The 129,673-nt window shown below is 41.6% G+C and overlaps 3 protein-coding genes, 1 long non-coding RNA gene and 1 pseudogene across 14 annotated transcripts; 4 read left to right on the forward strand and 1 right to left on the reverse strand.

The window, feature by feature from the left end:
* Positions 1 to 518: 518 nt before the first annotated feature.
* On the reverse strand, positions 519 to 45,965 carry LOC138761760 (shugoshin 2-like). 10 transcript variants are annotated; one of them, XM_069934453.1, is made up of 10 exons: positions 45,865 to 45,965; positions 44,377 to 44,552; positions 35,869 to 36,036; positions 34,782 to 34,966; positions 25,470 to 25,574; positions 25,047 to 25,117; positions 21,578 to 21,816; positions 5,761 to 7,947; positions 4,455 to 4,614; positions 519 to 691 (listed from the first exon to the last, which is right to left on the reverse strand). In XM_069934453.1, the coding sequence occupies exons 2-10, from the start codon at positions 44,438 to 44,440 to the stop codon at positions 595 to 597; spliced, it is 3,276 nt and encodes a 1,091-aa protein (XP_069790554.1). In that variant the 5' UTR covers positions 44,441 to 44,552; positions 45,865 to 45,965; the 3' UTR covers positions 519 to 594. The 10 variants fall into 10 exon arrangements, 9 of the variants coding, with proteins under 9 accessions (XP_069790554.1, XP_069790556.1, XP_069790559.1 ...); XM_069934455.1 differs by lacking the exon at positions 45,865 to 45,965 and adding an exon at positions 45,811 to 45,862; XM_069934458.1 differs by lacking the exon at positions 45,865 to 45,965 and adding an exon at positions 45,286 to 45,429 and having other exon boundaries at positions 4,459 to 4,614.
* LOC138762447 (uncharacterized) lies at positions 45,832 to 97,875 on the forward strand. The gene is made up of 6 exons (XM_069936205.1): positions 45,832 to 46,239; positions 79,461 to 79,703; positions 81,030 to 81,302; positions 95,973 to 96,116; positions 96,442 to 96,684; positions 97,546 to 97,875. The coding sequence occupies exons 1-6, from the start codon at positions 45,910 to 45,912 to the stop codon at positions 97,819 to 97,821; spliced, it is 1,509 nt and encodes a 502-aa protein (XP_069792306.1). The 5' UTR covers positions 45,832 to 45,909; the 3' UTR covers positions 97,822 to 97,875.
* LOC138761762 (uncharacterized) lies at positions 65,510 to 71,980 on the forward strand. Its single transcript, XR_011356498.1, has 3 exons — positions 65,510 to 69,377; positions 69,492 to 69,669; positions 71,861 to 71,980. It is a non-coding gene; the product is annotated as an uncharacterized lncRNA (long non-coding RNA).
* Positions 97,875 to 113,499, forward strand: LOC138762448 (gamma-crystallin S-1-like; annotated as a pseudogene).
* Positions 113,500 to 119,063: 5,564 nt separating this feature from the next.
* LOC138761763 (gamma-crystallin S-1-like) lies at positions 119,064 to 120,071 on the forward strand. 2 transcript variants are annotated; one of them, XM_069934467.1, is made up of 3 exons: positions 119,064 to 119,072; positions 119,177 to 119,433; positions 119,777 to 120,071. In XM_069934467.1, the coding sequence occupies exons 1-3, from the start codon at positions 119,064 to 119,066 to the stop codon at positions 120,069 to 120,071; spliced, it is 561 nt and encodes a 186-aa protein (XP_069790568.1). The 2 variants fall into 2 exon arrangements, with proteins under 2 accessions (XP_069790568.1, XP_069790569.1); XM_069934468.1 differs by having other exon boundaries at positions 119,177 to 119,423; positions 119,803 to 120,071.
* The last annotated feature ends 9,602 nt before the right edge of the window (positions 120,072 to 129,673 follow it).

The following is a 129,673-nucleotide window of genomic DNA, read 5'->3' on the forward strand; positions in this document are numbered from 1 at the left end:
GCAGAATAAAGTTTTTATACAAGTACTAAATGTTATTTCATGTGAATTTTCCCACTTGTGGGTCATGTCAGTGTTCAAAAAGCCTGCCATTGTTGGTTGTTCAACTGTGGATGCAGATATTCTGCTGATGCTACTGTGCTGCTTAGTTCCATTGTTTCAAAAACTGAAATACCCAAAACAAAAAAAAAATGGTCCCAATGAGTTTTGGATACGGGATACAGTACCTGTACAAGAGGTTCAGATTTCCCGCATATACTTTGGTAAGCTCTAAATTAAGCCCTGTACAAAACTCGGGCAAAATTGGATAGAATAACAACTGTACAAGGAGGATGCTTGAACTTTACCGCCCCAATTATAGAATAACTGGTGGCATTGGATTTCACAGATGTATGCCAGTACACAAAAAACAGTAACTTTGTTAGTCATTTAACTAGACTATGGAACCCAAGACATAGGAACATATTTACAATGCATATAAATGTTTTGATATCTCACTACATGTATAAAAAATGCAAGCATTACTTTGTATGGCATTTTATTTGGAAATTTAATTACAAAACTATATTTTATAGAATTAAAATCAAGCTGCTTTCCCTATCTCTTCTTCCTTTTAGTGGATTGTTTCTTTTCTTTTTGCACAGGAGAATGTAGAAATTTCAAATCAGTGAAATCATCCCCTCGACGCAGTTTGCTGCAAAAGTTAAACAAATGTTTGCCACAACAAACTGAATTACTGAAAAACTAAGGAGCAAGTCAATTTCATTTGAACATTCCTACAAATTTACTAACTTTAAAGAAAAATTTCAAATGATAAATCCAAAGATCAAATATTCAACTAACAACATGATCCAAGTTCCATGCTCAACCACACAAGGATATCGGAAAGCGAGTAATGTCAGGAATTCCATCTGCAATCCTATTTAATGCAATTGTCCTATATTAAAAATATCTTTTTTGTGGGGTAGAAACAACTAAGTCAATCACCAAAGGAGGTAGAAGAATCCCTTCAATACACCTCTCACTCAAAAGATGCTGAGGGATGTTTTCAATTATGCAACATCTGACAGTATCCTTTGAATTTCCCATCCTGATCATTTTCCCTTCAACTTGCACCATCAAGTACAAGATGCATCTGAAACTCCTTTATGTAATTACTGGAATTAAATGAAAAAACTCGGAGGATTTGGCCCAGAGCCACCAGCTGTCTGAGTGCAGTTGAAATAAGAGAAACAAAAAGGAACTCTGTGGTGACCTGAAAGAAAGAGGTTATCATCTGGAAAACCCTGATGGGGCAACTTTCTTTGGCAAGACACTGATGTGGCTGATTAGAAGGAATCAATTTGTGTCCAGTGACCAACAAATCTCTCTGAAAACTGACAAGAACCTTCCTGAGTGGCAACCATTTACCTTTCAAGCACGAAAGCCTGGTGAAATTCATAAATATTAAATTCTGTGTGTAGTATAAGAATTGCCATTTATTACAATTTTTGACATTTTTACATATATTATGTACTTACTGTTAGGTTGTGTTTAACACCCCCCCAAAAAGAAACAGGATATTAATAAAATAGTGGAATTAAACCAACATGAAGGGTATTCACATAGAAGTATAGAAAAACATGAGAGGTTGAAATCACGTGAGCACAGTCTTTTACTCAGAGTGGAGGAATCAGTAACCAGAGCACATAAATTTAAGGTGACTGGAGAGAGATTTATCAGGAACCGGAGGATTAACTTTTTTTTTTAAGGCATGTGATGGGTATCTGGAATGGGCTGCTGAAGGTGGTGGAGGCAGGTATTATTGGAATGTTAAGAAATAATTGGACAGATACATGGATATGAATGTTCTAGAGCAGATATTCTTGACTTCCTTTTGGCTATGGTCCCCTTAGTACTCTGTTTGAAGTTTATGGGCCCCCTTCCCTGTGAAGCAATTAAATTTTGTTGGTTACTTCTACTGACTACATAATCAATATTAAGGAATTCAGTCTGTGGTCCCTCTTGATGTGATGTGGTCCCCTTTGAGAATAAACCATAAGGACAGTGAATGATATGCAAGGGGAAAGAGAACGAGTTCACAGGTAAAACAGCAGTAGCTCCTCCGATAACAAAAGGAGTGCAAATGGAAGTTGGGATTTATGCTAAAATATGCAATAATACAAGATGCAGTTTTCATGATAAATTTATCTGAAATTATTTTATTGCAACCAATCTGGACTACACCTCCAACCTAGTTTTTTTTGTAATCACGTATCTAAAGTACATTACTTCCAATTGTGAGTAATGTACATTCGATACATGATTATAAAAAAGTTTGGGTTGGCAAGCAGATTCTTAAAAAAAACCAGGTGGAGATTACAAAAATTCAAATGCAGTAGAGTTACAGATTGAAGCAGATAACTATCAGCTCTATCAGATGGATTAATAGCCAGAGTCAATGGATAAAGGAATACATTAAAGATAGAAAAATGTTCTCACATGGATAATTAAAAACAACCATTGATTATGCTGAGCCAATCCACTGAAATTCCTCTTCCCAACTTTGAAGACTATGTCACTTCATCAAATACTTGTGTTCTTTCATAAAGTGCATTTTGTAATCAAGAGATTGAAATTCACCATTGACAAATACATATATTCTGCCCTATACTGATCTTTCAACCCAAGAATCCATTAGGTGTGAATGTATCACCAGGAGTTAAATCAGTTAGGTGATCTGAGCCACAGATTTCCTGGTTCCTTAATGTGTTCTCAAAACTTTAATCCCCACATGCAGCAGCATTGATATCATTTGGGCAGCCTGTAGCACAGCTCAGCCTTGAACAATTGTATTTGGACTCAAAACCTTGTATTTACTATTTATAATTAACAATGAGTCAATACACAAAATTGCTGGAGAAACTAAGTAGGCCACATCACATTCTTTACAACAAAGATACGTAACCAATGTTTCAGGCCTGAGCCCTCCATCAAGGTATGAGCATAAAGAAGGCAGTTGCCTGCAATCAGTTTTAAAAAAAAATCTTTGCTGCATTAACTTTCACTGCAGCATATGCAAGCTTGGTTTCTTTTCTTAGCCACTACATTTTCAGTCAGGGTTAGAACCTTGATCGAGAGTACCAAATATTCTCTGTCTACCAATGAATCGATGAACATAGCAGGCCATTCAGCCCATCAAGCCTGCAATACCATTCAATACAATCATTGCTGATCATACAATTTTAGTATACTTTAAAACCTTTTGCAAATAGAGCCACATTCAACTCCCTTGTGAATTTATTCAATGAATTGGCCTCAACAAATTTCTGCAGTAGGGAGTTCCACATGTTCACATTCTCTGAGTGAAGAGGTTTTTCTACATTATCTGTCCTACATGGTTTACCCCTCATCCATAGACTGGGATGGACCCCTTGTTCTGGACTTTCCCAACTTTGTTCCTGCATGCAACCAATAAGAATTTTATTGGTCTCAATTAAATCCCTGCTTACTCTTCAAAAATAAAAATCAGTAAACCCTTATCTATCTAGTCTTTGTTCATATGCCAGTTGTGCTATCCCAGGAATCAGTCTGGTGCAATCGCCCAATAGCAAGAATGCCCTTCCTCAGATTAGGAGACCAAAGATGTGATCTCACCAAGGCCCAATATTCCAGTTTGTTCCTGCATTCTAACTTTCAATGACTGAATTACCATGACACTAAGCTCTCATTGCACCTCCTTTCCCTAATTTCTCACTGTTCAGATAATAATTTGTCTTCCCAATATTGCCGAAGTTTGTATATGTTGTACAATCTGTCCTCACTACATCCCAGCTTAGTGTCATCTGTAACTGAAAGCTCTCAGAGTCTTTCTTTCTCTATTCCACAGCCTCCTTTCCTCCAGCTCCTCACTCACTTCCCTCTCCATTCAGAGCGACCCTCAACCATTCCCCCATTGCATTTCAACTTTCTTATCTTCTTCCCTCCCATCTGTATCTACACTGTTACCCTGTGCTCCCCCACCTGTCCCTTCCTCCTCCCATCTCATTATTCTACTTATTTCTTATAGTTGACAAAGGGCCCCGGCCTGAAAAATTGGTCATTTTTACTTCCTATGGATGGTACATGACCTACTGAGTTTCTCCAGCATATTTATGTATTGCACTCATCCCTAGCATCTACAGACTTTTTTTTTAAAAACAGCTATTTCTCTCACTTCTTTTGTCTGGATCATTGCTAAGTCTTGTAAATAATTGTGGAACTCCACTAATAGCACCCTGCCAATCTGAAAAAGGCCCATTTATTACCACTCTCTGCTTCCTTCCTGCCAACCAGTTTTCCATCCACGTCAGTACATTACCTCCTGTACCATGTTTGGATACAGAAACACAATGCTTGACCTGATTTTAATCCAGTGTACTTTGATGGTATTTGTCTTTTTATTTGGCTAATAAAGCCAATTAATAAAATTAACATACCTACTCAAGGTTGGTTCCTTGTAGTTTACTGCTGTGGTTGTTCGGCGTTTTCCACGTAAACACACAATTTCTTGTTTTGCTTTAGAGAGTTGTGACCAACTATTATTTTTGCTAGGAGTCAAGTTAGTCAAATCTTTTAGAACTTTACATTCTTCCCTCTCTGTACAATATATTAAAAAAAAAGGAAAGGCCATTACAATAATACAGAATTGAAGTTGAGTAACTTTGCATTACCCTGCAGGAAATTGTGAGTTTAAAATAAAATTTGAAGCCCATTTTACAGACTGTGAGCTTCAATATCAACACCAGCATATATTGCTAATTCAGAGTTGTCCTTGGAAAGGTGATAATGAACCACCTTCATGAACTGTTACAGTTCTTTTGGTGAAAAAACTCCTTAGTGTTAATTGGGAGGGAGTTCAAACGTTTATATCCAGTAATAATTAAAAGGAAATTTGTTTCCAAAATTGAAGGCCAGAACCCGCAACACAGGCTAGCTTGTTACATTTTACAGAACACTCTCGTAATCAGTAGTATATTTAAACTGGTCTTGTATACTAACCTGAAAGTTCCAATGTAGTCTTCTACCATTTGGAAGAATGAATTTAAGAACTTGTGCTAACAGATGTCAAAAATGGGTACTTTTTGCTGGTTTTTGACCATTTTCAATTTTGAAAATTTCTGAACACTTCTAGTTGGTGTTCTTGGCACTGACCACCAGGAAATCAATGCTATATCCAGTGCAATTTCAAGCCAGATAACAAATGTTAACTGATCTGCCAAAGGAAGTACAGGTGTGGATGGGGAGTGAAACACCAATAAAAAAATTAGTGCTCATTTAAAAAGGTTCACAAGGGGCACCTTCCCCCACCCACCCCCCTCCCCAGAAACGGTAGATATATGGAAATTGGGAAAAATGGTAGAGGAAGATACAAATGCAATGTTTAAAATACATTTAGACAGATACATGGATAGGAAAGGTTTAGAGGGATAGGAGTCCAATGTAGGCTGGTGAGTCTAACTTAAGTCAATAACTCGGTCAACATGGACCAGTTGGGCTGTTTTTCTGCTGTAAAGCTTCATGCATTGATAAAATGGCTTCCATATCTTGTATCATAATTGATGGGATCAATTTTAACATTTAATAAGAATTTGGACAGGTACATGGATAGGATGGGTATAGAGGGCTATGGACTGGGTGCAGGTCTGTGAGACTAGGCAGAATAATAGTTCAGCACAGACCTGAAGTATTAAAGGGCCTGTTTCTGGGCTCTGATATTCTATAGTTCTTAAAGATAAAGCATACCTAATATTTTTGAAAATTCTGCTTGTGCAAGATTCACTTCAACATTGGCCTCTCCAGACAGTTCCTGGTCAAAGTCATTGGAGCTATTCATGCCAATTTTCTGCCCAAACTGCTTTCCTTTCTTTGAAATAGTCAGCTGATTGCTTCTTAAATTCACATAGGCGTTCTCACACAATCTGGGTTGATCCTTCAATTTGTAATGTTCTCCATTATTATCTGGGTCAATTGAAGTTAGGATTTCAATGCTTTTACAAAACACAGCCGTTCCAACTGATTTTTCTTTTTCCAGAGATGCATTTGGTTTCAAACTCTTTTGATTCCTCTTCACCAAACTCGGCAAACGCTTATTAATCTTCACTGTATAATGTTTTTTGCTTTGTTTCTCCACAAGTTGGTTAGATGAATTTCTAACGTGGTTCAGCATTTCATATGCTGGCAGTATTCTTTTGCCTGAGATTTCCTTCACATCATCTTGTGACATGCTGGCAGTTTTATTCCTTTCTTCTGAAGTTGGCAGATTATCAGCTACTATGTACTGTTGTCCACATTTAACTTTAATTAGTTCAGAGGAATCTTTAATACTATAACGCTGCTTATGTATTCCAAATGTTTTTTGGTTTGCTTTGCATCTTGTATTATCAATCTCTTTCTTTGAAATATCACAAGATGCGTTGTCCACTGCCACACCTTTATCATTTCCTCCATCAGGCTGCTTCCTACACTTCTTGCTGGAAGAATTGATGTTCCTTTCAAGCATTTGAGAAACGTCAAATGGAGTGCCAACCTCTCTGCTACTTTTCTGATCAGCCACGTGCAATTCATGTTGTGCAACTGAACATTCTTTAATGGCATTGCGCTGCTTACATACTGTCCCACGTCTCACCTTGTTTTTGCCAACAGCATTTTCCTTTGAAGTATTGGAGGCTCCATTTCTCACTTTTGGACTATTGGAACATTCATCCATTGCCATCCATTGTTGTTCAAGTTTCTCCTGATCAGGTGATTGAGGCAAGTTTTCATTTAAACTCTCATGCACTTTTGTAACTACATGCACCTTTTCACTTGCCTTCCTCTTGCAAACATTTCCACAGCCATTGTTCCAGAAATCTTTATCTATCACCTCAGCTTTAGATTCATAATTTTCATATGCAACCGAATTAGATTTACTCTCTTTGATGTTTTTCTGCTTCTTCATCTTCCTCATCTTATGAGGAATCTTTTTGACACTATCAAGGTTTTCTTGAAAAGCTTTTGAAACGACATTGACCAATTGTGCCTTATCTGGGTTTTCATTTTCACAATTATCTCCCCCATTCAATTGAACCATTATATTGTAGGAGCTTTTTTCAATGTTCTTCCTTTTATGAATTGCAAGAGTCCTTTCCTCAGCATTTTCCTTTCTATTACCAAGTATTTCTGGCATATCATTTATAACCTGGCTATATTTCTCATCATTATTTCTATGGATGGTCTCTTTACCAACTGACCAATCACTCAGTTCAGCATTAGACACCTCATTATTATTTGCAGGTCCTTGGTCTAAATCAGAACATTTCTGGGAATGTTTTTTTGGATTCTTTTCACACACCAGAGGAGTTTTGCAATTGTCTTTAACACTTGATCTCTTGCCTTTGAGTTGTTTTACTTTTCGAAAAGTGGCCACATTCTCAGACTGCTTTTCAATTTCCACTTGTCTTTCTGGATTTTCAAATCTGCCTTTTGTGGATTTTGTTCCAACAGAAACAATTACTGCTACATCATCAGCTGTTAGGTCCATTTCTGCCTCGGTTTTTTCGAGTTTCTGTAGTTCATCGGACTGTTTCTCACTGAATGCATGTACACCACACATTTTCATATCAGAACATTGTGAGATAGAGCATATAGGTTCAGTTATGGCTTGTGACGCAGTCAAACTGATCCTGCCAAACTCAGAGTACTCATTTAATACAGATTTTCTTGAGAAAGATTCTTTATTTGAAGTCGTGCTGTTTTTCTTAATTAATTCCATGGATGCTCTTGAACTGCGAGAATGTGAATTATTTCTTCTCAAGGTAATATTTTGATCTGCACATACTGCCCAAATCCAATCTCCTGCAGGCATTTGCTCACACTTCGGTGGAGTACAAATACTATCAGTTGCCGATGTTCTGGGATTATGAAGCAGCCCAGGATGGTTTGAAACACACTCTGAAATATAAAAATCCATTTTTGTAATGGACTACATTGAAATCACTAGCTAACATACAATCAAAAGGGCAGCACGGATGGCACAACGATATTACAGTGCCAGTGATTGGGACTGGGGTTCAAATCCTACTTCTCTGTAAGGAGTTTGTACATTCTCCCCGTGGCTGCGTGAGTTTTCCCCATGGACTTCGGTTTTCTCCCAACTTTCAAAACATACCAGGAGTGGTAGGTCAATTGGGTGTAATTGGGCAACATGAGCTCAAGGGTCAAAAGGGCCTGTTACCATGCTGTATGTCTAAATTTAAAAACTGGAACTTCAAGTACTAACACCAAACATCAAGTAATTTCTACTGTACTCATTATTCCTTAATGAAAATCTACATATTACTTTTACTAAAAGTTATGAAGTTGCAGCAATCTCATTCTCACGTCTCAAATGAAACTCTACAGGTCCAAAAACAGAACTCAAGTACAATAGGAAAGGAAAACTCATAGCATCAAAAGAATGGGTGGAGTTGGCCATGCAGTCCTTCAATTCTGCACTACCATTCAATACAATCATAGCTCACCATACAACCTCCATTCCGTATTCCTGCTTTCAGTCTATCTTCCTTGAAAATTCAAACAACAGGGCAACATCCAATTCCCTTTTGAATATATTCAACGAACCGACTTCAACAATTTTCTGAATGAAGTTTCTCCTCATCTCACTCTCACATGGCTTGCCCCTTATCCTTAGAGCATAACCCCATGTCTGGACATGCTCGACATCAGAAACATTCTTCCTGTATTTAAAATTCTGACAGGCTAGACAGGTTGAATCTCAAGTCTCAACGAGATTTGCTCCCAAAATTCTGATGACTACAAACCTAGTCCATCTTGTCTTTCTTAATACATCAGTCCTGCCATCCCAGGAATCATTCTGGTAAATCTTCACTGCCTCCTTTAATGGCCAGAATGTCTTTCCTCAGAGATCAAAACTGTATACACTCCCCAAGGCCTGATAGAACTGGAGTAGTACCTCACCGCTTCTATATTCAAAATGTCTCTCAATAAATGCCAATATGATGTTCACCATCTGCTGTATCTGCCTTCCAACTTACAGTGATGGTTACACTATGATCCCAGGTCTTGTCGCACCTTCCTTTTTCCTAATTTGTCACCATTCAGATAATCTAACTTCCTAGTATTGTCACCAAAGTGGAGAACCTCACATGTATCTACATTTCCCTCATTTGTCACAGTTGAGCCACCTTCTCCGCATTGTAAAGGTGGTGATGTGGTCTGGAGCGCTGGCCTATACTTTGCCTAAACCAGATTTAAGCTCTCAAGACACCTTCTCTTATTTACCCTTTGAACAGGACCTAACCAAGAAACATCATCAGACCACCATCTCATTCATCATCACTAACCTCATCACTTCCAGTCATCTACCTCTCTTGGCCTCTGACATTCTTTTCTAACTCTGCATCACTCAGCTTTACCTCCTACTCAAGATCCACCAACCCAAATATCCAAGTAGACCCATTGTTTCCACCCCACTGAATTGTTAACTTCTTACTTTCACTGCACTTTGCTCCCCTTGGTCCAGTTCCTCACTACCTACATCCACAATACCTTGAAAGCTCTCCATTAATTCAACAACTTACAATTTCCTGGGAACAATGCCCCAGTCTCACCATGGACATCCAATCTCTATACAACTCCATCCCCCATACTGAAGGGCTCAAAGCCCTTAGTTTCTCAACAACCGATGCAACCAGCCCCCCTCCACCACTGACCTGTTCTCATACTCAACAGCTTCTCCTTTGGCTCATTCCACTTTCTCCACGTTTCTGGGGTACCCAGCTATACATACCTTTTTGTTGGCTATGTGGAGCAATTTATGCAATAAAGCCTACACAGGCAAGGCTCCTCAACTCTTCCTCCACTACACATGCACCCATGATGAGCTCATCAACTGCTAACTTTCAGCCTGACCTCAAATTCCACTCGTTCCATCTCCAGCAACTCTCTCCCCTTTCTCAATCTCTCTCCATCTTGGGAGACAAACAAGGATAGGATTTCCCTTGTCCTCACCTACCACCCCAGAAGCCCCTGCATCCAACATATTATCCTTTGCAATTTATGTCACCTCTCCTCACATGAACTACTCCCTCCAGGACTCCCTTGTCCACTCATCCCTTTCTACTAATTCCTCTTTTGTTACCTCCCCTATGACCATGAGAAATGCCACACTCACACCCAACACCTCCTCTCACTGCCATTTAGGGCCCAAAATAGTCCTTCCCTTGTGAATCAGCAGGGGTAATTTCCTGCAACAAGTGCTCTGATTTGGCAGTTTCGCCATCGTAGAGACTGGAGGCAGACTAGGAGATTGTTTCCATTGAATACTTTCACTCTGTGCACTGCAATACCGGGATCCTCCAAGTTGATTCTTAAGATCAAATTAGAAGCACACCCTTTCATTGCTTTGTTTGTTCTTTTTCCCCCAAAGAAAAGGATATATTGACTTCAACCCAAGAGAGAATTTTAGCTCTTACTTTGTTGATAGCTAGATGAGCAATTTTAATGAAATGGTAAGATAACTCTCTACTCACTCTACTCAGTGGTTTTAAGCTTGGAAAAAATTAGATAGAACTGTAGCGGCCTGTGCCTCAGGCTGACACAGGAAATAGCCATTGAACGTGGCAACTGGCAAAGCATCTTGCAGGTTGAATTGCCCATTTCCATAGGCTGTTGGTAGAGCAGTGAAACTGGCGAATCACTGCCAGTAGATTGCGGGGGTGGGGGGGGGTGCCAATTAGAGCTAAGGCATCCAAGATAACCAATCAGCAGCCAGCCTTCCCAAGTCACGCTCTGGTGGTGATGTGGCCGAGCTAACTGTAAAATGAATAAACTCAGTGTGTGTGTGTGTCTTCTGTGGATTGGAGCGACAGCCTTCAGGCTATAATCGAGAACTATAACTACCATGTGGTCAGTACACTCGATCAGGTCACTGCAGCCCGCATCATCGACTTCCTCCAACAAACTCCAGAACAAGGAAGGTATGTGGTCATCAAAGAGCTGTTAACCAACACTTTTGGGCTAACAAAGCATAATTGGGCTGCCCAACTGTTGCATATCGATGGTTTGTGGGACAGGGCCCCTTCTGCCCTCATGAGCAACATACTCGCTCTCAACAATGGCCACACCTCCTGCCCGCTGTCTCAGCAGATCTTCCTGGAGAGGCTACCCGAGGACATCTGTCTACTCATCGCAGGCAAAGACTTCGATGACCCCAGGAAGGTGGCTGCCTAACCCTAATCCTAACCCTAACCCAAAGAGAGACACCTGCGCTCGCTCGAGCAGGTGACAGCACCTTGTCATCAGCGCCCGACCAGGAAGACCACCAACTGACCAGCTGCCACGCCCCATCGGTGAGCAGTACTGTTTCTATCACCGACAGTAGTGTTCCGTGGCCAATGGATGCCGCTCCCCCTGCACATTCCAGAGAAATGCCCAGGCTCGCTGTCGTTAATGGCTGCAACGACAGGCCAACTGCATAGCCTGCTACACAATCAAGTCTCCCTGCCGGGCCGACGTTTCTTGGTGGACAATAGGGCACAATATAGCATCATTCCCTTGACAAGCCTGGAAGCCTGCTGCGGCAAAGTGGGCCGGGAGCTCAGAGCAGTAAATGGCTCCAACTTCCGAACATTTAGCACGCTCACCGTTCCCCAATTCTTTGGGGACAGACAATTCACTTGTAAGTTTACAATGGCAGCATGCAACAACCATTACTGGGTACAGATTTCCTGCGGGCCAACTCACTCCTGGTGGATATTAAGGGGCGCCAGCTGGTGCACAGCCATACAATCCATTCACTCTCATTCAAGCGCACAAAACTCACCAGCCCCCACCTACACTTCGCCAGAACCCAAACTTGGCGTTGTGCGGTGCGCAGATAGTCCTTGGTCTCCCCTCTCCACATAGTCTCCAAGGCAGCAGGTAGTTGGAGACTGTACAGAGCTACCGCCGCCTCAATGAGGCTACCATACCAGACCATCTTGTGCCCCATTTCCAAGACTTCATCGCTAACGTGCAAGAGGCATGGATATTCTCAAAGGTGGAACTCATCAGGGGCTATCCCGGTATACCCAGAAGACATCCTAACAACCTCCATCACAACGCCCTTTGAATTTTGTCAGCATGCCTTTCGGGTTAAAAACGTGGCTCAGACTTTCCAGGGGCCAGGATCTGCATTTTGCCTTTGTCTACCTTGACGACAATTTAATCGCCAGCTACACCTGCACTGAGCACACCGCCCACTTAAAACAATAATTCTCCAGGCTGAGCGATTTTGGACTAACTATCAACCCGGCCAAGTGTCATTTTGGCAGAGACTATCGACTTCCTGGGCCTTCATATTGACCAACCTGGAGCCAGACTGTTACCCACTAAGGTAGATGTTATTCGCTCTTTCCCCATGCCATGAATGAAGGGACTACATGAGTTTGCAAATATGGTCAACTTCTATCTCCGCTTCATACCTGCAGCTGCCTGCACCATGAGACCATTCTTTCCCCTCATGGCAGGACCCAGTAAAATGATACAATGGAGGCTACTGAGGCCTTCTAGGCCACCAAAAACGCCCTAGCTAACGTCACTCTCCTCGTGCACCCGCGGACAGATGCCCCGACTGTGTCAATGACAGACACCTCCAGCACAGTGGGTCAGGGGTGCACTTGAGCAACTGGTGAATGGACAATGGAAACCGCTGGCCTTTTTCAGTAAACACCTCAGGCCACCAGAGCACAACTACAGAGCCTTTGATAGAGAACTATTAGTCTTACACCTGGCAATTCTGCACTTTCGTTACTTCCTGGAGGGCAGAGAGTTCAACATTTACACAGACCACAAACCTTCGCCTTCAGTAAGGTGTCAGATCTGTGGTCAGTCAGGCAACAGCAGCACCTGTCCTACATTTCAGAATTTACAATGGACATTGAACACAGCCGACAAAACCAACATGGTGACTGACACCCTATCCCATCTGACTATCTTGGTGGTGCACGACCCTATTCCTGACATCAACTACGTGGCTCTGGCTGATGCACAGCAAGCAGACCTTGACATTCCGGCATACAGTGACATTCAGTGCTTAATGGCTTACAACTGTTGGACATCCAGATCGCTCCCGGCAATTGCATACAGCTTTGGAACACCTTGATAGGTAAATCATGCCCTGTCATTCAGGCTGCATGGAAGAGAAGGGTTTTCAACTCTGTCCAAAATTTGGCTCACCACACCATCAGGAATACAGTCAAAATGGTGACGAACAGGTATATCTGGCTCAGCCTCTGCAAAGAAGTCACCCTGAGGGTCAGGACTTGTACTCCGTGCCAGTCATCCAAAATCCAGACTCGTATCAAAGCTCCATCACAGACATCGAGCCAGCATGTCGCCGCTTCAGCCAAATGCACATTGACATTATGAGGCCCCTATCCGTATCCAAAAGCGCACGTTATCTTCTTGCAATGATCGAATGATCGACCTGATGACCAGATGCCCAGAGGAAGTGCCACTGTCAGAGGCTTCCAAAGAAGCATGCACACAAGCACATTTTGGGGTCCCCAAAAACCTTACATTGGACAGGGGGCTCAATTCACTTCCAGTCTGGGACCGCCTTAGACCCCACTCTGGGTACCCATTTCCACCACACCACGGCGTATTACCCTCAGGTTAACGGGTAGTGAAGAGTCTTAATGACACGGCTTTAACTTTAACTCGCACGCCCATAACTGGGCTGACAAACTCCCTTGAGTCCTGTTAGGCATCTGCACTGCACCAATGGAGGATCAAGTTAGTCTACTGCGCACCCCTAGTTAAACTGGGTGAATTTGTGACAGCCCCTGAGGGCTCGAGGGAGCCCCCGGTGACCACACTGTCCCGACTACGTGAGCACCTAGGCACCCTGGCCCCCGCTAAACCTAGACTTCCACGGTCAACCCTACACTTGCATATCAAAGAACTTTACTGACTGTAACTATGTGTTTATTCTACAGTGGCCTTACGAAGGGCCATACCATGTCATTGGACACAACAACTCCAGCTGTGTTTTGGACCTTGGCAACAGAGAAGAGACTTTCACATTCGACCAGTTGAAACCAGCCTACTTGGACTTTGACCAGCCCATCACTCACCCGACCCCACAGCGCAAGGATTGGCCTCCTAAAAATGGTTCCCTGATCGCCAGTTCTTGGTTTGGGTGGGGGTATTGAGGAAGCCCGCGCCTCCGTGGTGATGCAGAAAATGGCCATCAAACGTAGCGACCGGCAAAGCATCGTGTGGGCTGAAATGCCCATTTCCATAGGCCACAAGAGAGCAGTGAAACTGACCAATTCCCATTGGTGGATCGCATGGGGCCCAATCAGAGCCCGAGCATCCAAGGTAACCAATCGGCAGCCGGCCCGCTCTAGCCACACCCTGGTGGTAACGTGGCTGAGCTGTCTATAAAAGGTAGGGCTGCCACTGAATAAACTCAGTGTTGAATGTACTCTACTGGTGTGTCTTTCTTCTCCTGCGGATTCGAGCTACAGCCTTAGGGCTATAACCTAGCTGTAGCCATAGTTACCTCACTACACATTAAAGACATTAAGTTTCAATTTGACAAGATGTGAGGCCCATTCATAGGTTATTATCAAAATTAGAAGATTTAAGTCTGGAAGCTTCGGAGTCTCTCTGTCTGGTGTCTGAAGGTTGTTATTCGATTCACATCTTTACATCCCTACAAATTAACTTTGGTTGGAAGGAGGGGTTAGATTAGTCAGAGGATTTTGTTTTTTTTTAAAAAGATTAACTAAACATGGGTTTAATACAGTTTATCATGCAACATATCATTACTTAAGATGGAATTTATCCTTTGTTTAAATAAGGGATTGTTAATTTTGTCTTATCTATTTTCTATCCAGAATTATACTGGGATATATTATGAGAAAGGGATAAACTGCTAAATTTATTTATAGACTCTGATGTTTTAAAAAAAGTCAAATAAACAATTTTGGATAGGATTTTGATTTATATTTTACATGTTTAATATGTGATATAAAAACTGCTGTTTGTTATTATTCGATGATTTTGTATGAAGGATTTATATATTAAACTCAATAAAATATTTTAATAAGGACATTTCACCATATTGTGGAGACTCTGCCTACATGAGACATTATTAAGTGAAATTGAAATAGGAATGGAAGTTGACAAGCTCATCAAGGGTGCAGGATGCAACATCAAAAAAGCCATCAATGTCATGGAGAAAAATTTGAGGAGCCTTGTCTCTGTACAGATTGTTCCACATACTATCCAAGATCCACAAATTCAATTGCCCTGGTAGAACCATGGTCTCCAATACACCTGCCCCATTGAACTGGTACCATCATACCTCCTCCATTTTGTTCCTTTTTATCCAGTCACTTTCCACCCAGATCCAGAATAACTCACATGCCTCCATCATTTCAATAACTTTGTTATGGGCCAGACCACCACATTTTTTACCATGTTCCTACACACATCCATCTCCCATAATGAAGGTCTCAAGGCTCTTTCTTACCCTCTTCTTTAATTATAACCAGTGCTCCTCCACCATCATCCTTCTCTGCCTAGCAGAACATGTACTCGCCCTCCATAACCTACTTTAGCTCAAGCCATTTTTACCAAAGATGTAGCTACAGGCACTTGCAAGGGTCCCAGCTCTGCTGCAAGCCTACACAGGCAAGGCTCCTCAACTATCAATTCTGCTGTCAACTTCCACCCTGACTTCAAGTTCACAAGTTCACATCTGTTAACTCTCTCCCCTTACTTGATCTCTTTGACTCCATTTTGGGAAACTAACTTTAGACAGACATCTTTTCAAAACCCACTAACTGCTACAGTCATCTTGACTGCACCTCTTCACACCGTCTTTTTATAGGATTCTATTCCTTTCTCTCATTTTTTCGTCCCGGTATCTGATCCCAGGATAAGGTCTTACTGCTTAAGAAAACATTGCCATCAATTCAGCATTACCTGTATCCACTCCATTACCCACACATATCCTCCCACTCCATTACCCACACATATGCCCCCCTTCCCTCCCACTCAAATGTATCAAGGATAAGATACCTCTTGTCCTACCAACCATCCTCTGCATCCAACATATTATATTCCACATTTTCTGCCACCTACAATGAGATCTACCACCAAACATTTTCCTCTCTACTCCCCCTGAAGAATTACTTCCTCCACTATTTGATCGTCCTTTCTCATCAATGATCGTCTTGGTACCTACTTCTGTGACCTCAAGAAATGCTGCACTTCCACTTACACCTCATCCCCTCACCACCATTTAGGACCCCAAACAGTCCTTGCAAGGGAAGCAACACTGGACAGACTGGGTGATGGCTTTGTTGAGCACCTTCATTCTGTCCACTGCCACTGCAAGAGCCTCCCAGTGGCCAGCCACTTTAATTCCACAGTCCAATGTCACACTGACCTATCTTTCCATAGCCACATATACTGCCAAGTTGAGGCCACCTGTAAATTGGAGGAACAACACCTATTCTGTCTCAGCACTCTCCAACGACAGGGCATTAATAATGACCTCCAATTTACGTCAAATCCATTCCTGGTCCCTCCATTTCCTTTTCTCCACCACACCACCCTCTTTCCTTTCTTCTCCTATCAGACAGTTAACCTTTTTCACTCTCAGCACTCTTCTCCATGGCTTCTCTTCTACACTCCTACCTGTACTTCTTACCTGTTAGCTAGTGTTCCCCCACTTTAAAAAAAAATTCAGGCTTCTTCCTGATGATTGACCCTCCTGATGAAAGACTCAGGCCCAAAATATTGACTGCCTTTTACTTTCTATGAATGCTGCAGGATTCGCTGAGTTTTTCCAACACATTTGTCCTCTCAAGTCAAAGCCAAAATAGCGTCAGAATTTACAGAGCAACATTCAAATATTCCAACAGCAATAGGCAAAGTTATGGTATCAAATGACGATATTACTGAGATGGACATCTCAACTTAGAATCAAAAAAATACAAAAGACAAGCCTTGTGCAATCTGCTATATCAGAGGTCAAGACCAAAAACAAAAGCTTAACTTCAATACTCAACCAAAATTGTTAAGATTCCCTCTTAACATGATGCAATAAAATCAATGACAAGTTACGCTTGTGCAATGATATAAAGTGGGCTGAGCATGGAATAAATCTTCATTCCAAACACTAATAATTACAAATAATAATAATAATCTTAACCATAACCAGATAACCATTTACGGAGCGGAAACAGGCCATGTTGGCCTTTCGAGTCCACACCGATTCACTGATTTACTGAATCCATTCCAGATTCCACTTCCACTTTTTGAGATCCACCTCCTTTAACTGCAAGCTCCTCCTCCTGGATGAATTCCAATAAGGTATGTTCCTCTTCTTCCTCAGTCATTGTAGGTCCTTTGGTTGAACGGCTGTGGGTCTGGACTCCCAACGCCGGCACCCCGACCTCTTTGGGACGCCGGCGTTCGTGCTCCCCCACAGCCCATACTTTATCTGTCTAAAATTTGTGATTTTTCATTTTCCTCCTTGTTTTGATTTTACTTCTTTAATGATCGTATATCAAGGTTTGATGTACAGAGGCATTCATTCAAAATATTTTCATACAATGTTCTTGTGCCCTGCAAGTTTCAACTGGGATTTATTAAGCAGTGTCCAGGAGCAATTAGAAGCCTATCATCCTGCTCCACAATATACTACTTCAATGTCATACTCCCAAGTCTCTCCCCAGATCTGTTGATGTATTGTGACTATTCATTCAGTATTCTGCATAACATTGATTGAAGCAAAGGTGACCAAAATAGCAAAGCCAAAACCAAACACATTCAAACCCTACAACGAATGATTACATCTTCAACTTGTGTCTGCTGTAAGGCAAACAATGTGTCACAAGAGCATTGCCCAACACCCATAAACAATAAGAGAAGCAAAAGAGAGCCCCTTCAGAAACAGTATCTGTGAATTCACCTTCAGCGCTCCTGCAGCCACACAGACCCAGTTCAAGCCATTGGCAACTGAGCTCCAAATCCAAATCTCTGATACAATCAGGAAGCCTTCAGCACCCGAGTCCCTTTGAGAGCCCTTCTTGCCCTCAGCCACCCCCTTGAATCCTGGTTCTGATACCTAGTTCTCTGAGCTAGTCTCCAGCAATCCATATCCTGTGCAAGTCCTTGGACCGCAGAGCCCCTCGTTCCGCTGCCATAATCACCTTCCCTGTAGGATTGCCTCCTATGCTTCTCCTTCTCAATGGGGAGCATTCTGCCCATTTCTGGTGGCCTACACCGGCCAGCTGTATTCCTGGAGTCTGCAGAAGAACATCGTCGGCTCCTTTAACAGGCCATTTAAAGCCTGTACAGACCCCATTGACATTAGGAACAGGCAGTAGGACCCTGCAGACCAGCACTGTGTCTCTGCTCCCCACTCTCCCAAGTCTGCACTAGCGGCAGTGTTGACAATACAGCAGCTCTGGCATCTTCATAGTTTTAAAAAATTTTTTCTTGATTTGAGTCAAGATGTCATTAGACGCCGACGTGAATTTAATCCAGTTAAAGATGTTTCATGGCGTAAAGGTTACAAATTTGCTTTTCGTTTCCCTGCTGTGTTAAAAGTGTTTAATGGAAACTATCAGTCTCAATTCTTTGAGAGTGAGCATGAAGCAATAGTTTTTGCTAATTCGCTACCAGATGTCAGAGGACAAAGAAGTCCACTATAATCTCCAAAAAGAAAATCTGACTGTCTTGGAAATGGGAAAAATGGCAGGTGAAAAGAACGGGAATGGAAAGAGTTCATCTACTCTTGAAATGAGTTCACCATCTGGACTGGAATCTGAAGGCTGATTTTTTTTTTGTAATGTTAATATTTTTGATTGGCTGGCTGGGGAGGAGGGGATTGCACTGATTTCTTTGTTAGTCATCAGCCACTAGTGGGTAATCCACATCCAGTTTTTTTTAGGGAGTTACTACCTTTTGGTAGTTTTTTTGGGGTTTTTTTGTTGTTTTTTTTTCTTATTAACGAATATTACTTTTATTTGGAGGGCCTATATATTTTAATTTGGGGGTCCTATATATAACAATTTTTTTTGTTATTAATTTTGTGATTATTTTTGGTATTTAGTAATTGTATTAGATATGTCAAATTTGAAATTTGCTACTTTTAATGTTCAGGGATTAAACAACCCGATCAAGCGCAAGAGAGTTTTGGCATATATCAAAAAGATGAAAATTAATATTGCTTTTTTGCAGGAGACACATTTGAATGAAAAAGGAAGTAATAAATTGAAGAGGAACTGGATTGGATGTTTATTTTTCTTCATTTAACTCTAAAGCTAAGGGAGTAGCAATTTTGACACATAAAAATTTACCTTTTGAATTACAATCAATGGAAATGAATGCAGGACGTATTCTTAAATTGAATTGTAAGATTTTTTATGAATTTTGGACTTTACTCAACATTTATGCACCGAATGTGGATGATGAAGCATTTATTTCGGATGCATTTTTGCTTCTGGGACAAGCTAATGAAAATGTTCTGGTTGGAGGAGATTTTAACTGTGTTTTGGAACTTTTATTAGATAAATCTCCAAAAAATGTTAAAAAATCTAAATTGGCAATTCAAATTCAAGCTTTGATGAAAGGTTTTAATTTAGTGGATATTTGGCGATGTCTCAACCCAACAAAGAAGGATTTTTCTTTTTATTCATTTAGACATGAATCTTTTTCTAGAATTGATTTTTTTTTAGTATCGGCACATTTACAGCGGAAAATACTTCAAGCAGAATATAAAAGTCGGGTAATTTCAGATCATTCTTTGTTGTATTTTACTTATGAAAGTTCTGAAAAAGTTCGTGCAGCTTCTCATTGGAGATTCAATACGATGTTATTTAAAAAAGCGGAATTTATTGAATTTTTTAAAAAACAAATCAATCTCTTCTTGGAAGAAAATGTTAATTCCGTTCAGAGTAAATTTATATTGTGGGATACCATGAAAGCTTACTTGAGAGGTCAAATAATTAGTTATACTTGTAAGGTTAAAAATAATTATTTGACCAAGAGTTTTGAATTAGAGAAACAGATTGATGAATTAGAAAAGGAATTTCAGAAGATAGAGTTGTCTAGATTGAGATTGAAATACAATACGTTGCAATCTTATCAATTTGAATGCTTGATTAATAGATCTAAACAACGGTATTATGAATGGGGTGAGAAAGCAAACAAGGTACTTGCTTGGCAGTTAAAGAAAGAACAGGTATCAAGGGTTATTAATGCAGTTAGACGAAATTCGATTGTTACTTACAAACCTCGTGAGATTAACGATGAGTTCTACTCATTTTATAAGAAATTATATACTTCAGAGGAAAAACAGGAGAGCGGATCGATTGACTCCTTTTTATCGATGTTGAAATTACCGGTATTAGAAGATATATTGGAGCTGGAGGCTCCTTTTACTGATTTAGAAATTAAATTGGCTCTGTTGGAAATGCCGAATGGAAAATCACCTGGTTATGACGGGTTTTCAGTTGAATTTTAGAAGGTATATTATGATGATTTATCTACAGTGTTTGGAGATGTGTTACGACAGATTAATGAACATTATGATTTACCTGAATCATGCTCTAGTGCCTTAATTACTGTAATACCTAAGAAGGATAGAGATCCGTTGAAGGTGTCTTCATATAGACCAATTTCTTTGTTAAATGTAGACTATAAAATAATAGGTAAAGTATTAGCAAATCGATTGGCTAAATTTTTACCTAAGTTGATCAAACAGGTTTCATAAAGAATAGATATGCTTCAGATAATATTCTTAGAGTGATTAGTTTGATTAATAAATATCGACAGTGCCCTGACCATCTGATGGTGATATCTCTCGATGCAGAAAAGGCTTTTGATAGAGTTGAGTGAAACTTTTTATTTAAAGTTTTAGAGAAATTTAAGTTTGGTCCTTCTCTTATTTGTTGGTTGGATTAAACCAATAGCCAGGGTACTGACAAATGGTCAGATCTCGGAACCTTTTAAATTAACTCGTTTAACTCGACAAGGTTGTCCTTTGTCTCCAGTTTTGTTTGCGTTAGTAATTGAACCTTTAGCACAGCTGATACGACAAAATACACAGATACAAGGTATGAGAGTTTTAGATCAGGAGTATAAAATTAATCTATTTGCTGACGATGTACTGGTGTATTTAACAAATCCAGCTGTCACTTTTACACTTGAAGGAGTGTTTAACACAATATGGATCTTTGTCTGGATATAAAGTTAATTGGGAAAAAATTTTACTGATAGGTGAAGGAGATAATTCAGTTTATATGAATATTAATTTGAAGTGGACTGATCGAATTAAATATTTGGGTATAAATGTGGATGTTGATTATCAATCTTTATATAAATTAAATTATGTACCATTAATGAAAAAGATCAAAGCTGATTTGATTAAGTGGAAGGATCTTCCTATAAATTTAATTGGAAGAATAAATACAATACAAAAAAACTAACTTGCTTTACTTACTTGCATACATTCCAGACTACGCTATTAGATTTCTTTCTTTGCTTTTCATACCTTGAACAAATTGTCCACTCATAAGCTGCTCTCCCATACTTGCGCTTTTTATGGAAAAATTCTCATGGAAATTCAGATGACAGGCTTGAGATGTAGGTGCACATATTGAAGGAGGTTTGCAATTTTCTAATGGAATTTTTACAGCTTGGTTAAAGGTGTCAATGACACTCTTAATGCCACTGGCCTGGTATGTTTCAACTCCAAAATTTTGAGAGGTTCCTGATGGTAATATAGTATTTCTGGAAGCAAATAGACAACCGTAATTACATTTTGTTTTCCATTATTTTTAAAAACATTTTCCTCATTTCTTTTCATTGTCTAATCACAAGAGTGGAAATAGGCTATTCAGCCCTTCAAGTCAACCCAACAATTCCATCATAATTGATTTACTATCCTTTTAACTGGATTCTCCTGCCTTCTCCCTATATTCCTTCCGAATGAAGAATCTTTCCAACTCCATCTTAAACGTACCTAATGACTGACTCCACAACTTCCTACAGTAATGAATTCCACAGAATCACCACCCTCTGTTCTGAAGGGATGTTTTTTGTATTCTGAAGCTGTGGCCTCTGATCCCAGACTCTCCCACCATTAGAAACATCACCTCCACATCCACTCAGTCCAGGTCTTTAAGTATTTGATAGGTTTCAATGAGATTTCACATTAACCCCCCCCACTCAGTTTTCTAAGCTCCAGCAAATCCCAGAGCCATCAAATGCTCCTATAATGATAATCCTTTGATTCCAGGGATCATTTTAGTGAACCTCCTCTGAGCTCTCTTCAATGCCAACACATCCTTCCTCAGATAAACTACTTGAAGTGCCATCTAACCAAAACCTCAACAATTTTTTTTGGAAAATTTTACGCACAATATAGATCATTCTTCCCCTTTTACAGAGCACTTTGTATCGAGTCTTTTTTCTTCCCTTCCCTACTGTAATGGAGTATCTCTCTCTCTCTATCTATTGGGAGGAATTTTGTTGGTTATATACATACTGAAGATTATTTTAGAAATCTTTTTGGGAGGGTGAAGAAGGCAAATGCAATGTTGGCATTTATTTCAAGGGATACCAATGGCATCATGAAGAAAGCCTCTACTTCCTCAGGAGTTTACGGAGGAGCTAGTGGAGTTGTTCAAGTGAACCGGTACGGACTTGAATTTTATTTGAAATACTGAAGAATTCATATTCAGGAAAATTGCAAAAAACTATGGAGAATTTTATGCACATTTCGCAAGTAGGTGCTAATTGAAATGAGTTCATGAAATGAATAGCCATTGTTTTGGAGGCGACAAACTGGCTGTTTGCAAGTATCTACAGTGTGCTCACAGAAAGGTCACTCCTGGATTTTGTTTATCTAAGACAATAGCTTGACCAAGATAAGAGAACTCCTGTGGTTTGCTGAAGAAAGTGGGTTTTTTTTGCATGGCCTTTCTGGCAATCGGGGTGGGGGGGGGGGGGGGAGAGAAAGAGAGAGAGAGAGAGAGGGGGAAGTTGAAGAAGCTTTCTCAGCTAGTGTGTGTGACACTGAAAGCAGCTGAACAGTGCAAGCCAAGAAACTTGTTGAAACAGAAAGCTCCAGAGCAGTGGATGGCTGAAACTGCTATCTGTCTGATGTTTCTCTTGGAATAAGTGGAACAGAAAGGAACTCTGTGATAGCCTGAAAGAAAGAGTTTGTCATCTGGAGAACCCTGATGGGGCAAGTTTCATCAGTGAGACATTGAGGTGACTAATGGTGGTACCTCAGTTTTGGAAATCCTGGAACAGCAAATCTCTCTCCGCAAACCCTACAAGAACCTTCCTGAGCAGTAAACATTTATTTTTCGAGCACCAAAGCCTGGTGAACTTTATACATGTTAAATTCTGTGAACAGTATAAGGATTGCCTGCATCCAGAGAACTTGGAAGAAGGAGAAGTGAGATTGAACTGTGAACCAAAGAACTTTTCTTAAATTTACACACATTACATACACGTGCACTTAGAATTAGAAAGGGGTTAATTTGGGTTAGTTAAGTATAGAGATAAGTTAAAGTTTGTTTCTATTTTCATGTTTAAAGTTGATTAAAAATAACTTTTGTTTTAAAAACTACTTGTCTTGGTGAATGTCTATTGCTGCTGGGTTTTGAGGACCTTTGGTCTCGTCACACTACTCCCCACCTGCCATCCTCCCTCCCACCCAAATTAACAAAAACAAACATACATTAATTACTGAAAATAACAATACAAATACATTAAAACAACAAAACAAAATATAGCCTCAACATTACATCCCTCTCAAATTGAATGCTAGAATTGGATTTACCTACCAACTCTACATGCAAGCTAAGCTTTTAGGGAATCTTGCACGAGGCCGCCTAAATTCCCCTACAACTCTAATTTCTAATCTGGTTGCCCATTTAGATCATCTATGCCTTTATTGCTTCCACCAAAGTGCATGATCATACACCTCTCTATACTGGATTCCATTTACCATTCCTTACTCCTAAACTCCAAGTCCTTCTGCAGACTCAGTGCTTCCTCAACACTACATGCCTTCTTCTTATCTTTGTATGGTTCACAAACTCGGCGATCCAAATCAATGACATACAACATTTTTAAAAAATCATTCGCGACACCAAGCCCTGTGGAACACCATAGTCAACAAGGAAATGTGCATTGTATCCTCATTCTCTACCTCCTGTAAGTTAGCCAATCTTCTATCCATACCAATATCTTTCTTGTAATACCATGAGCTCTTATCATGCACAACACATTGTCAAACGTCTTCTGAAAATCCAAGTAAAAAACATTCACTGACTCTTCTTTGTCTGTCCTTCTGGTTATTCCCTCAAACAATTCCAATAGATTACAAATCAGAAATGAGGAAGAATTACTTTAACTTTAAACTAGCAGTTCATTTGGACAAATTTGTTGATATGAAGATGAGATTTATTCTTTTCTCTCCCCCCCACCCACTCTAAATATTAATCACATCAACAAAGGAACAAATGAGAGATGGTTCCACGTGATTAAACTGTAAAGATTGGCATTTGGACAAATCTGCAAATAGTTTGGAATCCATTCACTGCAATGACCCAGAAGTTGTAGATCTCAGCGATCAATTTTGAGAAAATCTGGGCTGCCAACAAGAATGAGTTGATCTGAAATTTAGCAACTAGCTAAATGCTGAGCATTGGAATGGACACAAGAGCAATCTTCAAAGCATCTTGGTATGTTATTACCAAAACTAAAATTAAAAACCAATATCAAGAATCACTTTTTTTTTAAAAAAAAGGTAACATTTAAAATATTTTTTAATTTTGAAATTTCAAACAAATGGCAAAGAAATTTTGAATTACCGTATTTTAGTTGTGTTTACTAAACTCCAATCTCTCAAATTCTGTTCCAAATCTTGAAACAGTAGCTAATTCACGTAACAATCATAATGGTTATTCACAACTTTGAAGAAACTAGTGGTATTAATTACTTACAGGCTGGAGTTGCAGCCATGACTTGCAGAACTGGTTCTTTCAAACATACCATTCCACTGATGTTCTTGAAACTACATTGAGAAGAGCAAATATTTCAAATGGACTAATTACATACACCCATGATCAGACCAATATTCACAAAATATTGTGTTAAGATTTTAGAAAGTCTATATATTGTTGCGTGCAAGACAGGTCTCTAACACAACACAAAATACAACAAAAGCCAAACAGATGCCACAGGTCGCCAAACAGATGCCTCAGGTCACCGTCATAAAATATTTTCATATCAGATACACCAAATTGGAATCGAATTAACACTGAAAATAGCAACAAAAAGACAAGATGATGTTAAATTGTGCCTAGCAGGTACACAATTGGCAAATGACTCTCATTATAAACAACACCTATAGAGAAAATCCTTACATCACATTCACAGGTACTGATTGCAGTTGACAAGCAACTTGCAGCATCCGAGAAACAGCTTTTTATCTTCATCAAGAGTTCTTCCAATTTTGAAATTTTAGCATTCTATTTCACAAAAGAAATAATACCAAGGTTACAAAAGCAGTCTTGAACTACATATTACATCCAAACTGAAATTTAAAATAATTGTATTTTCATAACCACCCCTCCTTCCCCCCCCCCCCCACAATGTCAAGACTTAACCATTTGTCCAAATGTGTAAACATCAATCTTTAATAGTCCCTTACCTTCCCTGGCCTCCCTCCCACCATTTACAGTGCCTTTTCATAGCACGTGAACATATCCATTGCAAAATTAGCCTTTTAATCTCGTGTACTATGAACTTTTAAGCTTAAAATTAACATACGAGGATCCAGATAAATATGAATTATCTAAGTGGGAATAAGAATCTCAAGGTTCCCAAAATTGTTTTAAGATGGTATGTAAAAATCCAACGGACAATATCTGTAAATTCATTAACTTAATCCATGCAGTACAAGGAAATAAGATGCCAAAAGTGGTGGTTGCTTTAGATGCAGAGAAAACCTTTGACAGGGTAGAATGGAACTATTTATTCAAAGTACTACAGAGGTTCAACCTACCAGAGAAATATATTAACTGGATTAAAGCATTATATATAAGGGACCATTGGCGAAGGTGACAGTAAATGGATATATAATCGAATCAATTTAAATTAAGCAGGTCAACTAGGCAGGGATGTCCACTATCTCCCTTACTGTTCGCTTTAGCTATAGAAGAACTGATAAGAACAGAAAATAAAATCAGTCTATTTGCAGATGACATCATAGTATATTTAACAGAACCAGAATTATCAATAAAAGAATTACATAAGAAATTGAAGGAATATGGAGAAATATCGGGGTACAAGATCAACACAAATAAAAGTGAAGCGCTGCCAATAAATAATGCGGATTTCACAAAGTTTAAGAAAGAATCACCATTTAAATGACAAACACAAGCAATCCAATACCAAGGTATTAGACTAGATAATAATCTAGGCCATCTATACAAATTAAATTATCAGCCATTAATAAAGAAATTACAAGATGACAGAATATTGGAAAGATTTACCATTAATACTGATAGGAAGGGTAAATGGCATTAAAATGAATATCTTCCCAAGGATACAATACCTATTTCAATCGTTACCAATTCCCTTACCAGAGAAATTCTTCAACGAACTAAAGAAAATAATAAGGAAATTCTTATGGAAAGGGGGGAAACAGAGGATAGCGCTAGATAAATTAACAGAATGGTACAAACAAGGGGGCTTACAGCTAGCAAACTTTAAGAATTATTATAGAGCAGCACAATTAAGATATCTATTAGATTTTTATCAAACAAGGGAAAAGCCATATTGGACCAGGTTAGAGCTAGATAAAATATGGGAGAAGGTACCAGAACAGATACGTTACAAGTGGGATGAAAAACTGGTGCAATATAGAAGTTCACCAGTACTGCACCATCTGCTCAACATTTGGAAGAAGATTCACGTAGAAAGGAAAAAAAACCAAATTACCAACTACCAAAATTATTATTGACGCAAAATCAACTAATCCCTTTCACAATAGACAACCTTTCCTTTAGAGAATGGGAGAGAAAAGGGAATAAAAGAAGAGAAAATTGTTTTTTAGGAAATAATTTATTAACATTTGAACAAATGAAGTACAGATATGGAATAACTCGGTTCAATGTTTGCATACCACCAACTGAAAACCTACTTAAAGGACAAGTTGGGGATTGGGGGGCGTGGCAAGATGGCGTAAGGAACAGACGTGCCTTCCAGTCCTCTCCTAACTCTTTGTTATTGTTTTGTCTATAAATGTCTGTTAAAACTTTTTAAAAGCTTAGAAATAGTTAGAGGTGTTGAATCAGTTTTTAATGGTACAACTGCTGAGAAGAAGTAAAAAAAAACGGCAACAGATCATTAAGAAACTGCATTTCCCAAGGTTATCTGAGCCTACTTGTTTACAAGAAGCCAGGACTCAGCGTGGAATGGATCCAGGAAGAGAGATACAAGATTCGGCAATGGAGCTCTGTTCTTTATTGGCAGGGCTCTTTAAAGATGGCGCCCGGTAGCCCTTGGAACAAAGGGCTAGCCAGGCACGTGCGCGTGAATCAACGCCTGCTGAGCGGTGTCAGTGAATCTTTGACAGCTATAACAGCTGGGACGCTGCCAGCTGAAGACCCGACTCTGAAAAGACGCTTACCGATTGATGTAGCGGTGGCGCTGCAAAATGCACCACCAGTAATGAAGACTTCAACAGACATCAATGTAATGAAGGCATTTGACATAATATGGGTTAAGGATAACCCTGGCCATCAGCCTCCAGATACTGCTGAGGAGGTTGTGGCAGGGGTTTCCACACGCAGTCATACTGTAACAAAAGCAGTTAAACCAAAGGAAGGAATAGAAGACCCTTTGGCTATACAGAAACAGCAAGATTCTACTGTGCCTGAATCTATTCCAGTAGATATGCTTATTAAGAATCTTGAATCTAAGTTATCCTCTACAATAAAAGAAATAGGTAAGGCTTTAGTTCAAGTTAATACAAAGCTTAATACTTTGGTGGACATTAATACCCAACAGATGGTTGATTATGGAGCTTTTGAGCTTGAAACGAGCGAAAGACTTGATGTTTGTGACCAAGGCATAGTCGAGGTACGAGATCAAATACAAGATGTAAATGAAACAATTGAAATTTTACAAATTCAGAATAAAAATTTAGCGAAAAAGGTTGATTATTTGGAGAATCAATCTAGACATCAGATCCAAGAAAATTCTTCACTGAATGGATTCCACAAGTGTTAGGACAAGATAAGTTTCCGGAAGGCTTAATATTGGAACGTGCCCATAGAGCTTTGAGAAGAAAGCCTTTTCCAGGACAAAATCCAAGACCTGTTTTGGTTCGTTGTTTAAATTATTATGATAGAGAGACAATTTTGCGTGTGGCTATAAGAAACGCACAACAAAGAAGATCTCCCTTGATGGTTCAGAACAATCGTGTTTTTTTTTTATCCGGATTTGAGTCAAGAAGTTATGTCTCAACGACGTGAATTTAATCCTGTGAAAGAAGTGTTTGGAAAAAAGGATATAAAGCAACATTTAGATACCCTGCAGTATTGAAGATTTTTCAAGATGGCTATCAACAAAAATTTTTTGATAATCCTAAGGAAGCTATGGACTTTGCTCAATTATTGCCAATTACGCAATTTCAGGAAAGATGTAGTCCACCACGGTCTCCAAGGAGAGTGGAGATGCAAGATGGGAACCGAATTCCAAGAAGAAATGGAAACAATGGTGATCGGAATGATAAAGTTGATTAAAAAATTTTTTTTCTGAGAAGATTTCAGATAATGATGATAGTTTAATGTGAAACGGGAGTTGGGAGAGGGAGCTGGGCGGGCATCATTTTCCAGAAGTCATCAGCTACGTGTGAGTTATCTCACACCCAATACCTTGTGGGAGTTACCGCATTGAGCGGTTGAGACAGGAGGAGGTGGTTGCAACCTCCTACCTGTTTTTTTTCCAATCAATTTTTGGATTAAGGAGTGAAGTTTTTTTTAATTAGTATCTTTAATTTTTTTTTCTCTCTTTTTGTAGTTTTAGGAGGGGATAAGGGAAGGGGGTGTTTTTCTTTTTTTTCTTTTCTTTTTTTCTCCTTCTCTTTTTCTTTGTGTTATTGTAAGTAATGTCTAAACTTAAATTTGCCTCTCTTAATGTTCAGGGTTTAAATAATCCTATTAAGCATAAGAAAGTACTTGCTAACTTAAAAATTAAAAGTTGATGTGGCTTTTTTGCAGGAAACTCATTTAACAGATAAGGAACATTTGAAACTTAAATGTGAATGGGTTGGACAAGTTTTCTATTCTTCATTTAATTCAAAGGCGAAAGGAGTGGCAATTCTGGTGCACAAGAATTTACCATTTCAGTTACAGAATGAAGAGAAAAATATTGGAAGATTATTAAAACTGAATTGTACAATTCTTAATGAGGCTTGGACTCTGCTTGATGTTTATGCTCCAAATGTTGAAGATACAGCTTTTATTGTAGATGTGTCTTTATTACTTGGACAAACAAATTCTAATGTGATGATTGGGGGAGATTTAAATGTGGTATTGGAGCCTTTATTGGACAAGTATCCAAGGGTAATTAAGAAATCTAAGATGGCAGTACAAGTGACTAATATGATGAAAGATTTGAATTTAGTTGATATCTGGCGAAGACTTAATCCTACAGAGAAAGATTTTTCTTTTTATTCTTCACGTCATAATTCCTTTTCAAGAATTGATTATTTTTTAATTTCAACTCATTTGCAGGATAAGATTATATCTGTGGATTATAAGGCAAGGTTGGTCTCAGATCATTCATTATTATTATTAGAATATCAGAGTTCACAAGATGTTCAGAGAACCCCAAGATGGAGATTTAACACCACGCTGCTGAAGATCCAGCTGCGCTGGATGGGTCACGTCTCCAGAATGGAGGACCATCGCCTTCCCAAGATCGTATTATATGGCGAGCTCTCCACTGGCCACCGTGACAGAGGTGCACCAAAGAAAAGGTACAAGGACTGCCTAAAGAAATCTCTTGGTGCCTGCCACATTGACCACCGCCAGTGGGCTGATAACGCCTCAAACCGTGCATCTTGGCGCCTCACAGTTTGGCGGGCAGCAACCTCCTTTGAAGAAGACCGCAGAGCCCACCTCACTGACAAAAGGCAAAGGAGGAAAAACCCAACACCCAACCCCAACCAACCAATTTTCCCTTGCAACCGCTGCAATCGTGTCTGCCTGTCCCGCATCGGACTGGTCAGCCACAAACGAGCCTGCAGCTGACGTGGACTTTTTACCCCCTCCATAAATCTTCGTCCGCGAAGCCAAGCCAAAGAAAGAAGAGATTACAAAAACCAGAATTTATTAGTTATTTAAAAAAACAAATTGAGGATTTTATTAGTAATAATGTCAACTCTGTTTCTAGTCATTTTGTTTTATGGGACGCAATGAAAGCTTTTTTGAGATCAAATTATTAGCTATGCATCTAAAGTAAAGAAAGAGAGAATTAGAGAGATTAAAGATTTAGAGAAAAAGATAACTGTTAGTGAAAAAGAATTTCAAAAAAATGCTACTGAAATGCAAAAGAACCAGTTAACTAATTTAAAATTAAAGTATAATGAATTACAAACATATCGATTTGAAAGTTTAATGAATCGAACTAAACAAGTTTTATGAATGGGGAGAGAAAGCTCAAAGTTTTATCATGGCAGTTAAAAAAAGAGCAATTATCCAGGATTATACCAGTAATTAGAAAAAAAATCGGGCATTACTTTTAGACAAAAAGAAATTAATGAGGAATTTTGCAATGTTAATAAAAAATTATATACGTCTGAGTGTAAAGATGTAAGTGAAGATGCAATAGATTCTGTTTTGAAAAATATTAATTTGCTACAGCTGAATCAAGAAGATAGACAAGAGTTGGCTAAATCTTTTACAGAGAATGAAATTGAAATGGCTATAAGAGATATGCCAAATGGAAAGGCACCCGGTGAAGATGGGTTCTCTATAGAATTTTATAAAACTTTTTATGTTGATATATCTTCTATTTATAAGAATGTAATACAGCAAATTTATAAAACTTTTCAATTACCTGAATCTTGTTCTAATGCAATTACGGTTATACCAAAATAAGATAAAGATCCTTTACAGGTTTCTTCTTATCGACCAATATCGTTGTTAAATGTAGATTATAAAATTGTAGCTAAAGTTATGGCTAATAGATTGGCTCAATATTTACCTAAAATAATACATAAAGACCAAACAGGATTTATAAAAAAGATATGCATCTGATAATATTTTGCGACTAATTACTTTGATAAATAAATTTAAATCTCAAATGAATTATCCAATAGTGGTTTCATTAGATGCAGAAAAGGCTTTTCATAAAGTACTTGAGAAATTTTGTTTTTGTTCTTCGTTTATTGGATTGATAAAGGCTTTATATAATAGTCCGAAGGCTAGAGTTGCTACTAATGGACAGATCTCAGAATCTTTTGATTTAACAAGGTCTACTAGACAAGGATGTCCATTATCACCTGCTTTATTTGCTATAGTTATTGAACCTTTGGCATAGTTAATACGTCAAAATGAAAATGTTAAGGGCATGAGAGTTTTGAATGAGGAATATAAGATTAATTTATTTGCAGATGATGTTTTATTATACCTGGTGGACCCTGATATTTCTTTACCAGCAATTCAAGAATCTTGAGAAAATTATGGTCAATTATCTGGCTATAAGGTAAATTGGAAAAAAAGTGAAATTTTGTCAATTTGTAAAGATGATTATTCGATTTATAAAAATATTATGAAATTGAAGTGGACAAAACAAATTAAATATTTGGGAATTAATGTCAATACAGAATATCAAGATTTATATTCAATTAATTACCTTCCCTTAATAAAAAAGATTAAACTAGACTTGATTAGGTGGAAGGACTTACCTTTAGGTTTATTGGGGAGGATTAATACTATAAAAATGAATATTTTTCCTCGGATGCAATATTTATTTCAATCAATTCCTTATTTTTTTAAAAAAAGTTTTTTTAAGGATTTATACAAAGCAGTTAGAGAATTTTTATGGAAGGGAAAATTTCCGAGGGTAGAATGAAAAAATTGATGTGGGACTTTCAATTTGGAGGTTTGAGATTACCCAATTTTCAATATTATTATGAGGCAGCTCAATTTAAATTTCTTAGTGCATTAATGAATATGGAGGATCCGCCCAGTTGGGCAAAGATAGAACCGGCAGTTATTTTAGAAAAATCTCCACATGAATTTTTGTTTTGATGGAATAAAAATTTGTTACGAACTTATGATGTACCAATATTGAAACATTTATTGAAACTATGGACGAGTAAACTTGATAAAATGGGGCTTAAAAATAAATGGTCTGTGCGATTGCCATTATATAATAATCAACGTTCCTTTTACGGTCTCCAATATCACTTTGAAACAATGGGAAAGGAAAGGAATAAAAAACTTATCTGATTGTTTTTTTGAAGGACATTTTTGTTCTTTTGAGGAATTACAAAGGAAATTTGGTATTAGTGAAAATTCTGCACTTGTGTACTATCAGTTAAGATCATTTGTAAAACAGATATGTGGTCGGCAAATGACTTTATTGCCCGAAACTAGCTTTGAGAAATATGTACTTTCAATATCAGAAAAGGGGTATATATCTGATTTGTATTGTATTTTACAAGAAAATGAAAGTAAGAAAGATTGGGACAAAGATAAGTTGAAATGGGAAAAAGATTTAGGTTCTACAATAGCTGAAGAAGCTTGGATGGAAATTTGTCAAAACAGTATTCGGAAATTGATTAATGCTAGATTAGCGATGATTAATTATAATTTTATACATCAATTATATTTAACACCAGAAAAATTAAAAAAACTTGGTCTTAGTAAGTCAGATTGTTGTTTTCGTTGTGACCAGACAGCTAGTACTTTTTTACATACTGTCTGGTCCTGTGACCGATTGCAACAGTTTTGGAAAGGTATTCGATCTATATTTAATAGATTATATAATATTTGTGTTGTAGTAGATCCTGATATATTTTTATTAGGGAATATGCAATCATTAATTGATTCAGGATTAAATGATTATCAGATTTCTTTTATCTATTTAGCTTTAGCAGTGGTCAAGAAATGTATAGCGTCTACTTGGAAAGATAGAAATATACTAACTTTGGATAGGTGGTATTTAGAGATGAAGTCTTGTTTAATTATGGAAAGGATATCTTTTTCAATTCAAGATAAGATGTCTTTTTATAAGTTGAAGTGGACTCCATTTGTTAAGTATATGCAATTAAGTTTGATTTAAGTATGTTCTTAAATGTGATATTTTAGATCTGATAAATCTTTTTTTATTATTATTTTTATTTGTCATATTTTTCTTTTAATACATAATATTATTAGTTTTACTAATTCTTCACTCTTTATTTTGGGGGAGGGGAAGGGTGGTTTTTTTATATATATAGATTTTTAGTTCTTGTATATGTAGTGGGGGGCTAGGTTGAATTAAGTTAGGTTATTAATGTTGTATTGTAATTATATTATTTTATTTTATATCTTTTCTTTAAATGTAATTTTTCTTTTTATTCCTGTGATAAAACCTTTAAATAAAGTTTAAAAAAAAAGGACAAATTGGGAAGCAGGCTGAGGTTATCAGAAGGAAGCAGTTTTGAATATGTGATTACAGACACAATGATAATTAAAAGATTTATAACAAACATGTACATCAAGCTGCAAGAGAAAGAGAATGATGAAATAAGCTGTAAACCCAAACAAAAGTGGGAACAAGATCTAAACAAAGATAAAAATGAAATATGGGAAAAGCTATACTCCAGAACTATGAGAAATACAATAAACATGAGGTTACGCACAATACAATATAATTGGTTACACAGGCTATATATCACACCCCAAAAGTTAAATAAATGGGACCCAACAGTATCAGACAGATGTTTTCACTGTAAGAAGGAAACGGGAACAACAGTACATGCAATTTGGGCATGTGAGAAAGTGGAAAAGTTTTGGGAAGATCTAAATCAGGTATTAAATAAAATCACAAAAAGCAACATACCAAAAAATCCAGAGATCTTTCTTCTAAGTAATATAAGAAGTAAAGAATTACCGGATGAAGCACAAAAAAGATTTATTATGATTGCCTTAGCTGTAGCAAAAAAATGTACAATGTCAACTTGGAAATCAGAAGAGAGCCTGAGCATACAGCAATGGTACACAGAAATGAATAAATGTATTCCATTGGAAAAAATAACATAATTTATAAAATAAAGTCATATTATTTGAACATCTTTGGGAACCGTACATGGAACACAACAGAGAGGGCCTACCGCGGACCTCCACCCCCTAAAATGATAGAAGGAGAAGACAACAAAATGAACTGACAAAGTGTGTAAAAGTAGATGACAATTTTCTGGTTTATTTTTATTGTGTGATGACATTGTTTAATGGGTTTATTGTATATGTTGAACATTTAGTGGGTAGGGAGGGGGGTGGGAAGGAGGGAGGGAAGGGAGGGGGAAAAGGGGAGAAATGACACTGTGTATATTCAAGAGGGAAATGTTTGTGTATTTTGGTTAATATGGTTCATAGAGTGAAAAATTTAAAAAAATTAAAAAGATGGTATGTAAAATCCACAGGAAAGACTTGAGGGGGAAATCAAAGGTATACCTTTATTACCTGAGTAGTCAACCTTTGCTGGAGCATAACAATGTCATAATTTTGAACGCATATTTCTTTTTGAAGCATTTTTTTTTCCTGTGTGACCATGCTACATTTTTGTTTCTCTTTAGCAAGAGCTATGGCCAGGGCTTTATTGTTGTTTTTAAGTGAGACCTTCATCATGGACGAGTTATCTAAAAAAATAAATTGTTCTGGGTTTAGTTCAAGGCAGTTTGGAAAGCATGTTCTTTGCAAAAGTTGCTCAATTCAGCAACCATTACCTTCAATGTGATGAGTTCAAAAACAGTTTGATATAATGTCAAATACATTTTCAGTCTGCCCTCTTTGGATACCCACCCCCCTAATTTGTTCATCTGTCTCTATCTCTCACCCAAACCACCATCTCAAACCCTGTCAGCTCCATCTATCCATCATCTCCTAACTTATCTGGTTCTGCTCCCCTCACCATCACACCTCTTTATGCTATTGCCCATCAACACTCTCAGTCCTGATAGTGGCCCTCAACCCATAACCTCAACAATCCCTTTTCTTCCAGAGATGTTATGTGACCTAAGAGTTCTGCAAAGCAGTTCATTTTTTTGTGTCAGATTAAACCATAGTCTCCTGTGTTTCTATTTAAATATTAGTTGATTATAATTGGACACGTGTCAAACTGGTCTTCATTGATTTAGCAAGTTAGGCAATAACTCGAGCCTTACCAATTACACGCACATCTAGTTTTCAAAATATATCCCCCAAACTAAATTTATTCACTATTCAAAAATCACTTGAACGTCTGATTTAGTGATCAATATTACTGAACCTCTTCTAACACAATTGATAATTCCATAATTTAGCTCTTTTACAGTTTGATGTTCTCAGCACTTTGAGGTGAGTCAACAGAAGTACCTCATTAAGACAATCTTTAAAAAGTAATGCACATAAACTTCAATTTTAAGGAGATAGCCAAAAAACAAAACAAAATTGACATCAATTTTAAATTGGTGAGATTAATTGTAGACTAAATCAGCATTTTTAAATTTATTGCAATGCATAAAGCATTCAGGAAAATTAGCATACAGGAGTAATCACTTACTTAAGATCTTGGTTTTAATTCTAGATATCAAAGAGGCATTGTATTTTTTCTTTTTTAATATACTATTCCTTTGTTGTTTCATTTTATCAGAAAATTCAGAATTGATGGTGGATCCATTCACATGCATCTCTCCACTTGCCATGTTTAGAATACTGTCATTAGGAACACCTTAAAAGAGATGTTGGATTGTAAACAGCAAATCTTTAATTCATGCCTTTAACCAGACACAAACATCCAAAATCCTTCAAAAATACAAATAAAGGATAAATATTAAAATGCTTTTCAAATAAATCAACTTTAATTAGCTAATTGAAAAATGCGATTTTTTTTTAAGCCATCTTCCCAATGCTGCTGGTGGCCCGAAGGGACTCTGGCCAGAGCAGTGGCTTCTCACGCTGGAGCCCACTTGACCCTGATCGTCCATCTTGTGTTCAGCCTTCTACCCCGCTTTGTCACAGGCTCCGAGCAGCTAACGCTGGCTACTCAAGAGGCACTCCACTGCCTCTGAATTCCACCTGACCGACACACTGGTCGAGAGCCTCCTGTACGATGCTCATCAAACCACTGGATCCACCCCACCCCCCACCCTGGATGGAAAATAGTCTGGCACTGATGGATGACAGCAAGGGGCTAGGAGTGAGGTATTTGCTTAAAGGGACCGTCACAAGTTCACCCAGTATAACTAGAGGTGCCTTTAAGCAAATACGAGCCTAGCACAATAAATAGGAAAAGTGTAGATGAGCAACATGTTCAGGTAAGGAAGCTGAGAGTCCTTTTCTGTGCTGTCCAACTCTATATATTTTTATTCCCTTAATGTTAAAAAAAACGATCATCTTGAACACATTGTGAAATCCAGTTAATTTGGGTAAAATCCAAAAGATTCTCTTCATGTGCCAATTGACTTGACGCAAGTTTGAACTGTTATTTCCATGTCCAAGAGCAGTCATTCTCAACCTTTTTAAGTCTAAGGCTTCTGGCCTAACAAGCCATGGCCCACTAGTGGCAATGACTGAGCAATAGTTTCAAGTCAAATGCAGCTATATAAGAAACACATCTTTATCCAATTAAAAGTATTTATTTAACATTTTTAAAGACCCACATGGAAACACACTGTATAATCCAGACAAATAATTTATATGTTCAAATTATACCTCATTCCCAACTCTAAAAGGTATGGGCTCAATCTGTTTAACCTCTGAGAACAAAGCTCTCCACCCCAACAACTAAGTTGACAAACCTTTACTCCACAGCAGTCCATTACAATCATATCTTTTCCTTGGTAGGGATACCAGTCCTTTATGGAATATGTCCGGTAATGTTTCACCAGGGCCCTGATACACAAGATGCATTTATTCTTGTACTGTAGCGATGTCGCTATGGCTACAGCTAGGTTATTGCCCAAAGGCTGTTGTTCGAATCCTCAGAAGAAAGACGCACACACCAGTAGAGTGTATTCGACACAGAGTTTATTCAGTGACAGCTCTGCTTTTTATAGTCAGCTCAGCTGCATCACCATCGAGGTGTGGCTTGAGCAGGCCACCTGCCGATTAGTTACCTGGGCCCCAAATGGATCCCCTGCAATCCACTGGTGGTGATTAGCCAGTTTCACCGCTCTGCCGGCGGTCGAAAGCAACGGGCGTTTCAGCCCACACGATGCTTTGCCGGTCGCTGTGTTTGTGTCGGCTTGAGGCACAGGCCATTACACAGCGCCCCACACCCATCCCCCAACCAAGAACTGGCAATCAAGGCACTATTTTTAGGCCAGCCCCTGCGCCATGGGGTTGGGTGAGTGATGGGCTGGACAAAGTCCAAGTAGGCCAATTTCAACTGCTTGAATGTGAAAGTCTCTTCCCTGCCACAAATGTCCAAAACACATCTGGAGCCCTTGTGTCTGGTGACATGGTATGGCCCCTTGTAAGTCGGACTGTGAACCCTGTGCCGAACAAACACGTATTTACAGTCAGTAAAGTTCATTGGGATACAAGTGCAGGGTTGCCTGTGGGGTCTAGGTTTAGCGAGGGCAGGATGAATAGGCGCTCGCATAGTCGGGACATTGTGGTCATCGGGGGCTCCCCCAAGTCCTTAGGGGTTGTCACAAATTCACCCAGTATAATGTCTTGGGTGCGGTGAGAATGCAAGGGAGGACCCAAGGGAGTTTGTCGGCCCAGTAAGCTGTGGTATTAAGGCTGCCTCAAGGTGTTTGTGGAATCTCTCCACTAACCCATTAGCCTGAGGGTAATATGCCATGGTGTGGTGGAGATGGGTACCCAGAGTGGAGTCTAAGGCAGTCCCAGACTAGAAGTGAATTGGGCCCCTTGTCCAATGTAAGGTGTTTGGGGATCCCGAACGCACGACCCAAGTGTTGAGTAAAGCCTGTGTGCATGCTTCTTTGGAAGCCCCTGACAGTGGCACTGTTTCTGGGCACCCGGTCAATCATTGAGAAGATAACATGCGCCTCTGGATATGGGTAGAGGCCCCATAATGTCAATGTGCATGTGGCTGAAGCGGTGGCCTGCTGGCTCGAATGTCTGTGGTGGAGCCATTGAGCGCTGTCCGGTATGCGGAATGTCAAGGTCTGTTTTCTGTGCATCAGCCAGGGTTGCGTTGTCTATGCCAGGGGTAGATCGTGTGGTATTGGTTGACAATGTAATGAAATGAATGTGCTGTGTATAAGAGTTAAGATGTTATTATAACCATTTTATGAAAAATAGAGTAGACTTTTAAATGATTCTGTGAATTATTAAGAAATGGGTATTGAGACACTCACACAGACAGGTCAGCTGCAACTAACAACATTCCAGACAACTATCCATTATCACCTCTTCCATAAAGCCATCTCCTGGTCCCCTACGCTATTACCTGCCGTTACACATAACAAGCTGTCAGACGCAGCCCACTTGTAAATGGGTTCCTGCCCAAAAACAGCTGACGTCACGACAAGCTTGTCAAACAGAATGTGAAAACATCAAAAGCCTGCAGAACGGCCAATGGCGCTGATGGCTTTGCTTCAGTGTCTGGAATTCAACTAACCCTGTTCAAAATAATGAATATGGAGATCACTGGGGAAGCAACATTTACATGTGTCAAGAGCCAGGCTAACACGGTCTTAAAGGACCCTTTTTATCATGTGTGCCACAATTCCATATCTTTTAATTATAGAAAGCCAATTCCTGTCTTTAGAAATAAGCAAACAACTGTCTGTAATGCCTCAGCTTGAAACAATCCCCTCAAAGGAATGGTCACTTAATCATATGCGGCAAAATGCTTTAAATATTGTACTCTGTAACCTTGTACTTTGAATGAGGTTCAACAGTATTAGGGAGATGACTTTGTCTACCCAACCCTAATTACTGCTCTTTCCCACTAGCGTGACTCTTAATAAATTCTGTGTTGTATTTTGTGGTTTGATTGTACTTTTTGTACCACAACAGGACTAAACTATAACAATCGTGCACCGCCAAGATAGCCGGATGTAATAGGGCGCCGGCCACCATGTTGAATTTGCCGGCTATGTGTTCAATGTCCGTTGTAAATTCAGAAGTGTAGGACAGGTGCCACTGTTGCCTGGCTGACCACAGATCTGACACCTTTCTGAAGGCAAAGGCAAGGGGTTTGTGTAAATTGCCAGGTACAAGGCTAACAGTTCTCTATTAAAGGGTCTGCAGTTGAGCTCTGGTCGCCTGAGGTGTTTACTAAAAAAAGGCCAGTGGTTACTCCCGACTGCTGTGCTGGAGGCCTCTGTTGTGAGGGCGGTCATGTCATCTGTCCACACGTGCACGAGGAGGGTGGCATTGGTTAGGGGGTTCTTGGTGGCCTGAAAGCCCTTGGTCGCCTCCTGGGTCCATTGTACATTTTTACTGGGTCCTCCCAGAAGGGGAAAGAGTAGGCTCATGATGCAGGCAGCAGCAGGTATGAAGCGGTGATAAAAGTTGACCTTACCTGCAAACTCTTGTAGTCCCTTCACTATTGATGGCATGGGGAAAGAGTGAATAGTATCCACCTTAGTGGGTAATGGTCTGGCTCCATGTGGTCAATACGATGGCCCAGGAAGTCAATAGTCACTCGGCCAAAATTGCACTTGGTTGGGTTGATGGTTAGGCCAAAGTTGCTCAGCCTAGAAAATTATTGTTTTAAGTGGGCGGCGTGCTCTGTGCGGATGTGACTGGTGATTAAAACGTCGTCGAGGTAAAAATCACCCTCTGGAAAGTCTGAGCCCCATATTTAACCCGAAGGGCATGCGGAGAAATTCAAACAATTCAAAGGGGATTATGATGCCGGTTTTTTAATGTCTTCGGGTTGAACTGGGATCTGGCGATAGCCCCTGATGAGTTCCACCTTTGAGATTATCCATGCTCCTTGCAGGTTAGTGGTGAAGTCTTGGGGTACGAGATATCTGTTCAGTATGGTGGCATCATCGAGACAGCGGTAGTCTCCGCATGGCCTCCAACCACCTGCTGCCTTGGGGACCATGTGGAGAGGGGAGGCCCATGGACTATCGGAATGCTGCATAATGCCGAGTTCTTCCATTGTTTTGAACTCATCCCTGGCTAGACCGAGTTTCTCGGGGTGGGGGTGGGGAAGAGCCCGCTACCTGGTGTGGAAGGTGCCTCACCCCATGTTTGGGTTCTGCCGAATGGAAGTGAGGCTTAGTGATGGAGGCAATTCTGCTAGGACCTGAGCAAATTTGTTGTCAGCAGTACTCTCCGAGTGCAGGTGGCGGCTGGCGAGTTCAGTGCCCTTGAGTGAGAGTGACTGAAATGCCAGCACCCCATATCTACCAGGCATGAGATGGCCCACAGGAAATATGCACCCAGTAATGGTTGTTGCATGGCTACCACCGTACATTTCCAAGTGAATTGTCTGTCCCCGAAGTGTAGGGGAATGGTGCAGGTACCAAATGTTCAGATGTTGAAGCTGTTTCCTGCTCGGAGCTGCTGGCCCACTTTGCCATAACAGGCTGGGTCAGGGGAACAATGGTGCATTGTGTCTCAGAGTCCACCAAGAAACTTCGGCCTGACGGAATCTTGAATGTGTAGCAGGCTATGCAGTTGGCCAGTCATCGCAGCCATTAATGACGGCCAGCCACCCGGGCATTTCTCTGGAACGCCAGGGGAAGCGGCATCCACTGGCCACGGACACCACCGTCGGTGATAGAAACAGTACTGCTTACTAGTGGGGTGTGGCAGTGAGTCGGTGGGTGGTCCTCCTGGTCGGGCGCTGATGACACAGTGCTGTCACTTGATTGAGCGAAGTGCAGGCGTCACTCTTCGCCACCCATAAGTCTGCTCAGGCAGCCACCTTCCTGGGGTCATCAAAGTGTTTCTCTGCAGAGAGCAGCCAAATGTCCTCAGGCAGCCTCTCCAGGAAGATCTGCCTGAACAGCAAGCAGGAGGTGTGGCCATCATTGAGAGCAAGCATTTTGCTCATGAGGGCAGAAGGGGCCCTGATCCCCAAACCATCAATATGCAACAGTCAAGCAGCGTGCTCATGCTCTGAGAGCCCGAAAGTGTGGGTTCACAGCTCCTTGATGACCACATACCTTTCTTGTTCCGGGGACTGCTGGCTGAATCACTAAGAAATGGTAATGCTCGATGATGCGGGCTGCGGTGTCCTGATCAAGGACACTGACCAGGTAGTATTAGCACGTCATCAGCAGAGATTCGTCAAATAGCAAACTGTTCCTTGGCTTGCTGGATCCACACCCATGGCTGCGATGTCCAGAAGGCAGGCTGTTTTACTGCCATGGCGTTGATCACAGGGTGCTCAACCATCTTTGGATCTAAATCGCTGTTTGGACCAGTCAGCGTCACCACAGTAGCAAGGTGGCTACAGCTAATTAGGGCTATAATTGAGAACTATAACCTAAGGCTGTAGCTCAAATCTGCAGAAGAAAGACGTACACACCAGTAGAGTGCATTCGACAGAGTTTATTCAGTGACAGCTCTGCCTTTTATAATCAGCTCAGCCACGTCACAACCGAGGCGTAGTTTGAGCGGGACGACTGCCAATTGGTAACCTTGGTTGCCAGGGACCCGATTGGGCCCTCTGTGATCCACTGGCAGTGATTGTCCAGTTTCACCGCTCTGCTGGCAACCTATGGAAATGGGCGTTTCAGCCCGCATGATGTTTTGCAGGTTGCCATGTTCATTGGTCACTTCCTGTGTTGGCCCGAGGTGCAGGCCGCTATAGTACTCTAATTTCTCAATTAACAAAGCTCCCTCATTATTCCAACTATACTGAATCTGCCTTGTCCTTTTCGATTCATACAACATCTGACATTTCACTGTATCTTCCTCACACAATGACATCTTGCTTTATATTTAAAAAAAAACAACTATGACAGGGTGACACACTTGCTTTCATCATCAGATACTACAGAGTTGTGAACAGAGCTGAGGCCATCATTTATACTCCACTCCATCTGTTTCTCCTGCCACATTAAAAAAGTTGCCAACATTTTAAAAGGTTCATCCTACTCCGGCCATACTCTCTTCAATCCCCCTCCCATTAGAAAGAAAATTCGTAAGTACCAGATCACACACCAATGTACCATTTTTTTCCCTCACTGTTATCAATGAGCCTCAAAATAGTAAAGTAATGCTGCCTTTGCTCCATACACCTTACTTCTTTTTGTAACTCTGTACTTTTGTAATCTTGTACGATGTATGAGATGTCTACTGGTCTGCTTGCAAAACCATTTCTGTCACTGCATCTTACGACAATAAACGAACTTCTATTTTTGTAGTGCACCACAGAGTGGAAGGCCAGCAAGATAGCTTCTGTTATTGACCTGCTGTGGCAGCAGGTGAGTTGCAGTGGATCCAAGTCCTTCTTGAAGCAGGGGCTGACTTGTCCATAATCATGCTCTCAAAGTACTCTATTCTAATGAACACAGGTGCCTCAAGCTGGTAGTTCCTGATACACGAGAAATAGGAAAAGGCCATCTTCTACATTGGTTAGATTGATGTTCCTTTTGAAGCATATGGGGACATATCACATTAGCAAGAGGTTGAAATTGTTTGCAAAAAACTAGTTAGTTTTAAGGAGATGACCAGGTACACCATCTGAGCCAGATGCTTGACAAGGGTTCACCCTCTTGAAGGTTCTTATGTCATTCTCAGTGTCTGGGAGCAGAGTTACCTGGGGTTCTTGGGTCTTGTGAGGATACACCACTTTCCCCTTCAAAGCAAGCATAGAAACTCGTACAAAAGTGACTACAGAACTGCAGTCTACCCACTTTTGCTTTGATGGTAATGTTGGTACGCAAGTCCTGCCACAGCTGCCAAGCCCATCTCTGAGATTCTAGCTAAGTCTGAAATAATCTTTTCAAATTGATAGCGACTTTGCTGTAGTCATACCAGACCATCCTATATGAGCATGTATCACCCTACTTAAGCAGCAAAAACCTGATCTTCAGCAATAGCAGATTACCTGGTTCATTCACTGTTTCTGATTTGGGTACACCCCTCATCCACTCATTTCCACATCAAGTACCAACTGTGGGATATCTATTCAGGTCCACAACCAAGTTGTTGAACATGGCCCAGCCTACTGGGTCCAACAATCACAACGTCACTCTTTTTCTTCCCTCAAACCACATCTGAGCAGTCTTCTTCACTGTGCAGTGCTCTTCAGGTCCACCTGCATGAAAGCAGCAGTGGCACAACCAGGTCGTCTGACTTTCCAAAGAGCAAAGGAGGCATTCTTGCTGTGACCATGTTCAAGGCACGACCACATACTTGTTGTTCCAGTGGTCAAGTGTTCGAACAGCTGCTGGTGCAAGAGGCTTGCTGATGACAGTTTGGGAGCATCTTTTTTTTAAAGTTTATCTGAAGTCCCCAGTGATTTAGAAAGCCTTATTACTGTTATTCTTCCCTCCTTCATTAGTCTTTCAACAAATCTCAATACAGGACAATTTCAATTATCCAAAATATACAGGACTGTGCCTATTTCGATTAACTTTTTTTCAGAGAACTGGTCATTTAAAAAAACAGCAAATCACTTGTAACAGTGTTTAAACAACAACAAGCTAAGGCTTTTTAAAGCATTAAAATAATGTTTAATACTCACCAAAAAAAGATGCTGGGCACCACTGATCATTGGCACTTCTCACCAAGGCCTCACTTGTGCCAGGAGCCCAAGGCTCCCACTGCTGCCTGAAAGCTCAAGGTCCACTGCTCCGAAAAATTTTGGATAAATTAAGATTTCTGATTTGTTTTGGATCCTCACTTATTTGAATTTAAAAAAAAAGTCAGATAATTGAGGATTTTGGATAATTGGAGTACTTTTACACTCCTGAATTCATCCACCACACCATCACTGCTAAAATTGTTTAAATAGTAGAGTACAGCACAGGAAGGACAAATTAAACTAAAACTATTGCCTGTATGTGACACACAGCCCTCCATATTCACATTAATCTTTTGCCATCTACATTTAGATCCAAGACCACCACGATGTTTTACTCTTTTTAACATGCAATTATATTTCTTGATACATCATACTTACAACTGTTTGGAGGCTTATAAACAAATCCCATCAGTGTTTTGTTTTTGCCAAATTCCATCTGCATGAATAATTCCACCTAATTTTCCTTACGATCAGAACCTTACTTGAATTGGAAAATACACTAACTTTTGAAATAAAGACAAGATGCTGAAAGCACCCAGATCAGTTGATGGCACCTATGTGGAAAGAAATAGGGTTAACCTTTTTGAAAACAGCGAGCCCCTATTTACCCCTTTAAACTGTCCCTCCTTCATCCCCATTAGCCCTTTTGTTCCTCTCCTCCCTTTATCCCTTCCATATTACCCCCTCCCCTTTAGCCCTTCTCTCAATCCTCCCCATTACCACATCCCTACCTTTTCTTCTTCCTCATTACCTCCCATTTTTCATTACACCTCCCCATTATCCTTCCCTTCCCTCTCTCCTATTACCCTCTTCATTCCCCCATCACTCCCTCCCCTCTCTCAATGTACAAAATGCTGGTGAAGATCAAGACGCCATGCAAAATCCATAAGAATAAAAGGCCTCTTTGTTCAGAAACATAGCTTCCCCTCTATAGCCATTTACTCAGTTTTCACTGTATCTCCTCTATTTTCCACTTATCTGCCCTGGCTCATCACCTTGCCCCTACCCCAAAGACGTTACAAGGCCAGAGTTTCCCTGGTCTTCACCTACCACCGCACCAGCCTCTGCTTCTGACATGATTCTCCACCTACCAAGGGATCCCACCACCAGACATATCTTCTCATCCCCCTCTGCTTTCCATAGGGACTGTTCCCTTCACTCTCATCCCTACACTTCCAACTCCACCTTCTCCTTTATCACCCTGTTGTGATCATTTGGTGATCCCAATACAGCCTCCTCAACTTTGCGAAGACTGTTCATAATCTGGGGGATTGCTGTGTTGCGCACCTTCACTCTGTCCGCAGCAATGCCAAAGACTTCCGTTGCCAACAGCTTCACTACCACACCCTCCTCATCCCCAACACACTTCCCTCCCAGTCCTCCTCTATCTTCTCACTCTTCCTGACTTCCACCCTTTCCTCTTCCCTCCCCGTCTCCTCCCTGTTCCTTCCCCGTCCTCTTTCTTCCCCCATCCTCCTTCCTTTCCTCTTCCCGTCCTCCCTTTCCTCTTCCCCTTCACTCCCCACCCTCCTCCCTATCTTCCTCTTACTCCTCCCTCCCCATTAGCCCCGTGCTTCTCCCTCTCCTCCCCGCTGCCCCCGTGCTCCTCCCTCTCTCCCCCCTCCCCCGGCGCTCTTCCCTCTGCCCCCCATTATTTCCCCCCCCCCCGAGCTCCTCCTCGGTACCCTCTCCCATCCCAGCCTCCCTGCACCCGTTGACCACCCGCTCCCTCCCCAGCCACGCCCGCCCCCAACTGACCCTGCACCCGTTGACCACCCGCTCCCTCCCCAGCCACGCCCGCCCCCAACTGACCCTGCGCCCGTTGACCACCCGCTCCCTCCCCAGCCACGCCCGCCCCCAACTGACCCTGCGCCCGTTGACCCCATCTCTGCTCGCGCCAGGCCGAAAACGATGCGCAAAACGAAAATTTTAAAAAATCACATCGCCTCCGATTGGTCGGGGCCAGCGACGTTCTCATTGGTTGGACAGGCCGCACCGTCTCATTGGCTCATCGGAAGGGACGGCGGACACTTTGGATTGGACACGTTTGCGCTGCGGTCGGACGCCGGCCCTCGGCGGTCACGTGGAACCAGTTTGGTTCGGAACGGAAGAGTGTTCCGAGTGGCCGTGGTTATGTCAGCGGAACGTCTGTCGTTCGAGATTTCTGCTTGTTTTCCTTCAGTAAACAATGAAGTGCTGGATGACCTCAGCGGGATACGCAGCCTCCGTGGGCAGGAGACGGTGAGGAGACTTCCTGGACAATTTAAGTCTGATACGCACCCGTGTATCATGTACAAAAGTGGGTGGGTGTCGGACTGAAGGTGGGAGAGTGAAACACTACGCAGGGGGCTGGCCGAAACCCCTTTCTCCCCCGCCGGCCGGCAGAGCGATCAGTGTGGGGACATTCCCCAGCCGACAGCCCAAGGGACGGGAGTTGGAATGGAGCAGCTGTCCCTTCAGGTGGCCAGCGCTGCGCTTTTAGCGCTGCCACCCGAACGGCAAATCAAAGGGCCGCTTTCTCTTCTTCAGCCGCATTCTTAGCGGCGACTCCATCATATGGAAGTTGGTAATGAAGTTGATGAAACGATGGATTTGCCAAGAAAGATGTGGGTGGTGCAGAGTTGGAGAAATGATGAGGTTTGGGTGATGACATTTCCAATCATGGTCATTGAGGTCGGTCCTGCTGTAGGGGTAGATATGAGGAGGTGTTGGAAACCTGACATCTGTCCTCTACAATGTAGTAAGTATTGCCAGCAATGCCTCCCTTGTCTACAGGCTTCATAGTGAAGTTGGCGTGGGTGCAGAGTGAGTGGAGGGCCGTGCATTCTGGGGGGTCCGAGTGGGGTGGATATGACTCGATGATGGCTCCTGTGCAATTGGAGATGCAAAGGTCCAGAGCAGGAATCTTGGTGGAGAGGATGTCCAAGAGCAGGAGGAATCTGGAAAATTTCAGTCCACAGTCTCCATTTTGAAGAGCCCATGAATCTGACACAATCTGCTGCTGTAATGAAACAAGCAAGTCTGTAGATGCTGCGATTGTAGTAAATACACAAAAATGCTGGAGGAATTCAGCAGGTCACACAGCGTCCATTGGAGGTAAAGACCTATCCAACATTTCGGGCTTGAGCCCTTCTTCAAGGTATGTGCACAAAGCTGTTGCACCCTTTCCTAGACCACAAGAAGGACTGTTACAATAGATGCCCTATTTCAGCTTGTTCCTTTTCCTGCCAGTCCCATTTTTTCCAATTTTTTTTTTGCTTGTCTTTCCACATATTTCGGTATCACTCTTTCTCGTGCATTTTTTGTCTTTCATGTTGAATGTCTAGTTATCCAGCCTGCACTAGAACTGCCTGAGACTTGGTATTTCTTTCTTGAACCAAAGCCCAATTAGATTCCCCCCACCCCACCAACCATCATCCTCCACTTCGAAGAAACTTATCCTCACATGAAGCAACTTATTTTGACTTCACTTCCCTGGTGCAATGCTGCTACAGCACCAGTGACTTGTGTTCAAATTCTGTGCTAACTGTAAGGAAATTGTACATTCAACCTATGTCTACATGGTTTCCTTTGGATGCTCTGGTTTCCTCCCACCTTTCAAAACATGTTAATTGGGTGAAGTGGGCTGAAGGGCTTGTTACTGTACTGTGTTTATATTTAAAAATTGGCCCAGTTATGGCTTTCTCTTTATGAAAGACAGGATATTCTTTCTTTCATACTAATGTCATGCTTGCCCCTGTTGCTTTTTTCTATTTTCTTTGTACCTTCATCTATTCCCTGCTGTCTGTCCCCTTTTGAATCTGCGGAGGGGGTGCTGGGTAAAGAGCGATTTTTTTTTTTTGTTAGACCTTGTAAATGTTTTTCTATGATTTTATATTCAATGTATTATTGTTATTGAGTCCTGTATTCTGTATTTTACCATATAATAACCATATAATAATTACAGCACAGAAACAGACCAGTTCGGCCCTTCTAGTCCATGCCAAACACCTTCTCTCCCCTAGTCCCAGTGACCTGCACCCAGCCCGCAATCTTCCGCACCTCTCTCATCCGTCTATGATCTAGAAATTTCTGGACTTGGAAGACAAGCCACCACTGGGTGTGGCTGTGGAGTGGAAGGAGGCCCAAAACATGAGTCATTGTCTGGGAGGCAGTTTAGAACATTGGGCATTTTAAAAGGGAGGAACATTCTGAAGGCAGTCTTTGTTCCTCTCTCTGCACAAGAGACCACTTCAAATTTTGTGCTCTCTCTCAAAGATCTTTCGGCTTCAATTTACCAAACAAACTGAATTTTGTTTATGATCTTTACTTTGATTGTAATCAAAGTTTTGTGTCTTAAGTATTTTTCTGTGGGCTGGTTGGAAATATCACTTAGACTTTGATTACATATGTTATAGGTAGGCTGGGGAATTTATTAATTTTATACTGTTATAGAAATTTGTATATTAACCAGTGGGCATTGTTATAAAAGGGGGGGATTTTGAATTAAAGTTTGAAGGTGAATTTTTTGTTAATAAAGGAATTGTTCATCTTTACCCTGTGTGATATGCCTTCTTCAGCTGGTTTGATCTTGTAACATAAGAGAGTTAAACCTTCTTGGGAGGAAGTTGTAAACTTTTTGAGAGATTTGTTCAAAATAGACTTGCAATTGGATCCAATTATGTGTTTATTAGGTTATATGAATGTATTATTTGTAAAGTCACGAATGATTAAACTGTGTTTAGCTTTTCTACAATTAGGGTTAGCAGTAGCAAGAAAATGTATAGCATGGAAAAATGATGTACAATTGAGTCTACAAAGATGGCATAATGAATTACAGGCATGTTTATATTTAGAAAAAATAACATAACGTACAAAATAATTATTCATTTTTTGTTGATATGTGGGGTTTATATTCAGAACATATGTCTATAGAACTTAAATAAATGTTGTAGAGTTGGCACACCAAACAGTGATTATTTAATATCCTTTTTTAAGGCTCCAGGGAGTGAGGGTTTTTTTAGTTTAGTAAGGGGGGGAGGTGTTTGCAGTTTTATTTTCATTTGTTGTATTTGATATGAATTTTACAAAATTGTTAAATAAAATTTTCTTAACTCAAATAAAATAAAATATTTTTAAAAAAACTTGATGGACTGAAGAGCATATTTTTGTACTTTGTCTCTTTGGTTCTTTCTTCACTAACAAAAATATGCATAGCATTCTAGGGGTACTGGGGATTCTTAGGTCCAGCAGAGGGGAGGAAATCGCTATCTATAGTGAAATTGTGTTAGGTAAATTGATGGGGTTTAAAATATACAAGTCCCCAGGGCCTCATAGTCTGAATCCCGGAGTATTTGCGGAGGTGGCTGTAGGTGGATGCATTCTCTCCAATCTCAACACTCTCTCCAATCTGGATCAGTTCCTTTGGATTGGAAGGCAGCTGATGTGACTCTTTTAGAAAAGAAGGAGAGAGAAATCGGGGAAATAGACCAGTTTGCCTGAACACTCTGGAGTCAATTATTAATGATGGCTGCACAGTGTGGATTCATCAAGAAAGTTTTTGAGGATGCAACCAGTTAGTTGGTTGGACAGCAAAGAGTCATTTAATCTGGTGTATTTGAACTTTCTAAAAGGCTTTTGATAAGTTCCACACAAGAGGATGGTGTATAAGACTAGGAGGAAATGTACCTACATGGATAGAAAACTAGTTGACAGACATGAAGCAGAGAGTGATAATAAATCATTCTTTCCACATTAGCAGGCCATTACTACTGGGGTAGCACAACATTCAGTGCTAGGACCCCAGCTATTTACAATGTTTACTAATGATCTAGATAAAGGATTAATATCTCTTAATTTGCAGATGACACTAGGCTGGGCGGCAGTGTGAGCTGTGGAGAAGATTCCAAGAGGCTTCAGGGAGATGTACAGATTAAGAGAATTGAAAATATCTGGAGGATATGATTATAATGTAAATAAATGTGAGATTATCCACTTGGGTGACAATGATGGGAAGGCAGAAGAGTGACAAATTGGGGAAAAGAGGAGGTCATTGATGTTTGGAATGCAGGTTCAGTAGGTGGTGAAGAAAGCAAATGGCATGTTGAGAGGTTGTGAATCTCAAAGTAGGGAGATCTTACTGGAGTTGAATAAGATCTTGGTGAGGCCACACCTTGAGTTTTGTGCACAATTTTGGTTTCCTAATCTGAAGAGGGACATTCTTCCCATTGAGGGAGTGCACTGATTCCTGGAGCAGCAGGACTGACGTGTGAAGAAAGGCGAGATAGAACCAGGTTATACTCATCACCTACGGCTCCTAGAACGCGTTGTCTCCGCTCCATCCTCAACATGCATTGGAGCGACTTCATCTCCAACGTCGAAGTACTCGAGATGGCAGAGGCCGACAGCATCGAATCCACGCTGCTGAAGATCAAACTGCGCTGGGTAGGTCACGTCTCCAGAATGGAGAACCATCGCCTTCCCAAGATCGTGTTATATGGCGAGCTCTCCACTGGCCACCGAGACAGAGGTGCACCAAAGAAGAGGTACAAGGACTGCCTAAAGAAATCTCTTGGTGCCTGCCACATTGACCACCGCCAGTGGTCTGATATCGCCTCAAACCGTGCATCTTGGCGCCTCACAGTTCGACAGGCAGCAACCTCCTATGAAGAAGACCGCAGAGCCCACCTCACTGTCAAAAGACAAAGGAGGAAAAACCCAACACCCAATCCCAACCAACCAATTTTCCCTTGCAACCGCTGCAACTGTGTCTGCCTGTCCCGCATCGGACTTGTCAGCCACAAACGAGCCTGCAGCTGACTTGGACTTTACCCCTCCATAAATCTTCGTCCGTGAAGTCAGTTACTCACTGGGATTTAGAAGGATGAGAAGTGGTCTCATTGAAATATGGAACATTTTGATAGGACAAGGCAGGTTAGATGCAGGATGAATGTTCCTGATTTATGGGGAAGCCCAGAACAAAAATGACACTTTTTTGAATATTTTATTTATGATTTTTCAGACTTGAACTATACAGGTTCCTCTGCCGAGTCCAAGTTTTACCCTCCACCTCCCACCCAATCCCTTAACACACAACACAAATCACACAGGACATTAAAAGCACTTAAAACAAAGGAGAAATTATATTGGGGAGTAAGAGTGACACTCTTCTAAGGAAAAAGGGCAAGTCATTTAGGACTGAAAGGAGGAGAAACAAATTCACTTAGTGTTGAGAAATTGGAACTTCCTACCTCTGATGTATCTTGAGGCCAGTTCATTGGATATATTCAAAAAGGAGTTGGATGTAGCCCTTATGGGTAAAGGGATCCAGGAGCGTGGAGAAAAAGTAGGAATATGGTAATGAAGTAACATACTCAGCCATGATTGCATTGAAGTGTCTGAATGGCCTTCTACTTCTATTTTCTCTGTTTCCATTACTTTAAGTTACAAACCATCCTGAAGTGGAAATACATTGCTGTTCCTTTGAATTAAAGTTCTCTCCCTTAATAGCAATGATTCATCCTACTTTCTTCACAGGCAAGACTGCTCATCTCTTCCGCTACATTGATTACTACATTGGTGCTGCCTCCTGCAGCCATAATGAGTTTGATAACTTTATCCACTTTCCTGTTAAATTTCACCCCAACCTCAAATTCACTTGTAAAAAAAAAACAAAAATGCTGGAAGAACTCGGCAGGTTTCACGGCATCTATAGGAAGTAAAGATATATAACCAACATTTCAGGCTTGAGCCCTTCTTTAAAGTATGAGCAAAAAGCAGGTGCCTGAATAAACAGGCCAGGGAGAAGGGAAGAATATAGCAGGGGGCCAAGCACAGGGCCACAGACAAAAGGTGACAATTGGACATGGATAGGAGGACTGGGGAGGGGCTGGTTCTGTGAATGCAGAGGAAAGGAGAAAGTAGTGTTGTTTTAGACTGCAAGGTTGGAAAAATCGCTGAAAAAATGAATATAATTACTGTCTGCATGGTCGTTCACACTGGGCGCCTTTTTAGACTTTGTACCTGAATGCAACAGTCCCTGTGGTTGGGCATGCAGTAGGGTGAATAACCAGCAATGAATTTTTCCGGTATGATTTACACTACAGGCTTCCTCCAAAAAGTTGTAGGGGTCCTGCAGGATAAATCGGGAAAGTCCTTGATTGTGCCATTACATGCCTGCAGTTTAAATAAAACCCCTAGAGAGACAGCTACAATAAAAGGAGAAATAGGGATGGGGAAGGGGAGAGATGGATTGGGGTTAATGGAAACCGGGGAAGTTGCTGTTAATCCCATCCATTGGACAGTGCTCAGATGGAATATGAGATGCTGTTCCTCAAATTTGTGGCTGGCCTCAGTTTTGCAGTGCATGAGGTTGTGGACAGACATATTGGTATGAGGGTGTGTGGAATTAGAATGGTTAGCCATTGATTGAAGGTGCTCAATGAAACGATCTCCCAGTCTGTGTCCAGACTCCCCGGTGTAGAGGAGGCCACAATGGGAGCACCAAATGCAGTAGATGACCCTTGCAGATTCAAGAGTGAGGAGTTGTTTCTCTTGAGGCCCCCAATCATGGCGAAGGAGGAGGTGTGGGTATTCGTAAACGTTCTCTGAAGCAACACAACCCCTTGGTGAAGATGGGAGCAAGCATTCCGCCAGTGGAGTGCCTGGTTGTGCCCCGCCCACAGCAGCTGTTTGAATAAAGTTGTGTTTGAATAAAATGACGGCGCCCAAGATGAAGAGCCGGCTGATGCCACTCACTGCTGGGGTAACTTTCCCTGTCTAGTAAGTCTTTATCTTTTTTAATATCAAATATATTAGTAAGGCTTTATCTGTAAACGCAGAAGTTGGGGGGGGGTGGGTGTGGATGGTAATTGTGACAGCAGCACAGTTAATGCAACACAGTTACAGTGCTAGTAATTTTGTAAGTTACGGGAATTATCTGATTAAAGTGAACTTTACTTAATTAAGGACTACAATGCTGATTTTTTTCAAATTACTTTACATTTTGCACTGTTGTTTTTGAAACTGTTTATTCTTAATGTGAGTTTAATTGGCATAGTAAGCATCTCAGACAAGCAGAAAATCTGCATATCCAGCATCTACAATTCACGAGGGGGGCAGATAACAGGGATTTTACTGTACTACTTTGGTGCTGCTTCATGCACCTATGATGAGCTTGCCGACTTTATCCACTTTGCTGTGAACTTCCATCCTGACCTGGTTGATCTCTAGTAGCAATCACCCCTTTCTCAATTTCTCTATCCCCATCTCAGGAGACAAACTTTCGCCAGGCATTTTCAACAAACCCACCAATTCCTACAGCTACCACGACTATACCTCTTCACACCCTTTCCCCTGTAAGGATTCCATTTCTTTCTCACAATTCCTTGCAATTGCTTCCAGGATGAGATCTCCCCTGTGAGATCATCTGAGCTGTCCTCCTTCCTCAAAAAACTTTTCCGGACTCATTTAGGTCCCTCTCCTGTCTCACTTTCCATTCCTCAATTTCCAAACCTCTTCATTCAGAGAGCTACCTCCTCCCTATCATTTTTTTCTCCTGTCCTCCCACTCATATTCATTTATGACCTCTTGCCTGCTGATCTCTCCTCCTCCTGTCTCCTCGCTTCCCCATCTTTTTATTCAGGTGCCTGCCTGCTTTTTGTCCATACCTGGACAAAAAGCTCAGGCCTGAAATGTTGATTCCCCTCTATTTCCTATAGATGTTGCGTGACCTGCTGAATTTCTCCAGCACTTTAGGATATTGCACTAAAATCGCACCATAGGTAGACATTCCTACGTTGCTCTCTTGATGAACTGACTTCTGTTAACCATTTTGAATTATATGAGGGATTGCACCTTTGACTTTCCATTGAGTCTGTCACATCAATTAATTTATTTCCCTTGTGAATTATAAACCAATTATCAAAGATCTGAAGATTATTTCTCTGCAGGATTATGGTTACCTCTTTCTATGCTTGTCTTTGAGTGGGATCAAAACCATTAACATTCAAATTGGAGGTCCCACTAAAACATTGCTAACAGTTATTACAAATGAATTGTGCATTTTTGATTACATCTGCAGTGAAGCATAATTCGTTAATTAATTCCTGTCAAATTAGCATAAAGCATCTTGGTGTGGAAAATTGCCAAACACTTTTTGCATAATTTGAGTCACATAACAATTACTCGACCTGTGGGGGTAAAAATTTGAATCTCTAATCTAGCATTAGGGAAGAACAGAAAGGTTACAAAATAGAAGGGACCTATTCAGCCTATCTGGTTGACACTGATTCTTTTCCCAGAGTTCACTGTGATGAAGTCCTTTTTAGAGAGTAGTGGCGCTGACATGCATTCTTCACAATGACATTAGCGTGTTGGGTCCAGAAAAAGACCTCCAAGATGGTGACTTCCTGGAATTTAAATTGGCTCAAACTCTCCACCCAAGATTTCCCCAATGATTACTTGATCACTTCTGGTTTTCCCTTCCTAAAGTAAGTTTCGTAGTTAGCATCTTTAATCTTGTCATCATTACTGTAGCAACTAACAAATAAGTTACTTCTAGATGTATTATGTAATGTTATAAATGTAATTTGTAGATGATTGCGAGATGTCTTATTTACTAGCAAAATAATCATGACTCACTATTTAATGGTGAATATGGGTTTTGCCCAATGACACTTGGTAGAAATTTGTCCACTTTAATGTTTCCACGTGGATGACCCAGAAGCTAAAGCAAGTGATAAATAGTAACTGGAACCATCATATTAATGTCATTGTGAAGAAGACTCAACAGTGCCTCGACTTCATCTGGAGTTTGTGGAGGTTTGGTATGTCATTAGAATCCTTGGCAAACTTTGACAGATGTGTCGTGGAAAATGTGCTGATCAGCTACATCATAGCCTCACATGGGGGCACCAATACCTCTGAGTGCCTTCAAAAGGTAGTGGACACAGCCCATTACATCACTGACAAAACTCTTCCCACCATCCAGAATATTTACATGGAATGTTGCCATCAAAAGCAGCAGCAATCATCAAGGCTTCACATCACACAGGACATGCTTTGCTCTCACTGCTGCCATCAGGAAGCAGGTACAGATGCCACAGAACTCATACCACCACCACGCTCAAAAGTATTTGCTGCCCCTCCACCATCAGACTCCTCCTATACAACAGGCTCATTCAGCAACTCATTTAAGGACGTACTTTGCTCATAATTATTATTGAATATTTATACATCTATTTGCACAGTTTGTTTACATTTCTTTAGTTTTTTTTAATACATTTCTTTCCTTGAGTATAGTTTACAGTTACTGGTAATTAGAATTCTGTCTGGCCTGCAGGAAAAAGAATCTCAGGGTTGTTTGTGATGTCATGTATGTACTCTGACAATAAATTTGAACTTTGAATTAATCTTGTAGGGAATTCTTAATTTTTTAACCATTCTTGATGAGCACAAATGGAGTGCAGAACTTGTTCTCAAATGTAATAGCTCAGAGGACTAATGTGGATGCAATTGAGGGGAAATTGGATAAGCATTGGAGATAAAGAGAAATACATTGATAGGATGAGGTGAAGAGGGGTATGTGCTTGTGTAAGAGAGAGATAGATCATCTGCAACTATATAATAACTGGTCCTGTTGAAACAAATAATCTTTGCTGTATATTTTAACTTAAAAAGACTTGGAACTGTAATGGATAAATAGTGGGAGGAATTTTGCTAAAATTAGAGTAGGTTACATACATACACACATTTTCAAAACAGATCTTATTTGAAAGACTGAAGAATTCATATTCAGTAACATTGCAGGATCTTTGGAGACTTTTATGCACATTTCACAAGTAGGTGCTAATTGAAATGACATCATGAAATGAATAGACCATTGTTTGGAATTGGAGACAGACTAGATGGTGGGATAACTACAAGGCTTCTGACCTTTCTGCAAAGTGCTCACAGAAAGGTCACTCCTGGGTTTTGTTTATGTAAGACAACAGCTTGACTAAGAGAGGAGAACTCCTGTTGTTTGCTGAAGAAGGTGGGGGTTTTTTTGCAAGTGAGAGAGTCACATGGGCTTTCTGGAGTCTCAGTTGGAGAGAGAGAGACAAGTTAACAAGCTCTCCCAGCTAGTGTGTGTGACACTGAAAGCAGCTGAACAGTGCAAGCTAGGAAGAGCTGGTTGAAACTGATGAAAAGCTCCAGAGCAATGGATGGCTGGAAATGCTATCAGTCTGATGTTTCTCTTGAAATAAGAGGAACAGAAACGAATTCTGTGGTAGCCTGAAAGAAAGAGGTTACCATCTGGAAAACCCTGATGGGGCAAGTTTCATCAGCGAGACATTGAGGTGACTAATGGTGGTACCTCAGTTGTGGAAATCCTAGAACAACAAATCTCTTTCTGCAAACCGTACAAGAACCTTCCTGAGCGATAAGCATTTACCTTTTGAGCACCAAAGCCTGGTGAACTTTATACATGTTAAATTCTGTGCACAGTATAAGAATTGCTTGCAACCAGAGAACTTGGAAGAAGGAGAGTGAGATTGAACTGTGAACCAAAGAACTTAAATTTACACATACATCATACACGTGTGCTTAGAATTAGAAGAAGCTTAATTTGGGTTTGATTCTGTTTTCATGTTTAAAGTTGATTAAAAACAACTTTTAAAAAAATAACTATTTGTCTTGATGAATGTCTATTGCTGCTGTGTTTTGGGGTCTTTTGGGCTCATAACAGAACAATATCTCTTTTTCCATGAAATTTGTATCAAAACTACAACTACGCATTTATCTTGTTAGCTTGTCAGTTGGGGAAGGTCCCACAGATCCCATTTAGCTTTTTTCTAATTTCTTTTACAATGATTCACACTTCCTAATGTAATTACATTGTACCTATGAAAGAAAAAGAGTTCATTGTTCAGGTTGTTAGCTTTTCTCAGAAACTAACTGAAAATAGTGTTACCATTGTAACAACCATTCACTTTCATTAGAACTTGAATCATTTTATTCTTGTGGATAATTTAAAGTTGTTTGATATTTTTGAAAAAATAGCTTTATTAAAATTTCATAATACATATTAACCATCACATTTTTCAGAAATAAATACCTGCTGCATATATAATTTATTTAAACAGATTATGTGATATCTTACAACTCCCACTGTCTGTCATCCTTCACCCCTCCTATCCCTGTGTCTGGTAGCTGTCAATCAATCACCTCTATCCTTTACCTGCTTGACCAATCCCCACTGTCCAATCCCTCCCACTCTGTCCTCATTATTCCAGCTATCCTCTGCACTCTCAGTCCTGATGAAGGTTTATGGACTAAAACATCAACCATTCTCTTTATTCCACTGATACTGCTCAACCCACTGAATTCTTTCAGCGAATTGCTCATTGGTTAAAAAGCAATCTGTGGCGCTGATTGTATTTCCTGCACTGACCTTGTCAAGGAACCACAAAAGCAAATGACAGGGCCTTGGGGAGTGTTGTAGAACAGAGAGGCCAAGGGTTAAACCATAGACCAGTACACCACTGGAATGGGCCCTTCAGGTGTCTTTACTATCAGCATGAATAAGGGTGGTAGGCAAATAAAGGCACCAACAAATACAGGCTCCCCTCCAAGTCACACACCTACCTGACAGTCCTTGCTGTCCTATAGATGAAGATACTTCCATAGTGTTGTATTTGGATTCAGCAATAATGATGATATATTTGTAAAGGTGCAAAAATGAGCTCATCTCCATCTCTTCAGGTGCAGTTAGTGATAGCCAATACAGTTAAACTCCCTTAACCTAGGATCCAATTGTCCAAAGGTCCTGGTGATCCGGGATCTGTCTCACTCATTTATCCGGACTGTGTGCCAGGATTTAGTGTGCAAGCATGGAATGCCCAGACCTGGGATCTGGAGTGTGGCCAGAACTGGGATCTAGAGGGTGGGTGGAGATGGGGTTCAGGTGTGAGTTCAGAGCTGGGATCCAGGGTGTGGCCAGAGCTGGAATTCTGGCCAGAGCTGGGGATCTGGAATGTGTGCATAGCTGGGAATCTGGAGAGCATCCAAAGTGGGGGGTGGTGGGAGGGGTGGGGGGGGGGGGGGCGGAGAGAATCTCGAGTGTGTCTGGTGCTGGGATTCAAACTGGGTAAAGTGTGTGGCCCCAGCTGGAGTTGGGAACAGGAATAACAGGGGTTAAGAACATGACTAGGTTTGTGGCTGGAGCTGGGCTCCAGAGGGCTGAGTATTTCCTGCTCCTTTTAAACTCAGTGTAATGTGCAGCATGTAAAATAAAGTAAAAATGTTTGGAAGTTAATATGCATTAATAAGAGTCTAGAATATCTGACAGACATCAGACTACCAAAATCCCAAGCATACCAGATTATCAGAGCTGCCATGCCAGCATTCCAGAAATAATTTAAAATGTATCTTTCACTAATTTCTGCTTTCCTCAGAGTTCCAAACTGCTTCTACGCTTATGTGTTGTGCAGAATTGCCTCCCAACCTCTCTCTGATAAGGCTGGCTGTTAGTCTTTGGGCTTTACTGTCTGATCGTAGATTAATAACCAGTGGGAATATGTTCTATTTACTCTCACAGTTCCGATGATATTAAAATTTCAAACATATCATCTCTTTACATGAATTCCAGGGAATACTACCCTAGTTTATGTAATCTCTCATAATTTAACATTTTAAATCTCAATATCTGGTAAATCTATGTTGCACTTCTTCCAAACTATCAAATTTTGCCTAAGATGCTTAGATCTGCCCAGGGTACTACAGGGGCAATCAAATCAGCCTTTGAATTAGTCCATTATTATTCCTATAAGATGTAACCTCTTCCCCCACCTCCCCATCCCCACACAAACTCTCATGGGTTCTATTCTCTTTGAGGTGTTTAGATCACCAATCTTTTAGGTTATTTTCTGTGCAGTACCCATAATACTGGAGAAACTCAGCAGGTCAATCAACAGGCTTGGGAAGTAAATTTCCAAAGAAGGGCTTAAGCTCAAAACACTGATTGTCCTCTTCCTATGGATGATGTGTGACCTGCTGAGTTTCTTTGTGAACTGCACTCGACCCTTGCATCTGGAGATTTTCTTGTTTAACTAGATTATTTTATGTACTTGTCAATGATATTTTAATAGTCCATATTAAATATGGATTACATCCATGTGGATTAAATTGTGGTTTAAATATCTACTTCCACATTGATGGCCTTGTAGATGTTGCTGGGATTCAAACTGTGGGTAAGGTGTGTGGTCCCAGCTGGAGTTGGGAACAGGAATAACAGAGGTTAAGATCATGACTAGGTTTGTGGCTGGAGCTGGGCTCCAGAGGGCTGAGTATTTCCTGCTCCCTTTAAACTCAGCATGTAAAAGAAAGTAAAAATGTTTGGAAGTTAATATGCATTAATAGGAGTCTAGAATATCTACCAGACATCAGACATTAATTTCAAAGACAATTGATATAGTAAACAAATTGGGGGTGGGGGGGGGGTGGGGAGATGTAAATAGATTTAAATGTAGGGAACTAAGACTTCTACATTACACTTAAATGAATTTAAGCCTATTTTGTATCTCCTTTGCTTAAAGGGTTCATTCACCATCTAGAAAGTGTTCCTTTTTCATTCTAATATAAAGGTCTTCTCAGTTACCTACATTGAAATCTATTTACATTGTTTCACCTATTTGTTTACTATATATCAGTGCCTTTGCAATTAAATGATTCAATCCACAATGCTATCAAGCATTGTTTCAGCAGTAATGTTGGATGTGTAACTCTGCCCCTCATCATCAAACCCATTTCCAAAGGTGGAGAATAAATCACAGATCTTGTGATGCCTCACCTGATCCTGTCATTTTGAGCCTGTTCTTTTTGTCTCTTCTTCATCTCTTTGTTTCCTTATGCTCAGGCATTTCCTAACCAGGTCAATGACTGTGAGGGAGGTGAGCATTGATGCCTGTAGTACTCTGGGATGGCCACCAACACCACATCATTACCTTCCTACTCACACAAATCAAATTTATATCCTTCAGCACCCATCTATTGTTTCTGACGCTGTATATCATAAAATGCTCAGCAACTAATTTGTGCTAGTGAAATTCCATAAACAGTTATGATCAAATAATCTGTTCTAGTGATAATGGTTTGTGGATAGATGTTATCCAAGATATCAGAAATAACTCTTCTTCAAATAACACTAAAAATTATTTTACAGTCACTCAGTAAGGATAGGGTCATAGTGTAACATTTCCTTAGTAAGTTGGAACTTCTGAACTTAAAGCAACCTCGTAGAACTGCACTGGCTTATGGATGTAGGTATTGAAGTCAACTGCAGGACTTGAACTTACACACTTAATTCACAGAGAATGCTGCCATGTTGGTACAATAGACATTTTGGAAGACATTCCTGATAATGTGTGTCCATTTGTGTTGTTTTCATTTCCAATGTTCGAAATTATGTTAATTGTACTGTGATAGTTTGACCCCCCCTGTCAAGATAGAAAGACAAGAGCCATAGAGCAATACAAACACCTTTATTAAAATTACGCTAGCGGGAATATTAACGTCAGGTCGACTCAGTGTCACCCTAGGTAATTCCAGAATGTCATTCAAAGATTCAAGTGAAACAGTTCAATATGTAAAGCATATTTTTGCATACCAATCTGATGGGGATCTCTTGAACTTATTATTGCAAGCTTAAAGTTTTACAATTTGCATAGCTCTTTTCTAAATACAGGAAAATGGCTGATGACACCAATCAGTTATTTACATGTATAAGTCATAATTAAAAGATATAATTTCTTGCATAGGAAATTGGCAGAAGTCTGGAAAGATTGTTTCCAATACACAGTCACATCCGCGTTTCTGTATGCCTGATTTTTTTTTAGTCTTTAATTATCACATGTAAAAAGTCGGTCTCACAATAATCTGAAGGATTAAAATTGGAGAGAGAAACTTCTAGGCTGGGACAATATTACATCGAAACTTAACTAGCGTCGTCAGTGTTGCCATTGATAGCTCATGACTGAAAGGTTTTATGATTCAATCAGCTGCAATTGCACAGAAAACTATATATGAATGGGTTGCTCGTTGACAGGTCGTGACTTGACCGGCAAAGTCAGTTAGCGCTTCTGTGTTAAAAGGCATTATGGTTTTTGTAAGTCTGCCGTTGTGCTGTTTACTTAGGAACCCAAGAAATCACCAAAGTAATTAATTCAGATTACTTTGGAGGATGAGTTGATTAGTTTTAATTGTCTGCTTAGGATTCTCTCTCTGGCCCTAGTTTTGAAACTAGGGACTGGTGTTTTTAATAAAGACAAAATTAGTGGTGCTTTTCTCATAACTCTCATTTCTGGATTACTCAAAATACCACCTTTCTCAGTACTTAATAGTTACCATTTATGGGTTGAGCTTTTGAAATTAATAATAATTTCAGTGATGTACCATGTTGAGAGATTTTCTTTCTCTGTAATACCTAGAAGAGCTGAACACCTATGCTCTCTTTGAGGAGAACTCAACAGTGACGATGAGAATCCCTGCCAAGGCTGATGACCCTGTGATATCTGTCTCTGAGACCAACATCAGGACATTCAAGAGGGTGAACCGCGCCTGATGGCATACCTGGCAGGGTTCTGAAAATCTGTGCCAAACAATTAGCCGGAGTGTTCACGGACATTTTCAATCTCTCACTGCTACAGATGGAGGTTTTCATCTCTATCAGAAGAGTGTCGCGGTGTCACTACGGTTATAGTTTGGGTTATAGCTTGAGGTAGAAAGAAGACTCAAACGCCAAGGGAGTGTAATCGACACTGATTTTATTGGGCTGTAGCTCTGTCTTTTATAGGCAGCCGGCCGTGTCACCACTGGGATGTGGCTTGAGCAAGGCTGACTGCTGATTGGTTGTCCCAGATGCACAGGCCTGGATTGGACCCCCTGCGATCCGCTGGCTGTGATTGACCGATTTGACTGCTATTCCTGCAGCCTGTGGGAGTGGGCGTCTCATCCTATGTGCTGTCTATCCGATCGTTGTGTTCAATGACTGTTTGCTGCATTGGCCTGTGGAGTGGGCTGCAGGCCGCTACACGACAACCCCTCCCCCCACAAGAACCAGCAATTGGGACACTGTCTTTTGGTAGCCAAACCCTGCGCCATGGGGTCGGGTGAGTAACTGGCTGATTAACGTCCAAATGGGCCAGTTTCAGACAGTTGAGCGTGAAGGTCTCCTCCCTGCCGCCAATGTCCAACACATAGGAACATGTCTGATGACACGATATGGCCCTTCATAAGGCCATTGAAGAGGTGGCCGGTGGACCCTGCGTCGGATAAAAACATAGTGACAGTCTGCAAGGTTTTTTGGAACAAAGGTGCTGGCTTGCCCATGAGCTCTGGTCTTAAATGGGGCTAGTGAGCCCAGGCGCTTGCACAGTTGAGACAGTGTAACTGCCGGGAGCACCTCCAAGTCCTCAGAAGCTGCCACAAATTTGCCCGGGATGACTAGAGGCACACTGTAGACTAACTCGGCAGGAGATGCCTCGAAATCCTCTTTCAGGGCGTTGCGGATGCTTAGCAGGACCCAAGGCAGTTCATATGCCCAGTTCGGTCTTCATGTACCTGTGGAACCTCTCCACCAACCTGTTGGCCTGCAGGTGGTATGCTGTGGTATTGTGGAGTTGAATCCCCATGGCATTTGCTAAAGCATTTCATAGGCTGGAAGTGAATTGGACCCCACCCCCCTCCACTGTCAGATGTTAAGTGTTCGGGGACCCCGAAGCATGCCATCCAATGTCCAGTAATGCCTGTGCACATGTCTCTGTGGAGATTTCAGGTAGCGGCACCACCTCTGGCCATCTAGTCATCAGGTCGACCATGGTCAACAGATAACGTGCACCTCTGAATACAGATAGGGGCCCCACAATGTCTATGTGCATGTGGCTGAAACAGCAGCGTGCTGGTTTGAAAGGCTACAGAGGGGCTTTAATGTGGGTCTGGACCTTGGATGTCTGGCACTGAGTGCATGTTTTGACCCACTGAATGACCTCTTTATGGAGGCTGTGCCAGATATATCTGTTGGCCACTATTCTAACTGTAGTCCAGCTAGCAGAGTGAGCCAAATTGTGCACCGAATCGAATGCTTCCTCCGTGAGAACAAAATGATGGGGCGCAGTTTACCAGTTGAAGTGACGCAGAGCAGCCTGCAGTAACCTGGGATGATCTGAATGTCCTCCAGTTGCAGGACAGTAAGTGCTGTCAGGTACGCCGGTATGTCAGGGTCTGCTGACATAGTCGATTCCTGGGGCGGGGTCGTGCACTGCTAGGATAGCCGGACGGGATAGGGCATCAGTTACCACATTGGATTTGCCAGTGATATGTTCAATGTCCATCGAAAATTCAGATATGTGGTACAGATGCCACTGATGCCTGGCTGACACCTGTGGAAAGCAAAGGTAAGTGGTTTGTGGTCTGTGTAAATTTTGAACTTCCTGCCCTCCAGGAAGTAACGGAAATGCCAAATTACCAGGTATAACGCTACAGCTCCCTATCAAAGACACTGTACTTCTGCTCTGGTGGCCTGAGATGTTTTCTGAAAAAGACCAGTGACTCCCACTGTCAGTTAACCAGTTGCTCAACTACACCCCTGACTGCTGTGCTGGAGACGTCTACTGTGAGGGCAGTTGGGCATCTGTCCTGGAGGGTGGCTTTGGCTAGGGCAGGGGTGTCAAACTCAAATTCACGGAGGGCCAAAATTAAAAACTTGGACTAAGTTGAGGGCCGAACTAAATATTTATTGAAATTTTTCAACAACATCTGCATGTTTTCTCTTCTTTCAACATATGTAATGTTAAACTTTTTCTTATTAAAATAAATGTTTAATAATAGTTTTGGATAAACTCTTTCCAGAAGCATTAAGAAATGAGAAATAAAATATTCAATAAATAATATTTCTCTATAGAGGATTTGTCAAATGTTGCTAGTGTGCTGTCGAATAGTAAAATCTGAGGGCTATTGAGAATGTGGGAGAATAACATGATTCCTGAAACAATCAAATGGGTGACTGATTGTGGGCATGAACTCTAGCAGGGTTATTTGACATGCCCTTTTTCCATTGGTACAGATATCCTTTGATTTACACACTTTTCAAGTTTTATGCCTAATGAGCTTGTATCCAGGTGCAGGACCATTTTTAACCAGGAATATATTTATCACTGTGACATGAAACTATTGGAAGATCGTTTTATCCTGAGATTAAAGTTCATAATACTTACTCAGGCCTGTGTGCGGGAGGGCGGGGTTTGCGGGCGATCGGGTTGGACAACGACAGTGCGGGGGCATTGGCTCTCGCTGCAGGGCGGCATCTCGGCGGATCAGCGGCCCCGTCACTGTGAGTTGCGGGTCGGCCTGCGGCAGGGAGGGGGAGTGGGCAACGGTCCTGGCAAGGTCAGTCCCGAGGCCTCTGGTTCCGGGCGCTGGGAAGCAGCCTTGGCTTCCCCTGACACCGGCCAGGCCCCAAAACCAGAGTCCACGGTGAAACCCTGCAACGTAAACAGAGGAGATGGGGGCGATTAGTGGGCTGACGCCAATGCATTCTAGGATTTGTTGTATTACTGTGCATGCGCTATACTGGCGCAGCGGCCAGCGGGCCACCTCTAATACATTTTTGAAATGATCTTGCGGGCTAAATATAATTATATCGCAGGCCAAATTTGGCCCGCGGGCCAGAGTTTGACATGTGTGGGCTAGGGCGTTGGTCACCTCCTAGGTCCATTCAGTGTCTTTATTGGGCCCTGCCATGAGGGGAAATTGCGGTCTAATGATGCGGGTTGCTGCAGGTATGAAGCAATGGTAAAAAATCGACCATACCTGCAAACTCTTGCAGTCCCTTCACTGTTGGTCTAGGGAAGGAACGAATAGTGTCCACTTTGGCAGGCAATAGTCTGGTCCCATGTTGGTCAATGTGATTGTCCAGGAAATCAGTTGTCTCTCAGCAAACTGGCATTTGGCCAGATTGATGGTTGAACTGAACTCACTTAACTGGCATGCTCGCTACAGGTGTGGCTGGCTATTAAAATGTGCAGATCCCAGCCCACTGCTTCCATCAACCTTTGGAAAGTCTGAGCCACATTTTTCAGCCTGAATGGTCTGCGGAGGAATTCAAACAATCCAAAGTGGGGTTATGATGGCAGTTTTGGGACTGCCATTGGAGTGAACTGGGTTCTGATGATAACCCCTGATGAGGTCCACCTTAGAGAATATCCGTGCCCCTTGCAGATTAGCGGTTAAGTCCTGGATATGGGGCGCGGGATATCTGTTGGGTGCGATGGCCTCGTTAAGGTGGCATTAGTCTCCACATGGCCACCAACCTCTAGCTTCCTCTAGTACCATGTGGAGGGGGGAGGCTCATGGGTTATTAGAGTGCTGCACAATGCCGAGTTCCTCAATCTTTCAAAACACTGCTCCAGCCAGATTGAGTTTCTCGGTGTGGGGCGGGGGGTGGGGGGGAGGGGGAGAGAGAGAGACACTGTGCCCTCCATAATGATTTGGTGTCTCACCCCATATTTAGGATCTGCTGAGTTGAAATGGGTGTAGTGATAGAGGGGAATTCCACTAAGACTCGAGCAAATTAGTTGTGGGCAGTACACACCGAGTGCAGATGGGGGTTAGTAGGTTTGGTGCCCTTGAGTGAGAGTGTCTGAAATGTCCGGGTGTGTACCAGCTGATGCCCCTTAATGGTCTCAGGAAGTTGGCACCCAGTAACGGTTGATGTACGGCCACCGCCATAGCCTCTAGGTGAAATGCCTCTCCCCAAAGCGGAGGGGAATTGTATGGGTGCCAAATGTATGAATGTTGGAGCCGTTTGCTGCTCGAAGCTCTCTGCCCACTTTGCTGCTACAGGCCTCTAGGATGGACGGGGGAAGGATGCTGTACTGTGCCCTGGTGTCCACCAAGAAACATCGGCCTGACAAGGGGTCTTGGATAGGGAGGAGGCTATGCAGTTGGCCAGTTGTTGCAGCCATCAACCACAGCTGGCCTTGGTATTTCCCTGGAACATGCAAGGGGTGTGGCCTCAGTGCCCCACCGAAGGAAACATTACTTTTCACCGGTGAGATGCATCAATTGGGTGGTTGGTTGGTCAATGGGCTTCCTGGCCAGGCATTGCTGACGAGGTGCTGTCACCTGTTCAAGCGAAACGCAGGCATCCCTCTTCACTGCCCATAGCATGTCTGCTCGGGCAGCCACCCTCCTGGGATTGTTGAAGTCTTCCTCCTCGATGAGCAGCTGGATGTCTTCAGGCAGCCATTCCAGAAAGATCTGCTGGAACAGCGGGTTAGAGGTGCGGCCATCGTTGAGAGCGAGCATATCACTCATGGGGGGAAAGGGGTCCTGTCTCGCAAACCGTTGATGTGCAATATTCAGGCCGTGTGCTCACACTTTGAGAGCTCAGAAGTGTGGGTCAATAGCACCTTGATGGCTGCATACTTCCCTTGCTCTGGGAGCTGCTGGAGGAAGTCGATGATGTGGGCTGCGGGGTCTTGATCCAGGGTGCTGACCACATGGTAGTAGCACGTGTCGTCTGCAGAGATCCGACGAATGGCGAACTGTGCCTCGGCCTGCTGGAACCATACCCATGGTTGCGACATCCAGAAGCCCGGCAGCTTCAATGCTACAGCATTGATTGTAGGCTGTTCCTCTATTGTTGGGTCCAAAGTGCTGTTTGGACCAGTCAGGGTCACCACTGTAGCTATGGTTGGTATGGTTATAGCTCGAGGTAGAAAGAAGACTCGACATTGACTTTATTGGGCTGCAGCTCTGCCTTTTATAGGCAGCCGACTATGTCACCACCAGGGCGTGGCTTGAGTGAGGCTGGCTGCTGAATAGCTGTCACAGATGTGCTGGTTCAGATTGGACCCCCTGCTATTGGTCAATTCGACCACTATTCCGCAGCCTATGGAATCAGGCACCTCATCCCGAGTGCTGTCTACCCGATCGTCGTGTATAATGACTGTTTTCTGTGTTGGCCTGTGGACTTGGGACAGGCATCAATGATCCTGGTGCCCAAGAAGAGCAGAGTGAGCTGCCTCACCGACTATCACCCAGTGGCCCTCACGCCTACTGTGACAAGCTCTCACGTTGTTCACGGCCAGAATTACACATACCTAAGTAAAGATTTAGACCTGCAGCTATTCGCCTACTGTCACAATCGCTTCACAGCAGATGCGATATCACTGGCTCTCCACTCAACTCTGGATAACCTAGACAACAGCAACTTGTACTTCTGGCTGCTCTTCATTAGGCCATTTCATTCCAGGCCAACGCTTAGAGCCGGCCATGAGCTGAGGGAAAACTTAAAACTTATCTTTCATAGAGCAGCCCTAAAAGGCTGCTGCAGTATCCCATTTATGCCGAGCGGCACCTTGTAGCATCCTCTGGATCCAATGGAGGCGGGAGACTGGTGCCATAGCACCACTAAATTCGTGGCAGAGCAATGGTTGCCTTCCCTTCCCATAATCTCCCACGCAACTGGAACCGCTCTGTGTTTCCCAGAACATTTTCAACTGCATGGGGAATTATGGGTAAGGAAGACAGTTCCCATTTTGAACTGTGGCTAGCAGCCCCAAAGGCTGAAACGGCTCAGTGAGGCTGTCACTGCCTGCAGCGGCCACCCCCTGATGGCTCCCGCCAGCCCCCACTGCCCTGACGATTCCTCCCCGCTGCCCCTGCTTTGAGGGGGTCATGGATGGAGAAGGGTGAGTTGGGACATAGGTCGCGGGTTGACGTCATCATCAGCCTACCCCTAACCAGCCACTTGCAGCAGTTGTACTTTCATGTGGGGTGGCGGAGTGCTGTGCTCTGCCGATTATCCTTCCCTGAGAAGGGTTGGATTTAGTGCCTCTGAGCCGGCCACAGCACATTCAAAAAGGTTCGTCTCTAGGCATAAGGGCGGAGAACCTCTGCCTTTACAGTCGGGCATTTTCCTTGCTTGAAAGGGCCTATTGACTACGGGTCAGCATTATTCCCTCAGTACTGGTCAACAAGTTCTAAATCTGGGCCTTTGCACCCCCCTCTTCAACTGGATCCTCATCAGGATCCACAGTAAGTATGAATCGGAAACCACGTCTCCTCCTCCCTGACAATCAACACAGGCACACCCTCGAGGAAGCATACTTAGCTCACTGCCCTAGTCACTACAGCCATGCCTATATGGGCTAGGCACTATATAACTCCTAACTGAAAATTTGCTGATGATGCCACATTTGTTGGCAGAATCCCAGACAGTAATGAGAAAGCCTGCAGAAGGGAGAGAGATCAGCTCGTTGACTGGTGTCACAACAACCGTGCACTCAACATTAGCACAACCAAGGAGATGATTGTGGACTTCAGGAGGAAATCAGGAGAACACGATCCAGTCCTCATCGAGGGATCAGCAGTGGAGAGGGTCAAGATCTTCAAATCCCTGGGTGTCAACATCTTTGAGGATCTGTCCTGAATCATCCATGTCGATGCAGCCATAAAGAAGGCTCACCAGCAGCTAGACTTTGTGAGAAGTTTGAGGAGATTTAGTTGTCACCAAAGGCTCTCAAAAACTTCTACAGGTGTACCACGGAGAGCATTCTGTTTCGTTGCGGTCACTGTCTAGTATGGAGGTGCCAACGCTCAGGAGGGGAAAAAAAATCTGAGTTCTGAATGAAACCACTTTTTAAAATTTTTCTTGCACTATTTTATTGATTTTGAAATGTGGAATATAGAAAGGTTTTTACTGTGATGCTGTAGCATTTGAGTGAAGAAGGATGAGAGGAGACTTAATAGAGGTCTACAAGATTCTGAGAGGCATAAGATGGAGAGCCAGTGCCTTTTTCCCAGGGCAGGATAACAAACACCAGGGGGCATCTCTACAAAATGAAGGGAGGAAAGTTTAGGGGAGACATTAGGGGTAAGGTTTTTTTTAAATACAGAGGGTTGTGGTGCCAGGAATGCCTTGCCAGGGCTGGTGGTGAAAGCTGAAACATTAGGGGCATTTAAGAGCCGACTAGACAGGCAGATGAATGAAAGTAAAATAGGGTTCTGGGGAAGGAAGGATTTAGTGTTTTTTGTTTGATAGGATGGCACAACATCAAGGGCTATAATGTTCTATGTTCAAGACAATAAATTCTGATTCTAATTCTGAAAAATACACAATGTAGCTGGAGACTTGATATTGTTAACAGCTGTGGTCACAAAATGCTTGTCATAAATGTGGTTGCCACTTTTGCTACAGATTAATTTGCAGGAATTTTATCAGACTTCAAAAAGGATTAATCTGATTCTTATTTTTTTCTTCTGCAGGAACAACATTTGTGCCTTCCTAGGTATATGATGCAATGTTTGACAACAAATAATGCTTCACCAAGAGCTGATCTTTATTTCAAGTATCTATTGTATGTTGGTCTTGTACCACTGCCCAAGCTAATAGAAATACTAATGGCTGTTATAAATCTATTTCAAATACTGACAAATGTTTTATAGTAATCTATCTAATTGTGTTGCTCTAGCAATACGGATCTATTATTTTCTCAGGGTTTCACAAAAAAATGCCGGAGTCTGTATTTCAGAGAATGGATGATAGAGGGCGATCGGCACCCATTGTTTCCAGGGTCATGCACAAACCATCCTTGCACCCTTTCACAATGCTGATGGCGGCCTATGCTACGGATCATGCAGGGAAGTAAAGTGAGTGGGTTATAACTTTTTTTTGGGTTAAGAGGGAAATTGTTTTTTTTTTACTGAAATTCTTGCTGGATAACTTGTATAATAAAACAGATTATAGTCCCTCATCCAACCATTTGTAAATCCTGATAATTTTGGATGTGAATTCCTGTTTTTAATTTTAATGATACAGCATGGTAGAAGGTCCTTCCAGCTCATGAATCCCATGCCACCCAATTAACCTACCAACCCTGTACATTTTGGAAGGCAGAAGTTAAACGAGAGAACCCAGGGAAACCCATGCAGGACATGGGATGAACACATTAATTCTTTACAGAGAGCGGCGGATTAAAATCCAGGTCGCTAACCACCATACTAACTGTTCAGTTCAATTTATTGCTGGGCACTTTTTAAACAGTAAAATGTTACTGTGTCAAATTAAAAAAAAAGTGAATTAAAAGTTTGTTGGAGTATTAACAAAATATCATCTGATAGTCTGGAAACTCTGCTGGTTTGGCATGATCAAAGTCCCTAGCTTGTCTGATTAACACAGTTTTTGTAGAATTTAGATAAATAACAGCTGCATTTTCTCTTGAATCTTCTCATCTAAACGATGCACTTTAATTGGAAATATTTTGAATATTAATTCCCAGTATTTGAGCATCAATAGCGAGGTTAGGGTTGACTGCTAATTTCTACATACCTCGAGAAGATGATTAAGTTGTGCAGCTTCCTAACCCTTTGAAAATAGTGAATCACATGATAGGACGAGTGGGGAAAAGCAATTACTGAAATGATTAAGTAGAACATAAAACAATCTAAAATGGTAACTTTTGACTGTCCTTTAAGTTCTAGATGATCATTAAACTGAATTCAGATTCTCAAATTTAATTTCAGCTCAGATTCTCTGAACTATTAGTTTGAATGCATAATCATTGCATTTCCTTACCCTAATGATGCAACGTTAGTTTTATATTTTGACAATTGTGTGACAATTAAAACAATTTACCATGGATTGCTTTGAAAAATTTCAGAGCTGTATGGTACACTTCACATCTCTGTATAAGCGATGATATATTTATTTTGCCTTGCCAGAATTTTTAAGATAAGCTGCACTTGTTCAGGATTTAAATGAATTACATGTCTGTGTAAAACTAGGAACCAGAAAAATCAGCAGGATTTTAATATTGTAATATGATATGGCAAATTTAAATATTTTCCTTAATTTTTAAATACCCACAGTTTTTCCAAAATAGGTATATGTTCAAGTTTATTATCATCTGACTGTACATATGTACAGACAAACAGCAGCTCTCTGGACCATAATGCACACACATACACAGCACATAATAATCACATATAGCCCTGATTTTGATGCTCTGTACTTCCTGTTGCCAGTCGCAGAATAATTAAAATGTGATTCAGGAGAATGCTGTATGTACTGGCCATAAAAACCTTAAGTAAAGCAAACTATTGCTTTACCATAGATGCTGTGTGTTAGACGATAGACAATAGACAATAGGAGCTGGAGTAGGCCATTTGGCCCGTCGGGCCAGCACCGCCATTTTAGATCATGGCTGATCATTACCATCAGTACCCCTTTCCAGCCTTATCCCCATAACCCTTAACTCCGTTTTTCCACCACCTTTGAGTACTGTACCTTTAAGGGACAGTTATCTTGGTGAAAGGAGTAGCAATTACTATTAAGAGGTGTCAATTGTGGAAGATTGATTCTCCAACTGCTGGTAGCTTGGCAAAACCTTCAATGGAAACAAAGGAATGAGCTTTGTTCATGAAAATATCATTCAAACCACGTTGGCATAAAACTTGGTTATAAATTGGACTCAAACTATTTGAAACCCCAGGCACAAATATTTTCAAGGGGGTATCCATTTTTTACACAATATGCAGAAATCTCAGCACAAGAGGAGATAATTTGTCCATTTAACAGAAAAGGATAGACTCTCGATTAAACACATTTACCAGAACTTGATTCATAGCTGAGTGGATTATGGCCTTTGAAATAGTCATGGACTATTCTCAAATGTTGAGGTTTTCAGTCACTTACACTCTTTACATCAGTGAATTCTAGGTCCTATTTGTTGTTTTGAAAAATGTTTCCTCACTGCACCCATCCCTTTCCCCAGCCCCCTTCTTTCATTTAATGATTTTACCAAATAACTTCAATAAATGCTTGTTCTTGTAATATTTGCAGATGAGTCGATACTCAGGTTTTAGATCATTAAAAGCAATCAGCATCAGAATTTGCCATTCAACCCTTTTTCCCATTGTTAGAGAGAGAAACACGTAAGTCTGAAGATGCTGTGAAAACAAAAATCCTGCAGGAACTCAGCCCATCTTGCAGTGTCAATAGGAGGTAAAGATATATAATCATTTCAGGCCTGAGCCCTTCCTCAAGGTATGAGGTGCCAGAATAGAAAAGCTGGGGAGAAGAGAAAAAATGGCAGGGGGAGGAACACAGGCTAACGGACAATACTTGGACATGGAGAGGAGAACAGGAGAGCAAAGGTGAAAATAGATTGGGCAGGGGGTGGCACTGTGAATGCAGAGGTGTAGGAAAGAAATCAGGTGAAGGGAAAGAATGATAGAGCTAGAGGAAGAGAAATAGGGAGGATAGGGGAAAGGGAAAGACGAGGGGGCATGGGGGATGGATGTAGGTGGATAGCGGAAACCGGAGAGGTTGATGTTAATGCCATCCAGATGCAGGGTGCCCAGACCAAATCTGAGGTAGTTTCCCTCCAAATTTGTGGGTTGGCTTAATCTGGCAATGCATGAGACCGTAGAGAGACATGATGGCATGTGAACGTTGAAGAGGGTTGCCACTAGGAGATCCCTGCTATTGCAGTAGACAGATATAAGGTGTTCATCAAAGCTATTTCCTAGTCTGTATCCACTCATTCCAATGTAGAGGAGACCACAATAGAAGCAATGGATGAAGTGTTGCTTCCCTTGGAAGAAACTGCTTGGGGTCCCAAATGGTGGTGATGGAGGAAGTGTAGGCATAAATGTAGCATTTCCTGCAGTCACCGAGGTAGGTACCAAGAGGGAGATTGGTGGGAAGGGAGGAGTGGATGAGGGAGTTATGGAGGTAGCGGTCCCTGTGGAAGTCGGGGTGGGGGGGGGGGGGGGGGAAGGAAGATGTGCCCGGAAGTAGGATTACATAGTAGGTGGCAGTAACAGTGGAGGATGAGAGGAAAGGAAGGAAGATGCTCCATTGTTAGAGACTACATTTCCATATCCAAGTGAATCACTTTAACAATGTATATTTATTTGGCAGATCATTTGGGAATCACCAGTATGTGGCATTCATTGAAATAATAACAGCTTTAATCACAAACCTGAAAGGGAAAACTGCTCATTCAAGATATTTGGTAAGGTAATTCTAATGTTGGTATACTTTGATTAATGACTACAAGGTGCAGAGCACATGACTGATCAATGCTATTGATATCTGTACCCTGAGAAAATAAATGAACAGAGAATATCCAGGAAGGTCCTTCTGACTGTTAACTTGTGTACAAATGAACTCAAAATAATTGATTAATTTTAAACAGCAAGTGATATTGTAGAAATTTGTACCTCCCCAACAGAAAGTGGGTAGCCATCCTGAAGAGAGTGCAATAGAAGAAATAGGATTCCATGTAGAGTTTAAAGAAGCAAATGATTAATTTTCCATCAAAAATTGGACGACTGTTCTAGTGACTGCTGCTGTGCTCCTTGTTGATCCGTAGACATCTGTGTTTCCTCCGCGTTGTTCACTTATCCGGCTGGCGCGAGATCCCTGTTGGCCACCAAGTCTTCTCTTCCATCTGGGAATGTGACGAAGGCATACTGAGGGTTCGCGTGCCTCAACTCCACTTGATTCACTAGTGGGTCCGCTTTGTGGGGTCTGTAGTGCTTCCGGAGGAGAACAGGTCCCGGTGTCATCATCCATTTAGGCAGTACTATGCCTTTTGTGGCTTTTCTTGTGAAAGAAAAGATACGTTCATGTGGGGTCATGTTAGTGGCAGTACACAACAAAGAACATATAGAGTGTAGGGCTTCTGGCAACACTTCTTGCCATCTAGTAACAGGCAGGTCTTTTGCTTTTAAAGTCAAGAGGACCGTTTTCCAGATAGTGGCATTTTCCCTTTCAACTTGTCCATTCCCCCTGGGATTGTAACTTGTGTGGCTGGTAGCAATCCCTCTCTCGTGCAGGTACTGCTGTACTTCTGCGCTCATGAATGCAGCACCACTGTCTGTATGTATGTAGTTCGGGTATCCAAATATGCTGAAGATGGGTTGGAGGGATTTTATAACAGTGGCTACAGATACATCAGAACACGGGATTGCGAAGGGGAAACGGGAATATTCATCTATTACATTTAGGAAATAGACATTTCTATTATTGGACAGGAGCGGGCCTTTGAAATCGAGACTGAGACGCTCAAAAGGTTTGGTAGCTTTTATCAGGGTGGCTTTGTCTGGCTGGTAAAATTGCGGTTTGCATTCCACGCAGATGGGGCAGCTCTTGTTCACTGACCTCACTTCCTCTACTGAAAATGGGAGGTTTTGGGTTTTAATAAGGTGAAACAGTCTAGTGACCCCCGGGTGGCCCAGCTCATTGTGCAACTTCTGTAACTGGGACATGTGGTTAAGTATGGCACAAGTGCCTCTGGACAGCGCGTCCAGGGGCTCGTTGAGTCTCCCAGGCGGTATAGAATGTTGTAGTTAAAAGTAGACAATTCTATCCACCAGCGCAGGATTTTATTGTTCTTAATTTTCTCCCATTCTGGTTATCGAACATAAAAGCCACAGTCCGTTGGTCCGTGACAAGTGTGAAGTGTTTGCATGCCAAATAATGTCGCCAGTGCCTTACTGCTTCCACAATGGCTAGGGCCTCCTTCTCTACTGCTGTGTCTTACCTCTGACCCCTGTAGGGTTCGTGAGAAAAAGGCCACCGGTCGTCCGTCTTGGTTTAGGTTGGCTGCCAGAGCCACATTGGATGCATCTGTTTCTACTTGAAACAGGATCGACTTATCTATGGACCGCATGGTAGCTTTAGCGATATGGTCCCTAATGTCCCTGAATGCTCTGGTAGCTGCTGGGCACAGTGGGAAAACAGGCTTTTACAAGTGGGTGGGCCCTATCGGCATAGTTGGGGACCCATTTGGCGTAGTAAGTGAACATCCCCAAACACCTTTTTAGTGCTTTCAGCATGTGTGGCACTGGGAGATCTAGGAGAGGGTGCATATGGTCTGGGTCTGGGCTGATTTCCTGTTCTGCACTATGTAGCTCAGGATTGGCAACTCTCTGGCGCTAAAGGTGCATTTGTCCCTGTTGTATGTTAGGTTCCTTTCCTCAGCTGCCTGGAAGAAGCATTTTAAATTTGTGTCATGATCCTCCTGATTCTTCAACCCGATTGGTTGCTTTCTCCTGTGCTTTTTGCCCTGTTTCCATACACTACAGATAGCCTCCTCAAAACTAATCGGCAAACTCCAAGATCTAAGCCTCAATAACCCACTGTTTAATTAGATCCTGGATTTCCTCATTCGTACTTGTGTTATTGTGTCATAAGACACAGGAGCAGAATTAGGCTATTCAGCCCATCAATTCTGCACTGCCATTCAAATATCAGCTGATTCACTTTCTCACTCAGTCCCCTTCTCCCCTCACTAAACAAGGAACTACCAATCTCACCCTTAAATGCACCCAATGGCTCGTCCTCCACAACCACAGCAAATTCCACAGATTCGCCACCCTCTGACTCAGGAAATTCCTGCACATCTCTGTTCTAAGCAAACGCCCTTCAATCCTGCAGTTGTGCCCTCTGGTCCTAGACTCCTCCAACATGGGAAACAACCTTTCGACATCTACTCTGTCTATGCCTTTCAACATTCAAAATGTTTCAATGACATTCCCCCTGATTCTACTAAATTCAAAAGAAATCAAGCCAAGAGCTGTCATATGCTCCTTGCACGGTAACCCTTTTATCCCTGAAATCATCCCAGCGAACTTCCTTCAAACCCTCTCCAACGCCAGCACATTCTTTCTTAAATAAGAAGCCCAACCACTCACAATATTCTCTGAGGGTTTGCCACTGCCTTACAGAGCCTCAAATTGTGTGGACTTTGCTCTGTATCAGCTGATCTGTCTGGAACTCTGCACTTTCATTGGAATTTGTACTAGGTCTAAGGTAAGTACTGGTCTTCTCGCAAAACAACTTCTATCACTGAACATGTACTTTTCCTCATAATTGCATTGCTATTATCTAATTTTTTCTGCTGCATTTTGTTGTGATTGGCATAATTTTTACAAAAAGTTGTACTTTTTGTTGCAGAATAAAATTGGCTGCAGCACAGTAAACAAAAAAGGAGTGTAGGCAATATCGTGTCAAAATTGTGAAGACAATGTAGTTACTGGTGAGATGAAAATGTACCCTTTCATATTGCTGAATAAATTGGTTTACTGTAAGTTTTGTTTGTGAAATAGATACACTTGTTTATAGTGTTAGATTAGTTGTTGTTTTAAATTTGCAGTAGACCTAATACCATAAGAGGTGGGTGGGGGTGGGGGGGGGGGCATGGGAGCGCTAGGGATGCATCCTGCAAGCCAAGTGACAGCCTGAGAACCACTGGTCTACTGTAACGGCAGCGCTGATGCTGGTGAGGATTGGAAGAGCGGGGAGGGGAGGCACAATACTGCTTATTGGGGACTGCCAACAAGGAAGTCAAGGATCCATTTGCAGAGAGAGAAGCCCAGATCCCTGAGTTTGATTATTATTCTTTCTGGTGTAATGGTGTTATCGCATCGTTGTTTTTGGTCCACTGTCGTCGATTAAGATAACGACACCATTAGTTGTCCAAAAGCGTGCACACATTCCAAATGCCACTGGTGAGTGGTGTCACCTTTCATTTTGTTTTGTCGAGTTTATTCGACCACTAAGATGAGATCCCACACCAGCCGCAGTAAACTTGCCAGGGTGTAGTGAAGCAGGCAATGCTTAGGGGCACATTTTTAGCCCCCTTCCTTACGCTACGGAAGTGAGCAGACCGTTCTTGAAGAGGGGTGGTCAGTTGTCCAGGTAGATACTGAGTTTCACTGCTGCTTCGGTCAGTGAAAAATTACCATTAGACCTGAGCCGCCTGTGTGCAGGTCTGTGACTACAGCTCCTAGCATGTCCACACCTGCTGCTTTGTCGCTCACCCATCGCCACAGGACTTCAAAGGTTGAACAGGAGGGTGATGATGATGGAATCGAGACTAGCATTTGATTTGGATCAAAGTGAGGGAGAGTTGAGCAGTGTCAGCCTCACTCTCCCCAATTTGCATCTGGATCCAGTGGCAGGACAAAAGTCAAGAGAGCTGGAGATGGGACTAGATGCAGTGGATGATCAGGATGTTCTATCTCTTTTCGTGCTCTTCACATTCCACAACGCAGAGACCACCATCTTGACCATTGGACCTTCCATTGGTCTAATCTGCTCAGTCCACTGGAGTCTGTCTTCACATGCTAGGATAGACAACTCGCTGTTTCACGAGGATTTGAGACCCATCGGCTACCTTGATCTGGTTTAGCTGGCTTGTCGAAGCCTTTGCCCAGGGTGTGGCTGCTATCGTATGCAAACAGTTACAGGGAGCCACAGGCAAAAGCTGAGTGCCAGGTGGGGACCAATAGTGGGCAAACTGCCCTGAAAAGGATGCAACGTGTTCCCCCACCAGATGTGCTACCCTTCCCTGTCATAACACCCCATACACCCTGTGGTGATACAACCACTATATTGGCCACACTCCTACCAGCCTGCTGCAGGGGGCAACCATTGTACCTGCAGGTAGGCAACCTGGGAGGCTAGCCCCACCTGCCGGCTGTCAATTAACGGCCCGAGTAAAGACTCGAGCTGGTCCCTTCGAGGACAGTCAGCACATGGAGCCAGCAAAGATACTAAGACTGGTGGGTACAAGTTTAAGTTAATTCAAGCCTGATATACAGTCTGTGGACTTTGCATCAGAATTATTCCCACAACAGTGCTCACACATCCCAAGTGTTTTAAAGTTGTAGTTATTGAACAACTGGCTGACACAGGTGCCCTTGTGGTCCAGGTAAGCTAATGCAGAGTGGAGGACCAGCAAAGTGACCTGTTGTGATGATAGGTGAATTAAAATGGGTCCACTGCCACCTCTCATTCAGGCAGGAAAGTCAACCATGAAAATGTTCTCGGTTCTCCAGCAGAATTCTGTCCGCCCCTTTAGCCTGTTAACATTCACTGGTTTCTATTCCCGTGCCCCTGCTTTGTCTTTAATATGATGTTGATCAAACTTACTTCCACAGCCATATCTCTTTCCTTAGTAAATGTCTCTGGCTCCAACTCATCCCAAATGGATCTCAACTCAAATTTTACCTTTCACAAGTTGGCCCATCCAGGATCACAGATATATTTAAACTATTGGGCAATTCTTGAATTGGGCAATTCATCCATGCTTTTGTGCTATACGTCGGCACATGCTTCCTCTTGATACCTCTCTGCAACACTGAATCACTCTATCTCAAAGCTACTTTACTTTCTGCCATTTTGGTGCTGAAGGAAGTGATTTTTTTTTTCTTTTGAACCTGATCTGCTTTAGGGTCTTTGATCTGAACTGTTAACTCTTTCTCTTTTCACATTTGTGCAGGACTTTTCCAGCATTTTCTGTTTTTACTTAAAAGTGTTTCCATCTGAGCAGCAATGGTTCCCCTGACTCCAAATTTATATGTGCCTTATGTTATTTAAACATTATGAAGTGTAACTGAAAGAATATTTATTGTTACTTTTCAAGGAATGTTAAATAATTTAGAAAATATGGCTGCTATAATTTCCATGGCATCCAGCTTCAGACTTAGTTAGATTTGCTCATTAAAAAAAAATTGGAGGGTGTGAGGGGAAAGGTAAAAGGTGTAGAAAGGAGTCAGGAAATATTTACAAGGCTTTCCGTATTTTTCTCTGGTGTCCCTTGACGTGGTATGATGTGTCTTGAAAGTAAATGACAGAGTGATAGAGTTGTACAGTACAAAGACTGGGTCCTTAACCCACCATGTCCATACTGATCTTTTTTGCTCATCCATGTTAATGCCATTTACTTGATTACATTCATATTCTTTCATGTCTTGATATTCAAGTCCCTGTCTACATGTCTCTGACACATAATGATTGCATCCAATTCCACCACCTCTTCTGGCAGCTCATTCTGGTTTACAACCATTCTCCATCAAAAAAAAATTCCTCCCTCAAATTCTCTTTTTAAAATTCCCATGTCTCCTCTTAAATCTCTGCACTCTTGTTTCTGATGCCCTCAACAAGATGTTGCAAATGTTTATTTCATAAGAGTCCTGTCCCTTTAAAACCAATTCAAATAAGATTGAATAGATTCATGCAGACAAGACATCTAAATCCCAATTGATACAGACTGATGATTCAGAATTCTTTTTATTTGGAAGATTAACAGGCTTTGTACCCGATCCAAAGTCAAAAGGTTTTGACAGTAATGATTAAATACAAAGCGACAAAAATTTGTCATGGTAGACTTTCTGTAATGTTGAATCAGGATTTATTTTCTTGTTTTAAATGCATGCTGTGCTGGTCAGAATGGGGAAGACTTTATAATAACAAAGGATTATCACTGAATATATGTTAATAATATTGTATAAAAGAGGCCAGCAATCTGAAATCTGGTGAGCACATGAATTAAGCAAGATGGGAAAGGTAACTATTTCATTATATGCTTTCTTTTCCCCAAACATTAATGAATTTGTGAAGTTATAGTCTCTTCCTCCTTTTGCAGATCATCTTCTACGAGGACAGGAACTTCCAGGGCCGGCACTACGAGTGCAACTCCGACTGCCCCGACCTGTCCCCTTACTTCAGCCGCTGTAACTCCATCCGTGTGGAGAGTGACTGGTGGGTGCTGTATGAGAGGCCCAACTACGCTGGGTACCAGTATGTCCTGAGCAGGGGTGAGTTTCCTGACTACCAGCGCTGGATGGGGTTCAATGACTGCGTTAGGTCCTGTCGCAGCTATACATTGGTAAGCTTCAAAATCTTTAATAACTGGTGAATCTTCCTCCATTTTTCAAATTTCATTTGAATTATAATGTCATGTTGATCACTTATTCATGTCAGACTATAAAAAATTCTGCAAAATGATGGGTTTCTACAAACCTAGAAAGATACAGATTTAAATCTGAAGTCATTGAGGAAATTAATTGACCAAAACAATAGATTAGTGTCTTGGATGGTTTTAGAATCACTACATGTACAAATGTATGTGATTATTATGTGCTGTGTGAGGAATGTATTATCTATGTACATGTGTGTACTGTGGTCTGGAGAAATGCTATTTAATCTGTTTGTACATCTACAGTCAGATAATAACAAGCTTGAACTTTAAATGCAAACAAAAATATCTGGGCAAATAATATTTAGGAATTTAAATTATTATCCAGTATAGATTGTATTATCTACACAAATTTAAATCTTGTAATTAAACTTGATTCTCTGATTCATGCAATTTATTGTTTGCACAATGTTAATAATTTGTTGAGAAATATGCCATTAATGTCAGCTCTAAACTTCTGGCAGTAATTTTTTTCTCAAAAAATTTAATGCTTTTTATTTTTTTTCGGTTTCCTCAGTCTCAATCTAATCTGTCCACCTGTAATTTATGATACTTCACTGTAAATTCCTTAAAGTGCAATGAAGGGACTGATATCTAAGTGAATGACTGAAATTATGGTTCCCCCATCTTAATTAAATATCCAAGCATGAATGAAGGAACACAGCAACTAGGAAGAAGAGGTATGATTTAGAAATGTAAATTAATTTCAGCATGATAAAGAGATGAGAGAAAGAATTGGATTAAAAGAGACAATAAAAAGATTGTGGTAGATTTGTCTCAATTTTCTTAAACATAGTGGAATGAGATTGAACAAATGATTGGCCACCTGAGAGATTAATAGGCATTGCATTAAAATGATCACATTGCTAAAAGGTTTGCGCCTACTGTGTTTCAGCTGTAACTTCAGATAGCATATTTAATCTGTTAATATGCAGATATCAAAATTAATGAGAAGCAAACCTTGGAATGGTATTAATTAATCAGCACATACTGGAAATTCATAGACTCTCCAATTTGCAGAGTTAAAAAAGGCACTGCCATCATCTTAGAGGGAATTGAGGATAGGTATATATACTGTATGCTGGTCTTTCCCATGATGCCGAGTCTCATAAAATAAAATTTTTACTGTCAAAGATGTTTTTTTCAGGTTTTACATTTCTCAATTTTCATGACATACTGACAACGTGATATTGGCAGGCATTCTGAACTAGTCTAATGATTTTCTACACTTTTTAGCCCAGTGATGGTTCCTACAGAATAAAGATTTATGAGAGACCTGAATTTGGAGGGCAGATGATGGAATTCATCGATGACTGTCCCTCCATCTACGATCGTTTCCACACCCGTGACATCCACTCCTGCCAGGTGACAGATGGTTACTGGATCTTTTATGAGCAGCCCAACTACAGAGGCCGTCAGTATTTCCTGGGACCCGGCGAATATCGGAAATTCAGTGACTGGGGAGCAACATGCGGAACAATTGGCTCTTTTCGCCGTGTAATGAATCTTTGAATACTTTAAAATCTTAAAGTTACTTCAGAAATAAATACGGTTTTAATCTCTTTGTGTGCTCTATTTATCTATATGAAGTATTGCAAATATTTCTCAATATATTTAGCAACATTTTATGTAACTTTTAGACCTTGATCCATTGCATTGGATCTTTTCCTGGCTAATTGATAATGAGATACATTAAACTGAATGGACATCCAATCTCCTGATTTAATTCCAACAAATCTAACTTTAGCCCATGGCAAATCATTTACATTAGAAGCTACACAATGACATCCAATCAAGCTTTGCAATATAAGGATGTTATATGATTAACCTTCGGAAGATGGTGTTAGCAGGGATGCTACGGTTATAGCTCAAGGTTTAAGAAAGAAGACTCTCCACAAAGGGAGTGTATTCAACACTGCCTTTATTGGGCTGCATCTCTGCCTTTTACCACGGCTGTCCCAGATTGGAACCCCTGCGATCCGCTATTACTGCGTGCTGTTTGCTCGATTGCTATGTTCGATGACTGATTTCTACGTCAGCCCGCAAGCGCGCCACAGGCCGCTACACAACCTTACCCACCCCCTGGAGAACCGGCAATTAGGACACTGTCCTTTGGAGGCTGACCCCTGCACCGTGGGGTCGGGTGACTGGCTGGTTAAAGTCCAAGTGGGCCAATTTCAGCCAGTTGAGCATGAAGGCTTCTTCCCTGCCGCCATTATCCAACACAGGTGGAGCAGTTGTGTCTGACAACCTGGCGTAGCTGCTGGAGAGGTGGCTGATGAGCCCCACGACAGACAAATACGTAGTGACAGTCTGCAAAGTTCTTTAGGACAAAGGTGCTGCTTGACCATGGGCTCTGGGCTTAACTGGGCCATTGAGCCCAGGTGCTCACACAGTCAAGACAATATAGCTGCTGGGAGCTCCCCCATGTACTCTGAAGCAGCCACAAATTCGCCCCGGGATGACCAGGGGTGTGCCGTAGACAACCTCGACAGAGGATGCCTATAGATCCTCCTTTGGGGGTGGTATGGATGCCTAGCAGTTCCCAAAGGAATTCATCAGCCCAGTTCAGTCTGGCAAGTTAGGCCATCAGAGCTGTCTTTAGGTGGCTATAGAACCTCTCCACCAACCCGCTGGCCTGCAGGTGGTATGCTGTGGTATGGTGGAGTTGAGTCCCTAGGGCATTTGCCAAGGCGTTCCACAGGCTGGAAGTGAATTGGGCCCCTCTGTGGAATGTTGTATTTGTGGACCCCAAAAGGTGCCACCCAAGTGTTCAGTAATGCCTGTGTACATGCCTCCATAGAGATTTAAGGTAGTGGCACCACCTCTGGCCATCTAGACACCTGGTCATCCATGGTCAATAGATAATGTGCACCTCTGGATACAGGTAGGGGCCCCACAATGGCTATGTGCATGTGGCTGAAATGGCGTCGTGTTGGTTCGAAGGGCTGTGGAGGGGTCTTAATGTGGGTCTGGACCTTGGATGTCTGGCACTGAGTACATGTTTTGGCCCACTGAGTGACCTTGTTACAGAGGCCGTGCCAGAAATACCAGTTGGCCACAATTTTAACTGTGGTCTTGATAGCGGGTGAGCCAATTTGTGGACCGAATCATTCGGAATGATGGGGCAAAGTTTGCCATTTGAGGTGTTGCAGAGGAACGTGCGGTTACCTAGGGTAATCTGGATGTCCTTCAGTCGAAGGCTGGTAAGTGCTGTTTAGCACGCCGGTATGTCAGGGTCCGCATAGTCGATGCCCGGGGAGGGGTCATGCACTGTTAGGATAGCCAGATGGGATAGGGCATCGTCTACCACATTGGAATTGCCAGCGATTATGTTCAGTCCATTGAAAATTCAGATATATATGAGAGGTGCCGCTATTGCCTGGCTGACCACGGGTCTGACACCTTGTGGAAAATACAGGTGAGTCGTTTGTGGTCTGTGTAAATTTTGAACTTCCTGCCCTCCAGGAAGTAACGGAAATGCTTAATTGCCAGATATAACGCTAACTGCTCCCTATCAAAGGCACAGTACTTGAGCTCTGGTGGCCTGAGATGTTTATTGAAAAAGGCCAGTGACTGACACTGTCAGTTAACCAGTCACTAAAGTATACCCTGATCACCTTAACAATAGATGCCTCCAGCACAGTGGTCAGGGTGGCTGTACTCGGGTGCACCAAAAGGGGGCGTTTGCTAGGGCGTCTTTGGTTGGTTGGAATGCCTCAGTTGCCTCCAATGAATGTCTTTACTGGGCCCTGCCATGATGCAGGGCCGCTGCAGGTATGAAGTGATGATAAAAATCAACTATACCTGTGAACTCTTATAGGCCCTTCAGTTAATGGTCTGGGGAAGGAACAAATGCTATCCACTTTGGCGGGCAACGGCCTGGCCCCATGTGATTGTCCAGGAAATCATTTGGCCGGATTGATGGTTAAACAGAACTCACTTAGCCTGGAGAACAATACTCTTAAGTAAGCGGCGTGCTCGCTACAGGTGTGGCTGGCTATTAAAATGTCACAGAGATAGATGATGGCGAAGTGCAGATCCCGGCCCACTGCTTCTATCAATCTCTGGAAAGTCTGAGCTGCATTTTTCAGTCCGAATGACATGCTGAAGAATTTGAACAATCCAAAGGGGGTTATGATGGCAGTTTTGGGACTGTCATTGGGGTGGACTGGGATCTGATAATAACCCCTGATGAGGTCCACCTTAGAGAATATCCATGCCCCTTGCAGATTAGTGGTGAAATCCTGGATCTGGGGCATGGGATACCTGTCAGGCATGGTGGCCCCATTTAGGTGGTGGTAGTCTCCACACAGCCTCCATCCTCTGCTGCCTTTGGTACCGTATGGAGGGGGAGGCCCATGGGCTAGTGGAGTGCCACAGCGCTGAGTTCCTCCAACTTTCAAAACTCCTCTCTAACCGGATTTGGGGAGAAGATGCCGTTCCTTAGGGTGGAGGGGAAGGCCCTCCATAGTGATTTGGTGTCTCACCCTGTGTTTGGGATCTGCCGAATTGAAATGGGACATAGTGATGGAGGGGAATTCTGCTAAGACTCGAGCAAATTAGTTGTCGGCAGTACACAGAGTGCAGGTGGGGGTTAGTAAGTTCGGTGCCCTTGAGAGAGAGTGTGTGAAATGTCCAGGCATGTACCAGCTGACGCCCCTTAATGTCCACTAGTAGCAAATTGGCTCTCAAGAAGTTGGCACCGTAAATTTCCAAGTGAATTGCCTCTCCCCAAAGTGAAGGGGAAATGTATGGGTGCCAAATGTCTGAATGTAGGGGCCATTTGCTGTTCGAAGCCCTCAGCCTACCTTGCTGCTGCGAGCCTTGAGGCTGGATAGAGTGGGGTTGGGGGAGGATGCTGTACTGTCCACCAAGAAACATCGGCCCGACACGGAATCTTGGATGTGGAGGAGGCTATGCAGTTGGCTGGTCATCACTGCCATCAATAACGGCCAACCTTGGTGTTTCCCTGGAACACACAGGGGGAGCAGCATCAATGGGCCTCGGGACTCCACCGTTGATGATATAAACAGTATTGCTTACCTGTGGGGTTCATTGATCGGGTGGTCAGTCGGTGGGCTTTCTGGCTGGGCGTTGCTGATGAGGTGCCATCAACTGTTCGAGCTTAGCACAGGCATCCTTCTTCGCACCCATAGCATAGCATGTCTGCTCGGTCAGCCACCATCCTGGGGTCGAAGTCTTCTGTGATGAGCAGCCTGATTTCTTCAGGCAGCTACTCCAGGAAGATCTGCTGGAACAGCGGGCAAGAGGTGTGGCCATCATTGAGAGCGAGCATGTTGCTCATGAGCACAACAGGGGCCCTGTCCCCCCAAACCATCAATGTGCAGCAGATGCGCTTTGAGAGCTTGGAAGTGTGGGTTAATAGCTCCTTGATGGCCACGTACTTCCCTTGCTCCGGGGCTGCTGGAGGAAGTCGATGATCCGGGTTGCGGTGTCTTGATTGAGGGAGCTGGCTATATGGTAGTAGCGCATATCCTCTGCGAGATCCGGCCTACTGGAACTTCACCTGTGGTTGCGATGTCCAGAAACTTGGCAGCTTCAATGATATGGCATTTATTGTAGGTTGGTCCTCCATCTTCTGATCCAAAGAGTCGTTTAGACCAATCGGGATATCCACTGTAGTGGGGATGCTACGGTTATAGCTCGAGGTTGAAGAAAGAAGACTCTCACACAAAGGGAGTGTAATCGGCACTGACTTTATTGGGCTGCAGCTCTGTCTTTTATAAGCAGCTGGCCGGTCACTACTGGGGCGTGACTTGAGCGGGGCTGGCTGCCGATAGGCTATCCTGGATCTGCGGGCTTGAATTAGAACCCCTGTGACCCGCTGGCAGTAATTGGTCAATTCGACTGCTATTACTGCGGCCTATGGGTCTGGTGTGTCTCACCTCGCATTCTGGTTGCTCGATCGCTGGGTTCGATGACAGTCTCTTGTGTTGGCCACTACAATGCCACCATATCAAATTGTCCTAAATTTTTATCAAGTTATCTTTTTGCTGCATTGCACTGATCTACAAACAGAGGACACTGAGCACCAAGCCCAACAAGATGAATTAAAATGAAAATTTCCAAACATTTAAAGTTTAACATTTACATCACCCTGTGGCAATTGCTCAAAATATAACATCTTGGGATGGATAGCTACCTTCAATTTTACCTCCATTTACACCATTTGGAAATGGAGACAGATAACAATAATATAGCATAATATTGTGTGGTGCTGCCTGTCCACAAGATTATTCCTATTAAGATCAACAACACAAGTTTGAAAGCACACCCTAACCAACACCAGCTGTAACATATCCTCTGAGTAGACATTGCAGCCAGTTATGAATTGATGGATTTTCCATAATTAATTCACAATCTTGCAACATTGCTGTCATATATTTTCACATGTGACGTCTCTCCCTGGAGCTCTGAGGGAGGCTCCAAGCAAAGCTAATTAGAACATCAATGATAGATTACATGTTCCCACCAAACCTTACAGGTTGTATTTCTAAACGTGATAAATTCAGCCCATTATTTTCTATAGGTAACACAATTCATGTGGTAAAATAACTCACTGGCTTTGCCCTAACTTCAAGAACTCTGGACAAACCAGTTGCTCTTTGACATGGGTGCCTCAACAGTCAGTGCACCCAGGAGAAGGAGCAGAGGATCAGCAATGCAGAACAGGTGGCTAAAGGAGGAGCTGGTGTAGGGGTTTTCATCAACAGTTTTGCTGTGCCCAGGATATTCAGTGAAATTATTACAACTGGGTAAGGATCTGCACAATGTTAAGGTTGGGTGGGTTAGTAAGTTTGCAGATGGCATGAAGATCAGTGGTGTTATTGATAGTCTTGACAGTTGTAAGGGGTATTAAAGGGATTTAGAAAGGATGCAGAGCTGGGCCGAGAAATGGTAGATGGAGTTTAATCATAAAGTATGAAGTGGTTCATTTTGGTAGGTCAAATTTGAAAGCAGAATACGATGTTAATGGGAGGATGTCCATGCGGCTCCTTAGATCTTGGCATCTGTGTCCACAGGACACTGAAAGCTGCTGCATAGGTTAATTATGCTGTTGAGAAGGCAAGCAGTGTGTTGGTTTTCATTAACCATGGGATCAAGTTCAAGAGCCACTAGATAATGTTGCAGCTATACAAGACTTTAGTTAGACCCAACTTGGAATATCGTCACCTCATTGCAGGAAAGATGTGGATGCTGCAGAGAGCATGCAGAGGAGATTTGCAAGGATGCCACCTGGATAGGAGGGCATGTCTTTTCTCCTTGAAGTGACAGAGGATGAGGGGTGACCTGATAGTGGTGTACAAGATGAGAGGCATTGATCTTGTGGATAGCCTTGTGGCTGAAATGGCTAACACAAGGAGGACATAGTTTTAAGGTGCTTGGAAGCAAGTACAGGGGGATGTAAGTGGTATGTTTTTTTTAAGAAAAAAAGGATTATGAGGTAGGGAAATTCTAGACAGTTGTTTAAATAGGTTATTAAGTCAGTACACCACAGTGGTCCAAAGTGTCTGTACCATGGTGTAGATTTCTATGTTCTATGCAACATTCAAAGTGACCATTTGACTCATTCACACCTGCAACCTCACTGTACATCGAAGATTACAGTGAATAACCAGAAAAACCTGCAAAGGCTGGAATCTGAAACAAAACACAAAATGTTGGAAGAACTCAGCCAGTGAATACTGCATCTATGGAGGGAGAAACTGGTCAATGTTTCCAGGTGAAGAACTTCCATTAGAACTAAGAAAGAGAGTAAACAACTTGGTCTAAGTGGCAATGAGGGTGAAGGAGGGCAATGGGTGTAACAGTATGCAGTAGGGTGAAAGGGTGTAGCCACTGAATGAACAGTGAGGCTCCTTTGTTATGTCATGTGTGGCTAATATAGTCTGGGTGGTATAGTTCAGCCTTCAACACCATTATTCCCTCAGTGCTGGTTAACAAGCTCTAAACCCTGGGCCTTTGCACCCCACTGTGCAACTGGATACTGGACTTCCTCATTGGAACCCCACAGTCAGTACTTATTGGAAACAACTCCTCCTCCTCGCTCATTATCAACACAGGTGCAGCTCAAGGATGCATGCTTAGCCCACTGCTCTACTCCCATGACTATGTGGCCATGCACAATTCCAATGCTATCTACAAATTTGTTAATGACACCACAGTTAACTGCAGAATCACAAGAGGTGAACAAGAGGGAGGTAGATCAGCTTATTGAGTGGTGTCACTTCAACAAATTTGTACTCTAAGTTAGCAAAACCAAGGAGATGATTGTGGACTTCAGAAGGAAGTCAGGAGAACATGAACCACTCCTCATCGAGGGCTCAGTAGTGGAGAGGGTCAAGAACTTTAAATTCCTGGGTGTCATCATCACTGAGAATCTGTCCTGGAGCCTCCATGTTGGTAAAATCTTGAAGCCTCATCAGCGGCTATACTTTGGAAGGTGTTAGAGGAGATTCAGTATGTCACTAAAGACTTTCCAAAACTTCTACAGATATACTGTGGAGAGCATTCTGGCTGGTTGCATCACTGTCTGATACAGAGGTGCTAAAATGTTCAGGACAAGAATAAACTCCAGAGGATTGTTAACTCGACCTGCGACATCACAGGCACCAGACTTCACTCCATCGAGGACATCTACAAGAGACGAAATCTTAAGAAAGCAGCCTCTGTCCTCAAGGTCCTCCATCATCCAGCCCATGCCCTCTTCACTCTGCTACCATAGAAAAAAAGCTTTTTGTGCACTATTTTTATTTATTTTTGTGAAGTGGTTAATATAAAAGGTTTGCACTGTGATGCTGCTGTGAAAAAAAAACAGATGCTGTGACTTGTTCTTGACAATAAATTCTGAAAGTCCGATTTTATGGTACAATCCACGGAGATATACTCAGATGGCCAAAGTAAACACATGAATAAAAATGAGAGGAATGACAACATAAGAAACAGGAACTGGAGGAGGCCATCGACCTGTCGAGCCTGCTCCACTATTTAATAAGGTCATGGCGAATCTGGCTGTGGCGTCAGTCCCACCAACCTGCTTTTTCCACATACCACCTAATTTACCTGCTCTGCTAACAGGTTTCTAACACGGTCTTAAATGTATTTAATGAGGCAGCCTCAACTGCCTCCTTGGGCAGAGAACCCACAGATTCACTAGACACTGGGAAAACAATCTCCATCCTAAATCTACTTCCCACAAACTTGAGATTATGTCCCCTAGGTTCTCAAGTAAGGAGTCGAGAACTGCACAGAGTATCTAGGTGTTGCCTCACTTCCAGTCCTGATCCAAACAGAAAGAAAGAGCAAGTTATTTAAACCGATAGAATTCAATATGGAGTCCTGTGGGCTGCAGTCTACCCAAGGTGAAACACGAGCTTTTGAGCCTCGAGCTAGAATCAGGTTGATGTAAAGATGCAGGAGGTCACAGTCAGAGAGGTTAGAGTTTGAGCGGGGCGGTGAATTAAAACACCAGCAACCAGAAGTTCAGGGTCACTCCTTACAGACCAAGCACAATTTTTCAGAGTTTTCAGCACAACGTTATGGTGAAACTACTATTGTACACATTTGGCTTATATAAATGTCATATCCTTTCCTGGTTGACCCTGCTTTCACTGGCTGGCTCATGACTCCTCGCCTTTCTTCCCCATAAAGTCAGTGTGAGTGAACAACAGGGATGCTGCCCATCTCTTGTAAATAAAAACCTTCAGTCTCAGCAACTTCATTCTTGGTGTAGTTGATCATGCTTCAGTTTTATTAACAAGATTTATTTTGGAAAACATGGACAGGTACATGAAGTTGGATCGCCTGGAAATCGACCCGAGAGAACCCTAGGCAGCCGACAAGTTTGTGCTCTGGCGCCGCTGCTTCGAGAAGTCCCTCACAGCCTCCGCAACTATCCAGGACAATGAGAACAAGCTCTATCTGCTACGTTCATACATCGGGCACCAGGTCTACCAGACGTAAGGAGCCGCAATGGACATCCTGAAGGATCAGTATCAAGTTCAGGTGAACGAGGTCTATGCGCAGCAACAACCGGGGGAAACCTTCAATGACTTTGTCAGAACTCTGCAGGAGCTTGTGAGGGACTGCAATTGCCAGGCTGTGAGTGCAGAACAGCACACACTGCTGATCAGAGATGCCTGTGTAATAGGCGTCCGCTCCGACTACATAAGGCAGAGGCTATTCGAACTGAGACAACTAAGCCTACCTCAGACCATCGAACTGGCGAACACACTCTAGATAGCCATCCACATCGCTGAATCACTCTTCAACAAACATGCGGCCGCCATCTTGGAGGCGGCATCGCAAGTTTCCTCCCGCTCTGAACTGACCACCCCTGCCGTTAGCGAACCCCTGAAGTGCTACTTCTGTGGGCAGGCTAAGCACCCAAGGGAATGCTGCCCTTCCAGGGGTGCCATCTGCTCCAACTGCAGGAAAAAAGGACACTGCAAAGGTCTGCAAGTCCAAACCAAGCCAGAGTTCTAGCAGCGTCACGTGCGAGCGAGGGCAGCCATCTTTGATGCCTTCACTTCCATCGTCACTTCCTGGGACGGCCACGCACGAGCACCATGGGGACTACCACCCATGATGACATCACTTCCGCCTTCTCCCCTTCTCTTCCAGCAAAGGATGACGGGACTGCATGCGTGCCATTGGGCCACCATCAGCCAACTGAACTCCTCAGATGATGAGCCGATGCTGGCATCGGTAACCATCAATCAGAATAGACCCCATCAACTCTCCAGGTCCATGATGGACATCCAAGTAAATGGCCGCCCTACCATTTGCTTATTTGACAGTGGAAGCACTGAAAGCTTCATTCATCCAGACACTGTACAGCACTACTCCCTTGGGGTGAAGCCCACGAGCCACCATGGTATCCAAACCTCATTGGGCAGAGATTCGTGGCAGTTGCACAGTAACACTGACTGTCCAGGGTGTAGTATACTGGGACTTTATACACCTTATCCTGCCACAGCTCTGTGCACCCATCCTATAGGATTAGACTTCCAGTGTAACATGAAGAGCACCACCATGGAGTATGAAGGGCCCCTCATGGTCTGCAATTGGCAGTTTTTAAGCCGCCTGCCATCCTCTCACTATGTGGCCGACCGTCAGTCCCAAACCCAATCACTGCGTTCGACATGCAGTATCTCCATGCATCGGATTTCTCCCCATCCCTGTTCACCAATCTCACCCCTTACTGTAAGCCCGTTGCCACTACAAGTCAGTGATATAGCTGATAGGGTGATAGAACAGATTACGAGCCCCTAGAGAGCCCAGGTAGTGGTGGTGAAGAGTGGGGAGAAAAACCCAATGGTCATCAATTACTCCCAGATCATCAATAGGTTCACCCGGCTGGATGCATACCCCCTGCCCCGCATAGCCAACATGGTGAACCAGAGTGCACAGTACAATGTGTTCTCCACCATAGACCTTAAGACCGCCTACCATCAGCCCCCCATTCACCCTGAAGACAGCCTTCGAGGCGGATGGCCAACTTTATCACTTCCTGAAGGTCCCCTTTGGAGTCATGAACGGAATTTCAGTCTTTCAGAGGGAAATTGATTGGATGGTGGATGAACATGTGCTGCAGGCCATTTTCCCATACCTCGACCATGTCACCATTTGCGGTCACGTCCAGCAGCACCATTATTGGAACCTCTAGAAATTCTTCCATACCGCAAAACACCTAAATCTGATGTATAACACAGGGAAGTGTGTCTTCACCACATGTCGCCTAGCTACACTAGGCTGTGTTGTGGAGAATGGAGTAATCAGCCTCGACCCTGACTGCATGCACTCCTTGCTAGATCTCCCACTCCCCCTCTGCCTCAAGGCCTTGAAAAGGTGCCTGGGGTTTTTCTCTTATTATGCTCAGTAGGCCCCTAGCTACACTGAGAAGGCCCGACCCCTCAAAGGGCCACCATTTTCCCCCTGTTGACAGAAGCTCACAAGACATTCAACTGTATCAAAGCCGACATCATAAAGGGCGCGATGCATGCAGTGAATGAATCAATTCTATTCCAGGTGGAGAGGGATGGATCCAACTTTGCCCTGGCTGCCACACTTAAACAGGCGGGCAGTCCCATAGCATTTTTTTCAAGCACCCTCCAAGGCCCTGAGATCTGGCACTCCTCCATTGAGAAAGAGGCCCAGGCTACCATTGAAGCAGTTCGGCACTGGAGCCATTATCTCGCTGGTAAGCATTTTACCCTGCTGACCGACAAATGGGCAGTCGCCTTTATTTTAATAATCAGCAGCAGGGTAAAATCAAAAATGATAAAATCCTCAGGTGGAGAATCGAGCTCTCCACCTACAATTACCACTTACTGTACCGGTCCGGAAAGCTCAACGAGCCCTCGGATGCCCTGTGACAGATTAGGTTGTGTTTGTATTGAACTTACAGTTTTTTGGTGATAAATTGGGGCAGATTTTTTTTTAGTGTAGGTTGCATACAAACACTTCAAAACAGATCTCATTTAAATACTCGAGCTCCTGGGGGCCTTTGCAAAAACTTTGGGGAGTGCCCAAGAGACTTCACTAATGGATTGTTGTTTTGAAAAGCAACAGATGAAAGAGATCGGAGGAGGAATTCAGAGCCGCAGGCTGTCTGGGAGTTCAGCTTGCTGTTCTAAGAGGGTCATGTGGTTTTGCAAACAGAGAGAGTCAAACAGGCTTTTTAAATCGGCGAGGGGGAGAGAGAGAGAGAATTCTTTTTTACAGTCAGCAGCAGCAGCTGGGACTGGAACAGGACAAGCTGGTAACCTTGTGTAAAAACCCCATTTGGAAGACGGGTTGCGAGTGCTAGTTCAGCCTGGTCAAAGCCTTTGTGGTTCATACAAGAGGAGAGGACTGGCTGCATAATGTTTCACTTGAAATAAGGGAAACAAAAAGGAACTCTGTGGTGACCAGAAAGAAAGAGGTTATCATCTGGAGAACCCTGATGGGGCAAGTTTCTTCAACAAGACACTGACGTGGCTGATTAAACATGATCAGTTTGTGTCCAGGAACAACAAATCTCTCTCTGAAAACCGACAAGAACCTTCCTGAGCAGTAACCATTTACCTTTCAAGCACCAAAGCCTGGTGAACTTCATAAATGTTAAATTCTGTGCACAGTATAAGAATTGCCTGCAACCAATGAATTTGGAGGAGTGAGAAGTGAGATTGGACTATGAATCAAAGAACTTTTCTAAACTCACACACACATTACATACACGTGCACTTAGAATTAGAAGGGAGTTAGGTTAGTTAAGTTAATAATGATAAGTTAAAGTGTGATCCTGTTGTGCAGGCACTGCACAATGATCTCTGCCACCCCAGGACTACCTGTTTTTTTCACTTTGTCAAGGCCCATAATCTCAAGGCTCGAACTGAGGGCAGGGTTCTGGCATGACAGCCTTTATGGGAAGGAAAGGGGAAGATTCACAAGCTGGCCAGTGAGAGCAGGGTCAACCAGGAAAGGTCATGTTATTTACATATGAAAAATATGTACAATAGTGGTTGCACCACAATAGTATGATCAAGTTTCTCATACAAGTGGAGGGTGCAATATTTTGGTCTAAAAACCAAATGTATTATGCCTAAACAAAGGAAGCTACAAGGGGATGAGAGAGGAGTTGGCCAGTGTAGACTGGGAATGCTGGCTATATCGTGGGACAGTTGAGGAAAAGTGGAAAATTTTCAAAGAGATATTTCACGGTGCTCAACAAAGGTATGTTCCAGTTAAAAGCAAGGAGGGCAAGGTGGGGACAGTCAATCTTGGATAACTAAGGAAATAAAGGAAGGCATCAAACTAAGAACTCGTGCTTACAAAGTCACCAAGGGCAGTGGGAAATGAGAAGTTTGGGAAAACTTTAAAACCAACAAAGAAGCACAAAGTGAGAAATAAAGAGAAGGAAGGTACATTATGAAAATAAATCAGCACAAAATATAAAAACACAGTAAAAGTTTTTATAATTATAAAATGGAAAAGGGTGGCTAGTGAAGGTTGGTACCTTGGAGGATGAGAAGGGGGTCATAAGGAAAAGGCTGAGGCTTTGAATGACTATTTTGTGTCGGTCTTCATGGTGGAGCACATGACGAACATGCCAAAGACATGTTATGGATGTGATGGGAGGCGAGGTCCTGGGTATAATAACTATCACTAAAGAGGGAGTACTGAGCAAACTTGTTGGTCTATAGATAGATAAGCCCCTGGTCCTAATGGAATTCATCCCAGGGAACTGAAATAAATGGCAGAAGTTATAGTTGAAGCTTTGGTGATTATTTACCAAAATTCTCTGGACTCTGGGCAGGTCCCGGCAGATTGGAAGATGGTGAATGTCACACCACTATTTAAAAAAAGATGTAGGTAAAAGACAAGGAACCAATTAGTTTAACACCTGCGGTTGGGGAAATACTTGAAGCTATCATTAAAAAATAAAATGTGAGATATATGGAGCCAAATGGATCAATCAGGTGGGTGCAGCATGAATTCAGTAAAGGCAGGTCCTGTTTGAAAAACTTGCTGGAGTTCTTTAAGGATATAACAAGCTCAGTAGATAGAGGGCAGCAGGTGGACATTGTTTACTTGGATTTCCAGAAGGCGTTCGATAATGTGCCACATAAAAGATTTGTACATTAGATAAGGATGCATTGAGTTGTGATGTATTAGCATGGAAAGAGAATTGATTAACCAATAGAAAGCAGAGAGTTGAGATACAAGGATGTTTTTATGGTTGGCAATCAGTGGTGAGTGGTGTGCCACAGGGGTAGGTGCTGGGACTGCAACTGTTCATGATATACATTAACAATCTGAAAAAAGGACAGAGTGTAGTGTATCTAAGTTTGTGGATGACACTAAATGGAGTGGAAAAACAATTTGCAGAGGATATGGAGAGTCTGCAGATGGAGTGAATGTGAGGTATCCACTTTGGAAGGAAAAATAGAAAAACATTATTATTTAATTGGCAAGCAATTGCAGCCTGCTGTTATGTGGGAGGACTTAAGAGTGCTTGTGCATGAAGTACTAAAGGTTGGGTTGCAGGTGCAGCAGGCATGGAATGTTGGCCATTATTGCTAGATGGATTGAATTTAGGAGCAAGGAGTTATGCTGCAACTGTATAAGGTCCTGGTGAGGCAGCAACAGGAGTACTGATCCAGTTCAGGTCTCCTTACTTTAGGAAGGATGCTCTGGCTTTTGAGGTGGTCCAGAGGAGTTTCACCAGGTTGATTCCAGAGATAGGGGAATCCCATGAGGAGAGATTGAGTCAACTGGGGCTGTACTCGCTTGCATTTAGAAGAATGATAGGGGATCTTATAGAAATGTATAAAATGTACAAGATAGAGATAGGCAAGTTGTTCTCATTGGTGAGGGAGACTAGAATTAGGGGGCACAGCCTCAAGATCCAGGGTAGTAGATTTAGAATGGAGGTGAGGAGGAACTGCTTTACCCAGAAGGTGGTGAATGTATGGAATTTGCTGCCCATTGAAGGAGTGGTGGAGTAAATATATTTAAGACAAGGTTAGATAGATTTTTACTTAATAAGGGAATTAAAGGATATGGGGAAAAGGCAGGTAGGTGGAGATGAGTGTATCATCAGATCAGCCATGATCTCATTGAATGACTGAGCAGGCTTGAAGGGCTCTTATTTCTTATATTCTTATGTTCTCATTTAACTGACAAAGTAAGATCAGGAACAGTAGTCATTTCTCTACACAGGAGCAAGTTAAGCATCTTACTAGAAAAGCTGATTCAATTAATAGTTTCTCATACCTTTGACTTCAAGTTTAAAGTCAGACAAAATTTGAGAAATCTACAAATATGCTGGAGAAACCCAACAGGTCTTGCAGCTTCTGGAAAGATCAGGCAATCATTTTTAATGTTAACATGAATTTAAACTCATATCAAGACAGTTAATGCTCCAAAATTTCCTTTGATATATGCAGAAGGTTTTCCACCCACCACCACCACCCCCCCCCCCCCACCAAACACATTCTCCATGCACTTTGTGACATTTGCTGATTTGTTGTTCTACTTTCGACTGCCTTTGACCAGGGATTACTGGTGCTTAAATTTGTGAAGACTTCCATTCAATAGAGATAAAAGCTGGCAGCAAAGAGTTGTCCACTTGAGTCAGTTTTTACTTTTTAAACACAATCCAATATTCAGCAACATTTGGCTAACTTGCACAAAAGTTCATTTAAATGTCAATGGGCTTCATGGAAGGATCAGTCCATGGAACATATAAAACTGGATAACATTCTGACCATAATATTCACCGAGGGCCTGACCAGGGAACTGAACATGGGCAAGGTAAAAACAGATACTTTAAAAAAAATTAAAATGTTATTTTTCTTTTGTAACTGCTTAATTTACATTCACCATAGAACAATCTTCTGAACTAGCAATACGAGCAACTTAATTGAGTAGCCTAGAAATATTAACAGCATCTCTAACAATCTCTTCAACATTACATTAATTAAGGTACCATCATCTTGGCTATGTTCCAGATGCCGATGTGACAATGGAAATAACTTGCTTTCCCCTTTTGTTAGATAGCCTTGTAATACTGACAGCCTGAGCAGCAGAACCATTTGGTAGAGAAATAAATCTTTTTGTTTTCTTTTGTGACGCACAGATCATCTTCTACGAGGACAGGAACTTCCAAGGTCGGCACTACGAGTGCAGCTCCGACTGCGCTGACCTGAACTCCTTCTTCAGCCGCTGTAACTCCATCCGTGTGGGTGATGGCTGCTGGGTGGTGTACGAGAGGCCAAACTATGCAGGGTACCAGTATGTCCTGAACAGGGGCGAGTATCCTGACTACCAGCGCTGGATGGGGTTCGATGACTGCGTCAGGTCCTGCCGCAACTTCCCATGTGTAAGTCACAACTTCTAGTTACCTTTTTCTCATATTTTGCAATGATGTTGCCTTTTCAATGTTCCCTTCATTCATTACACCTCTCCAGATACCAAATATTACCATACCCACATAAGAATAAAATAATATATCATTTAAAGAGTAGCCAGCGAACATAGTAATTTGACCTAATAGCTATAATTTTTGCCTTGTATTATCAAATAGATTATACACATGAAAAACTTTTTGTATAAATTGGATGTTGTTAATTACTTACAAAAATTGAGAAGGAACTACAAGCACCTGATTAAAATTGCAAGGAATTGTTAATATGGAACAAACTACTCAGCAAGTCACAATAATTGACACAGAATTGGATATCTATGGTGCATGTCACAAAAGGGGTTTTGCCCCGAAGGACGACAGTATAAAAATAAATCGTGCGCCACGATGCTTTCTAATCTACTCCGCTTTGAAAAAAGGCATGCCACAAATAACTGAGATTTCAAGAGGGCGTGCAATGCAGCAATGAGTTTGTAACATAATTTTCAGGGTTATTAGAACATACTAAAGAATGCAAGTAATCAAACCAAAATGCAATCAGAGATTAAGGTGTGTTTTTGGATGAAATGAATAAAATTACATAAACAATGAATAAAAAAAGTTAATCAGTAAGAATGGAAAATTCATTTTATGACTTTCACCTTAGATTCCACTGGTTTATTGCATCTTCAGGAGGTTTATAGATTTTTTTGTCGAGTACTTGTGTGGTAATATTTGGGAGAAATTTATTCTCATTGAATTTTTAAGGAATGAGTACCATCCTATTTGTATTTTAAACAGTAGTTTTACATGAAGTTAATAATTTTATTAATTTTATAGTCCAGTGGTGGATCCTACAAAATGAAGATTTATGAGAAGCCTGACTTTGGAGGGCAGATGATGGAATTCATGGACGACTGTCCCTCCGTCTATGATCGTTTCCACACCCGTGACATCCACTCTTGCCAGGTGATGGATGGATACTGGGTCTTCTATGAACAGCCCAACTACAGAGGCCGTCAGTACTTCCTGAGGCCTGGTGAATACAGGAAGTTCAGTGATTGGGGAGCAAACAGTTCAAGTATTGGATCTTTCCGCCGTGTAATGGATTTCTAAATCTACTACTGGGAAATATTCACAATTAAGAAATAAAGTTGATAATGTTATAAATGGCTTATGATTCCTGTGATATGGTGTGAAATATAGAATCAAATTAGGAACACTGTGATTACTGCTTCCATAAAATGGAAGGGTGGGTACTGAATTTGTAAATTGACATCAACAAGCAACCTGATATCAAAGCATCCATGTCTAAAAATTATAGGGACCCTCATTATGTGGCATCAACAGTCTAACTTGTATTAGAAGGAATAAGACAATTCACCTGTTAGAAATCCAAGGACTAGGTCAACAATATTGCCATTGAACTAGAGAACATTACAGCATAGAAACAGCCTATTTTGATTCTTCTCGTCCGTGCTGAACCTTTTTTGTTTGCTTAGTCCCACTGATTTGCACCCAGTTCACAGCCCTCAATACCTCTCCCATCCATGTACCTGTCCAAATTCTTCTTAAATGTTAAAATTGAGCCCGGACATCACTTCAGCTGGCCGATTATTCCACACTCCCACTACTCTCTGTGGGTGAAGAAGTTCCCCCTAAACTTTTCTCCTTTCACTCTCAACTCATGTCCTCTGGTTTGTATCTCACCTACCCTCAATAGAAAATGCCTATCTACATTTACTCTATCTCCCTCACAATTTTAACTACCTCACTCAAATCTCCCCTCATTCTTCTATGCTCCAGGGAATAAAGTCTTAACCTGTTTAACCTTTCCCAGTAACTCAGTTCCTGAAGTCTGCGCAACATCCAGGTAAATCTTCTCTGCACTCTTTCTATCTTATTGATATTCTTCCTGTGGTTAAGTGACCAAAACTGCACACAGTACTCCAAATTTGGCCTCTCAAAGATTATGTATCAGTATTCCCAAATCCTTCTGTTCTACTGCACTCCTCAGATCCCTACCATTTACTGTTTATGACCTTTCTTTGTTTGTCCTTCCAAAATGCAACACCTCACTCTTGTCTGCATTAAATTCCATCTCCATTTTTCAGCCCATTTTTTCAGCAGGTCCAGATCCCTCTGCAAGTTTTGAAAACCTTCTTCGCTGTCCACACTGCTTTCAATCTTAGTGTCATCTGCAAGCTTATCCAATTTACCGCATTATCATCCAGATCATTGATATAGATGACAAAAAACAATGGTCTCAGCACCGATCCCTGAGGCACACCACTAGTCACAGGGCTCCAGTCTGAGAAGCAATCTTCCACCACTACTCTCTGGCTTCTCACATCCAGCCATTGTCAAATCCAGTTCATGACTGTACCATGAATACCTAGCGTCTGAATCTTCCTGTCTAACTTTCCATTGAGACCTTGTCAAAATCCTTACTAAAGGCCATGTAGACAACATTCCACACCCTTTCCTTCATCAACTTTCCTGGTAACCCCCTCAAAAAATTCTGTAAGATTGGTTAAACACAATCTACCACAAAGCCATATCCCTAATCAGTTTCTGGCTATCCAAATACTTGTATATCCAATCTCTTAGAACGCCTTCCAATAATTTACCTACTACTGATGTCAGGCTCACCAGCCTATAATTTCCAGGGTTACTTTTGGAGCCTTTTTTAAACAACAGAACATCATGAGCTTTCCTCCAATCCTCTAGCACCACACCCATGGTGAAGGACATTTTAAATATTTCTGCCAGAGACACTGCAATTTCTGCATTAGCCTCCCTCAAGGTCCGAGGGAATATCTTGTCAGGACCTGGGACTTATCCACCCTTATTTGCTTTAAAACAGCAAACACTTCCTCCTCTTTAATCTGTAGTTGTTCGTTCCATGACCTTATTTCTTGTTTTCCTTACTTCTCATGACTCTGTACCTGTTTCCTGATTGAATACTAATGAAAAAAAAACATTTAACTTCTCCCCCATCTCTTTTGGTCTAACCCTAAGCCAACCACTCTGATCTTCAAGGGGACCAATTTTGTCCATTACTATCCTCTGGTTCTTCATAGAAACCATTGATTTTCCTTAACATTGTCTGCCAAAGCAACCTCATATCTTCTTTTAACCTTCCCAATTTATTTTTTGAGGTTTTTCTTGCATTTTAAAAAAATACTCCTCAAGTACCTCATTTGCTCCATGTGGCCTATACCTATTATACACCTCTCTCTTCTTCCAAACCAGATCCCCAATATCCCTCAAAAACCAAGTTTCCCTATGCCTTCTAACCTTGCCTTTAATCCTGACAGGAACATACAAACTCTGCACTCTCAAAATTTCACCTTTGAAGGTCCTCCACTTACCCCACACATCCTTGCCCAGAAACTTATCCCAACCCATGCATTCTAGATTCTTTCTCATTTCCACAAAATTGGCCCTTTCTCCAATTTAGATTCTCAACCAGATCACTGAACCCAAAATGTTCTCCTGCACATACTTCTGTCATCTGTCCTGTCTCGTTCCCGAATAGGAGATCTAATATTTCACTCTCTCGAGTCGGTACCTCTATATATTGATTTCGAAAACTCTCCTGACCACATTTGACAAACTCCAAGCCATCCAGCGCTTTTACAGTATGGGAGTCCCAGTCAATATGTGGAAAGTTAAAATCTCCTACTATTACAACCTTGTTTTCTGCAGCTGTCTGCTATCTCTCTACAGATTTGCTCCTCCGTAACTTCAATGAGAAACTCAAACTATGAAATCATGAATTAAATTTCCTTTATAACATAACTTATGCTTTATTATTTTCATTAAAATTGAGCAGTCAGAGTACTCAATGCATTTAGTTGGTTAAGTTAATCCAGAACTTACAATTATGAGGAAAAACACCACTGATTATGTTTTTAATAAATACAGAATTCCCTAGCTTTAAAACCTGTTGTTAGGATAAACCCCGTGTAAGTGTGTGTATACTGAAAAGCCCTGCTTCTTCCACACAGGCTGAATCACCAGTTAAACTAATTATTCAAAGCCATCGTCCAAAGCCGTTTACTGATCCCTTGTTTCAATTGTGTAACAGCAATGTGCCATAAAACTCTCCCCATCCCCAGACAAAATGACTTTTGGCTGACAATTCAAAAGCACATGAAAACGTACATTGTTCTGAGCAGCTTACAAAGGTGTTAATGGCCTAGAAATTAAAACAGAAGATTGAAGCAAAAATGGTTATCTGTAATGGGACTGTGATAGTACAGATCTATCACCAATGTACATAGTGTATATAGTTACTGTGCTTACAGCGATTGGCTGAGAGCTAAGCCACACCTATTGTCTGGGCCTTAAAGGGTTGTGTCCCTAGCCAGGTCGGATCATTCCGGACTGGTCGGCCACCTGTGAAGAGCTCCAGTCTTTTGCTAATAAAAGCCTTGGTTTGGATCAACAAGTCTTTGGTTCTTTCGACGAGCTCTACAGGGACTAACAAGAGAAAACTTGAATACAGTAAAAGTTTTACTTCTACTTTCTCCTAGCTTCAGTATGGTTATGTAACTGTAGATATCATTTAATAAAGATGCCATATTACCCTGTTGTGCGCCACATGTTTATTTCCTTACTTTCACTTGTGTGATCTGTTCAGTCTCAAAAAATCTAAAATTGCCAACAGAGATGATTTTTTTAAAGACAACTTCAGTTTCATTTCTAACCGAGGGGCGATTCACTAATTGATCAAAATTTAATAATAAAAGTAAATTTGGAGGTGATGATCCCCTGTTGCTTGTGGTAGTACATCACCAGCCTACTGCAGGGGGAAACCTCTGTACCTGCAGGAGTGTAAGGGGACAGGACAACACCTGGCTGGCTGTCAATCAGTCGGCTTGAATGGATCAAGCCCCACCAGGTCGGGTGTCAATCACCCTCCGGGATATAAGCCTGCGCCGGCCTCCCGAGGCCTCACTCAGAGTTGCTGCAGCCACAGCCAGGCTGGCTCTGTGGAAGTCTTTGTGGACTAAAGCCTGCTGTACAGTCTTTATCTTTGTGTGTGTCTGATTCTGGCTAACAGTGCACCACATTCCTTTTAGTTTTTTGAAGGTGGGCTTTGGTTATACATGGTTGTTTTCCCCATGATATACATGAAGAAATAACCAAATCTAAAGAGTTAAAGAAAGATTTAGGAATAAAAATTGGTAAGGCTTGAGAAAGGTACAGAAATTTAGATAAAATGTTCATTTTAATTAAATTAATATGTCTAATCATTGTAATAGATACTGGTGATCATTCCGATAATAATACTTTAATCTAATTAAGTAATACCAAGAAATTTCCTTTCAATAATTAAAAAAACTATTTATATCAATAAATTTTTATAACATTTCATAATTGTAATTCCCAAGTATTGATGGCCCTGAAATTCTTCCCAGAACTGGCTCAATGGCACTACACCAGACTTACAGTATCCATCCTTTTAACACAGAAGCACTAACTGACTTTGCCAGTTGAGCCAACAACCTGTCAACGAGCAACCCGTCCATATATAGTTTCCTGCGCAACTGCAGCTGATTGAACCGTACAACCTTTCAGCCGCGATTTGAGCTATCAACTAGCTGACATCGCTAGTTAAGTTTCGATGTAATATTGTCCAAGCCTAGAAGTTTCTCTCTCCATTTTTAATCCTTCAGATTATTGTGAGACCAACATTTTACATGTGATAATTAAAGACTAAAATAAAATCAGGCATACAGAACGCGGATGTGACTGTGTATTGGAAACAATCTTTCCAGACTTCTGCCAATTTCCTATGCAAGAAATTATATCTTTTAATTTTTGACTTGTATATGTAAATAACTGATTGGTGTTGTCAGCCATTTTCCTGTATTTAGGAAACAGCTATACAAATTGTAAAACTTAAGCTTGCAATAATAAATTCAAAGAGATGCCTATCAGATTGGGATGCAAGAGCATGCTTTAAATATTGAACTGTTTCACTTGAATCTTTGCATGAGGTTCTGGTATTAACTAGGGTGAGTCGACCAAACTTTAATATCACTCATTCCCGCTAGCGTAATTTTAATAAAAGTGCTTGTATTTCTCTATGGCTCTTGTGCTTGTCTTTCTATTTTGACAATGGGGGTCAAACTATCACAGTTAATGTTAAATAATTGGATTAATATCTGAATCCACAAGTGGATTCAACTTGTTTCACTGATACTTAATATGAGCTAAGAAAATTCTGTCATTATTCCAGATTGGCATAACATCCCTAACATTTGGCTTGTATACAGCAGACAAATTAACATCTTTGGATAGCAGGTTTATCAGATAATATAAAGTCCATTTCCTTCAGCTTATTATTGACAAGATTATATCTGCAAAAGTTTTTTTCAAATCCTATTCATACTTGTCTTCCTAGTTGAGGCAATAATGCTGGCAATCATATCCCCTTTAAGAAAAATATCAGTCTGCATCTGCTTACATGGACTTAGACCCTAAGTGATGCATTAAATCATTTATTTATATCTGCTTCACTTGAGAATCCCTGAACTCCTCGGTTTTCTCATATTCCAGAAATTCTGATACTCATATTTGCTCTTGGTTTTTGTCTTAGGAATCCAAACTTTAATTGACTCCTATGGTAAATGGGCTTGGTGTAATTTATTCACATATTTGCTAATTGTGTGGCAGGTATTCATTCACTAATAATAAAATGCATGGACATTCACTTTTAAAGAAAGTATCTTCAATGGGGGAAAAAACCCAGATCTATTAATGAACTACAAAACATGCTTTTCCTGCACTCAAATACTTGTGGTAAGGAAAACCAGTTCTGATTAATCTACTCTTATGTCCTGTCAGAAAAATAATTGCTTCAAACGAGTGTAATGCCACTCAAATTAACCAAGTCTCAGTCATTTACTCTTGATGGTTTTCTTATCTGAAGCATTATTTAATCTTTAAGTCTGAGTGTTGTCAGCTATTGATGGAGGCTAATATTTAAACAATGAAAAGTGTAAATGTCCTCATGTTACAAATTTTGTTTTTTGCATGTTTTCCAAGAAATTTTCCACAAACCCAATTTTTCTACAATGTCTTAACAAATATTTTTGCTACAGTAGTGACAAAATTTGGACAAACATGGGCTGGAATTCAGGCAAAATATTGGTGCCCTAAAAAGTAATGATTGATGGTAACCACATGGAAGAGAAATCTATTTATTGGTATGTAGATTTAGTGTTAACAGTACTGTTAAGGCACACATTATTCACACTTTGTAGATTTAATTTATCAATGCTAGAGTTTCCATTGTGGGTATGCTTTATGATTCGAAATATAGTGCGGCTTTCGCGCAAACAGAGGAACCACTGACATGGTCTTTGCCCTCAGACAGCTCCAAGAAAAGTGCAGAGAACAAAACAAAGGACTCTACATCACCTTTGTTGACCTCACCAAAGCCTTCGACACCGTGAGCAGGAAAGGGCTTTGGCAAATACTAGAGCGCATCGGATGTCCCCCAAAGTTCCTCAACATGATTATCCAACTGCACGAAAACCAACAAGGTCGGGTCAGATACAGCAATGAGCTCTCTGAACCCTTCTCCATTAACAATGGCGTGAAGCAAGGCTGTGTTCTCGCACCAACCCTCTTTTCAATCTTCTTCAGCATGATGCTGAACCAAGCCATGAAAGACCCCAACAATGAAGACGCTGTTTACATCCGGTACCGCACGGATGGCAGTCTCTTCAATCTGAGGCGCCTGCAAGCTCACACCAAGACACAAGAGAAACTTGTCCGTGAACTACTCTTTGCAGATGATGCCGCTTTAGTTGCCCATTCAGAGCCAGCTCTTCAGCGCTTGACGTCCTGCTTTGCGGAAACTGCCAAAATGTTTGGCCTGGAAGTCAGCCTGAAGAAAACTGAGGTCCTCCATCAGCCAGCTCCCCACCATGACTACCAGCCCCCCCACATCTCCATCGGGCACACAAAACTCAAAACGGTCAACCAGTTTACCTATCTCGGCTGCACCATTTCATCAGATGCAAGGATCGACAATGAGATAGACAACAGACTCGCCAAGGCAAATAGCGCCTTTGGAAGACTACACAAAAGAGTCTGGAAAAACAACCAACTGAAAAACCTCACAAAGATAAGCGTATACAGAGCCGTTGTCATACCCACACTCCTGTTCGGCTCCGAATCATGGGTCCTCTACCGGCACCACCTACGGCTCCTAGAACGCTTCCACCAGCGTTGTCTCCGCTCCATCCTCAACATCCATTGGAGCGCTCACACCCCTAACGTCGAGGTACTCGAGATGGCAGAGGTCGACAGCATCGAGTCCACGCTGCTGAAGATCCAGCTGCGCTGGATGGGTCACGTCTCCAGAATGGAGGACCATCGCCTTCCCAAGATCGTATTATATGGCGAGCTCTCCACTGGCCACCGTGACAGAGGTGCACCAAAGAAAAGGTACAAGGACTGCCTAAAGAAATCTCTTGGTGCCTGCCACATTGACCACCGCCAGTGGGCTGATAACGCCTCAAACCGTGCATCTTGGCGCCTCACAGTTTGGCGGGCAGCAGCCTCCTTTGAAGAAGACCGCAGAGCCCACCTCACTGACAAAAGGCAAAGGAGGAAAAACCCAACACCCAACCCCAACCAACCAATTTTCCCTTGCAACCGCTGCAATCGTGTCTGCCTGTCCCGCATCGGACTGGTCAGCCACAAACGAGCCTGCAGCTGACGTGGACTTTTTACCCCCTCCATAAATCTTCGTCCGCGAAGCCAAGCCAAAGAAAAAAAAAAGAAAAAAAAAAAGATAGCCATAATTTGGATGAAGCATAAAAGATCTTTTATAAAATTGTTTTTGGTACATCAATAATAATAATAATTCAATATACAGTTCTGAAGTACGTTACCCCTTTGATTACAATTATTTTCAACACCCACCGCCCCCCCCCCCCAACACCACTTAAATGGCTCTCTGTGCTACAGTGTATGGACAGATTGCGCATGCTCCTTGCAGACCCCTGTTGAACAAAGTTGGGGCTCATCTGGAACTATCTGCTGGACACTTGTCTTTTCTGCAGTCATGTCAATGTGCCCCTGAGCAGTTGCCAATTTGGAGTTAGTTGACCTTAAGGATGAAAGATCAAGTCCAAGTACTATAGTTTTCCCATCTTGATGTGTCCCAGTTCTCAGACCTCAGCACATCACCCTGAGAAGAAGTTCCTTAGCTACCGACGCTGTCTGAAGATATGCTACTCTTTAAGCACAATGAGGTCCAACATATGGCCTGCCCAATCATCTGTTCTCATTAACTAGTTGCACATAGAACATAGAATGTGCAGCACAGTACAGGTCCTTCAGCTTACATCATTGTGCTGACTTATGTAAACAAACTCCAAAATAATCTGTTTTTTCCCCATACCTCACTCCCATAACCCTCTATTTTTTTTACATCTATTTGCCCGTCTTTTGAATATCTCTATTGTGCCAGTCCCTGTAATGCATTCTAGTCACCTATCACTTTCTGAGTTAAAAACATTCTTCCACTCACCTTAAACAGATTTTACATACAGCATGGTAACAAGCCCTTTCAGCCCACGAGACCATGCCACCCCATTACACACATCCCTTGGTAGGTTTTGAACAGTGGGACTAAACCAGTGTCCTCAGGGAACACCTATGCAGACATGGGGAGAACATACAAACTCTTTACAGGCAGCGCAGGAGTCAAACTCAAGTCCCTGTTGTTGGTGCTGTAACAGCATTATGCTAACTGCTACGTTAGCTATGCCACCTCTGGTATTTGTTATTTTCTTCCTGGAAAACAGATGTTGGCTGTCCACACTATTTAAGCTCCTCATAATCTTATACACATCTATTATTACCTCTCATTCTTTTCTATTAGAAAGAGAAAAGCCCTCGCTCTGTTAATTTGGCATTTAATAGTATAATTAGTTTAATCAGTTTTTATTAGATTTCAAAATTTTAAATATGAATGTGTCCTGATTTAAAACTCCTGACAGAGAGAAAATTTCTAAAAATCCGGCAATTACCTACCTTCTATCCTGGGACTTCACACAGGTGCTCACAATTAGGGAGAGACTATTGTAGCGTTTGTTGTTACACTGAGCTCTCTGCACAGGTTAATGTGGCTGGTTTCTCTTAATTTCTTTTCTGCCTATTAGTCTCAGGTCTCTGCTTTTAAATCAATGATTCTCAACCTTTTTCTTTCCACTCACATACCATTTTAGGTAATCCCTGTGCCATTGGTGCTCTGTGATTAGTAAGGGACTGCATAAGGTGGTATGTGAGTGGGAAAGGAAGGTTGAGAACCTCTGCTCTAGACCCAATTGTTACTGAAATATTTTGCTTGAGAAAATTCGTCATTGGCTCATTTCCTTTGGAGTTACGAAACCATGCACATAATGAGTCAATTAGGTACAATTAAAACAGTGGATCTCAACCTTTTTCTTTCCCCCCACATACCACCTTAAGCAATCGCTTACTAATCACAGAGCACCGATGGCATAGGGAATACTTAAAGTGGTATGTGAGTGGGAACAAAAAGGTTGCGAACCACTATAATGCTTCTCCTCCTCTATGCAATTTCCATCATCCAATGCATTCCATTCAAACACATTTAACCAATATCCAGACTGACTCAGAACTGGATCCTGTTCCATTTTCTAATGTGGCTGCTGAGTGCTGCTTTCACCAGTTCACCAATGAGAGTAGGGCCTTGACACTACTGATGGAAACTCTCTTTCAACCATTCCATTTTAACACTCCTCTCCACAAGCCTTCCCAAAACTTCTATTCTACAATCCTTTTTCTCCAACTCTTCACCCCTGATTTTTTAAGTGAAATGTCTTTGGACAAATCACAACACTAAGTGGTGACATAAAAAATACGAGGACATAAATAGTTTATATCAATAGTTTAAACAAAGTCCTGTGCTTTGCAATAATTTTCCATCCCAAATGGATCCCAGATAATTCATCATACTTGACAAAGAGTAAAATATAAAAGGAGACGACAGTGGCTTTTTTTGTATGGAAAAATGCATTTTCAACTTTATGAATATTATGCTCTAAATTGTATAAAAAATTCTGACATTTTAGCTAGGTCATCAGTCTTCAACTTAAGTCAATAGTACAGGACATCCTGTAAAATACTCTGATAAAGATCAATGATCCTTACAAGCTCAGATTTAGAAACTTTAAAGAAATTAACTATAAAATCTACTGAGGATTTTTGGTTTCAAAGTGAGTTGTGTAGAGAACAGATGTTTATGTTGAGGAGATAGCAAAAGTAAGAACATTGTTCCCAGCAAGATATCTTTAAACCAAATTCTCCAAAAAGCAAATGTTTTATTGCAACTTATTAACATGTCATCCTGGCTGATAAATATACAACCATTTGACATTAGGCACAGGAGCTGATAGAGTACAAATGTGCAAGAGAAAGTTAACTTGTGAAACTCTACTTGAATTGTGCAACTTGTTGGTTGATCACAAAACCCTGATAGGAGCGGTGAAAAAAGTCAATGTGGAGCTTACGCTAATGACCTCATTTTAGGGGGAATGGGTCGCATCGCTGGTGTGTGACAGCACCACAACATTCAGGGTTGGCAGATTAATGCTGTTAGCAGCAACAACTTAATTTGTAGTCAGTCAATGAAAGTGTAGTGGATGTGTTTGGCAAAGAATGTGCAACTGGAGCAGAGAGTGAGCTTGGCATCATCAGTGAAGGCCACTATTTTTCTGATTGCTTCAGCCAAAGGCAAATAACCCAAGGCTATTTTTTTTTAATCAAGAGAGCTAAAATTGATAATTTTTGTTATTGGCCGGGGAAAGGAGTTGGCAGAGAAAACAAAACTGGCATGATATAAATAGTGATGTCGTTGTAACTGTTTCCAAAACTACATTTAGTTTCCAATGCTGTAATTGGTATTGGATTAATGTAGAAATATCTCCACATTTAGAAGTGAAATGTAGATTTTTAATATTAATATTTGCAAATTTATTTACAAAGCACCTTTATAGAAGGAATTAAATAAAGATGTAAAAGTTCTCAGTTTTGATGTTCAGTAAAGAATTAGTTAGCAATTGAGTGTTGAAGTTTTATTTCAACATCTATACAATGCATCACATGAACAACATTTTCTGTAGATATTTGTTATCAATGTACACATTCAAATCAAATGCAGTAGAACTCCCAGGAGAATAATAGCAAATAACAGAGGAGAGTAGTGAAAAGTTATGGGGAGACGTTAGAGATAGGTTCTTTACACAGAGTGGTGGGTACCTGGTATGTATTGCCAGGGTGGTGGTGGAGGCTCATACAAGAGGGACATTGAAAAGATTCTTAGATAAGCACATGGATATAAGAAAAATTGAGGGTTATGAATGTGAGCTAATTTGATGTGAAATAGGTTTTAATAGGTCAGCACAACACTGTGGGCCAAAGTGTTGAGCTGTACTTTTCTATGTTCCATGTCTATGTTCTAACTCACATGTGACCTTGTCCTTTGTCAAGCTGTTATTCTCTGCCCTCTCATGAAGATCATCCTTACCCAGTGACTTACCATCATCAGGTTGCATGTCTATTCTTTCCTATCAATCCAAGCTGGTAGATGCATGTGCAAACTCAAGCTACATAGCATCTTCCTTGTTCATCTCTGGGTCACTTTGTGGTTCCTACATTCCAGGGCAAGTTTCACAGTTTAAAGTTCTGCACGATGGAAAGTGCAAATGAAAAGCTGCAGTGAGGGAATTGGAAAACATAATCATTGCGCATCTACAGGTAACATAACATCCAAATCTGACATGGATTTTGTTCATCCATCTGAAGATGAAAGTCTTGGTTTAACATTCAGTCAAAGACCATTCCTTTCCTGTGGTTATCAGACTTGAGTAGACCTCTCATTAATGATGGCTTGCATTCTTTAACCCAAACTCTGCACTTCTATTTCATTATGATATTAAACCATATCACATTTGTATTTATTCTTGCGCTACTCACTGTATTATGCTGAGCTTGACTTGACTGGAGAACTTCAACACTGCATCTTGCTACATGTGCTGATAAACAATTCAACTCTCTTCCAACTGAAAGATGACTCCCTGGGTTTTCACAGCCTTGAAGAGCATAGATGGTCTTAAACAAGGGCCTCATTTCTAATTGGGATTTGAACCCTTTTTTGTCTGTACATGCAGTAAGTAATCTGGATCAAACTAATGGGAATTTTTTTTTTTTTTTTTTTTTAATTTTTTATTTTTCACACCATAAATCACAATAGCCATGATATACACTTTTTCTTTTCCACACATTTACAGTGAAACTAATGGGAAATTTCATGTAGTATTACATTTCTGTTTTATTACATGACAATAAAATAATCTTGAATTTAGAATACACATGCACCAAAATTCTTACTTGCTGCAGTTGAACAGATAGTTTGTTTAAAAAAACTATAAAAAACAACTACAATGGTACATGCAATTCAACAGCATTCAGAAACAGCAATAAAATTAGTGAAACACAGAGAGAAATAAAATGGTGGGTTGCGAATAGATAAGAACTTAAAAATTGTGAGTCTGATATATGGAGAGAAGAAAAACACAAACATCAAAATGAAAGAGGCCCAAACTGAGTAATTTTTCTCAATACAACTGATATGTTGCTGAAGGGACCTGGCTCAAATGGAAGTGTTATGGTCAACCTCCAATTTTGAAATATCGCAAAATCAGCAGTAAAAGTTGTGAGTGTTGTTGTTATTGATGCCGTAGGATTTTTAAAAATCTTGATATTACTGAGACATTAACTTTATATGATGTGTCCATCTACTGGGGTGAGTGTAGGTCTGATATAAAAATGAAAACACAATGCTGGAGAAACTCATTGGTCTGATATTCATAAATGGTCTGATAGTAAAACGTAAAGACTGGTTGACCTGTGTGTGTGTGCGTGTGTATGTACAATATGTGTTGTGCTATTTATCCATCCTATGCTAATCCATTAAAGGGCAAAAGCACATGCCAGAGAGGCCCTTTGACCCAGCACATTAATAACAAGTACTAGTAGGCAACGCAATATGGAATAGTTACTCAGACGTGGGGGGAGATGAAAATGGGAAAGGACAGGATCATTCAGAGCATATTTATCATTATTATCCCTTGGGCTGGGAAGCAAGCAACTTACCACCCCAATTTTCACCCACAGATCATCTTATATTAGGACAGGAACTTCCAGGGACAGCACCACGAGTGCAGCTCCGACTGTGCCGACCTGTCCCCTTATTTCAGCCGCTGTAACTCCATCCGTGTGGAGAGTGACTGCTGGGTGCTGTATGAAAGGCCCAACTACATGGGGTACCAGTAGGTCCTGAGCAGGGGCGAGTATCCTGACTGCTAGCGCTGGATGGGGTTTGATGACCACGTCAGTTCCTGTCGCACCACTCCTTAGAAATGATGCCATTTAATCAAATTTAATCAAAGCTGAATATAGGACAAAATTAGTCCTATATTGCAATCAAATTGCAAGTAATTCTCTATTATATTTACATTGCATAAAGCCATAAAAATGAAAGACCCCAACAATGAAGACGCTGTTTACATCCGGTACCGCACGGATGGCAGTCTCTTCAATCTGAGGCGCCTGCAAGCTCACACCAAGACACAAGAGAAACTTGTCCGTGAACTACTCTTTGCAGACGATGCCGCTTTAGTTGCCCATTCAGAGCCAGCTCTTCAGCGCTTGACGTCCTGCTTTGCGGAAACTGCCAAAATGTTTGGCCTGGAAGTCAGCCTGAAGAAAACTGAGGTCCTCCATCAGCCAGCTCCCCACCATGACTACCAGCCCCCCCACATCTCCATCGGGCACACAAAACTCAAAACGTTCAACCAGTTTACCTATCTCGGCTGCACCATTTCATCAGATGCAAGGATCGACAATGAGATAGACAACAGACTCGCCAAGGCAAATAGCGCCTTTGGAAGACTACACAAAAGAGACTGGAAAAACAACCAACTGAAAAACCTCACAAAGATAAGCGTATACAGAGCCGTTGTCATACCCACACTCCTGTTCGGCTCCGAATCATGGGTCCTCTACCGGCACCACCTACGGCTCCTAGAACGTTTCCACCAGCGTTGTCTCCGCTCCATCCTCAACATCCATTGGAGCGCTTACATCCCTAACGTCGAAGTACTCGAGATGGCAGAGGTCGACAGCATCGAGTCCACGCTGCTGAAGATCCAGCTGCGCTGGATGGGTCACGTCTCCAGAATGGAGGACCATCGCCTTCCCAAGATCGTGTTATATGGCGAGCTCTCCACTGGCCACCGTGACAGAGGTGCACCAAAGAAAAGGTACAAGGACTGCCTAAAGAAATCTCTTGGTGCCTGCCACATTGACCACCGCCAGTGGGTTGATAACGCCTCAAACCGTGCATCTTGGCGCCTCACAGTTTGGCGGGCAGCAACCTCCTTTGAAGAAGACCGCAGAGCCCACCTCACTGACAAAAGGCAAAGGAGGAAAAACCCAACACCCAACCCCAACCAACAAATTTTCCCCTGCAACCACTGCAATCGTGTCTGCCTGTCCCGCATCGGACTTGTCAGCCACAAACGAGCCTGCAGCTGACGTGGACTTTTTACCCCCTCCATAAATCTTCGTCCGCGAAGCCAAGCCAAAGAAAGAAAGAAACTCCTTAGAAATGATGCCATTTAATCAAATTTAATCAAAGCTGAATATAGGACAAAATTAGTCCTATATTGCAATCAAATTGCAAGTAATTCTCTATTATATTTACATTGCATAAAGCCATAAAAATAGAGGAGCTAAGTTCCCATGTGATTTTTTTTCAATTATTTATTATCTTTCTAGCAATTTATAGAAAGGTTAAAGATTGCAATCTGATTTGGATTTTTCTCCCATCTTTTCATTTCCCATCACAAGATATCAGATTTATTGTCAATGTACATACATGACATCACATACAGCCCTGAGATTCCTTTTCCTGAGAGCACGTCAGAATTACCACTAATTGGGAGTGAAAAAAGTAAACTGTACACAGCGTAAAGTATGTAAGCGAAAAAAGACCTGTAAACAAACTGACTGTGCAATACAGAGATAATTATTTTAAAAAGATCAATACAATGCACAAGTAAGAGTCCTTAAGTAATCCTCTGATTGAGTTTGTTGTTGAGGAGTCTGGTGGTGGAGGGGGAGCAGCTGTTCCTGAGCCTGGTGGTGTGAGTCTTGTGGCACCTAAACCTCTTTCCTGATGGCAGCAGTGAGAACAGAGCATGTGTTGGTGGAGAGGGTCTTTGAGTTCCACAACTTGTTCTATTCAACTCTACTAGTATTTACTGAATACTAAATTAGTAAATACCCCATACCTCAACTCAGTAAAAACACAGAGTGTCTCATTGGTTTGACTCTTTCGTAGTAAACCAGCTACCTTTAGCTGTTCTATTGTAGGTGATCAAGGTTCACTCATCTGATGCTGGCAGAGCCCAAGTTTAATGCCCACCCCCAAATGATGTTGATACACCATGATGAAATTCCCTCTGTCGACAATCGTTTCCGTTACTGTGACATTCACTCCTGCTGGGTTACTTCTTTGAACAGCCCAGCTACAGAGGCCGTCAGTACTTCTGGAGACCTGATGAATACAGGAGATGCAGTGACTGGGGTGGCTACAACTCCACCATCAGATCCTTCAGTGCACAAGGCACTAATAGTTGGTCTTTGAGCAACTTATGTTTGATTTGCTAGTATCATTCTTAGTAGAATCAAATACTGTTATTGAAATTAATTTGTTTTTTTTTCCACGATTTTTTGAATTGTTTACAGAATATTGTAGCAAATTTCTAATTCATTGATGCGGACTAATTAATTTCAATTGTAGAAACAAAGAATACCTTGATTCTTTCTGATACTTTAATTGGTATAGCAAATTAATATCAACGTGTGGTAGAAAAACAGAATTATTGTACTTACAAGCAGGTCAAACACCAGCTGGAACTTCACAGGCATATTGAGTGACACTATATTGAATGACCAAGCTTTAATTGAGATATACAAAATTGAGTTGGTTCCCAATAATTCAATAAAGACTCTGTACTCTTCATCCATAAGAAATAAAAAAAAATATTTTGCTTGAAGTTGATCATTGGCAGGTGCTAAACACATTATACTACAATAACAAGCACAATGTTTGCAAAACTCAGTTCTATTGGTGTCAATAGATTGATCTTCAGAGGTAGTGCACTACCAGTCCTGTGTTGTTCACTGAGCATCATTGACTGGTTTCTAGCCTTGTATATGTCTCATCACTTGAATTCTGTGAAAGGAGGTAGAAGAAAAAGGGAAGAGAGAGAGAGAGAGAGAGAGAGAGAGAGAGAGAGAGAGAGAGAGAGCTGTAGGATAGGCAAAGGGGGAAGAAGAAGGGGGCAGGGTTTAATGGAAACTGGAGAAGTCAATGTTAATGCCAACCGGTTGGACGGTGCCCAGATAGAAGATGAGGTGTTGTTCCTCCAATTTGCAGATGCCCTCAGTCTAACAGTGCATTGGTCCATGGAAAGACAAGACAGCAAGGGAATGGGACGGGAAATTGAAATGGGTGGCCAATAAGATCTTCACTTTACTGTGGCAGACAGAGGCGAGATGCTTCAATCTAGCAGTTTAAAATTTATGGAGTAAGATTTGAACCTACAACCTTCCAACATCAAAGCAAGCAAACCTACCCTCTGAGCCGTGCTGGCATGTCTGATCAAATTTCTGGAGTAAGACTTAAATTAATTCTCACCTTTCCTCTTATCATATACATTTTATGTTTCTGGCTGTTGTCAAGTCAAGTTTATTGCCATTTGATTGTGCAAGTATAACCCGATGAAATAGCGTTCTCCAGTCCTCAGTGCAAAACATGCAGACACACAACCAGACATAACACACATACAGACAAATAATATATATGCAGGACAAGTATTTCATCTGTACAAGTAAATAAATTGATAGATAATGTTTTGTATATAATAGGGTCTCAGATGGTGTTATGAACTATGACTGGAGAGTGGCTATAACTTTAAGGAATGGATTTCTTCTGCAGCTTTCTGTTTCACAGATTGTGCTAACTGGCCAAGATCGGGTTACATAGATAAGGAGTCTCTTAAATGTCCCCAGTGTTTCAGCCTCCACTAACACCCCTGGTAAGGCATTCAAGACACCCACACTCTCTGCATTAAAAACTTACCACTGATGTCTCTCTCTCTCTTCAATTTGTAATCATGACCTCTGGTGTTTGTTATTCCTGCACTAGGAAACAGGCACTAGCTGTCCACCCTATCGATGCCTCTTATAATCTTGTAGACCTCTGTTAAGTCTCCTTTCATCCTTCTACGCTCCAAAGAAAAAAGTCCCAGCTCTGCTAACCTTGCCTAAATCTCCTCTGCACCCTCTCCATTGCTTCCTGTAATGAGGTGACCAGAATTGAACACAATACTCTGAGTGTGGTCTTCCCAGAGATTGGCAGAGTTGCAGCATGGCCTCTCTGCACTTGAACTCAATCCCTCTATTAATGAAGCCCAGCATCCCATAGAGAATGGGTCCTTCAGGCCCATGAGCCCACACCACCCAATAGATGATGTGAACAATGAACCTACTAACCCTATACGTCTTTGGAATGTGGAGTGAGCACCCAGAGGAAACTAACGCAAAAATGTGGAGAATGTGCAAACCCCTTATAACTTGGCCGGATTCAAACCCAGGTCGCTGGCACTGCAATAGCATCGCGCTAACCATTACACTGACCTTGTTGCCTGTTATGTCTCTGGAGTTACTCTTAATAACTTAGAGGTGCAAAATTCAAATAATAGAATTTACCTACTGATGTCTTCCACCATCTCAGGAAACTGTTCACACACACTCATTTACATATACATATGCTCCACAGGGATGCACTACAGTTACTATAGTGAGAAGGATGTATTCTTATGTGATTACAAAATTGTTTACATTATCCTGATATATAACACTGCCCAAAGAGGGTAGATAGATTCTCAGCACAATGAGAATCAGCCATCATCATATTGAACAGTAAATCAGGTGCAAAGGGGAAAATGGCCTGTTCCTACATCCACTTTTTAATGTCTCTATAACCATACAATATTAATCATTACCTGAAAACAATAAAAATGCTCCAGATGCTGGAAATATGAAATAAAATAGAGAATGCTGGAAAAGAGGCCAGGCTGAAGGGTGGATAGAGAAGCACTCAATATTTTGGGCCTGCGACCCTTCTCTGTTCGCATTCCTTCAAAAATATCAATTCCAATTGGAAGGAGGCAATCTTCAAGGTAAGAGCCATGTATATCAAGAAACATGCTAGCATGGGTAGAGCATTGGCTGATTGACAGGAAGCAGAGAGTTGGAGAACAAGGGTCATATTCTGGATGGCTGCCATTTGCCAGTGATGTTCCACAGGGGTTAATGTTGAGGTCACTTCTTTTTATGTTGTATATTAATGATTTGGATTATGGAATGAATGGCTTTGTCGCCAAGTTTTTAGATGATATGAAGATAGGATGAGGAGCAGTTAGCATTGAGGAATCTGAGGTTGCAGGACAGGCAGATTAGGAAAATGGGCAGGGAAGTGGCAAATGAAAGACCATTGGAAAGTGTTCAATCATGCACTTTGGTAGAAAAAAATAAATGGGCAGATTATTTTCTAAATGGGAAAACAAATTGAAAATACTCAGATGTAAAGGGACCTGGGTGTCCTTGTTCAGGATAACCTAAAGGTAAACTTGCAGGTTGAGTTGGTGATGAAAAAGGCAAATGTAATGCTGGGATTCATTTCAAGAGGAATAGAACACTAGAGCAGGGATGTGATATTGATGCTTTTTAAGACACTGGTGAGACCTCATTTGGAATATTATAAACAGTTTTGGGGTCCTCATTTAAGAAAGGATGTGCTGACATTGGAGAGAGTTAAGAGGAGATTCATAAGGATGATTCCAGGAATGAAAGGGTTATCATATGAGGAAAGTTTGACAGCTCTTGGCCTATATTTATTGGAATTTAGGAGAAGGAGGGGGGGATTCCATTGAAACATTTTGAATGTTGAAAAATATGGACAGAGTAGATGTAGAAAGGTTGTTTCCCATGGTAGTAGGGTCGAGGTCAAGAGGGCACAACTTCAGGATTTAAGGCCATCCGCTTTTAGAGATGTGGGAGAATTTATTTTGCCAATGGGTGACAAATCTGTGGAATTTGTTCCCACAGGCAATTGTGAAGGTTAAGTCATTGGGCATATTTAAGGCAGAGATTGATAGGTTCTAGATTAGCCAGGGCATTTTATGGGGAGAATGCCAAGCGGTGGGGCTGAATGGGAAAATAGATAAGCTCATGATTAAATAGCGGGGTAGAATCAATGTGCTGAATAACCAATTTCTGCTCCTATGTCTTGAGGTCTAAATGCTTGTCAAGCAATCTTGCTACCAGAACTCGTTAAAACTATGAAATGAATGAAGACAGAACAGAAATGTTATGTCAAATCATAGCAATCCCACAGAAACTGAATGAACAGAGATCTCCTGGACTGAGGCCAGTGTGAATGATGTGCTATACTTGAGCTCTTCTAGTGCAAGTCAGTAAATTGGTGCCTCTCATGATCTCCAAGACAGTAAAGCACTGTGACTGAGACAGACTAAGATGACACAGGACATACCCTTATTTCCCATGAAGCAATGTCTTCAGGCCAATGTGGTTGAAGGCTTACCCTCAATTCCTAGAGGGAAGGTAGACAACCCTGTGGGATGGTGACCATGGTGGCATACCAGTGAGGGGCCTGGGTACTGAAGGCTTCCTAATCGTGTCAGATGTTTGGAACTGGTACTCCGTTTGCCAATAGTTTGGACTGAATGCTGAGGCTGCAAGACTACGGGAGCACTGGAAGTATATTCACTGTCACTCAGTGACTCTGAAGAGACTCTCTTTTGCTTCTCTTTCTCTGACTGTAAGGGGTGCCAATCAATTTCTGCCTTAATACAGACTAAAGGTAATTTTGTGTAATGTTACATCTGTTTTATTTCATGATGAAAGAATCTTGAATCTTATTTGTGATAACGTTGATGAGTTTATTGTCATACACATTGTACAATATGCACAGATATTCTTACTGCAACCGAACTGGTATTTCATACAGGAAAGAAAAACTGCAATGGTATACATTAAATTAAATTTTAAAAGATAATAAATGCAAAAGAGAGATAATCACAGCTACTATAGTGCAAGAAAACAGTGGAATTGCATTTGAGCAGAGAGTGCTTTTTGTGGTGTCGGAGTGGTCCATGATTAGTGTGACGAGATTGGTGTGACCTCACTTGGTTTATTAGTTTCATTCCCTCTCCTTCCTGGTATTCATTTTATTGATTCCAGTTTGAAAATAAAACAATGTTTAAGGAATATATTGAGTGTTTGCAATTGAATTAATTGGCAACTAGAAGTCACAAATTGAAAGTCTTTGAGAGGCATTTTTGGAGCTCTCTTGATTCTTATATTTAATCCCTGGGAGTGCATTTACTTGGCTAAAAATTAATAGAAATAAAATTTTACAATATTTTGGGCATTTCCATAGGTCCAGCCAAAGGTTCCATATTTCCTTTTGACACAGAAGGAGGCCATTGGCCTATCGAGTCCATTCTAGCTCACAGAACATTCTCAACAATACTGTTCCCTACTATTCTCCCTGTACATGATTATCTCTCACAAATCTTTCAACTCTCTCATGATTCTTCTGCTTTTCACAAACACTTGGGGAAGTTTACCGGGGTTCACCAACCTACCAATCTGCACTTCTTTGGAACGTTGGGGGTTAATTGCAACAACCAGAGTAAACCAACACGGTCACAGGAAGAACATACCACTTCCACACGGACAGCACTGAGGACATGACCAAATCCGACTGCTGTATTTTAAGAGAGAACTGAATAATCTCTGAAAGATTCTGGAAAAGGACAGAAGTTCCAATGAAATTTGCAAAATGACCAAATTTTTACAGCAAGACGATCCAGGTTACATTGATATAAAATGGAAAATGTAAAGGTTAAATGTAAAGGTTAAATGAAAAGATTTGATGACTCTTCTTTTAAATGTGTGCACTGGTGTTAGTTTTGCAATGCAATGTGAGATTTTTCTTTGTACTCTTTCCTGGTGATTTGCTGTCCTGAACCATCAGCATTATGAACCATTCTTTGTGTGGAGCTTTCAGTCCAATATATAAATACCATGCTGCAGCAAGTGGGGGCATATCAGTCAGACATTCCCAAACGAAACACAAGATGGGAAAGGTAAGGCTTGCAAATTCAATTTGTGCCACATATTTTGGTTGTTCTACAGTGCAGAAATACTCTGGGGTGATAAATAATTGATTTATCCCATCGTCTATCCACAGATTATCTTCTACGAGGACAGGAACTTCCAGGGCCGGCACTACGAGTGCAACTCTGACTGTCCTGATCTGTCCCCTTACTTCAGCCGCTGTAACTCCATCCGTGTGGAGAGTGACTGGTGGGTGCTGTACGAGAGGCCCAACTACATGGGATACCAGTATGTCCTGAGCAGGGGAGAGTATCCTGACTACCAGCACTGGATAGGGTTCAATGACTGCGTCAGGTCCTGCCGCAGCTTCCCACAGGTGAGTTTCAATTAGTTTCACCAGGGGATTTGGACTTTTGTATTCTGTGAACATTGTAGCTCCACTGAGGGAGAAGTTGTCAGCGAGTCCAGAATGGGTGTAAAATTCAGGATGTCTCAGGTCCTCATATCTTCTCCTATGTGACAACAACCCTGATTTGTTTCTAATACAGCAGCAGTGCTTGTTGGAAGTTTATTTGAGCTGGGTAATCAGTGAAAGGAGGAAATTGTATCTTATTTTATTTCCCATTGAAGTCAGAGAATTGGTGATCAGATTCCATGTATGATGAGTGAATAATCCACACCATCCATTCCTCCCATTGGAAGTTAAACTCTCTTAAAATTATCAAGGGTAAAGCTGCCTTTTTCTATTCCAGTACCGAGGGGGCTCCTACAGGATGAGGATTTATGAGAGGCCTGACTTTGGAGGACAGATGATGGAATTCATGGATGACTGTCCCTCCGTCTACGATTGTTTCCATTACCGTGACATCCACTCCTGCCAGGTGATGGATGGTTACTGGATCTTCTATGAACGGCCCAACTACAGAGGCCGTCAGTACTTCCTGAAACCTGGTGAATACAGGAGATACAGTGACTGGGGCGGCTACAACTCCACCATTGGGTCCTTCAGGCACATGAGGGACTTCTAGGCTGCGACTGTGCAAGATCATGTTGTCTGGAATAAATTTTGATGAACACAAATAAAATGTTCTTTATTGAACTATCAATTTGGTGATTGTCTTTTCATGAAACTGTTCAATCTCTTCTCATACAAAATGCTTCACCATACTTCAGCAATTCTTAAAACTGGCAGTTTAAAAGAAACTGGGTACTGGTGGATAAGGGTTAGTAATCCAAGACTCAGTCCCACAGCCATGTGTCCTTCCTGGCTACTTATCTCTGTTGCCATCTTGAAGCCACAAGGGTTTCTAGCTCAATTTCCAGGCCACCCAGCTTGACCCCACAAGGATCTCAAGTATCCAAACTTAACTGGGGTGATAACCTGACCTTCTAGCATGCTTTGGGCATAACAGAACCTGACTCAAAACTCAGAGGAACAAGCCCAATCCTTGGTCAGGTAAATCGATGGTTGATATTTCAATATCTCCTTCATGATGTGATCATTTAGCTAATCCCAAACTAAAAGCTGGATCAGGTCTAATAAGGCCAACTTGCCAAATGGCCCAATAAATCAAGGCATGGCGTACAAGAACAATGATGAGCATTTATAAAACATTGGCTTGGCCACAAATGAAACATCATATCCTATCCTGACTGCCATAGTGCAGAAAAGATGTAAAGGAATTACAGGCTGGAAAGATTTACAAGATCATTCTAGAAATAAGGGTAATTAAGTGACAGAGGCGACCATTCAGCCCCCAGACCTATAAACAATTCAATACAATCATGGCTGATCATGTGATACTATTACTGCTTTCTCTCCCTTTAGCCAACAGGGCCAACATTCTCTTGAATATATCTAATGACTGGCCTCAACAACATTCTATGGCAGAAGTTCTACAAGTTCACAATTCTCAGAGGGAAGAGGTTTCTCCTCAGTGCAGTCCTAAATTACTTCCTTTGCTACTTTTCCTTAGAGTGTGGCTCTTGTTCTGGACTTCCCCAATACCAGAAACATTCTTCCTGCATCTAACCTGTATAGTCCTGTCAGAATTTTATTTGTCTCAATGAGATCCCCCTCTCATTCTTCTAAATTCCAATGAGTGTAACCCTGGTCTATCAGTCTTTCTTCATACATCAATCCTGCCTTCCCAGGAACCAGTCTGGTGAATCATCAATGCACTCTATCAATGACAAGAATGCACTTCCTGAGATAATGAGACTCAATATTCAAGGTCCATTATGGATGCAGTAAAACCTCACTGCTTCTATGCTCAATACCTCTCACATTTAAGGCCAACATGCCATTTACTTACTTCACCATCTGATACATCTGCATTCCAACCTTCATGGCTGATTCTCTATGATGCCCAGATTTCATTGCACCTTGCCTTTTCCCTAATTTGTCAATATTCAGATAACAATTTGCTTTCTCATTATTGGCACCAAAGTGGATCACCACACATGCATTATGCTGTATCTGTCATACGTTTTCCCTCTATCCTAATCTGTCCAAGTTAACCTGCAGCCTCTTGGAACTTTCCTCACAGCTAACACTGCCTCCCAGTTCAGTGTCATCTGCAAAATTAGAAATTGCATTCATTCCTTCATCTCAATCATTAATATATAATGTAAATAGCTGGGGTTCCAGCACTGAACATTGTGGTGCCTCATTAGTAACTGCCTGCCAATCTGAAAAGGACTCATTTATTACCATTCTCTGCTTCCTGTCTACCAACCAGATTTCTATCCACGTCAGTACATTACCTCAGAATTTTGCACACTCATCTCCTGTGTGGACCTTATCAAAAGCCTTCTGAAAGTTCAAATACACCACATCAACTACTTCACTGCTGTCCACTCTACTGATTACATCCTTAAAATATTCTCAAAGATTTGGCCAACATAATTTTCATTTCATAAATACACGCTGATGCGGACTGATCCTGTCCGTCCTCTCCAAAGGCATTGCCACCTTTAAAAATTGATTCCAGTATTTTCCCACACCTGCTCATTGATCCGTAATTCTGATTTTAATTTTTTTTTTAAATTTAGAAATACAGCACAGTAGCAGGCCATTTCGGCCCATAAGCCCATGCTGCCAATTTACACCTAATAACCTACACCCCTGGTACGTTTTGAACAGTGGAAGGAAACTGGAGCCTCCGGGAAAACCCACACAGACATGGGGAGAACGTACAAACTCCTTACAGACAGTACGGGATTCGAACCCCTCTTTTTCTCTCCCTCCTTTCTTAAAAAAATGCTGACACATTATCTACCCTCCAAACCAAATTAACTGATCCAGTGTGTCCTAAACATCAGTATGATGTGCAGGTGCAATGAGATCATGTGAACCAATTGTTTTCTCTCCATACACTTTCATCTCTATAGCCAACAGGGCCAGATCCAACTGCTTACTGCAGCTACACAGATATGTAAAACACATTAACAAACCATAAATATAAAATAAATGAATACAATGCACAACAAGAGATTTAAAAGATAATAAATATAAAATGATAAATCAATGAATATTCAGAGTGCAAAATATATGCTGTTGCAACTGTGCAGATGGATATTTGGTAGTCCTGAAGTAGTGTTAAGGTTAGGGTAGTATAGGAAGGTTTAAGTGCTTAATAAAATCTGTTCTTATTAATGAATGAGGACTGACAGCTTAATTTTCTGGCCTTCCATTGCTACAGACATGATAGAATGGGGGTAGGGAGGTGGGTATGGGGTGGGGGGGAGAATGTGGGGGATTAAAGGGAAGAAGGGGCAATGTTCATTAGGGAAAATATCACATCTGTGCTCAGACAGGACAAACCAGAGGCTACACGGATGGAGCTGAATAACCCCATGACCACACTCATGGGGTTGTATTACAGACCGCTCAATGGTCAATGAGAAATGGAGGAGCAAATCTGCAGAGACATAGCAGAGCTGCAGGAAACATAAGGTTGTGATAGGAGGAAATTTTAACTTTCTATGATTTAACTGGGGGTCCAGTACTGTAAAAGGGCTGGATGGTTTGGAGTTTGCTTAATGTGGTCAGGAAAGTTTTCTAAATCAATATGTAGAGACACCAATTAGAGAGGACATAATACTGGATCTTCTATTTGGGAATGAGATAGGACAGGTGTAGGGGAAGATATTGGGCATCATGATCATAATGGCATTAGTTTCAAGTTAATTATGGAGAAGGATAGGCCTGAGCCTTGAGTTGAGATTCTAAGTTAGAAAAGGTAAATTTTGAGGAAATGAGAAAGAATCTAGAATGTTATTTTTGGTTAAGGATGTACAAAGTAAGTGGAGGACCTTCAAAGGAGAAATTTTCAGAGTACAGAGTTTGTATGTTCCTGTCAGGATTAAAAGTGGGGTTAGCAAGCATAAGGAACCTGAGTTTTCAAGGAATATTTGGGATCTGGTTCAGAAGAGAGAGGTGTACAGCAGGTATAGACAACAAAAGAACAAATGAGTTTTTTGAGGAGTATTAAAAAATGCAAGAAAAAGCTGAAGAAAGAAATCAGGAGGCTAAAAGAAGACATAAGGTTGCTTTGGCAGATAATATGAAGGAAATTCCAAAGGGTTTCTACAGGTATATTAAGAACAAAAGGATAGCAAAAGACAAAATTGATCCCTTGGTAGATTAGACTGGCCGGCTATGTATGGAGCCAAAGGAGGTGGGGAAGATCTTAAATATTTTTTACATCAGTATTCATTTAGGTAATGGGCACAGAGTCAAGGGAAGTAAGGAAAACAAGTAGTGAGATCATAGAAGTCCTACAAATTAAAGAGGAAGAAGTGTTTGTTGTCTTAAAGCAAATAAGGGTGGATAAATCCCCAGGTTGGGTGGCCATTCCAATGGAGGACATGGTGTGTTTGCATTTGTTGTTTTTGCATTGCATACATATAAAACAACCTATGACTACGCCCTCCTTTGGAATGGCTGACCTATCCCCAGGTCTGACAAGATATTCCCTAGGACCTTGAGGGAGACTAGTGTAGAAATTGCAGGAGCCCTGGCAGAAATATTTAAAACGTCCTTAGTCACTTGTGGTGATGCCAGAGGATTGGGGGTTAGCTCATATTGCTCCATTGTTTAAAAGAGGTTCTAAAAATAACTCTTGAAATTACAGGCTGGTGAGCCTGATATCAGTAGTAGTTAAATTATTGGAAGGTGTTCAATTAGATCAGATATAGTTAGTCCTCAACAAGACCATAATTGATCATAATTCGGATTGGACATAAATCGGATTAGCCCCAGCAAGCATGGCTTAACAAAGTCTTAAAGAAATTAAAAAAAAATTCAGCAAATTAACCTTTAATGAGAATGTACAGTACCTTTAATAAAGATACAACATATGACCTTGGGCTGCTGCAGGAAGCGGGGACTTCGGGCTACACCAGGAGCAGGGACTTCAGGTTGCCGCAGAGAGTGTGGATGGTGGGTTTACTAAAAATTAATTTGTGTTTTAGATTCAACTGTAACTACAACCATTTATTAAAATCTCAATTTAGTGCGACTATTTTTCTCGGGATACAATTTTTTGGACCCAAACTATCGTGTATAACAGGGTTTTACTGTATACAGTACTTTTTTAAAATTTAGGATTATTCAATCACTGGACATTAAAAGTTGCAAAGTTCAAGTTAGACATTAATATAAAATATAAAATATAAAATATTACTCCCCTTTCTAATTCCCTAAATATTCTAAACCCCCCCCTATATAAAAATACCACAAAAACAAAAAATATATATATTTTCTTCCCCTCAGTAAACTACTAAAAAGTAGTAACTCCCTAAAAATCTGGGTGTGGTAAAACCCACAAGTGGCAGACGACTATCAGGTCTCAGTGTGATCCATCCCCCCCCAATCAGACTTTCACAAAGTAATTATTCAGACATATTCAACCCAGCGATTCCAATCCCAATGATTGTTCCGGGTCTTCAATATTAAGAAGACTTTGCGTCAATTCAACCTTCTTTCCATTCTTTCCATGTTTCCCATTCTTTCTATTCCCATTTCCATTTACCCTCCTTTTAAGCGACGATAATGGCGACCATCCACTTCCTAGCAAATCTGGCAACGAATTAGCAAAAATTAATGCATCATGATCATTTTCAAAAAATTGAGACTGAAAACTTCCATAAAAAACTTTAAATACAGCTGGGTAACGAAAAGCAAACTTGTAACCCTTTCGCCACAACACTTCTTTAGCTAAATTAAAATCTCGGCACCTTCTAATAATTTCTTCATTCAAATCTGCATAGAAGAACACTCTGTTATTTTGAACCATCATTGGAGTCTGATTTTGCTGCGCCTTCTGCACCGCAACTCGTAATATAATTTCTCTATCTTGATATTTCAAACAACAAATCAAAACTGCCCTCGGTGGTTGACCTAGAAACAGTTTTTTCCTCAATGCTCTATGCACTCGATCCAACTCTAGACCATCTGGAAAAAATTCCTTGCCCAGTACCTCAGGAATCCATTTCTTAAAAAACTTTACCAGATCTGAATCTTCCATATCTTCTGGGAGACCTACTATTTTTACATTATTTCTTCAACCTTGATTCTCCAATGAGTCAATCTTCTTCAGTCATTCCTTCTTCTGAATCCCCCAATCCATGAAAGAATCCTCCACTTTTTCCATTTTTTCTCTATTACGATCCACTTGGTTCTTACATTCAAAAAAAGCTTCTTCAATTTAAAAAAAAATTATCCTGTACAGTGTCCACTGTTTTTATACATCTACTAACATCACTTTTAACTATAGTCATATCTTTCTTTACAGAGGTCATCTCTTCACACATATTGTTCATTTTAGTTTTCACTTCCATTAATCCTTGATTTATCTGAGTAGACATTTGCATTGACATGTTTTACATTTGATAAGCAATCCCTTCCAATATTGTAAAAACAGAATCCAGTCCAGGTTCCATCACTTCCCCTTGAGACCTACCTTCTCTGGTACCAGTCCCCATATATTCTTCCTGTGTTGATTCCAATAGCGCTGGGCTTTCCTCCTCTTCTGACACAATGGTTCCTCTTCCAGGGCGGCTGCGGGTCTGGATACCATTTGACAGTGTGCCAACCTCATGAGCCCGCCATCTTTCAGGTTCCCCCACACCTCACACCTTCTCTAATAAATCTCAAACTCGCGATGCACCGCGAGTCACCGACCGCACAGGTGCATCTTCTGACACTACACTGTGCGCCCCTAGACCACTAAGCATTACTGCGGGGTCATGAGTCTGTCCCCACTCAGCTGATCTGCCCATGCACCCGGGCTCTGATTTTGGAGTCTGATTTTGCCGTGCCTTCTGCACCGCAACTCGTAATATCATTTCTCTATCTTGATATTTCAAACAACAAATCAAAACTGCCCTCGGTGGTTGACCTGGAAACGGTTTTCTACGGTGATAGACCATTTAATGACATGGCAAACAGTAGTTTTAATAAAGAAATTTTAAAAATTTTGGTCATATGTGTTGGTGAACTTAACTAACATAGGCCAGAAGTCGAGGACTACCTGTATTTGGATAGACAGGGACTGATTAGGGATAGTCAGCATGGCTTTGTGCTTGATAGGTTGTGTTTAACCAATCTTAGAGCTTTTCTGAGGAGATTACCAGGAACATTGATGAAGGAAAGGCTGTGGATCTTGTCTATATGGACTTAAATAAGGCTTTTAACAAGTTCCCACATGGGAGGTTAGTCAGGAAGTTTCAAACGTTCACTATTCATGGTGAAGTAGTGAACTGGATTCAACAATGGCTGAACGGGAGAAGCCAGAGAGTAGTGGTGGATGATTGCCTCTCAGACTGGAGGCCTGTAAGTAGTGGTGTGCCTCAGGGATTGATGAACCATTGTTTGTCATTTATATAAATGATCTGGATGATAATGTGGTAAATTGGATCAGCAAGTTTGCAGATGAGACTAAGATTGGAGGCATTGTGGACAGCAAAGAAGGTTTTCAAAGCTTGCAGAGAGATCTGGACCAGCTGGAAAAGTGGGCTGAAAAATGGCAGAAGGAATTTAATGCAGACAAGTGTGAGGTGTTGCATTTTGGAAGGACAAACCAAGTAAGGACGTACATGGTAAATGGTAGGGAACTGAGGAGTGCAGTAGAACAGAGGGATCTGGGAATACAGATACATAATTTCCTGAAAGTGGCATCACGAATAGATAGGGTTGTAAAGAGAACTTTTGGCACATTGAACTTCATAAATCAAAGTATTGAGTTCAGGAGTTGGGAAGTTATGTTAAAGTTGTATAAAACATTGGTGAAGCCAAATTTGGAGTATTGTGTGCAGTTTTGGTCACCTAACTACAGGAAAGATATCAATAAGATAGAAAGAGTGCAGAGAAGATTTACTAGGATGTTGCCCAGACTTCAGGAACTGAGTTACGGGAAAAACTTAGGTCTTTACTCCCTGAAGCATAGAAGACTGAGGGGAGATTTGAATGAGTTATTTAAAATTATGAGGGAGATTGACAGGTAAATATAGGTAGGCTTTTTCCACTGAAGGTAGATGAAATACAAACCAGGGGGCAAGAGGAAAAGGGAAAAAGTTTAGGGGGAACATAAGGGGGAACTTCTTAACACAGAGAGTGGTGAGAGTGTGGAATAGCTGCCAGCTGAAGAAATGAATGCAGGCTCAATTTTAATAATTAAGAATTTGGACAGGTAGATGAAAGGAAGATGTATGGAGGGCTTTGGACTGGGTGCAGGTCAATGGGACCAGGCAGAAAAATGGTTTGGCAAAGGCTAGAAGAGCTAAATGGGTCTGTTTCTGTGCTGTAATATTCTATGGTTCAATGGTTTTAACCTAGTGCCAGTCTTCAGGCTTCTGTACCTTCTGCCTGATGGATGAAGCGAGAGGGGTTATGACCAGGGTCCTTTATATTGTTGGGTACCTTCTTGAGACAGGCTTCAATGGATGGGGAGTTGGTGATGCACCTGGCTATTTTTATGACTTTCTGGACCCTTCTGGATTGCTGGACACTTGAATTCCCAAACCAGTCTGTTGTGCAATCAGTCAGTATATTTTCTACGGTGATAGACTATTTAATGACATGTCAAACCTTCTTAGACCTTTTGGAAAGTACTGTTGTGCCTTGCTCAATGTGGTGGCTCCAGGAGAAGTCTTCTGAAATATGGACTCCCAGAAGTTGGACGTTCTAATGCTCTCCACCTCCCCATCAAAGTGGATTGTTTAATTTAGTTTAGTTTAGTTTAGTTTATTTATATAGCAAATTTAAAACAACCCCCGTTGACCAAAGTGCTGTACAGATCATAATTACATCTTAACTTAAGCAGCTATTTAAAGTGAAATATAAAACGGGTACCCGAGCTTAGAATTGTACATACAACATGGTAACAATCAACAATCACTTCAAACCACTGGCAAGCAAAAATACAACTTCAGTCTGGATTTAAAATAGTTAAAGGAAGGGGCTGATTTGATAGGTAGAGGAATATGGTTCCACAATTTGGGGGCTACTATCACGAAGGCACGACCTCCCCTGAGTTTTCAATTTGACCGCGGAACAGTCAAGCACCCTAAATTGGCTGTTCTGAGGGGTCTTGAAGTGGAGTAGGGCATTAGGAGATTGGTGATTTGTTGGGGGCTGGGGGCTAATCCATTGATGGCTTTGTAAACAAACTGGAGAACTTTAAAATCTACCCTGAGCCAAACTGGCAGCGAGTGAATGGAGGCCAGAAAAGGGGTGATATGGTCTCTCTTCTTGGCTCCTGTCAGGAGCCTTGCTGCAGCATTCTGAACCAGTTGTAGTCGGGATAATGTCGACTAACTAATTCCTGTATAAAGAGAGTTAGAGTAATCTAAATGGGAGAAAATAAGGATAGATCCTTGGTTCCTCGGCCTCCCTAAATTCCACAATAATGTTCCTTGGTCTTGGTGACAGTGAGAGCACAATTGCTGTTCTGACTTCACTCAGTCAGGTTTATGATCCCCATCCTGTATTCTCACTCATCATTTTATTTGGCCAAAACAGTGGTGTTAGAATTTGCTTCATTATCTCAGAGTCATGGCAAGCTGCCTTGTAGAGAGCTCTTCAAAAGACTTCAATGGACGAGGAATCAACAGGGGATGGTGGTATGGGCTGAAAATGCAGAAGCTGCCATGACATGTCAACATGGGATGGAGAGCTGGGTCTGATGACCAGCTTGTGCTGAGTTTTGTTTGCTTCCTGTCTCACACACTTCGAGAAACATTTGAGTAGCACTGTGTGTCAGCTGCTGTCCAACAGCACTAGAGATCTGGGTTCAATCTTGACATCATCCGCTGTCTTGGGTGGAACTTGCAATGTTCACTCTCCTTTCTCATGGTATTCATCTGGGTCCTCCGGTTTCTTCCCACGCTTCAATGAAATGTTGTCAGTAGGGGAACCATCCATTATAAATCATTTGCAGGGGTGTAGAAGAGTGGTAGAGAAGGGGGGGAAGTTAATGATGGGTGAGGAGAATCAAAGAATCATGGGACAATTGTCAGAATAGGAATGACAGGACAAAAAGTTGGCTGAAGGGCATGCATCCATGTTGTACCCCTCCATGACCTTTTTGAAACTCTAGAATGAATCCAGTGTAGAAAGAAAATA

This window comes from Narcine bancroftii, chromosome 4 (assembly GCF_036971445.1).
Source record: "Narcine bancroftii isolate sNarBan1 chromosome 4, sNarBan1.hap1, whole genome shotgun sequence".
Taxonomy (NCBI): Eukaryota; Metazoa; Chordata; class Chondrichthyes; order Torpediniformes; family Narcinidae; genus Narcine; species Narcine bancroftii.

Bases quoted from the DNA above. Each gene is read 5' to 3' on its own strand.
- LOC138761760 (XM_069934453.1), bottom strand. From the start codon at position 44,440: ATGCAGATGGAATTTGGCAAAAACAAAACACTGATGGGATTTGTTTAT. The intron at 25,118-25,469 runs GTAAGGATTTTC...TTCTCAATGTAG, and splicing joins TCAGTACCTGTGAATGTGAT to TTTCAAGAACATCAGTGGAA. The intron at 7,948-21,577 runs GTATGAAAAGCA...TTTATATTTCAG, and splicing joins GAGTGGACAATTTGTTCAAG to AGTGTGTTTCAAACCATCCT.
- LOC138762447 (XM_069936205.1), top strand. From the start codon at position 45,910: ATGCGCAAAACGAAAATTTTAAAAAATCACATCGCCTCCGATTGGTCG. The intron at 46,240-79,460 runs GTGAGGAGACTT...CTCCTTTTGCAG, and splicing joins GCCTCCGTGGGCAGGAGACG to ATCATCTTCTACGAGGACAG. The intron at 81,303-95,972 runs TGAATACTTTAA...TCCAATATTCAG, and splicing joins TTCGCCGTGTAATGAATCTT to CAACATTTGGCTAACTTGCA.
- LOC138761763 (XM_069934467.1), top strand. The intron at 119,434-119,776 runs GTTTCACCAGGG...TCAAGGGTAAAG, and splicing joins CCACAGGTGAGTTTCAATTA to CTGCCTTTTTCTATTCCAGT.